Raw genomic sequence first — 115,394 nt, 5'->3', positions numbered from 1 at the left:
AGCTGCATGGGAGAAATTTATCAAATTATTTTAAGAACTAGGGGGAACTGCTAAGGACAACTGTGTGACAGTCTATTTATAGGTCTGTTCTGGAGCCTACTAAAATCAATGGTATAGGTCCATTATCACTCTCACACAGAGCATTTTCAAATGTATATATCAGGATTGTATATGTATTTTTTCTCATCTTGCAGATGTAGAGACCGAGGCCCAGAAAATTTATGTCACCTAGGTTTCCTTTTTCCCTTTCTCCTAAATTATAGCTGTCTTTAAGCCACATCAACAAGAAGAATTTTTTTGTTTCATTGGTACATTTTTCCTGAGAGGAATATTCCTGAGAAAGTTGGAGGTTGAGCTTTTTTCTGAAAGTATGAATTCCATTCAGTAATCTGCTTTTGTGCTTGCTCTATGTTTTTATCATTTGTTGTGTGAGAGGTTTCTGTTGGGCAAAGAAGTACACAGCTGAAGTGACTGACTTCAGCCATACTAACACTTCTCCTAGGTAGCTTCAAAGGTAAGCCAGCATTTTGTCACCTTGGTGTAATCACTACAGCATTACAGTTTCAATCAAACTCTACAGAGGGAATTAAGTTTGTATAATTGCCATAAAGATGAATGACTTGGTAGAGCACGACGAGCAATTTGTCATAGTAGAGTGAGCTGATACAACACTCAGTACCAGAAAATCCACTAGGGAAAGAGACTCCCTAAATCCACCGTTACTGATGCTCAGGTTGAACATTTGGGATACCTCAGAAACCAGACTTGTGTGGTTCTGGTGCTCACAGTACTGTCTCTGGACCTTCTTTTCTGAAAGCAGTACTGAAAAACTTTCAGTTAAATCATGTGGGGCTTTCGCTGCCTTTTAGAGACTTCAGTGAGAAGTTTGAGTACAGAAGGACTGTTACATCAATGCTTTAGTAAGTGCCTTACCTACTTTAATATGAAACAGTGTCTGTAGCAAAGATGCCATCTTTTATAAAGCAAATGGATATCAGAGGGAGAAACTTCTGGGCACTGTAGCTTCTCTTGAAGTCTGCCTCAGATGCAGCAAATGACAAGTCCAAGCTGGGAACAAGTTACTGTGACTTTAACCTGATTACGTTAATCAATGAATCTGAGAGAAAAAGATAGATTAGAAATAATCTAATTTAAAGAAACAGCATAGGTTTCTGATAAATCACACAGACTGTGTTGCTTGTGCAGGATTAACTTAATTTCTTCCTGTAAGGACAGGTTAGAGTGTCATAACAGTGAAGAACTCTGTCAAATGTTTTCTTTTGGCTAGAGAATTGTTTGGGTGTTGATATGTCAGGGATGGATGAAATTATTAGAAAACTTATAGTCTGTTCAGCTGTGCTGGGAGCAAAACCAGACTACCAGTTAATGAGAATTCAGCTGGAACAGAGCCTGGAGTCATACAGGTGAAGAGCAAAGGGGGATTTTCAGAACCGTGATAATGTTTCTCATGCAGCTGAAGCAACTTTTCTTTCCAAAGCAGTTTCAGCTTATGCAGACATCAACATTCTACTGTCCCTAACATGCACAGACCTGCTAAGGCTGTAAATCAAAGTTTCACATGGATAAAGATGAGACTTCCTTTGTAGTCTAAGACACTAACCCACTGGTATTTAACAGCTTCTCTTAGGAATGAAACTTCAGCAGGCTCTCAGGATATGTTTAACCATTGCAGGGCAATGTATCTGCATGTCTACCTACTTGTATTGTATAGCTCTTTGAGCAGTCTATTGTATGTTTAATTTATTTAGCCAGGACAAAGATTTTAAGTATTAAACTTCTCTTTCAGGGTAAATAAGTACATATCTAATAGCAGGATCTTACAGAAAACTATAGATTCTCAAAGGATAGGACTTTCTATGGATTCCTCTTTGGATTATAAAAAATCATCCTTAAGAAGTCCGAGACTATTGCACTTGTGCACTACTGATGCCAGGACACTCAGGCAGATGTGGAAGGCTTTATAGAAATGTTGCTCTAGCTTATCTCATCTGTTGCAGCTCTTCTATTAGATCAGAGAGCATTTTCTTTGTCTTTTAATATAAAGTAAAAATTGCAATAACTTTTGGTTTGAAAAGACCCAGAAGTAGGGGACAGGGTTGCATTGGAATGGGTACCTGCTGAAATGTGTAAGCTCCATGGGTTGATGGAAAGCAACAGGACAGTTCTGCAGGGAAAAGTGTTCTTTGAAGTCTTGCATTATATAAAAGAGGCAGTGAAAAAAGACACAGGTGTTTTCATATCAGTTAATTTCTATTGGAGTATATGCATTAATGATTTTTGCAAATTTGTTACATTTTTTGCCTAGCTTGTGCAAACAGAGATTGCTTAAGGTGTTGCGTGATGGCATGGTATCAATAGTTTCCATTTCAGCTTGCCTCCCACAGTCTTGAGAGTACCTTAAGAACAGTCCAATTTAATAAGCAGCATATTTTTGCCACCTTCTGTGTACTTTTGAGTTTTGCAACTTTATCAGTCCCATTTTAAAGATTTGCTTCTCCATATGAGGTGCTAGAAATTTGTTTTTAGTTAAAACTGGATTTCTTGCATAATCACATGAATCTAGGCGCTTGAGGCATAAATAATCTCAACATTTCAATACTTGGGATAAAATATAAGTACTGGTGGCACATTGTATAAATACAATGCATTATGCAGGGAGCTAAAGCAACTCTTGGATCAAGAGTGTGAGGAAGTTTGAATATGGTGAGCATTACTACTGAAACTACTTTCTGAGTTTTGCTTTATTAATATAGAGGTTGAGGTCTGATACCTGGGCTTCGACTTTTAATGTATTTTTTTTTTCATTAAAACTCGAAAATTTTTTTCAGGTTTTTTTTTTTTTTTCAAAAAATAAAAGTTGCTTCACTTGCATGAGAAACATTATCACGGTTCTGGAAAAAAATATTTATGCACCATTTTCCATTCTGGCTGCTGGTGATCCATATTCTGGTTTTTAGTTTAGCAACGTTAACCTTGGGGTGGGAAACTGTTCCATTTGCGAGAAACTTTTCCTGTTGATTTTGAAGGAAGTGGCGCTTCAGGCTGAAACTATGGTTTCATTTTGTTTCTAGATATTTCCCCATATTTCTAAAGCAAGATCTTGATGCAGTGAGATAAGCATGAATTGCTCAGCATTGACTAATACTTGAAGCGTTCAGTTAGAGCTCTGCTTGCTATTTATACTCTGCCGAATTGACGTTCCTCTTTCTCAGTTCACCAGATTTCTGGGAAATGCCATTGATGACAATGTCACCTTTTCTTATTTGAGTTACAGTTCTATACTCGGGGCTAGATCTGTGCACTGTGAAGAAGAGGATTGCCTTTGGCTGCACCTCCATCATACAACTGGATGTGCATACTGCACTACAGGACTAAGGGAGGGAGTGGGCTCCCTGTGAAATGCTCCTGGCTGTGGACTTTGTTACAGAGCCCCAGATCAGCCCCTACATTCTGTGCATTTCCAGGTATAGAGTCTGGGCCTTCCAGACAGAATCTGATGTATGTCAGGTGATCATTGTTCTTGCTTAGAACAAGTGTCGCTCTGTGTTCCCAACATTTCCTAGTGTCTTCCATAACTGTATGGTATTCAACAGTGGTGAAGCAATTGTCCCTCAACAGAGGAGACAGTGATATTCCTTGCTAGGCTGCGCTGGGTACCTACAAGTGTGGTTGCTCTTCCTGTGTGCCTGAGAGGTGGCTTCTCTGTCTACAGGATTCGTTGTGGGTAAGTTTTCCCAAGGATCCTATATAGCCATCACCATGGCAAGATGTGCTTGGAATAGTTTAGGATCCAGATCCTTTTGTAACCCCAGTACTCAAAAAAACCCTAAACAAATAAACGCAGCTCTAAGCTGCTTAATAAAATGAAATATAATAAAGAATAAGTAATAACCTTTAGGAAAGGACGTGGTTCAGAGCCATAATATGGGTGGAGTAAGTTGAAGCTGGTTGATTTTGTGACTGATACGGTATTTCATGTTATTTTTATCCTTCCAGTTAAAACTAGATGCTGCTGTCCTTAAAGAGCAGTGAACCTATTTAATGATACCTTTAATGATCTCCTCTTTCCTTTTGAAAGCAGCGTTTGGGAAACAGAATGTCTCTGCCACTGATGGCTGTCTGCCAACTGGCTTTCATCTTTTCTGGTTCTTTCATCTTTTCCTGGTTCAATCCTTTTTGGTTCTGCAGTCATTTACCCATGTGAAACATTTGCTCTTAGAACATGCAGTTTTTAGCTCCTGGCAGTCAAGATGAGTGAAATCAATGTAAATTGCTGGGGTGAGTGACCAGGAGGTGATGGTTGAAAGCCTTGAATATATTGGGTGCTTCAGTCTGACAAGTGAGAAGAAGTATGCATGAATGGGAAACTGCATAGAGCTCATGAGGGAGGATCAGTTATGGCAACTCAGAAAATAATGTATAAAACAGAAAATAAAGAAGATCCCCTGAAGTAGACAGGAATTACTTCTTGAGACTCAGATAAAAAGCTTGTGTGAACACTGGACGGGGCTCTGGGTCTGCAGAAGCCAGTGGAAGAACCTGGGTTGACCTCAATACTGGGAGATCATTGTCTTCAAAACTATTTCCTTGTGGACCTTTTCAGATAATGACTAAGGAGGCTAAGTATTCACTGACAGAAATGCTTTAAGTAAAATCATCTGCTGTTGAGCAGCTTTAGGAAATAGAGCCTTGAAGTGGCCTCTGGAATTTGTTTGCTTACACTGATCTACACCACTGTGATTTGGGACTAGGGTCCCTGATATCTAAAGGAGAGACACTTTATTTTGACTGTGATTTGGTACTACCAGATCTGAGTGCTCCAAGTCAGAGGAGCATTTATGAGGTCTTTTTAAGAAGGTGTTGATTCTAGAGCTTTTCTGAAGTATGCACAACATTCCTGAGAGAAATGTTTTACATCACACATCTTGGAATAAAATCATGGATGTTGGCATTACTGCTGGTCAAGTGATGCATGGAAAGACTATGAGCAGATTCTCTGCATCCTGAGACATCTTTCTACTGGAATGTAGATTCAGTTACTACAAGACTTCCAGTGAAATACTGGGTGTATATGTGTATTTGACCTAGAAATGAACATCTGTCATAGATAATTGCTTCATGTAAATTTGAATATTGTCTTTGAGCTTGGACTCTGTATCCCTTTGAGTTTGTGAGATGGATGCTGTTGATTTGACTCTATCTCACCTCAGCTGCTCCTCTAGAAAATTCAGCATTGCATTTCAGAACTTCTGGTGATTTGCCTTGCAAAGCTTTACACAGGTTTATTCTCCACTCTCTGTTCTTTTTTTGACCTAACTATCTGTGTGAGAGACCACAAATTTGAATGACGATGTTTACAGAAGTGGTCTGGACATTTGTATTCAGTCAAATACACTTTTAAATAGTTTGGATTTATACGTTCTTTAATTTCTTTAATTTCTTTTTGAAAGCTGACACTTTCTTGTTCCCTGAAAATGGAAGAGGGGTGTGTTACCTTGCAGTACAAGATAAATCACATTTTTAAGCTGCTTTTCTAACTATGGTCATGTAACACCGTTTTGAATGCATCATATTTCCTATTATCCATTATTCGCTTGAATTTTTTGAATTTTTTGTGCTTGTTTCAAGTACCCAAATCTGCAAGCAAAATTGACACAATAAAATTTCACAGTCATATGAGGCTGGTACTTGCATAACGTTAGAATGGAATGAAGAGTTTCTGCTTTGGATGCAGAGCCAAGCATTCAAGAGCCTAAATTAAGTATATAAGGAATATCACAGAAGGCAGTAAGCATGTGTTCAAATGCTTTGTTGGATTGCCACTAGTCACGTAGCTTTTTCAGAACCTCAGTTTCCCCTTTCTGTAATGAAATCTTTTGTACTTCTCAGGAGCGTAGTGAGGAGAAACATTAAACACTGGAAGATTGCCCTGACATTCAGGTGTTTGTATATCTTAAACACCTTCAAAAGAGCTCTTCTAGATTTCTGTTTTTCTAAATAGACAATTTCCATCTACCCCTAAATCTTATTTACGTAAATTCTTCTGTAGGTGAGGAAAGAGGAAGTCATACAGTATGCTCTGAGGGGTCACAAGTAAGGTGAGTCAATAAATGATCCAGAAATCAGTGCTGTTTATGACCTTGCTAATTTTCTTACATAAAAGGATGCTTGATGCATGATACCTTTGCTTTGTTTTAGTTTTGGAAATAATTGTAAAAGGAATAGTAAAAAGTTCACAGATACAGAAAACAAGACTTCTCTGTAGGTATAGAGAATTTTTTTTTGATTGTCTGACTTCAAAAGTGTATTTGAATTTTGTTCCCTGTCTGGCCATGAAACTGTGGTATGTCTTTCTAAGGCCTCTACAGAAAGGAATAGAGTACCTTTTTGATATGCACACTACATCTTAATCTTCAGACTCCTAGTTGTGTTAATTTTTTGACTGTGGAAAGAGGGCTATGTGTTTTTTACAGGTGGAGTGAGGAAGAAGACTTCCTTCTTGGTTTTGTTCTTAATTCTGCCACTGACTTGCTCTGTAGCCATAAGTTAATCACTTATATCATCCTGTGGATAAGTCACTTCTCTCTCAGCCTCTGCTTTGCTAAAGCTAGCGAGGTTTATGTGACCGTCCTGTGTACATTGAGGCAAACTGGGGTTCTGCTACTGGGTGGTTGCATTCTGCTGCCTTCACCTGAGCACCAGACACTGCTGTAGCTTCATATGTATTTGAAGAACGAGGACAACATTTATTGTGCTTGGGTAGGAGAGGCTTTGCTTAGTGCTGTTGTGCATGAGAGACAGAGGTAAGAGAAACAGGATGATTTAAGAGGCAAGTAGAGACCCACAGATGGGGAAGTCTGATGATGTGATTCAGTCTCAGTACTTAGAGAAATTTTGGGGCTGGAATTGTCTAGAAGAATGTTAGGACTGAGATCAAGGTTATTGTTAGCTCCTGTTTGATGGATGCAGTGTCCAGGATAACTTGCTTTGTGCAATTCTTTGGACACAAAAAGGCGTAACCAGAACAGCCTATGGGTTTCTGAGTGTTGGTCAGCTGCAGAGGTTAACAAATCAACACCATCAATGTCAGAAGAGCTATTGCTGGTATTAGCAGTATTAGCAATATTAGTCTTCTCCAGACCTACCAGCTGTTCTGTGCAGCTGACGGCAGGATGGTGTGTAATGTCAACAATGTTATTGAAGCAATGCTTAAAGAACAGCCTGGGGAAGATCCCTTAGCCCTCTTCCTGTAGGCGTCCTCATCTCCTAATCTATTAACTAAATTGAATGTAAGTGCATTTGCACTGAGGCTCTGATGGATCATTGATAGATGTTTCTTATAATATAGCCTACCTGACAGGACAGAGTACTCATCAAAGCATTACTAGAGAACAGCAGTAGCTTTGCTGTTGGGGACTGCTGGGTCCATCCCCACCTGAACTTTACCAAGTTTTTCGTGCATCGCATTGCATAAGACTTGGTACAGGCACAGAGTTAGGGATCTAAGAAAGAGAAATCCTAGATGTACAGTGGGAGAGGGGCGCTTAAAAGGGGGTGCCAAAACAGTTGAAAGACTGCTGGTAGGGTTCCCTCAATACTGTGACCTAAGGATGTGGCTGAGATCCTGGCTTAGAGACCAGTCTAGGTTTAGAATCAAGGTTAGGGCTGTGAGAATGAGAAATTCAAGCCATATAGTGAGAGTGGAGTTCAAAGGGGATACCAAAGTAAAGTGAGGGCTTCTACTAGGGCTCTCTCCTGAGTGGTCCTTTGCCTGGGGGACTGGAGTGCTCCCTAAGTGCCAGTATAGCGGTAGGTAAGGGATAGGCCCTGGTGGCTCTTAGGCTGGGACAGTGAAGTCATAGAATCATAGAATCATTTAGGTTGGAAAAGATCTTTAGGATCATTGAGTCCAACCTAGCACTACCTTCTCAACCAGAGCTTTAAACCCCTCTGGCTCCTTCTGAGTTGTATTTTCTGTGCTAAATGTGGATGATGCACATACCAGCACCAAGCTGGGCACCCCAGTACACTGAAAGTGTAACCAGAGCCAGAGGTATACTGTGCCTGCACAGTAGCCCTCAGTGCCCTGGCAGGGGATCCACCTAGGGCTGTTGCTGCTTGAGAGGAAAAGAACATGCCATGACTGTTTTCCATAGCACAAGCATGCTGGGTTAACACAATACAATCTCAACACCCACTCATATTTCTTGGGACAGAGCTACTCTTTATGTAAACAGAGATCAAGTTCATTGCATCCTTATAAAGGACCCTGCTATCAAATTGTGTTTAGAATTGCACAGAGGTCCAGGAAGAGGGCAGGGTTCCTAGTTTCACTAATGAACTTTGTTTTCAAGCATGTATCTTTTTTTTTAAACTCTTCTCTATTTCCCAGAAATGTATTCTGTTTTTTCAAACTTTAGCATTCATATCTCATATATCTAGCATGCTGATAGAGTCCAGCTCCATACTTCTTCTTCCTGTCCTTGGTAGTTTAACCTCTAGGCATTCACATTGCTTCACCACCACCCTTGAGCTATAGTTTTGTGATTCTTTGCCTATTGCTAGCCCTTTCATATTGTTCTCTGCTGTTGTCAGAATATTTGGATTTGACATTCCTGTTAGTAAAAAGAAGTGACTAAACACGAAGAAACACAGAAGAGGTGACTCTTTGACTTCAGATTGTATGAATGTTGCTGTATATTGGTAGAGAGTGCAGAGCTGCTGGAGTGCTAGTTCTTCAGCTTGTGTAAAGCTGTGGTCATATGTATTTCTCCTTGTTAGGGAGTTCCTGCAGTGTCTGGAAAAGCTAGCCCCTTGACAAGAATCCCTTTGCTTTGTCTATGTTCTGGCTGAAGCAGAGTGCAGTCAGCCCTGAAGAAAATCACAGGTTCACCAGTTCTCTTTTCAATACTTCCATTTCTTTTATATCATTTTACTATTACTGACACTTTATGGCTGATCAGAGATGCCAAATTACAGCTCCAAGAAAAATAAAACTTCTGTTCCCTTACGAGAACAGTATTTGCAGGATGAGAATTCATGCTGCACTGTTGCAAATGAATAGGCATCAGCTTGGAGCAAGGAGGTGACTGAGAGCTCATTCCAAATTTTGGCCTTGTTATTGAGGATACTAGTATGACAGTAGTTTTAAAAAATGGACAACTGTCCTCTGCAGTGAGCAGTCACCATTAATCCTCACTTTGCTGAATCACTGAAGAACCACCAATGGCACTGCTTAGACTCAAAAACAAGTTTAATCTTTAATTCCATGTGGAAGCTGGCTATTAGGATAGCAGCTCCTAACCATAGTCTGACCTAAATATTATTCTCTGTCATGTTCTCTGTTGGAAATGATTTCCAGTCCATCATGTGTTTTCAGTGAGACGGATTTATTGTCACTGCTTCTGTGGTGACTGTCAGTTTAGCAGTTAACACCTCTAATCTCAGTTGACTTAAAGTACCAACATAAATATAACTGGGATAGGAACTTGCCTTTCTGTTTCTAATGGGTCATGGGAAAGTAAGTTTCTAATTTGTGAACTGTGATTTGAGATGGTGCTGTGTTTGTGTTGAACTCTTCTGTCATGGCATATTTGCATTTATCAGGAGACCCCATTTGACTGGCCAACACATCCGTGAGGCATGAGGTAAACATTGGTTGTAGGTACAGGGTTATGGCTGAACAGATAAAGCCTGTGTTTTTAGATAAGAGTGGTTCCTCAAATCTCCCTTTTTCTTTCTTGTTATAAATCCCTTTTTAGTTCATATTCCAGGACTCCTGCCAGGCTATAACTGTACTTCAACTTGTTTTTCAGAAAAGCCCCTAGAAGTTGGCTCAGTTGCTTAAAGCGTCCTTCACAGGACAGGCTGCTCTCAGTCATAGCGAATTTCTTTCTCTCTGATTGTTCATTTAGAGTAACATTCCCAAAGCCTTAATTCCAGGTCCTTGCATGGGCTTCTCCCTGGTACTTCAGGGATCAAATTGTTGCAGACAGGAGGGTGTTAGAGGGGAGACAATCAGCACTGGGTTTCAGTAAAAGTATTAGTACTGCCTGCTTTGAGGGTGGCTCTTTCCCTGTAACCTTATTGCCCTAGACTCACAGCAGGTACAGTAGGTGACAGGCCTGACAGGACACAGTCCTATCAAATGGTGAAGAGGCAGTGTTTCTCTCAGGTCAAATACAGCTACGTTGACAAATCCTGTTTTTCCGAAGTGGAGGCTCACCACTGTTGTTCCACTGCTGGAATAACAGCAGTCTAGCGGCCCTAGGGTGAAGAGCCTGAAAGGTTGAAGGACGGTGAGGATTTGGACTGCTTCTCTATAAATTCCAGAATAACCAGGCATGTTCACAGGCACTGGAACGTGATCCTTCGTTACTGGCAAACTTGCCAGCACATTCCATAGTGAGTTTGACATGTTCCAACCAGCAATTCCCTCAAACAGCTCCTGGGTGTGGGTTGGCAGTTAGGGAAGTCAAAGAACTATTCTCAAAAGGCAGATTGCTGCAGCCATCCAGTTTTAGGACTAACCAATTTACTAGCCTGGACGTGGCTGCTCTGCACCAGCTGACCTCCACGTGCTCAAGTTCATGTTCTAGTATAGATGTTGTTAAAGAGCCCAGAACAAACCAAGTCTCAGCACATGTTCAAGCAGGGTTTGATGCTGATGGTGTGATAGTCATTGGATCTTTTAAGTGGGTCGCTCCCACTCTTTCCTCATCTCCAGATCCAGAAGCTTGTCTTCTAACAGGACCTAGAGGAATCACAAGGTTGTCTTTGAGGCTTGCAAAAGGAGGCATTGTCCAGCACAGATCTGCCCTTGACTCTGGAGCAAGTGTCAGACCTTGAGGAGGAAGCAGAAGAGCTGCTGAAAGAAATGTCCCTGTGGCAGAGGCATGGCCAGGCTCTGCCATGTTGGGAGGGAGTTGCCAGGGAGAGAGTGGCCCCAGGCACCAACTGACCAAGAAAGAAGAGAGATGAAATTTTAACAATAAGGCACTGCCCGTGCTTTTGGGCAACTCAGAGGCTCTCTGTAATTGGTTATGGATTCCATGTGGTTTGGGGACTGAATGCTTTATGGCTATGCAGCACTCAAGATGCTGTACCAGGGGTTGCCAGCTGGGAAGGATGTGCGTACATGATGTGGATCTCAGGAAAGAAAGCAGCATGGAGGAGGATAGGTGCTGTCTATGTGATGGGAACACCTGCAGTCACCTGCTGGGAAAGCTGTGGATATCAGCCCTCTGTAATCTATCCTGGGGCCTGAAGTGACGGAAAGGTTGGTCACTCATGCTGTACAGGATCCAAAACACTGCCTGAACTAAATACTAGAAGTGGAAGTATTGTGAAAGCTGCTGGTGCAGATAGGGAAAAAGAGAGCCAGAAAGGAAGCCAAGATACAATTAGCCCTGTGGCTGTGGCACCTGGAGTCAGATTTTGGTTTCTTGATTTCCAGAGAGGAGGATGTGTGAGGCTGAAGAACCAAGTCCATTTCCTTTTTGTTTCAGCAGCATTCTGACTGCTAGCATGAAGCTCTGGTGCTGCACACTGAGATCCTCTTTCTGTGCTCCAAAAACTTTCAAATTAATTTAATTTTCATTAAAATAGGACACCCTGACCAGTCACTGCTGGAAGGTCTTTAATCTATAGCAGACAAAATCCAGATGTTTCTGTGTTCATTATTTACTTTACGTCCTTTCGCTGACCCTGGTGCACCATGTAGAAACTGGTCTGTTTCTCTTTGTTAAATGACGCTGCTTCCATCTGCCCTTAGATATGGAGCCAGTAGCTCTGTTTTTGATGAAAGAAAACCAAACCAAACAACATCTCAAGGTTTGCTTGAGTCTACTTTTTTCCTCATGTCACTACCTTTCTTTTGACAACTTCTGTGGAAGTCTGTGCATTACTAGCTTAGGGTTTGAATCCAGAGAAGGCTTGCAGTGAATAAAGTAGTAAATCAAAGCAGAGAGATGAAATGTACTGTGCTGGTACAGCTCCTGCCATGTGATTTGGAAAGGGACTATGTCATTGTTGGAAACTGTGACTTCTTTACCCAGCAGGAGCCTTGCTCAGGACTGTGTTTTTTAATGTTTGCTGTTGCACTATACCACTTTCCAAGAGCTCTCTCACAGGATTTACAGGAGGTGGCAATCACTGAGCTGTATTATTTTACTGCTCTAAATATTTCTGTTTTCCGTATCTCTGCTTTTCCATTTTTACTACCTGTAGTTAACAGGTGTATAGGTTCTTGCTGTCTCTGAAAGAATACTAAATATGTAGTTGTCAGCTCAGATATTTTTGGGCATGTTGCAACATTGTCTAGGCAATCCTGTAGTACTATGCATAGCATCCCATACAGCATTCACCCCCTTAAGTGGTGGTCTCAGTAGTCAATCCAGATTTTGGATATGAAAAAAGAGAGCGAAATAAAAGACTAATTTATGAAAATTTTAACTATCTAGAATTTATTCCTGACAATAACTTACTTGCATTTTCCAATTTGATAAGCTGAAAATCTTAAATCCAATATGGCAAGAAACCTAACCACCTGTTGTGCAAAGAAAGGTCTTAAAATTAAATATACAATTTTTTGTACAAAAGAAGGGAAGGATATGCATGAAATTCTGAAAACTGCTTATTCTTTATTGAAATAAAAATATGAAGCACTCATCCAGCTCACCTCAGATATTCTTACTCTACATATTTAACATTGTTAGAGATTAATATTCCAATTCTGAATGCAGGGAAGCAGTGTCTTTTTCCATTCCCATTGCTCATTCTCATGAATGAGCAACAGTTGAATTTTTGCAATTTCTACCCCACGTTCCAGCTGAGTAAATTTTGGGACTATAATATCAGTGTGTCCCTAGAGGAAAGAGTGTAAAATTTTGAAGGAAGAAAGGAGTCCTTTACAGTGATCACTGTGTGGGAAAGTGGTTAAGGATAAATAATACAACAGCTCCAAAGGGAATTGTGCAAGAGCCTGGAAACACATTTCTTGAAAGGATTTGAACACTGGGGAATTTCCAAAGTAAAACAACAGTGAAAGATGAGCAGGGAAAAAGAAAAGGACAGAAAACAAACTCCAGAAGACTGAATTTCTCCATTCCTGCATGCTGTTCCTCTACTTCCTTGTGAACAAAGCAAACACTTTCTTGTATTCTTGCACAAGAGAAGTGTTTCACACCACCCATTCAGAAAGAAGGGAAGTCATTATGAAGCAATGCTGTTATCCCTGGGACCCAGACAGACCTAGGAGCCTACATCTGTAGTTGCACAATCAGCAATAAGCCTCTTTTTTTTGCACCAGGATGTGGCAAGGGCTGTATGTGAACTGCTTTTTCTCCTTGTCAGCCTCTCCATTGCTTTGCTTGTGGTGTACATGAGGATCATGAGGGCAGTTAAGAACCTGCACTTCCCCACTTCTCTTGAAGAGAAACTCAGCTTGCACTGTTTGCTTATGTGCTGGTTCCTGTGAGATCTTTATTGACTTGCAGCACTTACACATCTGGCTTGTATTTCCAGGAATTATCCTTCCCGGAAAGCTGGAAGTGCAGCAGGGAGAGAGGGCAGCAGCACTGAGTGCTTAGGCTGTGTTTAAGCTGGGGCACGAGAGGGGAGTCTAAGGCAAGTGTGAGTGAGTCTCTCCAGCAGCTTGTGGCTTCCCAGAGCACTCCTGGTCCCTTCCTACTCTTTCTGCACCAGCTGCACATGTTCTCCCTCCTCCGCTCCCTCCCTCCCTCTTTCAGCACCAGCTCTGTTGCTGGTGGATGTCACTGGATTCCAATAAGGTGGTAGGAAACGGCAAAACTCCAGGGGGGATGCAGTGTGTATGCTCCCTTTTCTCAGAAGGAGCTGCAGGGGTAGGCAGAGAAGGGGCCTGCTGTCTCCAGAGGAAAGTGGGATCTGTTTGGCTCCATTTGTTCTCTGAGCACTCCTGCTCATTTTGGAGAGGAGATGAAATCCAGATGCTTGTCCTGGTCTTGATTCCTGACTCAAAGATTTCAGTGTAATTAAGCACTTTGGAAAGGCTCACTGTGCACAGCAGTACAGCTCTGTCATTTACCTGGGAATCCCAAAAAATCCTGGTCTCATTTTCTTTTCAGTTCTCATTTAGATCTCACTGAGATCTTACAAAGCATATGATGGTAGCTGTGTAGGCTGTTACATATAAGTACATGTGCATTTAATTATAAATATGCTATATTTAGTACTTTGATGTGAGTTGAAACCCTCTACAGATATCCTTTGGGGTCACTACCATAATACTTGGGCCTAATTTAGTCAATACAGAGTTCAGACAGAGTTTACTGTTGGTGTCTTTGGATGCACACAAAGCTCCCTTTTGTTTTCTAGCTGCTAGAGTAATTATACTAATGAGTTTTAGTCTTTAAGAAAACTGCTAGATTTGCTCCAGAAGAGCACTCAAGAGTTAAAGACCGAATCAGAAGGTTTCAGATTAAACTGTTAATCTGATACTGAGCATACCTCTGCTGTTACAGAAAGAATAAAATGCTGATGCTGTGTGGTTAACTGTGCCTGGGTATACTCATCAAATAAAGTTAATGGAGGGAAGTTTCATGTGTCCCGCTAAGTAGAACCATGCAAATAATGGACTTCCAATATGCTGATTGAACTGTAGAGTAGAGGATGTTTAGATTTGCATTGACAGAGCATTTCTTTCAGGCATTACTTTATAACCAGCAGAAAAGGAAGGAGGAGGCAGCAGCTCTGCCTTTAACCTAGAAAAATCCAACAAAGGTATAGGAGTCCCTGAGGTTCTGCTGTGTCCTTTTTTTTTTGTTTCGGTGATGTGAGAAATGGTGTGTGTCCTGTGACTGTCCTGTTCAAGTGCCTTCCTTTTGTTCATTCTTGCAGCCCACAAAGAGATCCCTCACAGTAGGAAACTGAAAGTTAGTGTGACTGAGGAAAATAATGCTGGAGTAGTGTTGTTGTCCTCTTCAAGATGTAGCTTTGCCCCTCTCAGTCATCTATCACTGCCCTGCTGCTGCACTCCTAACACATGGGCTGCTTGTCATCACCCTCCAACCTTTTCAAGGCTTGTAGTAGGAATCTGTTTAACCATTACAGCTGCAGCCAGAAGTGTGTTTTCAAGACTTAAGATGAAGTACCACCAAGTTTCTCAGCTAGAACCAGGAGACGTGTTCCCTGGCATACTTTGCAATTAACAGGACAACTAAAAAGCTGTGATTCAGGAGTTACTGAAATATTAATCTCAGTGGAATATAAGTCCATGAGTAATTTTAGATCATGTTTCCCTTTTCTGATTTCAGTAACAAAAGGAGCAGAGTTTGGTTTCCTTGAATCAGAGGAGTTGATGGGCTTAACTTTCATCATGACTTCTGAGAAATGACAGGGGAAAGAGAGACATGAACATTAAGTTCTTCAGTACCAGGATTTTTGGTTTCTGAGTATCTATTTTTCCTTATATCTGAAAACTACACACATTTTATTTTTGTGGGAGCAAACCCATGGCCCTCAATGAAGAAAACTTATTTGTGTGCAAAGGAAAACAGTGTGCAAAGGTTAGTGTTTCTCAGTTTCTGAAAAATTGTACTGAGACAAATGGGTGATGAGCACCAACATCTGTGGAACTCACAGCCATATCTCTTAGAAGGTTTGAACAATAAATTCCCAGCATGTTGCCTATATTTTAGTCATTTAATTATTGTATAGAGACAACTGGTATTCCTGGGTTATAAATAAATGTGACTGGAGGAAGAGATGAACAGTGTATGAAACACATCCAGTTTGGCTTTTGGTTGCATGCTCTTGGAAACTTTCCTAGACTCTTGTGCATTGATTGAAACTTAATTTAGAGTTGGGAAACACAAAATGCACTTCATATTTATTACAACAAGAGCTTGGTGACTGTAGGCAATGATTGCAAGCAAACACCAGCAGAAAGAGGCATCCTCTTGAGTGTGTTGCACTGTAATTTGGACAGAGTAGAGACAGAGGCAAAAGAAGATGTTTAGGACACTAGCATGAGAATGCCTCATGAGTTTGGTATGTGTTTAGGGTTCTTGTAGTTTGTATTTTTAAAAGATCAGATGGAGAGTGGTAATTTGAGGGTCCATATCTCAGTCACTTTTCTCTGCTGAGAAGAAATGTCTGGCTTTCTGTGAACGATGGTCTATTTTTCCCCTCAATCAAGGGAAAGCAGCACTGAAGAAAAGGAGGCATGGAGAAAACACAGTGCTTGAAATGTTATTTATGCCACAGACATACTCTTTTGCTGCAGACAAGGCAGCAACCTGTTTTTATTTAGTCTGGCCCTGGACTGTCATGAATTCCACTTCAGCACAGAGGTCTCCATCTTTTCAGAAGATGGCTCCTTGATTTGCACCTCCAGCTTTATTCTGCTGAATGAAAAGCATGCATACAGCATGTGTAGATGCTGGTGCTCTTTAGGATTGTCTCCTCACCTCCAGGATCTTGAGGCTGGTTATGAGGGCTGGCTTTCAACCAGCAACCAGCTTTCTTTTCCTCAAACATAACTGATACAAGTCATCATTTGAAACCAGCTTCACTGTCAAAGAAGCAGGCTCCACAGGTGGCAGCTCAGTGTATCAAGAACATGTTGGAGCTTCAGGTAAAATTACATTGGCTTAGTGCAATATACTGCTGCCAAAACAACCCAAGGTGCATGCTGCCCCCAGCAAGGCTGAAGTAGAAGCTCCTGGTGCCACCAAAGCCTGCCCTGGTCCTTGTGGTCACTAGATGATGGGATTAGACTGACTAACTGCCCTGTGTACTCCTCCCACTGGCGAGACCCAGTGGGCGAGACCCTACAACATCTCTGCAATAACCTACAGGCAAGAGGAGTTTCTTCCTAACTCCTTCACTTAGTATTTATGCTCTGCTCTTAAAATCTGAGGATTTCTAATCCTTCTTACCCTCCATAAGGTAGCTGTGGTGTTCACGTCAGCCTTATCAATGCCTGTACTTCAGATGTTAAATAATTTTCAAATTTGGTGTTTTGATTGAAGATTTTGACAAAGGTTGAACAGGACCCCAACAATATAAAGGACAATTTAAAGATACTGAGCCTGTTTGTTAGTTAATAAATGGTGATTTGGTTAATAATTGCAGTTCTAATTAAAATCTCCTTGAGTATATCTTAGCCTGTAAGGATCTTTAAATACCTGAGTTCCTTTTCAGGCAATGTACAAAGCCCTTCAGGCTTGCAGTGGAGGAGCAGAGAGTGCAGTGCTGTGTGTGGAGATTTTTGCCAAGGCAAACTATGCTCCCAGACAATGATGGTAAATGTGAAAGTTTTGAGAAACAGCCATCAGACAAATAGAGGTCACGGTCCTGAGTCCCAGCATGTAAACAGCTAAGCAGCCTCTCACTTGGGAGGGTCACTGCAGACTTTGTAGCATAGTATGGTCAAAGTTGAGTGTTGCACTAACAAGGCTGGAAAGGTTACACATTGAAAAAGACAAGGAGGCTCAGTCTTCATTTACGTATCTAAAGGACAAATGGGTTTGCCAGCGGGAGGCATCTGTTAGTTGGACTAGGTCATAACCACATCTTGGCCTTCCCAGACATGGTCTGGGAGGTAACACTCTCTTTTACCTTTCTTGCGTCTTCCAGGTCTCCTCCTTGGCAGCACAAGGGTAATTTTCTACATATGGATGTTTGATGTGCTGAGCTGAAAACCAAATTGAATGGAAATTTGGAGACTGCAGTTGAATTCTCTGTGGCATTTGATGAAAGTAAGTGGGCAAAATCCACTTGAGCCTTGAGTCTGTTGGTACTGAATGGTCCAGGTTTCCTGCCTTGCTATGAAATTAAAGGGAAGAGCTTTCCCAAGAAACACCAGAATGATGATTCTTTAAGTATTATAGAGTAATATATCAAAAATGAATCATGAAAGTCATGTAAGGATTGAGAAATTTTACAAGATCAGCAATGTTTTGCAGTGGGGTGAAATAAAGAGTCACATTAGAGCTGTGGAGGTTTGTTGCATATGTCAAGTATATTTGCCAAGTCAGAGATGTGGAGACCAAGAAATTATTCACCAGGGACCATGGGTTTATCTTGGACAAACACATGTATTTTTTCTGGACTGTTCTCAGTTCCCCAAGATAACCTTATGGGAAGATACAGCTACAGAAATGACTGTTTAGTCTATCAACTCCAGTTCTTGAGATATGATACATGAAATAGTATTACTTAGCTATGAGATAAAGTTTTAGTGGGTACAAGTTTAAAGTCTATACTGAAATAGAGGTGTAAATCTGCACAGGTGAATTCCCCTTCTCCCAAATCTAGCTGGAAAAGGATCACAGGGAACATCTTTTAGAAAAATTGCAGGCAGATGTGGAGCTGTATCTTTAACTTCTTAAGTGCAAGGAGAACTGTATAATTAAGAGGCTCTTAAAGAGCTAGCTGGGGCCAGTTGCATTATGTAGCAATTCATGCTGCTTATCGCTGCTGTTAAGGATCAGATCTGGTCTTACCTAGCAGCCGTTCGCTTCCTGCATGCCGTGGCTGCTGACTGATACAGGCTGGACGTCAGAGCTTTTAGCTCTAATATTTTGCCGACATGCAGAGGCGTGCTGCTTTATTCAAGGTATTCTGTTATGCTTATATACAGAAGATGTATGGTTTGGACACTGGCAAGATTTAATAATAAAAAAGGAAAAAAGCAAGATTATACTAAAACATAAGGTAAAGTAAGAGGGGATTTTTTGGTGCTTTTTTAAAAATTTTGTATTTAGCTTTTGCTTCTTAGAGTAGTCTTATGGAAAGAAAATACCTCAAGTTTGCAATGTCGGATTGATGTAGTAATTTTCCCCGTGATTCACCATGTAGGGGCTGCCTTTGTTTGGTAATTTGCTCTACGTAGCAAGAATGTGAAGACAGGGAGGCTGTTTGAAGCCAATAAGCAGTGTAGAGATTTCACTTTCAAGTGCTTTAGCAGTGAAAGAGTTAAATGCTTTAATCAGAGACTTAAAAAAAAAAAAATGCATAAGGGATATGCCAGAAGAAGTTTACTTTATAAAAGAGCGGGAAAAGCCTCTCACACAGAGAGCAGGAAAGAGTACACTGTTTTCGGTTTTAGCAGCTTTTAACTTTAAAAAGAATGTAATTCTTAGTCACAGGGGCCAGAGCCCGCCTCAGCGAGACGTCCCTCCCCAAAGTGCCGGGACCCTCTGCTGCCACCCCGAGCAAAGCAGGCACCTTCGCAAAAGGAGTCAAAGCCTCCCAGCTGTCTCCGACGGCACAGGACGAGACATGTCTACGGGGAAGATCTGTTGTTTGGTGATGCTAACCCTGGGGGTGCTGGCAGCAGTGGTTGTGCTTGTGGTCATCCTGACTCAACCCAAGTGCGGTCCTCAGCGCTACCTGCACGGTGCCGTGGCTGCCGACACTGAGACCTGCTCTGTCATTGGCCGGTATGTGCATGGACCTCTTGGTTTTTCATGTTACATATTGTGTATGTTGTGGACCCAGACTGACAGGACACATAACAACTACGGGAGTGAGCTGGGTGTCTGTCTTGTCCCTGCTTCTGGGGATGAGCAGTAGTACTGCTCCCTGGGTGCTCTCTTACCAGCAGTGGAGCAGCTCTGAGAGCGGATGGAGCCCTGACTCCACAGCTGATGCTTATCATCATTATCCAGTGTCAAAAAACTTGCAGCTGTGCATACCCATGGCTTTTTTTGGAAGGTACAAATAGTTGTAGTATACAAATACAAGGTTGTTTTTAAGTGGGGAAGGGGGAAATTAACTGTTCACTTTGTGGTGGTAAGTCTGCCAAATAAGTAGCTTAGAAATAAATTAAGGAAGAAACGGAAGGAGCTAGCAGAGAGCTGCAGCTGGGCTTCAGTAGAGGCAAGGAAGGGAGGCAGGCTGAGAGGGTAAGGGGGACTGGGCATCCCAGCCTTTAAGGGGTGTGTTTCTGCACTGAAGCAAAGACACTCTGTTGGAAAGCGAAGAATGGATTTAACAGAAATTCATCCAAGACAATGTAAGTACAAAAGACATACTTGCATCGCTTGGGAGGAAAGATGTAGGTTTAAAAATTTCTCTAGCTGCCCAGGTTCTAATTTGTGTAGCAACTTCTCTCAAACTTTTTGACTCTTATGTTATTATTACTGTTACTTCAATTCTTAAATGCTTGTATACATGAAAGTAGAAGGATGGAACTTCACAGCTATGGGCAGTGCTGGATGCTGCAGGAATGGATGCTGGAGCTGTGTACTCTGCCTTGTAGGGAGAGAAGTGAGATGTGGGTGCCATTATACCATGCCTGTCACGTTGTACCTGTGGTTCTTGCAATGATGTGCTGACACATATGGAAGAAATGCACTGTAGCTACACGTATGTCAAGGAATGACATGGGGTTTTTTACACTAAGCCACAGGTTAGTTCCTTGGAGGGCAGAAGAAGTATCTTTTAAATCAGTATTAATGGAAATAGAGGGAAAAACATTATTGGATTACCCAAAGAATGTGCTGGCAAAACCAGCTATTTGCAGCTTTTGTAATTTTTAACTTGCAGTAGTGTAGACTCAGCTCGAAGATGCTGAAGTGAGAGCCACAGAAATCTGTGATCAGGTGGGCAACTGAGAGGCTTTGATTAGCTGGCTGCTGCTTCTGGGCCGTCACCTGTTTCCATCCCTTCTCTTTGCAAGAAGCTGCACCTGTTTCCACACCCTCAACCATTTGCTGTAGCTGTGCTTCCAGTACACTTGCTGACAAGGTATATGGTGTCCCTCTGGTCTGACAAACCATGTTAGATTTCCTACAAATAGTTTGCCAATGATCCCGACAAAATTCTGCCCTCCTCCAACTTCCCATCATCCATTTTTCCCCCTTTTCCCCAGCCTGGGGCATCCGCACATCACATCCTGCGGCTCCAAGCTCTCTTCCCCAGCCCTCCAGATCTCCCCAGCCAAGATTATTCTCCTCCTTCATTTTGGCTCTACACCACTCACCCTTTGCTTGGTGGTTAGCTCTACTCCTCTACTGCTGCATGCTGTCTGCTGCTTTTCCCAGTATCTTTTGCCTCCAGCCATACTTGGAAACTTTTGTGCTCATTTTGTGCGGTCCTTATACTTGGAATGAAGCAAACTCCTGTGGTGTTCTCACACCTTGAGCTATCAGACCATGTTCTTGCAATAGATCATAATAGAGGTGAAACTGTTTATAAAAACATTCCTCTGCAACAGAGCTTGTGATCAGAAGTATAATGTTTGCCCTTCTCTTAGACATTGTTGTCTTCATCTTTTTGTCCCCGCTGGCCCACAGTGGTGGCTTGTAAAGGAAGGAACATTTTATCTTTGGAGGAAGCTTACTGCATGCTCTCTACTGCATGTGATCTTGTTCATTTTCTCCCAGCCGTTTCTGTGCTGTTGTAAGTGTATGTCACATCTTAGCTATTAGCACGTGATAGTTACCACTAAATTAATTTTCATAGCAGTCTGCAGTATATTTATACCTCACCAGTATAAGTAAGGAAGTCTAACATGGCAGTTACACTGCGTGGATGCCACATCAGAGTCGCTATGACCAGGGTCTCTGCCTTTCAGAGCAATCTGCTCTGCTCAGGGTACATCTCGCGCTGACCCCCTGTGTGACTTGGCAGGGGGAGGGCTTCCTTGAGCCTGGCCCAGAGGTCTTGATCAGGAGCTGAGCAGCATACAGCAGCCTCCTGCAAAATTTTAACATCACGTAGGAGTTTTGTCATAGCAGTAGCAATAAAATCCAATTTCTTAGAATACTCATAGCCATTAGGTCCTGCTGTCTCCACCTGTGAGCTGCCCCTTCATTTGCCACTTCAGCAACAAAGCGAGAGTTGGAAAAGGCAAGCATCCTTGAGGCACAACCCTAACACCTTCCCAGGCACTGCCAAGTCAGTCAACTGAGTGTTTTTGAGATTACAAAAATCCTGTTGACTACTGCTGTTCAAAAATAATTAAACTCCCAAATTCATGAGACTTAGGAGAGAGGAAACAAGAAGAAATAATTAATCTTGGGGTTCTAAGTACTGTATTTAGATCTTCACTCTTTTTTTCTGCAGTTATGCAAACATTTACAAATTTTTACACTAGCTGTTTGGACTTGAAATATTGTAAAGAGTTGAGGAGTTGGGTGAACAATCACGAATGGTGAGATTCCCAAAGGCACAAGAGCTGGGACCTGTACTGCAGCTCCTGAGCCCCTGCTGGGCCCTTTGCTACCCGTGCTGCTGCTCTCTTCTGCCCGGTTGCTGCCTCACCCACAGCTCTGTGGCTGCTCCTTCTCACAGGTACCCATCTCCCTGTGCTGGTGTTTGAGCCTTTGCAGTCACTATTTCTGGTCTTCTCATCATACCAAACTCAACACCACCCCTACCCCCCGGCTCCCAGATTTCTCAGCCTTATGGGCTTTCTTCTGCCCTGATCCTGCCTCCCACAGCTCAGCCACCTCACTCCTCTCCCATCTCCTCTGTGTTTGAGGCAGGACACAGCGACTCTCCTTGCTCGTGGTCCAGCCTGGGGAGCACTAAGTACTAAGGATAGTAATTTGCTTGTTTTTTCTGTGCCCCAAAGCCATGGCTGTTACCAGATGCAGTTTTTTTGAGGAAGCTGTATTTAGCCTCTGCAGCTCAGTGTTGGAACCAGCTCATTTCTGCTATCATTATTTAGAAAGCACAGGAGAATTAATTTACCCAAACTGGTTAATTCATTGATGACCACACACATATACATTTCTGTATATATAAAAAAAAGTGAAAAAATATGAGCAAAATTTTTAATGATCTGTTTTGGTTTTTTTTTTTTCCTCCCAAAGCAGACAACTCGGCCAAATTAAAGTCAATTGTTTGAACTGGAGGCAGACTACCTCTGGCTTTGTACTTGTATGCTGCAGAGCCTCCCATCAAATTTTCTAGAGTTTAAACCAAGTAAAACAATGCATTTCCTCAGTCTAATTTTTTGGCAATTGCTGAATGCTTTTAGTGGTGACATACAACAAGGAAAAAAGTGACCTCCAGCGAAAAAAAAAAAAAAAATAGGCTATGGTAAAGCTACAATCAAATGAAAACCACGTTGTAGTTGAACCTGTCAGTCTGCCCGCCCGCCACAGTGGTGAGCGCAGGAGTCATTGTAACCAGTCCCTAAAGGCACATCAGGGCCGTTCAACAGTGCCGGCTGGTCCCTGTGCTCCCCGACTGGCCCCGCAGACCCTGTCTCTGCTGGGTCCCTGGCTGCACCACGACCACCACCCCCCCCCGCTGTAGCCACCCCTTTCATCCTCAAATCCCCTCCACCAGGCTCCCTGCAACCCTTGGGGGGGATGCTCCGAGAACCTCCAGTGCAGGATGGGCATGAAACCAATCACGCTGGTCTGGCTGGCGCCTGAAGTCTTAGAAGCTCAAAGCAGCACCTAATCTCTGACCTACTTATAAATTTTATTCTTTAATTAAAAAAACTTGCCTTCTTTAAAAAAAAAAAAAAGAGAGAAACTCAAACCACATGCTCTGTGAATTGTCATTAGCAGTAATGAAATTCCTGAGGCATTACACGATACTGTGTTGGTTTAAGATGCTGCTGTTTAAGACAGAGCCTTTGTGTGCTCCCAATAGAATTTTCAGTTGAATTTGTTGTGAATAACTGAACTAAACCTCTTGCCTGAAGAGCAATCTTGTCTTTTAACAAGTGGGATGGTAGGTTGGGGAAAACATCTTGGGGCCCTTGTGTTTCCCTCACCGATAGTGCAGCTGTGAAGGAAGGGTCAGTGAAAGAAACGTGTGTCTTTGTAATTTGCCAGTACAAGCAGGAGATGGGTCACAGACTCACAGATCCTGTTTGCTACTCTTGCTGTCATCCTCAGGCTTGGGTTTTCCAGCCCTAGAGATGGTGTTTGTATATTCTGCAACTGTGTAAGGTTGGACTTTCTGAAACCTTTATGCAACTCTTGGGCTCCCCGCAGAAAGCGACCAATCTCTGCAAGCCTCCAGTGTGTCAGCATCCTTGTTGGCAGGTCCTGTGCTAGACTTGCTCTCAGCCATCAGTGCCCAGTTCTCAGGGCTGAACAAGGCTGGGTCTTTTGCTGCAATGGTTTTACTGCTGGAGGTTGGGGACTGAAAGCAATATTGTGCAGCTGTCTGCTCCAGACAGGGGCCCTGTGCTGGAAGAAAATTCATCCCTGAATGAAGCAGGGGTGGGAGGCTAAAAGGAGAGTCAGAGCAGTTTTTAACCCAAGGATGTGGATTTGGTACTGAAGTCCACCTCAGTGATTTGTCCTCGGGTTGAGAATCCATGAGGAGACACGAGGTGATTGCCCTGGCAGTGAGCAGTGCCCAAACCCACCTTCATCTCCAACTCTGAACCACTTGGTCCCTCCTGGCGATGGAAGAAGCTTTTTCCATCACCACTGTGCCATTTGAGCTCTGCCATCCACTGCTCTGCATCCGTTTGTTTCCCAAATGGTACCATAAAGCCAGGGAGAGATTTAGGCAAAGTGCTTGTTCCCAGCAATGGGATTTCCTGCAGCAAGGCTAGCTGACCTGACCTGGCCCAGCAGCTATCTCTGATCCCACATCTTCAGTGTAGCCTAGCATAAACCCTGGGAACTGGCTGCTTCTGAAACGAATGCCCTCCTGGGGGACAGGGTGAGAATGGTGACAATTTAACAGTCAGAAAATGCCCGCGGTCCTGGGAAGCTCAGTTCTAGGCAGAGAATCTGCTGTAAAAAATACTTTTCAGTGATGGCCCAGCAGCATTTCTGAAGAATTTTTATATCCCAAAGGATTTGCTTTCCCTTCCTTTATTTTAACAGTTTTAAATTTGGCATCTGGCCCTTTTTTACAGAAATAGCTGTTGCTTTTGCTCTTCGTAAATCTTACAGGCAGCTGCTATATAATGGGTGGTCTCCTCCCAGCCCCTGGCTATCTTTAGCAGGAAAAAGAAGTCAATATAATTGAATACCTTAGCATTTCCACTGTATTTAAAATTATTTCAGGGCTCATTCTAGCCCAGAGCACAACAGCAGACTTGGTCTGCAGCCCACCATAGATAGCCTTTGCTGTGAGGATTGTGTGAGCAAAGTGCCATCATTCACCCTTCCTGGGAGGGTGAATCCCTGTTTTGCTGTTGCAGGAGCGGGACTTGGTTGTTAACACCCTTCTCTTCTCCTGGCTTTAAGGAAACTCCCTTAATGGCCAAACCCTAAAGATGAAACTAAATGGCAGGAAGGATATAGGACAAAACACGTTATCACATCTTGTCAGCTGCAGCAGTAAGATATCTCTAGAGAGACCTGATAAGGTAGCACGTTTTGATTTGAGGGGTGGTGTGACTAAGCTAGTCATAGCAGTTGATCCATATAAAAGGAGCAACCTAATGGGACAGGGTGTACTCTGCCAGTCTAGCTAGATGAAAAAGACACCATGGCTCCAAGTTCCCTAGGCACCACTTCCAAGGAAGTGGCAGCGCTCTGGCTGAAAGCAGATGAGCCAGGCACGGGGAGCCAAGTGTGATATACCGAGAGCCAGCTCAGAGAGTAGTGTTTTTTGTTGTGTTTCAGTCTCCAAAGAGGCTGGAGGGAAAGCTGTCGAGACTGGGGGCCAGTCTGCAGATAGCATGGAATGGCTGTGGGCCCTGGACCCTGCGCTGATGGTCTGGGACACATATCAGGCTTCTGGGTAAAAAAGCAAAGCAGCTCAAAAGAGATCTTGTTAATAACCCTGATCAGGATTTGGTTTTACCTTTGCTGGGTTCACTTGTTTCTGAGCTTGAGCTAAAAGCCCAGTCTTAAGTCTTGCTTTTCCTTGGCTATCACTGTGCCTGTCCTGTGCCACAGGACACTCCCTGTGCTGGGGTGCAAGTGAAAACACAGGCACCCCCATAGAGCCAGGGAAACAACGTCAGTGTGGTGTGCAAACCCTCCAAGATGTTTGTGGGACTTGGACCTGGGAGTGCTTTCTGCCAGGCTGCGAAAAGCCAAGATGATTACTAGTTTTGGGGCAAAGTCTCAGCTCCCCTTTCCCCTAAACCCTGTCCCCAAAGAAGCAGCAGATGAAGGACCATGCTCAGTATCACACAGCTTATGCCACACTGAGGTGGTCTCAGGTGCCGCATGCTGTGCTGGTGGCTGGGAAACCTTAACTGTCCCTCCTGTGGTGCTCACTGCAAGGCAGTAGGCAACTGGAAAGCCCTCCTTCCCTTGAGCAACAAACAGGTTTGACTGTGTGGTGTTGGATGTGGTATTTGCAACCAGATGTGAACTGTTGCCACCAATAGAGGCACAGGAGTGGTATGGAAAGCACTTATGAATTATCTGGAAATTCTGTTCTTCTTGACATCTTGTTTCTATTGCAAAATGTGATTAACAAGAGCTAGTCACTAGGGACTTGGTTTGCCTCTGCTGTGACAGGCAGGATGTGTCCGTCCTGGCAGCACTGCTGAAGTCCTCTCCACTGTCCGGTGAACATCCTCCTCCAACTTCTACCTTAATGCTCTCAGGAAATCTGTGTCACTTTGCCCACAGCAGTAACAGTCCAGGTCTCAGGTCCCTGGAGAAGTTTGCTGCTCTGTTTAGCAGTTAGATACACCTTTTCTGCTGAGACCTTGACCTCATTTATCCTCCCTGATCCCAGTGGGAGCCAAGGGTACAGCTACAAACTGGAGTTAACAAGGCTTGTGTTATCCTGGCTGTATGTCTGACTGGGAGTGTTGGAGCGTTGCTAAGAAACTCAGGTTTACATGCTTTGTGCATATGGCACTATATTTGCAGTAGTTAAAGGGTATTTAGCCCACAATGTTGCTTTTATAAACGAGTACTTGGGAACACCAACAAATCTCAGCATCATCCAGAAACAGGCCATCTAGGTGTACAATATTAAATCCATGATTTGATTAACTGTGGTCACCCTTCAGAGCACGCTAAGTTAATGCAGTTGCAGTGGTGCAGACTGGGGGTGTGGGTGGGGGGTGTGGGGGTGTGGGAACAGCTCATCTTCCGGAGCAGGTAGATGGCCATCACCAGATGACACAAGAAAGCATGATGGTCTTCGTCAGAGCAGGCACAAGTGTTTCTGGGGACATGGTGAGGGGTGTGTGGCACTGGCTTCAGAAGGAGAGTGGCAGGAGGGTCCTGGGACAAGAAGTAGTGCAAGATGTGCAACCACTTACACAGCTGTGAATGTCGCCAGGAACTTGGGTTAGAATCTGGTGCTTTTCAGGCTTTGGGAAAACAAGTCTGATGTTCCACGTTAAGATCTTATTTCTTAATGCACTGCACTGAAATGAATACCATACAATCTCAAAGTTTCTTTTTAAGGTTGTTTTTCATTGCAGATTATCTCAGAGCCATAGTTTTCCCTGGCACCAGTCTTCATACATGTGCTGCCTCGTTAGCCCATCATCCAGGGGCTCTGGGGAGCACTGTCCTGGGCCAATGTGGTGGTCCTTCTCCCCTCCTTCCCCAACTTTCTAACATGCTGTCCGGGCCTTCTGCAGGGGAAACTCAGTTTCTCGTGAAGCCCTTGTCCTTCCCTTCTATTGTTACCAATTCAAAAGCTTCTATTTCAGAAAATCACAAGCCAGGGACATTTGTGTGGTGAGAGTCTTACCCCTGCTGCAAGGAGATGAATGGGTGAGCCGGAGCCTCAGGCTCCATTTTTGGACCTACGGCCAGGGAGCAGCTAGAAGGCTAAAAGCCGTGCAGACCAAAACCAGAAAGCTCGGTGGTTCCCTACCATTTCTTTTCTCCCCACTTGTTCACATGCCGTTTCCTTACAGGCAGTGACTCCAAAGGCGCTTACAGAAACAAAGGAAAGCCGCAATCAGTGTGCTTGCTGGCAGCATCCTGTTCCCAAGCCCCAGCAGCTTCCAGCTGCATCAATGGATGTAAAATAAACAGCAGTCCCTGCATGTGCTCTGTGTTCCTGTCGCAGCCCCTGGGGGCAGTTGCACTCCAATTAATGAACTATCCCACTTTTCCTTCTGGCTTATCTAAGCAATATCCCACTCCAAACAGTCAGAAATGTTCCTTGCAAATACTAGTGCTGGCTACTGGCAGGCTCTGCAAGGAAACCCCACCCCACCACACTTCTGCTGCAAGGAAAAGTTACCTGTTTTTTACAGCTGTGCTTGAGGGAAGCATTTGTTTGGATACATTTCTCTAGCAGAAACTTATTGCTGCAGCGTGAGGCTTAATGCCTCTGTGTTCTTCGGAGTGGCTGTGCCTAGTTAAACAGTTGAGCAGTTTTTTTCTGTTTGTTCTTGTTTTTGTTTTGCCTTTGGGGATACGGGGAGGGAGTGGGATTTTTGTGCTAGTATCGCATAAGCCCAGGAAGGCACATTGTAGGAGCAAGGAAGTAAGGCCTGAATTTTGTGCTAATTGACATGTGAAGTATCAGGAGTCTGCTTTTCATGGACCCATTGTTCCTGCTTCAGTGCCCCTGTCCTGTTGACCAGCATATGCCTTTTTATTGGGAATGGTAGGTGGGGAGTTAAGTCAGTTATTTGCTTCCCAGCATGTGGAAAGCTCTCTTCTCTGCCAAGAACATCCTTCTCTATGTTTGGGAGCTTCCTGCAGTCCCTTTTTGTCTGCAGCTGCAGTTCTCCGTCTCACTCTGCCTAGAGGAAGACGACATCCTTGCACAGGTCTGGCCCTGAGCTGTTCTGCCATCCTGCAGATTCTTCCTTCTTTCCCACTAATTTTTCTTTCTCACTCCCACAAAGGCAGGCACCGTCCCGCACTCTCCCCCACCCGTACTGCTGCCAATAGCTTTCTCCAACTGCAAACTGCTCTCATCAAGCTGGGGCTGCCTTACAAGTGCCCCAGGGAGACATTTGCATGTGGCTCCTCCACTCTGACGTTCCTGGATTTAAACATTGTCTTTTTAACTCCCTTTCCACCACAGGGACATCCTGAAAAGTGGAGGCACAGCTGTGGATGCTGCCATCGCTGGCTTGATCTGCACCTCAGTGATGAACCCTCAGAGTTCGGGCCTGGGTGGTGGAGTCGTATTTACCATCTATAATGCCAGCACAGGTATGGGCCAGCCCTGGCTGCTCCATGGTGCCCTGTTTCCCTGCAGACACCCAGCTGCTGTAGGGAAGTCAAAATCCTTCATGTTGTCTCAGAACAATTTTTTGAAGATAGAAGATGCATCCTCTGATCACAAACCACATTCTTTTTCTTAACCCAAAGCATCCATTACAGGGAGTGCATCTTTTCATAGCAATGTGTGTGTGGGGAAGGAGCTTTGAGTTTAAAATGAACTGACTTTGCCTTTCCTTCCCCCTCCAAAGCAATCCCAAATTATATTTCAAATGTCACATCAATGTGACAGTGCAGCAAGGCATAAGCAGTGCTGACCGAGCTGCTGCTGGGCTGCCATGGAGGTAGACAGGCGTGGAGTGAGGTGTGTGTGCTGGCAACCTCCCCAGCAACATGGGGCAGTCCCTGGCTCAGCTGAGCCCTTGGGCTCATCCTGCACCAGCAGCTCAGGCAGAGCCAGCCAACACGGGGGCTGCTTCTCATGCTGGCGTGGGCAGGACTCCCCAAAGCGGTGGTGAGACCTCCTGTCCCAGGAGATGCATCTTCACTGCAGAAATCTAGCACTGGGGGCCTGCTGGGAAGTGTTCCTGTGCTTGGCTTAAGCCCTAGTGTTGTGTTCTTGATTTTATGTTTTTAATGTTGGGGTTTTTTAATTGTCTTGGCTCCCCAAAGCCCCCAGAGCTTATAGATCTAAACAGTGAAATCAACAATGAACACAGTAACAATATTGTAGTTTTAAACCCCCTGCCAAGTAGTCTCATAGAGTCACGAGTCTGGAAGTGCTCGGGTGTATCTTATGCAATAACATAATTTGGCGAAACACCTATATTTTTATTTTTTCCCTTTTGGCAGAGTCATGTAACTTTGTCTCCTGTCAACAGCCCTCTTCTGCTACCTGAACTATCCTGCCACACAGAGCCGCAATGGCCATGCACGGCTCAGGCGCTTGGTGTGCTAGGTAGCACTGTGGATACAAGGCAGAGAAGGAGGCAAAATAATAAGCTGGACCTGAAATACAAGTATATATAAGTGGGGGTTTTGGTGGGGGTTTGTTTGATTGTTTCTCCTTTCAAGCTTCCTGATACTGAAAGACCCTCTGTGTATCACTATTCTGCTTATAAACACGATGGACGTGCCTCATCATCGCTTGGAAAATGGCCCACCAAGGAGCACGGGGCTTATGTCTCTGACATGTCCCACCTGCAAATCAGATGTGAAGCAGCACATCCCAGCCCGTGTCCCAGGCCCAGGTGCCCTGGGGGGACACCTTAATTGACTGGAGACAGGCCCTGGCCTCGTCCCTGTACCTTTGTTGTCTCTAGGCAGGCACTGCTCAAGTGTGCTCTAAATAAAAGCATGGGAGCAAACAGTGCGTGCCAGCCACAGCCTGACCCTGCGAGTGTGCCTGACACATTTGGCGAAAGGCTTCAGGGCAGTTCAGCACAGCGTCACAGGCGCGGGCTGGCAGCCTGTGCAGTGCTTGCAGCGGGCTGAAGTGTGATGCTCACCTGCTTCAGGATGACAACGTTATGTGTTTTCTCCTTCTTTCTAGGAACAGTTGAAGTGATCAATGCCCGTGAGACAGTGCCACGAGTGTTCCCACAAGATTTATTGTCTGACTGTGCTCACATTCCCATCGGTAAGGACACAGACTGGGCCATGAGGGCTGTGTGTGCTCCTGGTGTGCAGTGCACAAAAAACAGGGTGGGAGAACCAAGGACATAGCTGACTTTATCTGAAGTTCTGTTTAATTGATCGTGCTTGTCCTGAATTGAGATTTGCAAAAGTAAGAAGAAATACTAGGTCCATAAAAATGCCTGCTTCATAGTCACATTGGCAACCTGACCAGCGAGGGGGTGGGGAGCTGAGCATTGAGGAGAAATCACAGCGTAATTTCTCTTCATAGGAAGTCTGCATTTCAGGACCAGATTTCCCAAAGCACTCACTTCCCAGCAGTTCTTCCAGAGAAAAATAAGGTTAATTGCTGCTCAGACTTTCTGCAGATGAGATCAGTCTAGTGCACTTGGCCAGGGGGACACTGGGGAAGCAGTCTGGCAGTGTTGGGGTTGCGTTGCTGGGCTCCAGCTTAGCTCAGCTACAGCTTTGCCACCTCGCTCCCACCTGAGGAGGCTCCGTGACCGTTTGCCGTTACCGGTTTGGCAGCAAGCACTCTCGCTTTAGCAGCACATCTTGGCTGTCTCCACATTTCTTGCTGCATTCATTCTCCTTCCCTAGCACATTTTCTTTTGAGGCATGTCCTAGTTTCTGGAGGAGATGTTCTTATCCTTGGAAGAAGAGCCTGAAAAGGAATCAGGAACAACTCTGGTTGGAAGGGACAGTTGGAGGTCTCTGCTCCATCTTCTGCTCAAAGCAGGGTGATGTCTGAGCTAGCTCAGGCTGCTTGACCTGTCACATTTTTGAGCTTCTCCAAGGATGGAGATTTTCACAGCTTCACTTGTTCTAGTGTTTGACCAGGCTCCATGTGAGCGCTTTTTCTCTTATGTCCAGCTGCCTTCTCCCTTGCTGCAACATGTGCCTGTTGCCTCTTGTGCTTTCACCGTGCACTCCGAGTCTGGCTTTAGCTGTTAGTGGAAGAAACACATGAACAGAAAAATGTACTAAAAAACCAAGCCTGCTTTTAGAAGCCTTAGTTGCCTCTACAGCTCCACACTTCCATTGGAGTGCTTTCAGGGAGGCAATGATTTACTGGCTGTGACACTGCTGTTCCTCTTCAGGTTCCCGCTGGATTGCTGTACCAGGAGAACTTCGTGGGTATGAAGAAGCCCATAAGCGACATGGCCGCTTACCATGGAAAGCCCTGTTTGAACCAACCATCAAGCTCCTTTCTGACCCGCTTGTCATTTCCCCAGTTATGGACAAAATAATCCATCACCCAGACTTTGCCAGTCTAGGAAGCCGCCTGTGGTAAGACCCATGAATTAAACTGCAGTGTGAGGACCACTGTTCTCTGAGCTTCAGACCCTTTCTCTGACATGCTGACATGGAGTACAGGCTGCTGCTATGGCCTGTGCTCAGTGAATGCTTGCTATGGACAGGGAGGGAATAACAGGAATAACAGAAGTGCTTTTTAAATATATTTCTTTCCCGTCAGCAACTTTAAATTACAAAAAAAAAAAAAAAAAAAAAAAGTGGCTTAGCACAGCAGCACTGTCTGCTAAGCACATCTGCTCATGAGGAGCAGCTGGCTGTATCTGGCCTGCCTCAGTCTGTGTGGAAATTGTCCCCTTACAGCAGAGCCCTACAGCAGCCCCACTGACCTAAGCCAGGGTAAAAGGATGAATCCTTTCAGTGGAGGAAACTTTGTCTGGGGAAAGCGTGCGTGGTGCTACGGGTAGCAATCAGCTGAGAACTTTTCTCCATGCAGCTGGCTTGGAACGTATGCAATGTGCATAAATCAAATCAGCTTTGGGTAGGAAAAAGACATTGGCCCTGGGGACAAGAATAAGCCCATGCTGTAAACTGATGGATGTTCTTCTTTGACAGCCCACTGATATGTGATGGTGAAAGGTTTTTGAAGCGTGGAGAGACCTTCAGGTGGCCAGCACTGCAGCAAACACTGCAAGCTATAGCAGAAAAAGGAGCTACAGCATTTTATGAAGGACAGCTAGGAAGGGCCCTGGTGGAGGACATTAGGAAGGCTGGTAGGTAACAGCTACACTTAATACTAATAGACCTTTTCCCAGCAATTGGCTAACGGTGAGTCAGTACCAGGGGAAAGCCAACACTTGCCATCTGCTTGCCACTTGGGGTGGTAGCTGACATGGGAAGGGGTCACCTTTCCCCAGTTTCTTATAACTCAGGCCCAGAAGCAGGGCTCTGAGCCACCTACTGCTGTGCTATTCACCTACAGTGCTCATGCACTGGCCTCTCTAAGTCCCTTAGGCTTTGTGTTGTCGGGGTTTGGTGGTAGATAAGGACACACAAAGGCATTGAGGTGTTTGGTGGAAGAAATTTGCAGTATACAGGGATGACTCTTTACAAGCTTCACCAAGGCTGTGATGTAGCCAGCCGATGGCACCTAGTAGAAGTTAAAGTGCTAATGCCAGCTGCCCATCTGGTTTTCTGTTGAAGGATCCACTATCTCACTGGAGGACCTTCAGGAATACAAAGCAGAGGTGTCCCCGGCTCTGAACATCACCCTGAACAATCACACCACGCTGTTTTCTCCTGGACCACCCATGGGAGGTGCTGTGCTCATGTTCATCCTCAAGATACTGGAAGGTAAAATTCCTAAGGGAAAAGGGGCAGCAAGAGATTCACCAAGAGCGTTATGTTAGAGCAGTAGAAAAGGAATGGGCCCCAAAGCGGCAGTGTCACCATGTTGTGCAGCAGGATGATGAACTGGCTCATTCTTAAAGTGGATCAGCATCACCATAGGTGCTGCAAAGGCCAAAGGATATATGGTTTTCCCAAAGCTTCAGGAGGAATTGGGAGGCACAGTGGACATTAGTACATTAGTTGTTTCTGTGTCCATATCCTGCTAAAGCATAGGGGGAACCTGATAAGAATGGGGATGGGAAAAAGAGGTTCCTTTCAACCTTTTTTTTTTTACACTTCTTTCAAGAAAACATTGCCTTGGGTCAATTAACAAAATTATTTTGTTCTGCTCCATAGAGTATAAATTCCATGAAGCATCACTGGCAACACCTGAGGAGAAGGTAGAAACCTACCATCGCATTGCAGAAGCCCTGAAGTTTGGCAATATGCTAAAACCCAATATGAGTGACCCAGCCTTCTCTGAAGCTCAGGTGAGTTGGCACGGTGCATAGGGGCAGCCACAGCCACCCACAGCACTGACAGCTTCCTCTGCACTGCTGCTTCACAGAAAAGGAGCAGGGAAGTCCACTTCCTGCCCCCCCCTTTTTTTTTTTTTTTTTTTTAACCTGCACTGTCACCAGCTCATTTTTAGTCTGTGCACTGAGCCCCCAAGCCAGGCTACCTATTGCCCAGCCCATCCTGCCTGCCAGCAAAATGCTACAGTACCAAGTGATGCTCTGACACCCTCCTGCTTTGCAGCCATGGAAGGAAAGAAAATACTTAGAAGTGTTAATCATGAGCAATGCAGCTCCGTTGGCCAAGGCTGAGTCGGGATTAGGTCATTTACTTTGTCTGCTGTCTTTGTTAGCTGTAGGCTGGTGCTTGCTTGCCTGATAAACGATGTGCACATGCTCATGCCAATGCTGCGGTGTGTCAGTACTGAGCTTGTTTCATGTTCTGTGATGAGTGGCCTGGGGATTCAGGCTGGGGCTGAATGCTGCCAGTGCAAGTCCCCAAGCTCTGACTACTGAGGCTTCCATGTGCCCAAAGACAGACATGCCTGTGCTCTGGTGACACAAGCTTGCTGTGATTGCAGGAGACTGTGGGGACCATACTGTCTGACAAGATTGCTGAGCTTGTCAGACACCGAATAGACAGACGTGGTGACCACCCGCTCAACCATTACAACTTGTTGGAGTCCATCTACAACCACAGATACGAAAGCAAGGGCACAAGCCACATCTCTGTGCTTGCTGCAGATGGCAGTGCCGTGTCCGCCACCAGCACCATCAACTACCCGTGAGTAGCCAAAAGGTGGCAACTGAGTCACATAGGCCATGTAGTGGGCTTAGAGGGTACTGCAAGGGCTCGTTACCAGAAACGCAAATCCCTTTGGGCTTCGCTGGTTTAGGCAGCCTTTTACTCACGAATGCCTTTTTCATGGGAAAGCAAAGGTTTCTTGAGCATCAGCTCAAAGGAACAGCACAATTCACAAAGAATTAACAACTTGCTGAGCTCTGCCAAGTTTCTGTGGGCCGAGCAAATCCCCACATGCACTACTAACAGGTAGAGCTTATCTCTGGTACCAGTGCAGCAGCACAAATACCTTTTGGACGCCCTAGCTGGGTGCAGGCTGGGAGGAGACAGTGGTAACACACAGGGTGCTGTGTATCAGTTAATGTCACCCACAGCAGGAGAGCACTGGGCACTGAAAGGATTCATCTTTCCTCCCTACAGGTTTGGCTCCTTTGTGTATTCTAACCGAACTGGGATTATTTTAAATAATGAACTCGCTGATTTCTGCATGGCAAAGAAAAGCATTAAATCAGGTGAGGATTCCCATCCCCAGAATAAAACACAGGGCCAGGTGCTGGATATGCAAGCCGTGTACAAGGGGGTAGCTCCTCAGCTGGACTGACTGAGCTGCAGCAAGTCCTGAACACTTGTAGGATGTCCTGTCTGGTACCGAGATGCTTCCTCTTTAGCCTGTGCCATAAAGGGCCAGTTTCTTGTGAGATGGGGTCCCAGCACAAGGAAGCTAGTTGTTTGGGAAGATTGGAGCGTCTTGAGGAATGAACAGCAGCTTGGTTTTCCATGGGAAGTGCAAGAAGGGTCAGGTAGATAAACTTGTCTGTCCCTTCAGAGCCACATGGGAGGAATAATACCCTCTGCCTCTGTTCCAGGAGAGAAGCCTCCCTCAGCAATGGTGCCTTCCATTCTCATCTCCAAGACGGGAGACATGCTGGTGATTGGAGGAGCAGGTGGGGCCCGGATTATCAGTGCTACGAGTATGGTGAGTGAACAGGTACTGCACAGTAGTGCCTTCATGGAGCAAGGGGAGCACACACTGCCCTGAACAAAAATTTGACTTCCTTTGCTGCTGCTAGTTCTGCTGCGTGGAATGCAGCAGTGAAGAAGGCCTGCTGCAGCCTCAGCCTATCCTCACCTTCTTGCCTCTAGCGCTTCTGTGGCAAGGGCAGGGGCTACCTTCAGCTCTGCTGTTGGAACTGCACTTCCACCAGGAGGGAATAGGCATGGAGGAGGTGAGAGAACCCACAGCAGTTGCCAGTTCTTTCAGCCTTCCCAGATTTCCAGCCATGGTCAGTGCCACCTGCTCTTGCTCCTCAGGTCTTGACTCCTTGGTGCTTTGTTTACAACTCAGAAGTCACTAAAGGCAGCAGGCTGTTTTTTGAAAGGGAAGAAGTTAGAATTAAATAGCAAGAAAGGTATAAAAAATAAACCGCTAAGTTATGTGATGGAAAGAACAAGAAAACCAGAAAACCACCACTATACACAGGGCAACAAATCTTAATGAAAAAGAGCTTGCCAAAGCATGAAGTGTAACAAACATCTTGTTCAGCCATCAGGAAATAAAAACAGATAAGGCTGCAAGAGTAAAACAAGACTTTTTTTCTCTTAATCTTTCTTCAACTGGAGAGAAGCACGGGAAGGAGTCCATGCTAGGACCTGATCTGAGAACAGAAAGAGCAACCATCAAGAGGAAAAGAGAAGATCCATCAGTAGCTATTGAAGTCAAGGAGACCACCTTGGCTCAGGGAAAGCATTCTGGGAAGTACCAGTATGTGCTCACCCTGTTCTTACACTTGCCCTGAGCATCTGGTACTGGTCACCGTGAATTCAGGAGACTAGGCTAGGAGAACTTCTGATCTGAAGCAGTGCAGCCTCTCTTACAGTCCAGGTTTGCAGCATCCTGCAGGCACGATTTGCAGTAGAGCTAGTCTGGCTTAACACCAGTGCAGAGATGACAGCACATGACCCAGGTTCTTACTCGATATCTCCAGTCAGTCAGTGGGATTTGTTTCATTGCAGGCAATTATAAACAAGCTGTGGTTTGGCTATGACTTGGAACGTGCCATTTCAGCTCCCATCATGCATACAGACGGTGACAATATCCTGTTTGAGGAACATTTCAGTGAGGTGAGCGGTCTTCCTTGGATCTTCTTGTCTTTTCCTTTTGGTGGGAAGGAGATCGCTTCTGTAACTCTCCTGAATAATCTGCATCTTGCTTCTAGCTAACCTCCTCCTTGCTGAAATCTCACTTTCTCAACCTGACCCCAAATACACACCCTTCGTTTTCACACCTGGCAACGCTAAGACCTAAGACCCCTGCTCCATTCATTCCATTTCCTCTCCTCTCCCCGCTACAGGAGGTTAGGAGCGGCCTGCTGAGAAGAGGACATAAAGAAAAGGAATTTAAATTTGCAATGAATGTTGTGCAGGGAATTTCCAAGGAAGGAAAATGCATCTCTGCTTATTCTGATAAAAGGAAGCTGGGGAAATCGGCTGGATATTAGTATGAAATACCACCACAACCCACAAAACCACAGGAGACAACTCGAGTCAGAATGTGCTTTGGCTTGGACATGCCAATATTGCCTGTTCCCATCAGGATGCCTCCCAGCGTATGGGCAAAACTCATGATTACACCCCGTCCCAGCAGACTGTAAGTCACCTTCAGGCAATACTAGGACAGGTCAAGTCAGCCGCGTTTAGAGCTACACCTTCCATTCTTTATGTGATACATAGAAACACTTATTTCTTGAGCACATCAGCTACTCAGAATAAGAGAATACAAAGTGGGAAAGGAAAATTGATCCAAAACCCACTGGGAACACTGTGAAATGACCCAGCTGTATCTTCCATTCCTGCTGGAGAGTCTCAGTTAAGAGTAGAATTGGTTTCATTCAGGCTGTTGCCACAATAAGCTTATTATTACTGGGGCTCAGTGATATGAAACAATGAACTATTTTGGTTATGAGGATTAGAAGAAGTGTCTGTAGGGTCAGGATTTTAAAATCTTAAGTATTCAGGCTTAGAGTGTGGGTTTGGAAAGGGAAGAGAACAAAACTACGCTTTCCCTCTTGGTTTTCCCACCCAAAGCCCAACTTTTCCCAAAGGTGGCAGATGAAATCAGTGCACCATAGCACTAGTCTGCTGCCCTACTGCTCCCTGCCTTGGGGATGCAAAGGACCCCACAAGCTCAGAGTAACTGTGCCGGAACTTTCTTCAACCCTGCATACAGGTGACTTTAAGAATAAGCCTCCCACAGGGCAACGTGAACGCCCTGCTCCTGGGATGGACAGGCTTCAGCTCATTTCCCCAGGGACACTTCTCCCTGTGGTGAGCGGAGTGCCAGCCTGTGCCAGTCCTGCCGCCTCAATGTCAGCAGAAGAGAAGTCATTTGGGAAGGTAGGTGAGGACTGCAGGGGAAGAGCTATTGTTTTTGAAAGCTTTACAGCTTTCTTCAGCATGTAAAGGATACATGATCGAAGACTTCATTTATAGCCATGGGCTATAATGAACCTCACCATTTATAGCCTAAGGGCATGGTCCAGCTCCCTGTTTACCACAAGTCTCTAGAGTTCCCTTAAGATCACAAGGAGGAAACTGTGGGACTGCTTAACAACTATCACAGAGAGAGGAAAACCTCTGGAGCAGAGACCTGAACTCATGCACCTGGTCACAAAACATCTTTCGCAGTTACTCCATAGCCTTGCCCTGCTCAAAATGGCCAAGAGAATCAAACATTTAAGGGAAGGAATAAAAAAGGAAAAAAAGACGGGGGCAAAACCCAAAAGCCAAACCTCCCCAAAGCTCTTCTCAAATACCTAGAGGCAAGTTCGCACAACCCCCAACAACTCCATTTTCTGAAAGTTTGGGCTGTGCTTCCCTATGGGCACAGACAGTATGGCGTGTGTTTCTGAAAGCAAAGCCAAACCAGAACAAGGCGCTAGCGGAGCCCTCCCTGTTGCATATTAGTTCTTTCCCCACACACACACAAGCAAGTAAAATTCCTCTGTAAACACCATAACAAATATTTGAGCACAAGCCATTAAAAAAACAAACCCAAACAAGGCCATCCACACGCCCCCTTGCAAACAAGGTCAGATAGGTTTTAAGTCTATGTTCTTACCCACAAAGCCTGTCCAATAAAGCCACTGACTTGTTGGAGTCTCAGCCTTCACTTGCATTTTAATGATGGTCTGAGTGAAGCTTAGAGCCAGACATGTGTTTTCCTTCAGAAACTGTACACTAAGGACTGTAGGATGACCGCAGCTGTACTTGCGCTTAATGAAAAGGTATTTCCAAGTTACCAGATCATAACCACAAGCACATAATCATGCATCTGGAAGTCAAGTTACTTATGTATACAGCCAGTTCCACACACTGCTTCCCCCCCCCTCCAGCAGAGCTGTTTACTCAAGCCACGGAAGGCACAGCACCCTGTTAGGCTACATTACAGCCAAATGTGAATAAAGAAAGGGAAGAGGCCTTAAAGCGCAAGGGGGAGCAGCATTTATGTTCATTTGGAAGGCATGACATTGGGGTTTTATTCAATCTACATAATTTGCTGAAGTTTTCTACTTTAACTCACCTCAGCTACCAGTTCCTGGGTGCATTGGTTCTAGTGTCAGAAATAACTCCCCAGCTGCAAAGTTCTCACCAGGGAGGCACTTAGGGCACCAGGCACCATCTGTGGCTCACATTTCAGGACCCAACAAACTAGACCGGCTGCTGGCTTTAGCAAGATCTGCAGTTATTTCTAGCTAACCCCACTGAGTTTAGCGTTTACAAAAAGCAACTGAGAATGGCATTGGGTGCAGACAGGGAGAGCGGTTCTGGCTTTGGGGAGCTTTCAGTGGTGTCCTGGGCGATACTCCATCATGTTTGGCTAGCAGAAAAAACAAGTCACCAATTAACTAAGCCTCCAATTACCTTCGCTTCTGACATACCGTAGGGTAAAGCACACCTCGGTGATCCAGCCTATCACCTTTCCAGTGCAGCAGTATCACAGCTATTTCCCAAAACAAAGACATGCAAATTATCTGTAGTCCAACGCTCACTGCAATTCAACTACATTGCTACTAACATTGAAACTGAGCCAACCAAGCAGTCTTGAAACCCATCACAGCTTTAATTTGCAAGACAGAAAGGAATGAGAGTGCAGATCTCTCACTGTGGCAGACACTTCCAGCCCTGTAGTCCTCACCAGCAAAACATCCAGTGAAGCCGAGGGGTTGAAGCTCCCTCATCTCCTCTGCTCTTGCCCTGCCACCTACTCACCACTGCTGAAATTTGCTTGGGTCAAGAGCCTCCCAGTCTGGTCTCACCCCATTTATGTTCGTGCCAACAGGAGAGCATTATTTTTGCACTCAGTCAACTTAGATGGACTTCTAAAGCATCACTGTACAGAGGCTGCTCTATTTTCTAATGAAGTCTCTAAATTATATTTTTAATAAAGTGGTTTTAAACCTGTCTGGGAATTTCTCCTCGAAAACTGTTTCCTAGCCTAACGCATAAGGAGTTGTTTGAGAGAGGACTTTCATGCAGGTGTTCCCAGCAGTAACAGCTGCTCACTCTGGAGACACTGAGGAACTGTGCAGATGACTGCGTATGCCACTTGTCTCTCACAGCTTGGTTTTGGCACTTCCCTGTAGCCCTTCCTGAGGCTGAACAGTTGCCAAAAGGGGAAACTGTGGTAACGTTAAACTCAAGAAGAGGGGAAAAGAGGTGACCCCCCTGCGTTCATGATTTGAATTGCCTTTTAAGAGTACAGCTCCCTTTCACGTCAGCTGGAATCGGTCATGGCAACACGTCCTGTTCTCCAGACCCTGCACTGTAACACGCGGCTGACACCAAGCCATTCTGTCTCTGCTCAGAAGCAGAGGGAGCAGGTGGCTGCATTCAGAGGGGTGGGATATGAGCAGGAAAAAGCCTTTTCTTGTAGCTGAGACATTCAGACAAGCCGAAGGGCCTGCACCATACAAGCAGGAGGTCATACAGTATGAACTGTGACATCTGCCGATTGACATGCAGCCAGCCTGAATGCAGGGTGAGTAGCAGGATGTGCTATCAAAGCAGGTGGCAGCAGTGCATGCACTAGGTACTGCTCTGTCCAAGGGAGAGAGACATGGATAACTACAGCATGCAGAAGTAGCCATAGCTGTTTGGGTTTTTAAACATAGGATGTAAGAGCAAGCCTTAGCCCAGCTGAGTTTAAACAAAATCAGTCCTCTGTAGTGATACTGCTAAAACAAACAAACAAATCCATTCCTGCAGAGTCAAGAATTCAAATGCATTTATAAGAACAGTTTTCAACAGAAGTGTTTTTAGCCATGGCAAAATCTGAGCTTTCCATAAGGGAAGTTTTGTAACATAGCTTATAAATAATAGGGGATTTTTCTGACTATTCAGGAACGTAAGTAACACTGCTGTACCACAAACGGTTAGAAGCAACCCAGCAACAGTTATTCAAACTTGTTTCAGAATCCACATTTATCCAACAGTCGCTTCCCAGAAAACAGTTACCTTCCAGTTTCACCACATTTATCCAACAGTCATTTCCCAGAAAACAGTTACCTTCTAGTTTCAGAGCACAAGCTTCTTCTGTTGTAGTTCAGACTTACTACAGTGACTAAGGTTTCAATAAGCTTATTTTCCTGTGGAATTATTTTGTTTATTTCTGAGATCATGCTTGGCCAAGAAAGAGCTCAGCTAATCCTAAGCCCAAAGGGCCAGGTATTTCCAATAAATGGCAGCTGATGCTGTTCCATACACAAACTTGTATCAAAGCTTCCCAAAATGGCTTGCAAACTGAATTGAAACACCAGCCTGCCACTGAGTGGTATCTGCTGGATTACAAGTAGAAAAGTCAAAGTCTCAGTTCAGCTATAAAGGGTACAAGTCGGGCCCCAAAACAATCTCATTCTTAAAGGAACACAATGACTAGGTTATTTACAATCACTGCCTTATTTGCACCTAACACCACATCATCAGTAACAGCTCAGGAAAAAGAAGCACAGAGCACCTCCCAGACAGCTTCTGCTAAAAGCCACTCGGTGGCAGTGATACAAGCAAATGTATACATCAAAGTTGTGACACAGATTTAAGCATGGTCACTTTATCACTTTATTCCTTGAAACTAGACTCTCCTCAATTACAAAAACTACCAGAAAAGAGGGTGCCTGATGCCTAACAATTCAGTATTTCATCTTCTCTTCAATGCATTCCATATTTTAATGTTCTTAGAAACTGTCAGGAAGTTTCTACAAGCCAAAACACCTTCATGCATAGGTACAGGCACTCTTAGCTGTTCCGTATCAAATACGGATTTCTGAGAGGTCATTGATTGTCTGATTAATGGTAGCTTACCCTCAAACAAGCGTAGCTGCAGCGTGCCCTTTTTTTAGAAGTTTCATTTCCTCAGACTCTGGTATTTCAGGACAGCAGTATGACGTGGTAAAAGGTAAACTGGAGAAAAACAAGTTTGGTTTGGATATTTAACTGTATTTTTTACTCATAGCTTTGTCAGAAGGAGTGAAGAAAAATGACCTCAGGAAAGCTTTCATGTAGACTCTCACCATCCCTTTTCACAGTAGCAACCGTGCAGGCAAGAAAAATTTATGACTCCATATTTATTTATTTTAGTTGTGCTCAGAGTTTTACAGGTAGCATCTTCCCTTTAGACCTTCTCAACAGAAATATAAAAAAGTTTGAAGCCATTTCCCCACTCATCTCCAACAATCAACTGAAATGAAAAGCAGAAACATCTTTTGTTAAAAGAAAGAGTGGTGAGTTTGTGAAGGCTTATCCCAGTCTAGAGCTGGGCTTCCTGCTATGGCACAGATCTATTAGTTTGTAACTTAGAAAACCCAGTCCCCAGAGTCCTGTAACTCCCATCTACTCCACAGGAAACAAATCTCTTCTCTAGCAGCGACAGGGACATTCCTGGTAGCTGACACTGTGCAGGGGAAACACTTCCTGCAGCTTAAGTGAGCTGGACCTTCTTCGGAAACTCTGGGAACCCAACCTGTCTTCATGGGATGGAGAGGAGGCAGGGAACAAACTCTTCAAGGCAGAACAGACTCTTCAAGTAAGTACTGCACGTCCTGGTAGACATGCCTGTCTTAGCAGACTGCTGTGGCATGAGGCACTTCGGTCATGGCTGTAGAGAACTGTCCCAGCTCTGTCAACAGAACCACAGGTAAATTTGCTCTTTTTCCTGTGAGAAGTCCCTGAGTTGCAGACCTAAAAGATCTTCCCCCCAAACACACCTCAGTGTCACTAGACCACTGAAAAAAGGAGCCGAGCCATGTCAGTAGCCTGCAGGGAAGCCACCTTTCCGGGAATCGGAGGCTGCAGCCCATCCTTCATCTGTCCTGAGAATGGCCTGCACAACCGCACCGCCGCTCACCCGTGTGGTATCGTGTTTTCTCTTCTGTAGTTGTTCTTCTATAGCCTGGAATGCAGAAGTGAATGAGGACAAGAGGAGAAAGAAACTACACACTTGCCGTAGTCTGCGACCTGCATCCTCCATGACCACCCAAGCGTCCAGTGCCTGTACTAGATAGGTTTAAAATGACATTATGTGCCTCCTCTCCCCTTTGCTTTCTGGGATACCCTGCTTTTGAAGAGGTGGAATTGAGAAGATGCGACATTTGTGCTGCTCAGTGTGGGCTACCAATACTACTCCTGATCTCAGAGCATTCTGCCTCAGATACTCATATAACAGCAGCCAGAACTGATGGATCCTGTTTGGGAACGGGAGAAAACACAGGACTTGTAGAGAGCAGGGCATCCTCCCCAGTGCAGGCAGGTATCTCAGCTGTTACCTTAGTAAGAAGCTTATTAAAGGAGGATCTTCTGCATAGTTTGAGGAAAACAGCCTTACACAGGAGTGTTTTTCCTAATATAGAGGCATGGGATATGTACAAAGACAGCATGTGCCTCAGGCCTCTGGGAGTGTAATTCCTCAGGGTGAATGAAGCTGCCAGCTCAGGCAGTGGTATGCAGAGTGAGGAAGATCTTGCCATCAGCTGTCAGGCTGACAGTGCTGCACAGAGACTTTTAACTGTGAAAATATTTCCAAGTTTGTTCTTGGGTCCCTCTGCATGTCCTCCCTCGCTAGCTCTGTGCCAGTGCTTTGGGACTCATTAGGAGGTTGCACAACAGGACAAGAGTTTCCTGAGGGTCACTGGATCCAGACTGCTGAATGGTTCAGAACCTAACGTGGTTTTCTAATTTTGCAAGTCCTTCAAGCCAAGCAACACTGCAAGAAGATACATTACGCTCAGTTTCAGGTATAGGTCACACTTGAAAGTGCTAGGCTGCAAACCCACGTGACTGAGACTAAAGGTACACTTTGAACAGCTTATTGTGACCCAGTACTTGACCTGTGCCAGCTTTAACACTGCTCACCTAGAAACATTTGGCAAAGCTTCATGATTTTCCACAAGTGCGTGCCTTCCCAGTGTTAGGAACCCAGCCCATACAAGAAATTCACACCCCCCCCAGACAAACCTCCTCTACTTGCTGCTCAAGCTCTGTGATATTGGGAAACAGCTGATCGTGAATTCTGGGCTCTTCCACTGCTTTCTTCACATCATAGCCAAACCAGATGGAATTGATGATCGTCTGTGAGAAGCAAAAAGCCTTAATGTTAGTCACTTGTCTTCAAAGAGGCCCGACCCTTGTAGCAACATAGGCAGAGACGTCTGAAGGATGTTCACCAGTGCAGATAAAAGGTGGCTCCTGCTGCTTTCAGCAGTTCCTCTCTTGGCTGAGCAAAACACAGGTACATTGCACCAAGTCAGCTTTTATACGCCTAGAAGGGTTCCCACAGAAAGAGACCGTGAGTTACTAAAGTTAACACAGTAAAAGGATCAGATCCTCAAGCCATTGTAGCTGGATTCACACGCTATGATTAAGCCTGTGCTGGCTTAGACACGCAGCAGTCACCCCAGCAAACACACAGCTATGGCTACCTGCTACTGCACAGCTGGCTTCCTTAAACCTGGCTCATCTCTGCGTGGTTGAATTGCAGGTTGGGTCTGCTGGCAAATGAAAATAGCCTCAGGATCAAGGGCTCAGAAAGCTGCTTGTAGGGGTTTTTACCAAGACTTCTCCTCTGCCTCAGTAAGAAAGCAAGATCTAGCCTGGGGCTCTGGACTGCTGCGCGCTGGCACAGGGGACAGCTTGCTCCTGCAATCACTTTTGGGCTCGCTGGGCATTTGAGTGGCTGTCACAGCAGCTCACAGAGAGCCTGCCTGTCAGATGGGCCTCACACCGTGCCTGGCCTAAGTCCCTATTTAGCTTCTCTGTGACTCTCATCCAAAGTTCAGGATGTTGGATGGGAGCGGCTCTAAACTCGATAGAGACTAGTTCCATCAAGATCCAAAGAACAGAAGTCAAAGCTAAACTGAAGTCACAACACTTCTAAAAGTGGTAAGAACAACTTGCCAAAGAAAAGACCTGGAATCACTGAAGGAAGTCATTTAATAGCAGAGCCTTTGTAGGTCTGGCAGGAGTTGGCACTGGAGGTCCGGCCCTCAGCAGGTCAGGCAGGAACCTCCCTTTTGGGCCCCTGGCCCACAGCAGGGAGCCACAGCCACGGTCATGTCACAGGTGGAGACTGCAGCCCCTCCCCCACCTTGTCTGGCCCCAGCCTTCTCCCCACTTTGCCCATATCATCACATACCAGTGCTGTTGCTGTAGTTATTTTTGTTCCTCCAGAAGCACCAACCACCATCCTGACCTTTTTCATTTTATCCACCAAGATGGAAGGGCACATAGAGGACATTGGCTGTTTACCTGTTGGGGACACAGATGCAAGAGAGACTCAGCTTTCCACCTCCAGCTTACAAACTGCCAGCTACTGCCCCACGTCTAAACACAGAGTCTCAGTATCCGCCTTCTTGACTCAGCTCACATGTCTCGTTCAGCCCTTGGGGATCCCACTATCCCCTGCACTCATCTTCTTCTTGCTCTTGCAATGCAAAGCTTAACCCTGGTCCTTCATGCAGAGGCTGAAGGTGCCTTCTTCCACAGTCCTGTCTCAGCTGGGGTGATGCAGATGCCTGCAGTACACCATGGGACTTCCCTTCCTGTCCTTCCTCTTCACTGTCCCTCTCCAAATCACAGGGTACAGGAGGGCAGCAGAATCCCAGCCCGCTTTAGCAGCAATGAGACAGGTCTGCAGGAAACAGTAGTGGGGCAGGCAGGTTGCCTGGGTTAGGTACACGAACTGGATCTATCCAAAACTGCCCTACAGCTCCCAAGGCAGCACAGGGAGAAGGCTGGACAGTGCCATCTAACACTCTGCAGTCAGCTCCTGCTGCTGCCTCCCTGTTCAAAGAAATCTTTTGCAGCCCTAAGTAATTTCATCTGATGTGTACTGAGCTCCCTGGGAAAGGATTTCTGGTTGTCGAAAGGAGGTACACACAAGAGCTTTTCTGTAGACAGCCTCTCCTCCTTCAGCATGCACCAGGGCAGCTGGTTGTGTGCTTTTGGCAGGGATGCCAGGTGACTTTCATCCCTGGCCTCTGCAGAAACCCCCAGAGCTGTGCCTGATCACAGGCATGCCGCAGCCCACCTTGCAGACACTACAGCATTAGTATGCAAGATACAGCCAAACGACTGAGTCGGGAAGGTAGTTTACAGCTACCTGGTGCTATGAAATTTGCTGGAGAAGGAGGGATCCCAAATCCATTAATTATGTAAGGTGAGCTGAAGTCATCCATCTCGTCATTAAATATGATTCCACTCATGTTGGATCGCACATCAGAGCCAAAGCTAGAGAAAACAAGTTGGTGCAGACATGTCAAAACCAGAGCAAATCCAGGAGCAGCTTCAGGTGAATTACTGCAATGTGAAACCTGGGATTTGATTGGAGTAACTCTCTACTCCCTCCTGTTGTAAGGGACATTCTGGCACCCCTTGGGGGAAGGAAACAGTTTATGAGTACACAGCTACACAAAGAGGAAAGGCAGCCCAGAGCCCTGCTGTATGGCTCCCCTGCATGGACCCTAAGGGGAAAAACAGCACAGCAGCTAAATACAACTAATTCCCCTTCCAGCCGGGCAGTAATGCACTCCATTCAGGGGCAGAATAGCTCAAAGGCTGGCACATCTGGGAATGAGTCTTGCTCAGACGTGTCAAGCTGGAGACATTTTCTATAGACAAAAAGAACCGTCACCCCCCAGCCTCAGGCCATATGTGCACAACACAGCTCTTCCTGACAGCCCTCAAAGCCAAACACCACACTTCCAGGCCAGCTGTATTAGCTCAAATTCCTTCCAGAAGCCTAGAGAATCACAGCCAGCAGCGATACCACTGCTTATGAGAAGATCCGGATGCAGTGAATATTTTCTCGGTGGGAAAACTCAACATGAGAGAGGACACATCTTGCCCTCTGACCCAACCACACAGGCCTTAGCATTAAGAACTGACCTGCAAGCTCAGCAGAAGAAGTGCCTATCAACAGCGCTACTCATCACTACCCCACCAGAGAGACGACAGTTCAGTGATGTTTTATACCAACCACAGAACCACCACTAGGAAGATGGCAAAGGCCTACACGGAAGTAATGTCTGAGCTCATACTATTGGTTGATGGTGCTGGTGGCGGACACAGCACTGCCATCATCAGCCACAATGGAGAGGTGGGATGTACCGGCATTATCTCCAGTGTAATATACTGGCTCATAGTAGTCAACTGGATGGGAGGTGTTGTCTGTGATTTTCCTCCGGAGACCATCCGCAAAGAACTCTGACGTCATGTTTCTGATCGCCTGTCAGAGAAATCCAATGCAGTTACTCAGCAGATTAAGTTTAAGAGACACGTGGTTATGAGGCTAATATCCAATACTTCAGATCACAGAGGAGTGGCAAATCCCAGCAGTGAGGCTACAGTTTTCCAGCAGGGGCTTTCCTCCTCCTTGAAAGATGGACATTGTACCAAAGAGCATTCTAAGCAGTCACAGAAGCAGCTGTTACAATGCACCCCTTTAGAAGGAAGTTTATCAGCAGCCATTACTGTAGATCTATGGAAAGCTGTCCCCAACACTGCTGTAAGGCGTAGGCAAGCAGTGCTACTCTTGCTTCAGAGATGAGAGGAAAGGGATCAGGCTGAGAGGACTAGGCCAAGACAAGCTCTGTACGTTGCAAATTTGTGTCCATCAAGCTGGGCTGGGCTCAGATCCTGCTGCTTTTGCAGATTCACAGAAGTAAAAGCACAAAATGCAAAGTTGGGGAAAGCGGGGTTCCTGCCTCACCCCTTCCCATCCGCTGGTCCATTTACTATAGGCAGGACTGTGGTTACAGAGCCACAAGGATGCTGGGAATGTCATCTAATGAATAAGGCTTCAAACACTATGAAAACAGGGAGGGCTAGCCCTAAATATACTCAAAATGCTCCTGGTGAATTGAGGACTTTGCTTTTGCTTACAGCAGGAAGGTTTCCTCCATTTATATCCCTCACAGCTCAGCCATGAGTCACATAGGACTTCACGTTTTGATTCAGAGTGCCTGTCAACAGCAGGTGGCACAGAGCACCCCTGACAAAGTTTAGTCACCCAAGAACTTTTAAGTCATGATCCAGTCAACCTTGGTTGCAGAAAGAAAAGGCTTTTGCCAGGTACCTCTGTAATGTTGACAAATTTTGGATCTCCCAGTAAAGTCCTCTTGGCATAGGCAAAGCGAAAGGCCTCCACAATGCGGTGGTAAGTCAGGCCTTTCTCCTCCATGGTTCTGATGCTGTCAGCAGAGAAATTATATCCTGGCAACAGAAGACAAATGATTGTGAACGCAAAGGGAAGTACACAGTCAATGGACCACTAATAAACCTGTGTCAAATGATATAACCTTGAGGCCCAGTCTCCACAGAGAGGCAGTCACTGGACCATCCTAATCTCTGCATGGAAAACACAGGAGCTACAGGAAGAGTAGTTTCGAGCACTGTGGGAATCACCAGCAGGATGTGTACTTGCAGAGATGTTTTCCAAAGGAGCCTGAAGTACAAGTTACTTTCCACCCATGCAGGGATCAGGTAAGTGCCCCAGTCAGAAGCATATTTTTCCTCTCGCTCCTGTATTTCAAGCGGGAAGGTGACATCCCTGAATTTACAGCAGAAGAGGAATGTTCCCGCATCTCTGATCCCTCCTGGGGTCTTACGACTTCTCACCTGCTGCTGGAAGGCTATCGAGGGAGGCCCAGCTCCCAAAACAAAAAAGGCATTGTCTTTGGAGCTCTCCTAGCTCCAGCTGCCTGCAAGGTGCTGCTCAGTGGCATCTCACCTTTCAGTATGTTGAAAATGAGGGCTAGCACTGGGCCGCTTAGGGGGGCACTAGGTGTGTAGAGAGTAAACTCCCCAAGTGTGATCTGTATGGGGTCTTCAATCACTGTTGCATTGTAGTCCTGCAGGTCATCCAATGTCACAATGCCCCCTAGAAAAGAGAAAGAAACTATAGATGTGGGTTTAAGTGATCGCCAGTGGGAAGGGGAGGTAATAGTCCATCACCATGCATCACAGCAAGGACAGGAGGGAACACAGACAAATCTAAAAAGTTGCAAGGTAAAGAAAGCAAAGATGGGTGCAAAGGAGATTAATTTATTCCTTGATAGATCCAGCTGAGGCTCAGATAGCCTAAGCTTGAAGTTGGGCTGATTTATGGCAGCCAAAAATCTGGTGATCCATCTTTTTGTTACAAAGGACACCAACAATGTCAGGTAACAAAACGTCCTTAAGAGTCCTGTTTACAGGAGGAGGATGCAGCTTTTGGGTGCAGTTGCTTTCCGCTACCCCACAAGCAAAATAATTTGTGTATTCCATTGCCTTTCTCATCAGAAGGGGGAAGACAGTAATTCACCACCACAAATAGAGCCAGTAATTGACTTACTCATGTGAGGTTCGCTGAAGCAAGCCAATGCTAGCTAGTAAGGCTAGAGTACTACCGCCATCTAGTGGCACAGAGCGATTACACAAGCTCAGAGTTTACAGGACCATATATGTAATGTTTCAGGTAGAAACGTGCTGGATTCAGGCTCTGTAAACAGCTATATCCACTAAGCTCTATCCAGAAACGCACAGACTTGCTAGACTATATGGCACAGAAATGCACAGTTTATACTATCCATTTCTGACTGAGTTTCAACTGCATCCGTTAAAGCACCAGTGGCTTCTCTTGGGTGTCCTGTTGCCACAGATCTCAGAGGCAGCATTTCAGGCAGCAGGCTTGACCTGCTTCCAAGGCTTCTGCAGGTCACCGGCTCCTCCCTGGATGCTGGGCTGCAGCAGTCAGGTCACTCATGCTGTTTTGGAAAGACGTCCTGTTTCTCACCTACACTGTGGATGTCATCGATGATCTGTTTTGCCAGGCTTCCTGTGTAAAAGGCATCTGCTCCTTCACTGGCTATAGTCTCGTATGTGTTGGCTAGTTTAGGCATCTTGATGATATCACCCTCATGCAGAATTTTCCCTCCTCTGCAGAACACTTCGCTAACAGAGAAAGGAGATTGAGAAGATCAGATCTGAGAGACACGTTCAAAACTATGTGTACCTGTACCAGCTGACATTGTACTTGAGTGTTCACGCTAGAGGCTTCTTGGAGAGAAGAGAACCTGCCTGAGCCATGCCCCAGGGGTCCTGATACCTCACGCTGGGACACAGAAGTGAACAGCGGTTTCTGACCTGGGATTCCACACTGCTCAGGATTTGCTCAGCGAAGCCTGCAGGAGGGAGCGTCGATCTTTCTCACCAAGGCAGGCCACCCTCCCTACCTGCCCAAGGGGCCAACAACTGCCTCAAGATGCCCAGGAGGGGCCTCAGTCCTTGAACTCAAGCAGTTCAGTTCAGAGCACAGACTATGAAGCTATGAGGCTCAAAGCTTCCAGTGAGTCCAGGAGAATGCGTTTCAATCCCTGTTTTTCAGAGCACTTTGAGGTAGACAGTTTCCTCTCTAGCTCCCTCATCATAGGTCATGAATGTGCTGCTGTGGACCTGCCAGATGCAAGTACAGGAGATAGGCCCAGGCTGTACATCCCAATTGGATTGGAAACCAACCTGCAGCTGGCAGAGATTTTAAGGACAAGAGAGGATTAAGCATGATCTCCAGTAGACACTAAGGGTTTGGCTGTAAGAAGAAGAAGCATTTTAAACCCTTCATGTTCACAGTTATTGCCAGAAGTGGATGGTCAGAGGCACTGCTTGAGAAAGGCTGACTGCAGAGTAAGAGATGACCCAAATTCCCGCTGCCTGACAGCAGAAGAGATGTTCAAGGAGACTCTGCAATTGCCCCAAACGCAGGTAAGATTAGCTTGGCGCATTTGCGGCATGAGGAAAAGCTGGGGATTCAGAAAATATGCTGCCATCTGACAGATTTATCCCAGCATGTACTCTAATTCCACCTTTGCTCAGACAAATGAATCTTAAAAGCAGAATTTATCTCCCTTTAAAGGTCAGGACTGAACATTCCTAAAATTGGCCACATGATTTAGCACTTTCATGCAGCTGGAATAATATCAGCAGGTACAATGAGTACAGTCACTGGAGGGGAGGCACACTCCTCACAGACGCTACATTACACAAACACAGAGACTTTTCAGCCAGGATGCAGTTACCCCAAATTTCTCTGTACAGAACAGCAACTGCTCTACCTACCACAGCGAGGGATTCCTTTCAATTGACTCCTCCTTTGATTTGATGGCTGCTGCAAGGCCTTTCCCAATAGGGAATCCTTCTCTTGCCAACTTGATGCTGGGCAGAAACAGGTCTTTCCATGCCAGTTTGCCATGACGTTTGTGAGCCAGTTCATACCCACGGATTTCTCCTGGAACAGCAATGGACAGTCCTCCTAGAGCAAACGAGGAATGTATTAGTCTTCTACAGCAAGAAAAGAAAGCAATTAATGGAGTAGGAGGTAGAGCAGGCTTCTCTGTCAGCCCTGTTTTCAGGCAGGGATTATGTCCGTGTCTACTATGACCAGCTCAGCTCATGCATATGATGCTAAGAGAATTATTCTGTCTGACATTTATGCCTTCATATTCTGGACTGTTGAAACACCTCTATCCTCTTGCTGGTAACTCAGGTTTTTGGGTCATTTCCCCTCAGTAGGCTCTGTACCACAGAAAAGCTGCTCAGAATACAGAAGCTATCATAGCTGCCCGCAGTTTCCAGTCCTTCGGAGGACACGCTACAGTAAGAGGACGCAGACTGTGTACACACTTAAGCCAAACACTTCATTGTAGCATTGTAACTACAATTGCAATGGGCTGATTACTACATTACACAGTGGTGCAGCAGTTCGCGTCAATCTGTTTTTACTGGCATCTTCCAGAAGTTCAACACACTTCTCCAACCCCCTCCAATGTGCTGTCCCTCCTTGGTTACAGGAGTTGCCATGAAGAGAACTAGTTAGTATTTCTTTCTGGTTTTCCCTGAAAGGAAATTACTACTACTTCTTCTTTGGAGCCCCTGAACCCTTAGTTAAAGCTACCACAAAAGATATTTAGGGAGGACATTTGAACTGAGAAGAATTAAGTTGATCCACAAATATTTATTCAAAGAGGTTGGAAAGGAATACGGAACAGGTCATACTCAATGCTTTGGATTCACCTGCAATTTCATGAAGTGAAAAGCAGGAAGTGCTGAGGTGACCAACTAGTTTGAAGGACCTTATTTTTAGCTTCCTTCTCAGGATGGAGTTTGCAGATTGTGTACAGTAGAGGACATTTCTAGGTGAGCAACCCTGTAGATATGTAAGAACCTAACCATAAGAAATGCTCTTAATTTAGACATGTCAGTAGCAGCTAATGTCGGAACTATGTGCCCCCCCACCTCCAAGGCAGCGAAACAGCCTTTTCCATACCTTTCAGAGACAGTTGTGTGTTGTTCCCAAACATGTCCTCTGTTGCTCTTTTTGGAGCCACCTCTCTCGCATTAATGATTTCCACTTTTCCTTTAATGACAGAGCAAAGAAGATGGTGTTTAGCTCTGGACTCAACACACAGGCATGGTCTCTGCTGAAGAAGTCTGACAATGTGAGCCAGTTTCTTGGAAATTATTTTGAGGACAGTGTGTTCCCCCAGCAGCTGTGAGTCAGTCTTTTACCTTCTCTCAGGTAGCATAAATCACCTGCTTTACAATAACAGCTCTCAAACGGTTCCAGATGTGTGTGGCCCTGGTCCCTTACCTGTGCTGCTGTAGATGGTAAAGAAGAGGCCCCCTCCAATGCCCATGCTGTGAGCATTCATGAGTCCTACGCAAAGCAGAGCTGCAATCGCAGCATCCACTGCTGATCCACCTTGCTGAAGGATGTCCCTGTGCAGCAGAAGAGAAGGCATTGGATGGTGACATGTTACAGTGTCTCAGCTACCTGTGAGCAATGGATTCATCTCATCAGAGCAGCTGTGACAGATTCTCTAATGCACATTTGTCCAGACCCAGACTATAGGTTCCTCAGAAGTAGGAAGTTTTGAGCTTTTGTCACCTTAGAGAACAGATCCTAATGGTCTAGGTGCAGACCAGATCAGCCCTCATTAGAGGCACATCCAAACTAGCCTGAAAACACTGTGATGTATCAAAGCATGCATGGGGACAGGCATCCCTGACACATTCATTACACATGAGAAATGACAACTCTCTGAGGAGCCTGAAATCTGCAGCACTTGCATCCAGAACTGGAGGACAGCTTGATAAATGGTTTTTAACAGGAGCTTGAAAAGCATCTCTTGTTCCCATTGTTCATGCAACTAGGTTCTTTGCCCGCTATGTTGTCTTTGAGCAACTGCAGTAACACTGGTCAGGCAGGGTAAAAGCCCAGGTTTTATTATGGCCCCCTCTTTCTACGGGGAGATTAGAGATTATCTGTGCTGGGCAACGGCCAGGCTTGCACCTGGACATCGGGGAAACAGTCTTGTGCAAGAACCGTCAGAGCTTACAAGTCACAGCACAATTAGCGGGTACCTTCCAATTATCGAGCACTGCCCTGCATCCGTAGCCACAGCTGCCCTCTTGTAAGTGTGTGTGTCCCCCGAGTCAGAGCGCAGCCCGAAGAAAAGTCCCAGGAACAAGGTGAGTCCCAGCAAAGCTGCAGCCAGGACTCCGGCCACCACATAGCGCTGCTTCATCTTCCTGTGGGAAGAGACAGGATTGTCAACCTTGCTGCCTCTGGGGCACATGGGAACTAGGGAGCAGATGATCAGGCACAAGAGCAGTATTTTCATCTCCCTTCTTTCATATCCACTGCTTCCCTCCTCCGAGCCTTGGCAGCCGCCAGCTCTGCACACGGCAGGGCAGTTTGGGAAGGAGTGGCCAGGGGAGGTGCAAGCCCAATTCTGGCCTTGACGGTTACATCGGGGTGATGTCCTGTTTTGATGTGGAGTATCAAGAGGGGAGGGGATGTTCAAGATGTCCTGCTACTGTTACCTTTCAGTGGCAATATGACAACTGATTGCTCTTTGTGACTTTATGCTCTGAGGATTTTAGATGCTCAGCAAGCATTTAACTTACTGCTGTGTTTGACAGGACAGGGGCCCAATGTCAGACTGGATTTCATCTAGCTGCCAAATGAAGGCAGCAATACCAATCAGAGACTTTTTAGCAGATTCCCTCCCCCAGCACATGCTGTCAGGCCCTTTGCCTATATTTTGTAATGTGATGGAGTCAAGGACGGCATCCCACCCACGCCCTGGAGGCAGGCTGGCTTTGCCAGGTAAGCAGCCATCTCTGTTGACCTCTTCCTCCCTACTTCATAGCCACACAGTGAGTCTGTATATAGGACTTCTTCCCATCTTTCCAGTCCTTGCTTTTTAGCAGGTTTCCACGAGTTCCGAGATGCAGGCAGTGAACAGCTGCCTCCTCCCCTGAAGCTCTCACAGAGGGTCTTTCACATATTTCCTCACTCAGATTCATATCAAGACCTTTTCTATGGGCATTGCCAGTACCATTTCTTTATGCCCCTGCCATCTCTGCACAGAACAAATGATCCAGTAACTCCAAAGCTTTTACCAGCTTCCCCTTTACCCATTACTGCCATCCTATTTGCAGAGATTTCTGCTGCAGTGAGCACCCGGGGGACTCCTGGGAGCCCTTTGCTAACAGTTCTGAAGTGCTACAGGACCAGTAATGAAAAGGCCCCAAACCAGCAACTATCACTTGGGTGAGAACCTGTCTTACAGCAGGTGGTAACCTGATACACCAAAAAAGCAGATTTGTAAGTGAGAAGGGAAATCCAAGGAGCAGAACATAATTGTTGTTAGTCGTGGCTCACATCATCTTCAGAGGAAAATTTTTTAAAAATATTAATATAATCTGCTTTTAAATACCATATCTGTGAAGGAGTCTCTGACCAGAAAGTTATCAACGACCAGTGCAAAATACATCTTAGTCATCAGCAAGCAACCTTGGCCAAAGCTATTTGGCACACCCCAGTGGAGCACCCCCTCCTGTTCAGGGTCCTTGGCCAGAGCACCCTTCCGATCAACTTGCCACTTCTAGAGGGCGACGGCCAGTGCTCATGTCTCCACATTTCCCAGTCCTGCAAACAGCTGCTCTTGGAATGCACAGGGTTACAGTTCATCTGTGACTGAGCATAGGACAGCAAGGAGCTCTTGGGCAAGCATATTCCAGATACATACCAGGATGAGTCAAGATCTACTGAGGGGATGGAGCGTCACTGCCACCTTGTTGGGACTGACAGTTCATGAAATACAGCTTGAACAGCTACTCTTTGACCCATTTCCTTTCCCATTTACGGGATTGTTCCAGGAAAAAAGACATGAATCCATCACATTGCCTTCAGGTACCAACTTTTCCCTGTGTAGTGCAGCTTTGGGTTTTCACCGTGACTGCTGTACTTGCACAACAGCCAAGATGCCTTTTACCTCACTGAAGCATCCTCAAAGACGAGCCAATCCATGGCACTGTGGGTGAAGAGTGGATCCACCAACCCCCCACCCTCTGTGGATATTCAACAGCCCAAAGCACAGCAGCCAGAGCAGCACTCAGTGCCTTGCAGCAGCACACGCAGGATTAGGGAGCAGTGAGTGTGCCAGCACTGAGCTAACCAGAGGAAACAGGCCAGGCCAGGCAAACCAAAACTTTTCTCAGAGGGAGGAGATTTGCAAGCACTGCCCCCTCAACCTCACCCCCCCATTCCTGTTATTTAAGTTAGGAGATACACATTTGCTATCTAAGCCCTGTATCTGTGAGTCGCAGTCTGAGCACTAAAGATGTCCATCTCCAAGTAAAGCAGCTCAGACCAGGGTGTAAATCTACTGTATGTGCTGTTCTGTAAACAAATGTCAACTGAGGGCAGTAAAAGGTAAATGGATGAAACCTCCTTCCAGGTTCTAGAACTTGATTTACACTCAACTACTTTTAAAAGAGACCAGTGGCATGTTTGCAGAGCAATGACTGCGCAGGGAAACAGAGAAGCCATTATGTCCCCAACAATAGCTCACACACAGCCTCAGAGTTTAAAGACAGTTTTGTTTGTTGGCAGAGAGAGTTCAGCTTCAGCACTGGCAGTCTCCTCCAGGCTTCACAAGAAATGCCATGGGATCTTTTATCTGTGCCCCAGCTAGGCAGAAGGTACTTTGTTTCCTCTGAAGGCTGCTCTATGCCGGCTGTGCTGCAAGCCTGGGGTGTGTTAACCCATAGGCTCCTGGCTGGGGCCATGCAGTTCTGCACAGCCGCTTGCCTCCCTGCTGGGCTCCTGTAAGCATCTGCTGCCCTGTCAGGCAAGTTATTCTGAGAGCAGGAGAGGAGAAGGGGGAAACCCCAGATGGTATTTACTGCTCCCATCTTTCACCTCCTCTCTGGATTTGGGATGACACTCGTGAGCATCTCATAGACCCGTAAGAGCCCCACACGGAGTGCCCAGCTGCCCAGTGAGTTCGCAGGGGTGAGGGTAAGACACACACCACTGGGGGCAGGAGGAAGCACCCAGACTGCTGTGAAGAAGAGACAGATTGCTGGGCTCTGCTCCTGTACTGCACTGTGGTACCACGCTACCCTCTGGGCTGGGCCTCTGGGACCCAAGCGGGGCCAAAAAAAGTGAATGCTCTCCATAACACTGCATCTGCACAAGCTGTCAGATTGATCCTGCTAAGGAAGCAGCAGATGTACAAGTTGAAGATCTGCAGTTTTCTTTTCCTCAACAGCACAGACAGCAAACTCAGCTGAGGATAATCCTCTCCACCTTAACTGCCAGCTCAACTCCCGTAAGCTCCTTAACCTTTTTCAGGCCTGACCCAAGAGGGAAGCATCGCTTGCACAGTCCTTACTGCCTTCCTAACTGTGGCACTGCAGGAGCCAAATGAATTTTGTTTGCCATAAAGCATTCAGGAGATTGATCAGGAGCCTGCAGATATTCATCCTTTAACCCACCTACCCACACCCGCTCTGTGCCCTGGGTAAACACACTGCAGGAACAGCTGAGTTTTTGCACCAATGGTCTTTCTGAGCCTCACTGCGTCCCCGCTATGATTTAGTGTTGGGAGCGAAGGAGCAGCTGCGGGCCACCGCCTGTGCTGGTTCCCAAACTATTGTCTGCTGAGGCTGGCTTGAACCTCCAGATCCCTGCCAAATGCAGGTGTTTGGAAGCTTGGCTAGCACTTCAGTCACACAGGGCTGCTTGGCAGCAGCAGCAGGTCTCCAGGAGAGAGGGGCTATAAAACCATTAAAAGCAATATGATTATTTCTCACTGTTATAAAGGTCCAACAGCCAGTCCTAGCCATGGAATTTAAAATGTAGCTCAACAGTCTGTTTTAATTTACATTAACAGAGGGGGAGGACCAGCAAGCAGCAGAGTTACGCCTGCACGAGCAACCCCACTGAGCTGTATTCAGATGTGTCACAGCCTTATTTAAACACACGATATTCACAGCCTTATTTAAACATGACACTGTTTTTTAAATAAAAGGGCCCCAGTGCAACAGGCTAGGTAGTATCAGGCAGGGGATACAGGGTCTGACATCTCTGCCAAGAGGGTTTGGGGTACACTGTAGAGATGAGGTACCTGCCTCAGTCAGGGAAAGCACCAGGAGAACTGAAAGAGGAGAAAGAGGAGAGGTACCAGCCAGAAAGCAGGGGAGCAAGAACAGCAGGATACCAGAGGATGACAAAAGGGTCCAGGTATGGTCAGGCACTGCCTTGTTCTTGAATGAAGTAGTGAAGGAAGCATCCACTGACAACACCTAAAACGTTAACCACAATCTTCAACCCAACAGGCTTCTGCTTTAAATCCCTCTTGCAACAGCTGCATACCTCGGCACCCACTCCTAGGATTTCCGTGTACTCCCATCCCCAGCCCAGGCCATTAGCTTTGAGACATCTGTCCTTCCTTTCCCCAGGCAGCACACAGTACGCAAGGACAGACTGGACATCTGAATCTTGTCACAGGACACAGGATATGCTCTTCTGATAAAACTCAAAGTCTAATCCATATTAATTATTTAAATATGGCATTGTTATCGATAACAGTTGAAATAATGTTTGCACACTCTACTGTTGTGTAGAGTGAACTGTCAGTGACTTTTGAGTGAGAATGCACGTAAAGCAAACAGCTGCAAGACTGCCACAGGGCCCCCAGGGGTCTAAGCCAACAGAGGCCTCAGAAAAGCAGAACCAGGTTGCCAGCAGAGGCCCAAGGGCTGCTCACACAAATGTCCCGTTACTGATCCAGCGTTATGTGGCAACCTAACAAAGGTGCCTACAACCAATCACACAGGTGGAGCCACCTCTAAAGTATATATAAAACTCTAAGACAGCTACTTACACTAACAGCATACTCCAGAACTGGGTACACCACGTTGATCACTGACATCCTGTCTTGCTACAGCTGTAGGTGCTGTCTGACCCAAGGGCTGTTCCCAGCACCCTGCTGGGGGGCCAGGCCATACGGGAGCTCACCGGGAGCTAGTGTAACGAAGAAAGCAAATTATTGCTTCACCTGTGGGAAGCCCTTGCACTAGGAGTCTGTGCGCACACCCAGTTAGCCAGAAGACAGTTTGAATTTTCAGGTATAACTGTGCTAACCATGCATTCCGCAACTGTCAGTAAGGACGACAGCCAGCAACTTCTGCTTTCATCTGCAAGAATATCAAGGGTCATCAGCCTCTGAGCAGCTAATTAGCTGAGGTTATCTGCTCCAAGAGAACTTGCACTGAGAAAAATTAAGACAAGACCAACACAGAAAGTACACTGGGACTGTCCATGGCTACTTCTGGTGATTTCAGCAGTTCCTTCCACTTCAAAAGGCAGAAATGTTTGCAAGATTTGTTTGCTGGTCTGAGTTAATCATGTTGTACTTTGCTTATGTACCTGTTTTCTAGCAGTTCTGTAAGATTTAGTATGACTCTGGCTAAGTAGGGTCTTTGCCTATGCATTCTAGAGCACATTATACCTTCTCACATGCCAAATCCAAAGCTTAGGTTGCCCATTCCTCATCAGCAATTCCTTCATTACACAATCTACAGTTCTTAGGTTCTGGAAGGCTAATATATGCCATAATTACCCAAAGGTCAGGGGATAAACACCTTACACAACAAGGACTGTGTAAAGACTACGTAGCTGGAACATCAGACCTGCCTCCTGCCTACCAGGTCAGAGGTCTCCAATTACTATGGGGTCTTTGTATCTCACCGTAAATAATCCCAAAGTAGTGGTAGGGGGTGACCTGGTGCAGGCTGTACATAGCTTTACTCTTGGAGTGAACTGGGACAGCTCAGATGCAGTATTTCTACCCACTAACAGGTCTGTGTTAGCCCAAATGGCAGAAAACTTTGTAACTTTGTGAGTGATACCTTCATGCCTGCTCTTCTATGGCTTTGTTAGGAGAGACACAAACTTCCCGAGCACTCTCCTTTCGAGAGCAGCCCCACAAGGAAAGGGTTGGTTTCCCCGTGCCATATGTCCTGTACTCGCACACAAAGGTCTGGTTCCATATAAACCTCCCTGCATGCAGCCTTGCCCTGCGGTTATTGCAAGACATGAACTTATTAAGCCATTTAAGATTCTGATCTACAAGTTTATGTGCTAAATACTTTTCCCCTCAGGTCTTTTACTAGGATTTACAGTAGCAGTCACCAGGACGCCTCTGATCAGGACTCTGGTTCTGCAACCAACCACACAGGCAGACAGAATCTCCTATCAGGTACTGGTCTTCATGGTGACTAGCAGGCATTTTTTCCATAACTATTTCTACCTTTTCCACACAATGCCTTTAAACAAGTTATTAACAACACCTCTTGTATCTAAGGAAATCATTCCCAACGCAAGTCTTACCCAGATTTCTGTAGAAAACTGACTCAAATATTTAAGTATCAGCACAAGCAGATATTTTAAGCCTAGTAAATTCCAGGCCACACAATGAGACAAGAGATGTGTTCTGGTATTAAGCTGGAACTTAAAACTAAGAAGTTCTTGTCCTTATCCATCACAATATATTTAAGTTGAAGTCTTACACAGTTTTCATCTGCACCAGCAAGAAGGGAACTAAAGCAGAGTTCAGCAAAGCCACGAAGAAGCCCAAACAGGCTTCCAAATTTGGATCCAGGCACTGCTCCTGCATGGAGCAGGGGGACGAAGCAATCCCTGAAGAAATGCAGTTACTCCATTCAGCTCAGCTACAAGCCTTCCTCACAGCTAGCGCCTGTCCAGCTGGCCTGCACCCTGTGTGACTTGCTGCCTCCCTCCCCTCGGATGCAGGTTACAAGCCTTTAGCACCCTCTCTGGTAAGGCTGGCATGGAGGGCTCATGTGCATATGGATCAATTTTAAGGAGAAAGGCCTCAGTGAAGATCAGTGGTCCCTACTTACTGCTGTGATGGCCAGCCAGACGCTGAAGAGAACTGAGGGAAAAGTCCCTGAATAAAGCAGGCTGTTCCAGCTGGCTTTCAGGTATGCAGTTTACAAAAAGAGCTATTGTAATCGAAATCTGCAACTCCTCCACAGACACTGGGTTTTCTGAAGCCTAATGGCATGTCGTATGCTGTTCAATGTAGAGTAAACTCAGAGTTCCCCGAGAGAGACAATAATTTCCTCTTGAAATTGTTTTTTCCAAAAATACCTTTCATGTTTTCCTGCAGGAATTTTAGTGTCAAATCCAACATTTTTTATTTTAAGACACTTCAGCATAAACTTTGAAGTGAAAAAAGGCAGAAAGGGGGAATAAATGCAGAACAGCCCATTTCACATGGTTTTCACAGTATTTTCTAGTTGGGGACCTCCCAGAAAACCAGAACTGACAAACTCAATGTCAAAAATGCAAGTTATTAAAGTTTTATGAACTCATGCAGGACATCACTGTTACATTCCCTCCCAATTTAAAATCAAAATGCTTCATTAAAATAGTTCTATTCTCCCAACTGTTGCAAAAGATGTTTTCAGATGTTCTTCTGCCGTTAGACTAGAAGTTACTAGACCTGAGCTTATTCAGACTGGTTAGTCAGGTTCTATCATTTTCTTTTGGCAAGCTTTCATCTGATACATTAAAAAAAGTCCCAGTGTCCCATATTCTGCTAAATATGAAATCCCATACAGCACTTCCAGGCTGAGGGGACTGGCTTAATGAAGGTAATTTCTAATTCCTCCTTACCTCTCCAGAGTATTTGCAAAGTCCGTCCTGTCTTTTTGCACAGATCTTTATGTACTGATACCCTTTGAATATCCTTTCTCAAGCAGTGAACCCCTTTCTAGGGACAATACATCCTTGTAGCAGTAACTACGTTACTTAAAAGCTCTCTGAAGCGTATCCTACAACCTGATATTTGTACCGCTCTGCTCATGGAGATTAACTCATCGAAACTCATTATGTTTGAATTCACAGTACCAAAGGAATGCATAAGTAATCATTGACTAGGTGAAGAGTCAAGAACCCACATTTTAAAATGCATATTTTAGCATCCACAAATGCTGTATATCACCAGCAGATTCAGTCTGTGTTCTTGGATTGGGTTACCACGTAATGCAAATGTTAGTTTTGCCGCACCTCATCACTAGCTCTTAAATTCTCATTAAGCAACAGTGCAGATATGTGGTCATCTTAAGCAGAAGCGCTCCCATCTCCACATGGTCATGTACCCTCACACCACTCTTGCCTAACCAGCTGGCACCCTTGTGATTCAAGAAGTCTGGGTTTTAAGTGTGTCTGTACCTTGCAGCTTAAACCCAGACACCCTGACAGATTCAGCTGTGTTTACATTTCGTGGGAACAACCTCCTCTCGACCAAGTGTGAGCAAGTGCCTGCAACGTGAGGGCACCCGATCAGCTCATGTACCTTTCCTCAGCAATCATCACAGCTGCACACTACCTTAACGCTGTCATTGGGTTTATTTCCAATTAAAACTCCAGCTGCAATGACAAGATGCAGTGCCTGTTCTGCCACCCCTGCTCCCATAGCAGCACCCTCTGCCTGGAAGGATGGCAAAGCAAGAAGGTAGGGATGAAGAAACCTGCCTTCCATCACTAAACCTCACTGAGGCTTTTAAGCAACAACCCTACACGTCTGCTTGTGCCAATTCTAGAAGCATAGTTGCACCTCAAAGGTAGCAGCTTACCTGCCATTGAACAGTACAGCATAAACCCCAGGAGCAACCCAGACTTGAGGTAACGAGCTGCATTAACTGTCTTTGGACTCTAAGGACTCAGCTACTAAAGCTTTGGCCACTGCTGCTGTCTGTGACTTGCTAGCAACCTTAGACCCACCTTTGAACACCAGAGCTGAATGCCCATCTAGATAGAACACAGCACAGGCAAATCACAGCTTGCCTGAAGCATGGGCACAGCAAGGATACAAGCCTACATGTCCCAAGCCTGATTTTTAGCCAGGAGGCTGTCCTGCAAAAGCAGGATGATGCAAAGTCTGCCTGGATGCCAGTCAGCATGGCTAGGTGCTATCTCTTCACCTACCAGGATCAATCAGGTGGTTAATGTCTCAATTCCAAACCTGCCCAGTCCTTCTGCCCCACTCCAACCTTTGACACACCGGATCTTTACTTACTTGAGAAGGATGGTAGCTATACTACGACTCATTAACAAAATTTGGCCTAGCTCCAAGGGTAAAAGGTTTTGAGAACATGAGCTGTATTTTCTCTGCTTTAAAATACATCTTCTTTTCTGTAATAGCAACAAAATGGAGTTCTGTTTAACATCTACGCTTGGTAAAATCACGCGCCCATCTTTCAAAGAGGACTTTCAGATACTCCTTTCATAGCAGTGCATCAAGAGGGCAGGTCCCTCCAGTCATATTGCTGTAGTCCAAGAGATCTTGAGCAAAAATGGAAGCTTTCTGGAAAGCAGGTACTGGCACAGAAAATATTCTGCAAGCTCGGAAGGATTTGATGTATCTGCTGTTTCTACTGGCCAGTCTGAAGTGCACATTCAGAGTCCAGGCCATATGCAGTAACACATACCGCTCTCGCTGCATCTCATTTATTGATGTGAGACCCATGATGCTCCACAGAGAAGACTGTGACAGGAGCTGTTCCAAAACAACTATCCTCTGAAAAAGCAGACAGTGTGGAACGGTATTCTGCTCTCTGCCTCAAACGGAACTGCACTTTATCTGTCACACCTTTAATATTAAATGATATTTTATAGGGGAATCTAAGATGCAGTCTACTGAACTGAACCTTTTTCTTAATTTACTAACTCTATAGGTGTGATGGTGCCTGGTTTTATGCTTAATAGCAACTTCAGAACTATAAAACTATGTTCCTGAAGTAGGTCTAGATCAGAAGAGTGTCTCCCTGGCACCACATTTGTCTTGGAGGGTGCAAGGTCACACAGAAAGGCTGCTAGCTCTAAGAAATCCCCATTCTAAATCATAATTATCCAACTGTAACTCTTCACCCCCATTGCTGAAAGGCAAGTTTTAGACCAGTGAGCCACCAGAATTAAGCAAGTTCCTACGTCTTTCTTCAAGGGCAATGTAGTTTCACCTGTGGCACGTCCTTACCAGCACAGAGCTGGAACAAGCTGGATGCCCCTCAGCAGATCAGTCTTTCACTTATGTACAAGTAGAGTTGAGGATGGTGTCATTCTCATGATGAGAAAGTTACGAAACCTGAAGTTAGTGCTTCTGATAGGTGAACAGCTTGCCATGTGCAGGCTGTGCTATGCACAACTACCTAATTTCAGTTGTACATAGTCTTTGGGAACTGTCAAGTATCTCTGTCTAGGCAATAGAGAGTCCTGTTACAACTCACCCTTGCGTGTTTCAAGCAGCAAAGCCGCACCTTAAACAGCAATGCCATGTTTAATGCAGGTGCATTGCTGCCTTGTTAATCTCCACATCTCAAGCCATTACAAAGCAAGTGCTCTTGCAGGGCTTGCCACCTCTTTCTGTCTGTGATATTCACGGCATGGTCATCTTTAACATTCTCCAAAATTAGCATGCGCTATTACACTGAAACATGAGCAACAGACTGAAAACTCCATTTGTTCCTCCTCCTAGAGGAGTGCATCCATCAGCACCTGAAGCAATGCCTTCACAGCTTTTGTAACAGAACTTGCAGATACTATAAAGTATCAGGCAACCTGAAGGCGCTTCTGGGCCATTTTTATTTTTGCTTTTCCCTCCCCATCCCCTATTGATTTTTTCCATAGGACTTTCATGAAGCAACAACGACTCACACAACCCAGATCACGCAATCACATCTACTGTTCAGACTCCTCCTTTTCATGGAAGAACAGGCAATCCAAGGTCTCCATTTCCTGATGTTTTAATTAATGCATTGTTGGAATAGAAGCTGTTACAAGATGTCCTCATTTTGCAGGTTAGCTATTTTTTCCATGGGGAAGTCTTTCCTCTCTAACAGAGCCATGTTGCAATCCAATGCTACTTGACCATAAGCATCAAAACAGTATCTTGATTGCCCAGTAACAAACACAGAGATCTTAATAAGCATGTGAGGCTTCTTCCACTATATGTTTCCTTGCCGACACCTTGCTCCACTCTTCCGTGCATGGGGCAACCAGTGGAAGTTAAGTACAAGCTGCATGAGCAGCACGCAGTCCTCATTGAAGCTAAACACCACATAAGAAATACCAATACAAAAAAAGAGACCACTGCTAAAAAAGTCCTGGCAAACAAGTCAATGGGGAAGACTCTTAAGAGAAAAGGTACTTTAGGAACTGGAAAAGTTGCCTAGCATGCAATAGGTCAAATTGACTAAGAGCAGGGATACAACAGCTGACCTGCAGAGCTGAAGCTAAATAAGCAGATGTTTGCCCACAGCCAAAGCACCTCCTTCCCCTCCAGTGAGAGCTGCTTCCACTGCAACGCACCTGCTCAAAGAGGACGAACCACTAAACCCACATGCTCTCATTTTATGAAGTCTGGTTTCCCATAATCATCCACAGGTGCACATTACTCCCTGGGGCAAAGGTAAGCAAAATGAAAGATAACTGGTAAATGGGGAGTTTATTAACCCTTTCTTGCCAGCCACATGGCCCAGTTCTGGTTATATTCATATACCCACATAGGGCTGAAGTAGTTTTACTGGGACAGTGCTGCGGTACGACAGCTGACAAAGCTCCTTGGTGGCCAGAGGCGTTGTTGATTGCTGTGCAGAAGGAACAGTGATGTACCTTTGACAAAGGCCACTGGGATGCATTTAACGGGGAAAAGTTTGGATAAAACCTTCTGATGTTGTACTATTCTGACATCAAGAATTCATGCCATTGCATATTAATAAAATTGTTATGATCCCAATGGGTTCTGATTCTTGTAAAGTGATTATAATCCTAATGATATTCCAGATGTAGAAGACAGATAAATCTAAAGGAGATGATGATTAAAGAGTGGTATAAAATACTCAAATGGATTATGACAGGTATACTGGTATGTAGATTATATAGCTTAGGTTATAAGAAAGCTCAGTGCAAAAAGCTATTTCCTGAGCTTTCCTTGAAAGGATATTCTACACCTTGTGTCATCTTGTTCTGCCAGATAAAGAGGACACATGCATGAAAGAAGTAACGGTTTACTAGCAGCATCCTGTTTTCCAAGAGGACTTTCTAGATTTTGATAACAAAGGATGTTAACCCTTATTTTCTATTTTCTGGTCAAATGACTTTCTGTAACAACTCTCTGTCAAAGTAAGCATGACAGTAACAAGGACTAATTCATTAAACATTATTTCATTTCAAATCCTATCTGACAATATAAATGCAAACCTTCTGCTCCTCCCTTCCAAAAAAGGTGACTGCCCCCTGTTCAAGGACTGTCATCTTTCATCACTTTTCCTCAATTAATTATCTTTCTGCTACCTAGACTCAGTCTTTACTCATAAATTTTATGTCAGGCTCCACAGTTTCTAAAACCTGCAGCAGTCTGTACCATTATTTATCAGCTTTATGGAGCCCTTTCATCTTTGCAAAGCCTTTCTGCCAGGCCACCAAAGGGACTGTGTTCTTGCAGCTAACAGACCTGCCTTTCCCTGCAGCAGCCAGCAATCAGCTTAGCAATGCAGTCCCACACAGCTTCCCCTCAAACTCACCATCCTGGAATAAAAGAGGGGAGAGAGCTACTGAAGGAAGAGAAGGGGAAAGAAAAGGGAACAACATGGGGGAAAGAAGAAAACCTAAACTGGTGGAAGGGAAAAACAGAGCAAGAGGGAACAAAGGAGGCAGACAGGAAGGAAAAAAAAAGACTAAAGAGCAGGAAAGCAGGCAGCTAAAGGGGGACAAATAAATGATACCCACTCGGAAGGCTGGAGGCTTTCTTCAGTTTAGCCTGACTGCTGCAGTTGGACCTATCCTTCACATGCACATTGAAGCTCTTAGATCACAAAAGAAGTCTGAACTTTACTGGTGCTCTGCAGAAGTGTTTATTTAATGTTACTGCCATAGCAGTTAACTGTTTTATGGACTGTAGAGCACTGGGGGGACGATGACACACACAACACGACAACAACCCACAAAACCAAACAAAACCCCTAGATTCCAAAATAATAAATAAACTCACGACTGCATTCACTGAAGAGGTTTCCACAGATTTCAGCAGATCTTGGAAAAGTGCTCAGTTTCCAGCTGAAAAAAAAAAAAAGTGTAGCTACCTGCTTTAATTCACCTGCTTTTGCTAGACCAAGAGACTACAGATAGATGAGTGTCTTAATTGCCATGGAGCTGCTTTGAGTAGCTTTATCTCTCCTGGAGTAGCCATGATCTGACTCCTGCTTCTTGTGGACAGCTGGATCAGGAAATGCAGGCCAGGACTGGGACCTTTAGCTGGATGCGAGAGAAGAGCCCTGGTCCCTCAGAGACCATCTTTAAAGTGTTGGGGGAGGCTTCAGCACAAACGAAACAGCCATAAGGGGACTGAGTGGGTTTTCAGTGGGGGATGTTATACCTCTTCCACTAGATAGGTAACCAGAGCTATTAGATTCAGCTTTAGTAATCAGCATGAGATGGAGATACCACAGTGTAAGAAACAGCCAAGAGCAGGAACAGATCTTTGTTTCCCAAGCACACGTAGGAGAGGACCATTATTTCTGTTCTGGTAACATGCACTCGGCCTCCTGGGTGATGTTCTGGTCCTTCACGTGTCTAAATATTCATTTTCCTGGACAGAATCTGTTCCTTCTCCACAAATACAGTTGCCCTTGGTAGTTCCTTGCAACAGAAATGTCTTTACAAAAAATTAAATGTGGCCTGCTTGGTTTTTATTTCAGGACATTTCTTTCTGCCTCACAGGCCAGTTTCCCCACATGTGACTAATCCCCTGACATGCACTCTGCAGAGTGCTCTCCCTGCTCTGCATCAGGAGCTCTGTTCTCTCCCACAGCATTGCCCTTCCACTCTGCTTTCTGGAAGACACTCCCAGCATCATCCCATTGTCCCTGCAGCTTTTCTGGCTCTGCACCTGCCTCCTGGCCTTCCCCCTTGCTGCCAGGTAAGAAACGTGCCAGTGCTTGACCTCCCATCCCAACACAGTCTGCATTTTCCATTACCACTTAGAAGCACAGAAAGATGTGGAAAGAATAGGTATGCAAGATCTATGGATTTCAGCCCACTGCTTAGATCTAGCTTTCTCTGAAGAGGACTACTTACTTACCAGCAGGACAGTGGCTTAAGTAAGAATTTCTCATCTCTAGGACCCCAAGAAATCCGCCTTCCAGTGTCTGTATAGCCCTGAACTCTGACAGTTTTAAGTCTTTCTTCTGCCAGATTGCTAAAGCAGCACTTCTCTTATCAGCATGCCATGTCACTCATACTATATGCAAAACCAGGGTCAAATTGTGAGTCTTATGACCTTACGTACCAACATTTCCATAGAACTTCTCAACCCAATGAGGAGCAAAGACCAGTATCAAGCTGGGTGGTAGGCAGGGTACCTTCAAGGGTTGGATGGGCCATGCAGAGGTGAAATATCTTGCCCAGTGACCTGTCTGCGATCCCAGGTCACTAGACTCCCAGCTCGATCTCAGCCTCTGTCAGAAAACCCAGTTCCTCTTGACACCATCAGTTGACATTTGATGTACTACTGACCCTATCAAGCCACAGTGCTAAGTAGCTCCCCTAAGGGCTGAAAGCACAGCTGTTCAGATTGCCTGGACAGAGACCCTGCTGTCTGTGACGTGGCCTTCATTAACTGAGAGAAGCCAAATTCAACACGGTAGATCGAGCCCTGGCAATCCCTGTAAGGGAAACACTTGCTCTTCCAACCTGAGCCTGAAGGTTTGGGAAACAAAGGTACACTTCAACAGAGTATGATTAAAGAGCTGGAAAGGTACATCATAAAAGGAAAGAAATGACTCCTCTCTTTCACATCCCAATCCAACCAAAATATGCAGATAAGATAAAATCATGCTGTTTACTCACTACTCTAAAAGCTCTGTTCTCCCTGGGTGCAGTTCACCTTCAGCTAGTGACCCCAAAAGAAGGCGCTTCTGCTTTGCTCTCTTGTCCCTTATTCCTGAAGAGTTCCCAGAAGCAGGGATTTCAAAAGCACTATCAGTCACACTGAGGTGAATGGCAGCAAGACTTTATATATATGGGAGCGGTCAGAAAGGGAGGGTGATGTAATGAAGTCGTATCTTTGAGCAGTAAAGGCATGCCACCCTTCCCCCTCCCTGTCCCTGAAGAATTGCTGGCTCACAGGGCAAGCCGAGAAGAGAATGGTCAGGCACTTTCTCACGGTAAAGGGAACCACATGGAGGGTGGAGAGCAAGGAAAGATCAGACTTGAATGGAGACAATACTTTGATGTTAGATAGTCCCAGGAGTGAATCTGTACTGGCAAAGTTGTTTCTTTCCTTTCCTTCACAATACTCTGCCAGTCACTGGTTTTACCCATTGCACAAGCCCCGGCAGCAAGGACACCCTTTGCATTAGAGCGCTGTTGCCCCCATACCCACCCTGTTAGGGAAAATTCCATTCCTGCACTCTTCAAAGTTGGCAGATGCTGGAGCACTGCCCAGCTGCATGGCCATAGGAGCTCGGAGCTCTGTGGAGGAGAAGGAACGGGCATCCCATAAAAGGGGGTGTCCTGGACACTGACCTAGGAAGCTCTTGAGAGGCACATCCTGCCCTTCTCCATCAAAGGAAGTCTTGTAGCCTGTGAATGGAGAGGAAATCTCTCAAGGATGTACCATTGCTCTCCAAAGGGAAAATAATTCATCTTCAACTTCCTTTGTTACATTTTTGTTGGTCTTCCATTGAAGGGCTTGTTTGACCATGAAAAGCCATGTCATGCGTCAGCACAAGGTTTGGCTGATTCAGAGCTTATAAATTATTGGTTGAGTATATCTAGAATAGCTGTATAAAGGAGAGGCCAAGTTCCCCTTCCCAGGATATTTTTCAGCCAAAGATCTCTGTCCTCTTCACCCAACACTGTGCCAGCTGAAGTAAGGGAGCTATTTAAAATGCTGTAAGGAGTGTTCCTGTACGCCAAATCATGGTCTGAACATTATTTACTCTAAGGAATGGGCCTGCTTTGCTAGTGTCAAGAGACTCAAAAGCAGGTATGCATGTGTCTTAACTTCTAACTGCTAGGAAGGCTGCCTAAGAGATTTTTTTCAGACCTAGGACAAACTAGCGTTCTTTTATATAGGTAAGAGCTGCTCAGTGTATTTGCACTCCCCTGCAAATTACATAAACATGGTCCTAGTAAACTGCTCCTGTTCTGTTGCTTTGGAGGGGGCCTGGCTTTGGAGCTGTTGGGATCAAAACAGAAACAATTTACACTGAATTGTTCTGATATCCTTATCCAAAGAATAAACCTGTACCCCTGGCAGGCATCTTTCAGTATGACCACAACTGCAGGAGACCCTTTCAAGCCCAAGGAAAGCACCCCATTTGCTCAAGGCGCAGCATGTCTTTTACAGGATAGTTTGGAGACAGCCTAAACACGCTAGGTGAGTGGCAGAGCAAGCTCTAACCAAATTGTAAGCACAAAGAGGAAGAACAGAGTCCTATTTCTCCACTGATATTCATAGTAAAAGAGGGAGAGACACAGGGGAGACTGTGTAAAGCTGCCTACCAAATAACAGCCTACAGTACTTGCTGCACCTACAGAAGATGCCCAAACTCTATAACCTGTCCAGATGGCCAAATTCTTATCATCGTCACAAAAACTTTCACTACTTAACAGCATTTTTAAGCTACTATCAGGGCCAGGGACCCCTACAGGTCCCTGAATTATGTGAGAAAATTTACATGAGAAAAGGGTTCATACCCCCACTTTAGAGACAGGGCAACAGAGACAATCTTGCCCAGGGCTTCAGAGCAGGTCAGTGCCTGGGCTGGAATAAGGAATCTTTCACCCAGATTCCTCTAAGCATGTTGCTAGACATCAGCTCTCTTCCCTGTCATGTCCTCGACATATACACTAAATCCACATGCAGTTGGAAGTGGCAAGTGCAGAGGCTGACGATGATCTAACGGCACAGAGCCTGGAGCTCTGTGGGCTGTTGTTTTCACTGTTTCCCATGGTTTTGGTTTCTTCCCCACTATGAAGAGGAAATGAATAAAACATGAAGGTAGCTCCCTCTCCTTGTGAAAAATGACAGCAGATTAGTTTGCAGCAGAGGAGCTGGGGAGAAGTTCAAAGTGTTTGCCACTTAATGGAAAACTTGTGGATTATTATAGAAAGTTGTTGAGTGACTAACTGCTGTTAAAAGTCCAACCAAAGCAAGAGGGGTCTAAAACCAGAGGAACAAGGACTTTTCCCAGGAAGAGCCAAGGTCCACTATACAAACCTCCGTAAATCTTTTTTCCATTCTGCCTAAAATCAGTGGCACTCAGAGAAGTGAGGCTCAGAAGTTATTCCTGGACACAAACAAGCACTGACCCAAGGCTCAGCTCCATGGAGATCTGTGTTTGCAGCCCACCCAAACTTCACCTCAGGAGAGCCACACTTCTCAGGAAGCCTAGGAAGCCTTACAACTTCTTGTCCCTTTCTCAGCAGTTTCTGCTGCAGGATCAGCTCTACTGTTCTCAGAGCAACAAATGAAACCTCTCAGCATAAAAGTCACCACATCCTGGTAAGCCAGATTCAGTCCTGGCTTACCTTAGTATTGCAAGTTTTCCACTGAACTACTTAGCAGCTCCGGCCCTGTAGCCAGATCAGGGTTGCAACCTCTCAGAGAGGGATGGGACAAGGCAGCACAGACAAGCAGCAGTGCAGCCATCCCCAGATCTGTTATCTCCACTTGTCAACTCGCATCCCTGGGCCTGCTGGTGCCTGCCTCCACCACTGTACATGGCAGGGCCACTCGGCTGACATGGAAGTGGGAATCAACTCATCTCTGAGGGTGCTGCAGGAGGAAAGAGCCACTGATGGTTGCTCAGGTGCTGCGTAGGAAGAATTTTCACTGAGTCCCTAAGAAGGCTTTAGATAAAGTGCTAATTTATACTGAGTGAGCTACATACTTTCTGGCTACACCTCCACCAGACTCCAGAGGGGAAACCTGTTTCTGGGATGAACACCCAGAAACAAGAGTTTCACGGGCTGGGGAGCTCCGATTTACACCAGGACCCTTCTACCTGCTGTGGACGGGTGAGGAAGGTGCTCAGCAGCAGGCAGATAATTCACATAGCACTACATAGGAAGGTTGCATGCTGTACCAGACAGCTCATACCGTAAGTGAGAATCTGGACTTATATCTGTTTTATTGCAACAGCTCTCAGCACCCCACACCCTCTGTTTGCTCCCCAGAATGACAGCCTTGGGAAATAAATGGATTTTCCTTTCTAAAGATGTCACTCCCTGCAGCTCCAAGTACTCCCTAGGCCTTCAGACTCACAGTTACTCCAGTTAAGACTTGGGTAATACAGTTCATCTCTATGTGGCCATTTGCAACCCAACAGTTTTGATCTTAAGAAGGAAATGCATGGTACGGATTTAACCTTGGTGAAAACGTCCTTGAGCCATAGCCGTATGTGGGATGGACACTATCGTGCAATTGGGCAGGCTCCTCCCAAAGCCCACGCTTCAGCAAAGCAGTCAAGTGTGTCCATCTTCCAGCAACCCCCGGGTATACACCGAAATCACTGGATGATGGATGATTCTGTGCTTTCCCAGGATGGTGGTCACAAAGTTCATCCAAAGAAGACCACAGAGACAGGAGCCTGTCCTGAACGGCCTCTACATCTGAGTGCAGAAACCTGGCAGGTTTGATGCTTACAGCATCTCCTCCTCTGGGTGGAGCATAGCTTAGGACTGTGGAAGGGATGAGGGCTCAAGCACCAGCTGGTCTCCTCTCCCGAAAGAGGCAACCCACTATCAGGAGGACAAGACTCGCATCTCAAGTACAGGTTCCAAAGCCCTAGATGGGAGAAGAAGGTCCCTATATGACTTATCTGGTCCCCCGCCCAGCCTTCTCTAGGCTTCTTTATTTTGGTGCTGCAAAGGGCACCAAAGATGGCCGTTGCTTTTGAGAGCAGAATCACAAGCATCTGCCTCAAAGCACTTGCAGCCCATCTTGGAAATCATGAATGGGCCAGCTGGACTGGAAGCAGAGGCAGCAGCAATACCAGCAGGGCTCCTGGGAAGACCATTTGCCGTAGTTTTGGGAGGAGCATGCATGCCGCAGAGGATGGACAAGCAGCACGACACTGCAACCAAGCGTGCACGTGAGCTTGGCCCCATCAGCTCTCCCCCCTCCATCCTGCATGGATGGGCTGCCCTGTGTTTGCTCCACAGCTTCTCTGTGTGGGGATGGGGCAGGTCCTGGGTGTTTGCCTATCTGCTGAGCCCACACCTGCTACCATTTCCACTGCCAGTGAAAATCACAGATCCTTCAACCTGATCTCTGGGGAAGGCTTTGTTTGTTTTCCCAATGGGCCAGGGCTGCAATTGGCTGGCAGAGCAGGCAGCAGGCCAGTCACACCTGCATGGCACAGCACAGAGGGATACGAGTGAGCAAGCTGCTTTTAACCCACTCCCCCCTTAGCAATCTGCAACTCCAACCACTGCTCCCAGGCAAGGAGAAGTAACAACAGAAAGGAAATTACAGGCATTTCTCTGGCTCTGCACTTTCAAAGACCAGGGTGTCCCCCACAGGTCAACAGGAGGGGTACTACAGGAGGCACCTGCTAAATTACGAGAGCCATAGCAGCCAGTGCCATCAGGCACAAACGGGCATTTGCAAGGGGGCAAGTGGCCTCCCCAGGGACAGCACCTCACCTTCCCCTGCAGACAGAGGCAAAGGGGCTTCCCACAGGCTGGGGGGATATTCCCACTCTCCTCCCTCCTCCAGGTGTCAGGCACACATCCCTGAACTCCATCCCTCAGATGCCTGGGGAGACAGTATAACTATTTTCTGATAGCCTTGGTGCCTCTGTTTCCCGCCTTGTCCCCTGCACGGTTGCCTCACAGCACTGGGGAAGGGGGACAATTTGCTGGCAAGACCAGCCTGCTGTGTAATGGTGTTTGGGGGGAAACGGACCTTGGGGACTTTAAGAGACTGCTCCCCCATGAGAGCTCCCATAGCCAGGCAACTCTGAACTCCAGGGGGGGCAGGCAGTGTGCAGAGACAGAAGACCAGATAAAAGAGAGGGGTTTTTTGGGGTTTTTTTGGGTTTTTTGTTTTCCCAGAGAGCAGGAAGGAGCAGGGAAGAGAGGCAGAGTCCAGGGCTCAGTCTGGCTGTTCAGATCTGAGCCTACCAGAAATGCTGGCTGCTCTTGAAAGGGCTTCCTGCCTCCCTGGCTGCCTTGCTGGCCTCCACCACAGAGATCCCACCAGCCTTGAGCTAATTTGGGCTCATGGGGGAAAGCACAGAAACCTAACGGTGGCAGAAATGAAAAGCCATGGGGAGGATGACACCCAGGAGACTCATATTTATCAAGAACAACATTATATCAAAGGGGAGCTGTGAAGACAGGGAAGAGCCTTTTGTAAAACCTGCAGCTGAGCCAAATCCTGCAGTTTTCACATGTTGGTCCCCCAGGAGCCCCATCATGAAGACTGTCCCAAAGGGGTACCCCTCTGCCAAGTCAGGCTGCATGCCAGACATGCTGCACTTACAGCAGTAACGCATCCACTGCACAGTCACCGTTTGCCCTATGTGTATGCTTTTTAATTACAGTTTTTGTTTGCAAAGCGTCTCTTATAGAAAAGACAAGTTGCATTACTCTCAGCTTATTAAAATCACACTCAGAGTTTCTCAACTGCTAATTACACCCAGGCAGCAGTGTCACTGTAATTAAAGCTGGGACGCGTGTTTAGGGAGCTGGAAGCCCAGCTGTCACACAACCCCTTCCCCAGACAACCAGACAGGCCAGACAGAGCCAGGCTCAGCTGCTATGATGAGCTCAGCCCTGCCCAGGCCTTGCCCCTGCATGATACTGAGCAGTGATACAGCAGTGGCTGTGCCACGATAGAAGATGATGTGTGTAAGGCCAAGCACCTCCCCAGCACAGGGGAGGGAGACCCCTGCACCAAACCTCCCCAGGTTACAGCTGGACACCTACACTGACTGTGCTGCATGTGCAGAGGCTGGGTGAAGCGAAACATGCGGCCTTACGGTTATAACACTGAGGCGTGGGGTGTGAGAAGGGGTTTACTCCTGTTTCTGCTGCTAAATGACTGCAACAAATCACCTTGCCTGTCTGAGCCTCCATTTCTTTGCACAGACATTTGTATTGTAAATGTAAAATTTGTAATGTAAAAAAAATGTAAAACTGTAAAACAGAGATTTGGGCCTTCCCTGTTAAATAAGTGGATCTGGAAGCAAACTGCAGAAAGAACTCTTGCTGGTACCTGTCTCACACAAACACTTTAAAGCCTGTGTAGACTATGGCATACCAACAGACTGGGGAGTGAATTACACAGGATAAAGTGCAAAGCCCTAAAGACTATGAATCCCAAGGAACCAAGAAACACCAATAAAGAAACTTACGGACCTGTGAGAAGCTGGGAGATCACTGGAGAACCAACCTTGCCTCTGCAGCACTCTGTCTCAGGAGAAGAAAAACCACAGGTGTGCAAACAGCCATGCAGGCAGCACAGCAAAGCACCTGGCTGAGCTCAGGCACCCCAGATATAGAGCTCTCCAGAGCACAGCTGGGACCAATTCAGCTTTGGGCAAGTGGGGGCTTGACACCAGCACTGGCATCCTGTGGCTGAGGGGACGCTTTGGAGAATACTACCTCCAGTAAGATGGAGTGTAATTAGGCAAAAGCAGATAAACACTGCATCTGTTTCAAGATGAGTTTCCTTCCCATTAAAATCCTCACAGTTTCAGTGCTTCAACGGGATGCAAACATATCCTTAAATGACTTCCTGGAGCCTTGGTTTCAAAGATCAGTCCCTTCAAAAGCAGTAACATGCCAAGATCAACAGCAGTCCCGGGAGAGCTCTGAGCATGCCAGCTCCAAAACCACTGAGCTATCACTACAGCCAGTTACCTATCGGATGCTAAGGGGCAATTCTACCTTTTCACATCTGAAAATTCCTAAGCGGTCAGACTTACTTAAGCCTTACATCTCAGAAACAGAATGACATGCCTGTGCAATATATCCTTGAGAGGCAAACCTGCAGAGCTTCACAGGGAGCAAACCAGCCAATACAGTTCACAAGCAAAGAGGAACAGAGCTCACAGACTCCCACCTGTGATCCTGAGAAGAAGAATGTGCTCACCTGCTCTTTGAACAATTTTACTACTAACTCCCTGAAGTCACTAATAATTTCTGGGAAGCAGATGTCAGATAATAATTCTTAATCTAATATAAGTTACAAGCGAAGAACGAATGATCAAAACATCATGTGTTAAAAAGCCCCACATGCTGAGTGGGGTGCCCTGTGCATGCTGCAGGCAGCATGTTCAATATATTTACTTGTGGCCCAGTAATGAAATGGCAGGAGATAACATATGAGGCTAGCAAAGAACGTCAGGACCATTTCAAAGAGCTTGTGGAAAACTTGAAAACATCTGTGAAACAGGGAAAATCAGATGAAATTCAATATAGAGAAATATGTAATGCCTGGCTATGATAAACCAATATGAAGGATAGATATATACCAATGGGTTTGAGTTAGCAGCTCTTTTCACCACCATTAAATCCCTTATAGAGATTTGTGAAAACAATGCAGCAAGAAGGAAGCAACAATTTGTTAGCTCCTGATTCATTCCCTCTTATTTAGAGCTTATAAATGAAACTGGGTCTGTAAAGAGGAAAAGTATTTCTTTGAAAAGGATAAAGAGGACAGAGGCAGAGTTAAGACTCAAAGCTGGCAAATCAACCTACAGCTACTGAAGCTTTTTGAGAAAATAATAACATACTACAAGGAACTTACCTAAGAAATGGCGTAATAAAGATTATGCTCAACAACCTATACTTATATGGGGGGAAAAAAAGTGGTTTACGGTCTAGGGCATTCACTTAAGTAAAGCTAACTGTAGCTCCCCTTGGACAGATGTCAATGTTATTCCAAACAGGAGAATTCCAGTTAGAGGTCAGTATTTTTGTCCCTTAAAACATGTGTGCAGCATCAGAGCATGCCACAGGAATGCAACGCCTGAAAAGCAAAGGCAGGATTCCCGAGAGCTTCAAGCCTTCCTCTCCCTACCTGAAACCTCTGGCAGCATAATATCACCCAGCCTCACCTCACCTCCAGCCTCCGAACAGAGTCCCTCTCCCCACTCCATCCGCCCCACAGACACACCTGCGCGCTGCGATCCTACCTGGAGCTAAGTGGGATTTTCCATGCAGGCGGTGCGGCATCTCAGGGGTCCTCCCAGCACATCCCTGCCTGGCCCACGGCTTGGCGCCTGGCCCAGGGAGAGGAGAGCCTCTTCTCCAGAGCAGCCGGGCTGTTCCCCTGTGGGTGAGAGGCTGGGTCAGTCCCAGTTCTTGTACTGGGCACTAGATGGCACAGATGGGAGAAAATTCAAAGGTAGCCAGCCTGCAATCTGTGGTGGTTTCAGACAAGGGGGTCTGCCAATTGTTCAAAGAGGCAGCTGCCATGGGGGATGCGCTGCCAGCAGCAGCAGCCCCATGGGGGCATCCCCTCCATGGGGTACCCCCACGCCACTGCCCTGCTGCATCCCCTCAGCATCCCGTCCTGTCCTGCCCATCCAAAGGGTCACCTGTGCTGCACTGAAGCTGGATGGCCCTGCAAAGGCCGTGGCCTGCAACCATGCCCCTGCCTCCTGGACATGACCTGCTATTCCTTACCAAGCACAGGCTCGCTGCCTCGGGCACATGCCTTGTTCATGGAGCAGTCCTATATGAAAAAGAGGGGGGAAATCCTCCCTGGGATGGACTGTCCTGTTTCCCTGTGAGGCTGCGCCTTGGGCATCGGCCCGCAGGATAATAAATACCACCTGACACCAGGGAGTGCGGGGAGAGACACCAAGGGCTGGGTACCCCATCAGTGGTCCCTCTGGGTTTAGGGTAGATCTGGGGAATGGCACCCCAGTGCCTTTCCTTTGCCCTGTGGGATAATGGTGCAAAGGAAGGAGGCACTTGCTCACTACTCTTAAAAACATTTTTCACAAGGTAACTCTTCTAAAGCAGCTCACTTTTCCCTCTGGTTTTTCTTCCTTTTCAGCACTGTTGCCTGCAATCACAGAGGCAGGACCTGTGCTCTGGAGCCTTCCCAACCTCATTTTCCTCAATCTCTTTAAGGCGTGGATGAAATTCCTTACAAGTGAACCGTGTGGACTGACGCGATGAGGCAAACGTGGGCTAAGCCACGTAAAACTGCTGTGGTAAGCACAGAAAGGGCCAAAGCATTTTTTATGGTGAGAAAAAACAGTAGGGGAAGGTGGAAGGTTGTATGTTGGCCTCTGCTGTTCTGACATTAGAAATTCACTTTACTTCAAAGGTTAACACAGTTAACAAAGGTTAACATCTGGTGAAGACCATAGGCTCTGACAGCCTGTCTGGAAGGGCTCCATCCATAGCACTGCACGAGGGACAGCGTGTGCAGGATGCCACTTCCACGAGCAGCAAGCTTCGTGCACAACGCAGAAGTGACACACACGAGTGCTATCCAAACCAAACCTGAACCTGGCAAAGCCCAAAAGAGCTTTTGTGCTGAGCAGTTCAGTGGTGCCAGGTATTAATGACACAGAGAAGACTCCTAGGAAAAGCTTGTTTGCATTTCCACCCACACTGGACAGGCTACACTGCAGCCTTCTGGAAAGATTAAGGCGGGCAGCACTACCCTTTCCTGCCTGTCTGCTCCTGGCACTGCCCTGCAGACTGAAGTGGGTCTAGGGAATCACCCCACACAGTGAATCCCTCGGGGTGTCTTAGGTGAGAAACAAAACATAAATCAGATGCCAGCAGTGAAAGATCCAATTCATCAATGGCATAGACAGGCCAGTAGGTCAATTTGGCTCTTATCTTTCAAAGGCTGGAGTGGGTGACACTGATGATGAGGGCACAAGCTGGAGGGGGACTCATGCTAACTTCAGGGGGCAGCTCCAGTCCAGTGTCCAGTGACTGGCTGAGTAGTACAGAACACCCAGAGAAGCCCCTTCAACACTGGACATTCACCAACAGACTTAAAGACCTGCTTCTGATCGCCCATCAAGTCTAAATGCTGGGTCACTGGTGTGTAACAGCCTGGTTCTGAAAGGTTCCTGGGCAGAAAAGGCAATGCTTCAGAGAAGGCTTTTATACTCCAATTTCCACTTTGAGCCCTGCTTCTTCTACTCGTCTACTACCCTTTAAGTACTTGGGGTTTTTTTTAGCTGAGATATGTCTTTTTAACATTGGATATAGATGGAGAAAAGTTAGTCAAGCTGGAAAGAAATAAAAACAAGCTGGTCACTTTTCCAGGCCTGCCATGAACTGTAAACAAGTTGGTTTTTTTTAAAGGTGCTGAGGTCTTTGGAGAACATGAAAATCTTAAGTCAGTGATGTCATCCTCCTCAGCGCGAGGACCTATTATGTGTCATTCTGATGGCTGGACTCGCTTCACTCGCCAGAGCCAGTGATGGTGAGAGAACTGAGTTTCCCATGCATGCACCACGCAAACCAGCCACCAGCATTTTCACACACTGTACCTGCTCAGATCCTCAGATCTGACCTCCACAGTCCAGCTGTCTGGCCTCCAGCAGCTGGTCCACATGCTTCCCCGGAGGCTTGTGGTTGCTTTCAGTGGTTTAGCACCACTGCTAAGATGCTTACAACCAATATAACCTGCACACTCAGCGGTTTCAAACTCCAAAAGAAGCTTAGCAGCACCTGGTGCTGCCTTCAGCCTCTCCTGTATGGGCTTAAGATGGTTTGATTCTTTCATGAAACTGTAACTCCCACCCGTAGCCTTAACCTGTGGAGGTCCCTCCTAAGCTAGGTTTTCTAAAAGCTCTTTAGAAATATTTTTGAGCACACACAAAAAAGGGATCCCAAAGGGACATATAAGAACAGATGTTTCTGCCTCTTACAGGCTGGAAATATGACAGCCCTGTGGCAAGGTGCATTTTAAGTCCTTGCAGAAATTCCTCCACTCTTTCTCCTGTCTTAGATCAGCTTCTTAAATGGTCTAACATATAGTAATGCCTGGAGAGGTCTCAGGGCCTTCCCCTACACTTCCCATCAGCTTTGTGAAAGCATCAGCAGGCAAGCAGCCACTGCTGTGCCCCAAAGGCAGGTGGCTGAACAGCAAAGCAGCCCCTAGGATCACAGACTTCCCCTGGAGGTGCCACTTCCCCACTTTTGCTTTGTTAACGGCATTTGCTCTTCTTTTTTCTTTTACTTTACTGCCCCCCTTTACAGGCTGATGAAAAGCAGAAGGCGTTACAAAGGGCACCTTGTGCTGTCATCTTGAAAGGTCTCCTGCTGGTCCCAGTGACTCTCCCTTCCCTTTCTGTAGGGCTTCCTGAAGGTCTGTCAGGGGAAAGCAGAAAGCTGGGGAGGACAGCAAAGGTGTCTGGAAAGCACACACAGGACCAGGCAGCAATGGAGAAGTGGACAAGGTGGAGGGAAAGCACAGGGAAAGCACAGGGAAATGCAAGCCTGGGGCAGAACGTGAGAAGTCAGGGCTTCTCACCACCTCCCTCTGAAAGCCCACACAGGGCCCGAAGAGATACCCCATGCCGGAGGTGTGTGATACTCTACCTGAATGGGACAGGACAAGACAGGACAGGAAGGGTAAGGCCTTTGTGCAGAGCGTGGCTAGCCCCAGTGCTTCCAGAGCTATGATGGGTGTCTTTGGTGGTGCTTCAGCACTGCTTGCTCTGCCTTTCTGCCAGGCACTACAGCCGCTGCAGCAGTTCAGTGCGAGACTGTTCTAGCCCCACAGTATGCAGCTTCACAGTCTGGCTTAATTTAATCAAGATAAAATTTATTCAATTAAATGGGTGTAGCATGCTCCCAGAATGGAGGGGACAGAAATCCTCCACGTGCCTCAGATACCTAATTAATTCATCACAAAAGTAGTGGAAGCTCAGAATTCTCCTGTGCTAGGAAGTCAAGTTAATGCCATGCATCACTGGAGTGGACTGGTGACCTTCCCTGCACTTGCAGCAATGTTGCCCAATTTAACTGTGATCACAAGATCACAAGTTGTTAAGATTCTCTATGCAGGCGATACACTGGCTAACAAATCTGCTTTTATGGGCCCTGCTAGAACTTGATTCATTTCCCCAATAATGAGCAGACCAGTGCCCATAATTACTAAGCAGCAGTCTGTCATTTTTAAGACCCATCACTGCCCAGATGCATGCCTCAGACCCAGAACACCACCAAGGGGCCTCACAGGCTGCAAAGAGTGCCTCAGCTGCAAGAAGCAAAAAGCTTAAGACCTAATTAATATTACATGGGCTATTGCTACCGTTTCTCCATGAAGTGCAGAGTCTCAGCAGTGCCTGTCTGCATGCAGTTGCTACTGTCAGCACTGGTGCTGCGGGCACTCCCTAAGACCACAGCCCAACTGGTGCTGCTTTTGTCTTTTACCTCCCCATACTCTGCACAACCATTAAGGGGATTTCTTCCCTGAAGCTGCAACATCATGGCCAGGTGGACGTTCTCCAGGTCTGTGCTGCTTTGCTCAGTCAAGAATTTACAGGTGTTTGGGCTATCAAGCTCCCCACCTACATTTCCCCTTGAACATGGCCAAACAGCGAAGGCATTTGCACCCCAGATACAACGGAACTAAACACGGAGCCTGGACTAGCTTTTTACGCATATCTCTCCAGGGCTACAGCTCTCTTCCCTGCAGGAGGCCTGGCTTTGAGGGATCTGCCAACAAGCTCAGAGCCACGAGAAATAACAACTTGGGAGCTCAGACAAGCTGGTTTGCAGGCAAACAAAAGCTGAAGCTGTGAAAGTGTGAGGCAGTCAATGCAGTGTCTGGCAGCACAGCCTCACCACCGCCTTAATCCTCTTTCCATTCTTAAGTGCTAAATTAATCAATTACATTTCCAGCCCAGCAACAACAGTCAAAAATGCAACCTTCATCATATACAAGGCAAACATAATTAGGATTGTCATTCGAATCCAGCTTGACCAGCATACAAATCAGAACTGCCTTAGTGAGCGTGTGGGTGTGTGAGTGCATGTGTGCGCGTGCGTGTGCCTGGTTCCTCTCAGGCAGGGGCAATTGGAATTGCAGTCACACCGTGAGCACCACAGGGTATTTCAAGGAAAAGGGCAGTGGCACCAGCCCTGGCTGCAGTGATCCAGCTCTGCAGTCTCTGCAGGGAGTGCTACAGTGCTGAGCACTACCCAGACGGGGCAGAGGCACGTCATACAGTGCAAACTCAAGGCAACCCTCCCGTTGCGTCAGGGAGGAAGGCACAACATTCCCAGCCATCGCACATGAGCCCTATCTGTGCATATACCACAGACCCTACAGAGATGAAATGATACAAAAATGAGAGGCCTTGGCAACCTTGTGAATTTGTAAGGGGTGAGCAACTACAGTCCCCTCCCCAGTCTACTGGCGGGCAAACCAAATCACGGGGGGCTATGCATGCCATGCAATGGTAAGAGCAAGCCAGGAGCGCTCAATGAAAGCATCAGCCCAAGGCTCAAAAGCAATTAAAACACCAAAGTGAGTGCCAGGAGACAAAGGGCAAAACCGCAAATCTCACTGCGCTACCTGGTAGCTTCAGGGTGCATTTGAATCCCCATGGTTGTGAAGGTTCACTAGAGGCTACAGCCGGACTAGAGGAGGGACAGGGGGCTAGTTAAGATGATCTATGGTCTGAAATGGCTTCTGTACGAGAGCAAGACTCTTCAGCCTGGGAAACAGAAACCCGAGAGGGGACATAGCAGAGGTTTATCATTTGAGAGTGGCTTAGAGAAAATGAATAGGGAATGACTGCCTGCTGCCTCTTCCAATATTTAAGCTACAAAGCATCAAATGAAAACAGTAACTGACAGATTCAGAACAAAGTAAATATTTCTTCCCACAACACACAGCTGAACAGTAGAACTCTGCCAGAAGATGCTGTGGATGCCCAAAATTTGCTCAGGCTCAAAAAAAGGTTTAGGAAAAACTCATGAAGGACTATTAAATGCAGAGATCCCCACCTCAGGAAATCCCTGAACTACAGATGGCTGATGGTGAGGAGGGTATTCAGGAACACATCAGCCTGCATCCCTCCCTTATGCTCCTCGCTAGGCATCCTCTATTAACCACTGCTACTTCAGGATCACAGGGGAAACAGACTCGTGGTCTGATCCAGTACGGTCACTCTTCTGTTCTTGGCACTGACCTGAACTCTCCTTACTTGCCTGAAAGGCCAGGAGCTGGGAATGTTCCCATTACTGGACACAGGGATGGCAACAAGGAGATGTGCTTACAGCACATAATCTGAGTGAATAGCAAGAGGATGTCTGCTTTCCATTTTTTCCCATTTCTCATCTCAGGAGATTTTTGGTAAAAATCTGACTCAGCCATGCTGCACCCAGCTGGTTTCAGTTGGCAGCACCATGTACACCTTGTTAAGGTTACAAGCAAGTTAATATCCTTCTGAGAGGTGTTAATATATCCACTGGGATGGGGCAAAGAAATCCTCTTTCCAAGCCTCAAAACCACAGCTTCTGGTCACTGTGAGAGAGTGACCTGAGAGAGGGAGGGAGAGGCCCTACAGTCCCCACTCTGTCCTACCCAACAAGTTCATGAGCTGATCTGTCTCCCTGCAGAGTTTTCAGGTGCCCTTGTCACAGCAGCAAAGAGGAAAGGGAAAGCAGGGACACTCCTGTAGGTTGGTATCTCCCAGGTCTTGCATCCTTACCTACTGGCTCAGTCTCTCCTAGGGCTGCAGAGGACCAAAGGATGCAGTTTCTGACAGAATCTACTCTTCCGAAGCAAACTCCTGCCTCCTCCCCCTATATGCAGCAAACCTTGTTGACCATCTTAGCTACAGAAATGCACTCACTGTCATGTGCCCTTTGAAAGTGCACACACAAAGAGGGCAGGATTACCTCTTAGTTTACAAAGGGCTGCCAGCCAGCCATTCTCCTTCCGTAAAACCAAGCGGAGAATCGGTGTGTTTCTCATTAGCTCCTATTATTCACGCTATTGTAGTGTTTCCAGTTTTAAAGCACACAGACAAGAGACAGCTGCACTGCTCCCGCAACTGTTCGTTTGTTAAGAGGATTTGATCTGTGGCGGGATTTTTTCAAGTCACACACAGAGGAGAAGGTATCCTGGTAACAGTGCCATCCTCTGAGCAGCTTGCTTGCCCTGGTTCTCCCACCGCCTCAGAACAATGCACATGGTCTCATCCCCGCCTAAGTGTAAACTGCTGATTATGTTTCCTTCTCCTGATTCTCGGAGATAAGCTGTGAGACAATCCAGCTATACAAAGCTATTCTGCTATTAAACTGATCCTTCTGTTACAAACCCTGCTATTGCTGCTTCTCCTTCCAGCAAAACTCACAGAACAGGGCAGGCAAAAGCACAGATCTAAGGCAGCCTGCCCAATTGCCAGACGGCAGGGAAAGGCCACCGCACCACCCACCATTGACACCTTTACCCATCGCTCCAGCCACGCAGTTTTTGTCCTTCCCTTTGCTCTTGGTGACAGTCCTGGAGCCATAATGCTGAACCCCATACAAATTATTTTCTCCTGACCCAGCCTCTCTCAAAGCTCTCCAACCAGATCCTGAAGTCCTTAGAATCACAGAATCATTTAGGTTGCAAAAGACCTTTGAGATCATCAGGTCCAACCGTTAACCGAGGACTGCCAAGTCCACCGCTAAACCATGTCCCAAAGCACCATATCTACACATTTTTTAAACACCTTCAGGGATGGCGATTCCACCACCTCCCTGGGCAGCCTGTTCCAGTGCTTGACCACCCTTTCAGTGAAGAAATCTTTCCTAATTAAACCTTCCCTAGCATAACTTGAGGCCATTTCCTCTTGTCCAGTCAGTTCTTATCTTGACAAAGAGACCCACCCCCACCTGTCTACAACCTCTTTTCAGGCAGTTGTAGAGAGTGGTAAGATCCCCTCCCAAATCTCCTTTTCTCCAGGCTGAACAACCCCAGTTCCCTCAGCTTCCCCTCATAAGACCTGTGCTCCAGACCCTTCACCAGTTCCATTGCCTGTCTCTGGACACACTCCAGCACCTCCACGTCCCTCTTGCAGCGAGGGGCCCAAAAGCAAACACACGATTCAAGGTATGGCCGCGCCAGTGCCAAGTACAGGGGGGCAGTCACTTCCCTAGTCCCGCTGGCCACACTGTTTCTGAACAAGCCAGGATGCTTTTGGCCTTCTTGGCCACCTGGGCACACTTCTAACTCATGTTTAGCAGGCCAGCACCCCCAGATCCTTTTCCACCAGGCAGTTTTCCAGCCACACTTCCCCAAGCCCATAGCGTTGTGTGGGGTTGTTGTGACCCAAGTGCAGGACCCAGCACTGAGCCTTGTTGAATTTTACAATTGGCCTCAGTGTATCAATCCAGCCTGTCCACATCCCTCTGCAGAGCCTTCCTACCATCAAGCAGATCAGCGCTCCTGCCCAACTTAGTGTAGTCTGCAAACTTACTGAGGGTGCACTTGACACCCCCCTCCCCTTCAGATCATTGATAAAGATATTAAACAGGACTAACATCAATACTGAGCCCTGGGGAACACCACTTGTGACTGGTTGCCAGCTGGATGTAACTCCATTTACTACCATGCTTTGGGCTCGGCCATCCATCCAGCTTTTAACCCAGCACAGAGGACACATGTCCAAGCCATGAGCAATCAGCTTCTCGGCATCTACTCCCTCCAAATGGGATTAGCCTGAGTCAGGCTCAGCAATATCTCACAAACTATCAATGCTAACTTCTCTCTTGCAGCTGCTTAGATAGAGCAGAAGAGGGAATAACTGGGAATTGAACAGTCAGGGCTTTTGTCTGATCACACATTGAGTAAAATTCTGAGAAGGGCCATCAAAATTCGGCCAATTGTGGTTAGAAACCCATGTAAACACTGTGACAAAATTGATGCATTGGCCAGGCTGCTTTAGAGTCCAGTGCCCATTTTGCCCCTGTCCTTTCAAGCCAGACTGAGATCACCCATGGAATATTTGAAAGAGAATGCAGTGATGCGGAGCACCCACATCTCCATCCCCATTCACAGCTCTGAGGAATGCTGAGAAGAAAAATGAACTTTGCTGGCTCTGTACAGGAAAGAGCCACAGCCATCCACCAAACTGAGGACCAAATGGCCACAAGAACAGATTCTTCTGCATTGGATGATACTTGTCTAATGGATGCAGAAGGCAGTAGGAACCCTATAGGTTGTTCCTATAGCCGTGTGTCCTCACATCACAGCTATCAGACACTCCTGCTCTGTGTGCGGGACTTGCGGTCTGTCATGGGCAACAGGGCTCAGTGTGGTGACAGTCTTGAACAGAAGTGAGACCATGGCTCCAGCTCCAGAAAGTGGAGGGTCAGGCTGAGCCACTGGTTGTACTGGGAGCATGACTCAGCTGCCTGCAAAATCTCAGTTGTTGGAGATGGGATCCAGGCTTTGATTTTTATCATCTTGTCAGATGGCAGCGATTTTGTCTGAGGAAAAGCATGTGCTAAACTTGCTGTGCACTGCTGGAGGAGGGAGGAATGCACACAAGGAAAACACTTCTACCCACAGCAGGTAAGGAACGGTGCCAGCATCGTACTATCAGTTGCAGACGACGGGTGGTGGGCAAAATTCCTGCCACTTTCTGGATTTGTAAAAACACCTCCTCTGGGTCCAACAGCAGACTGATAGAAAACAGCCCACAGAAACAGTCCCAGCCAGATGGCGTGTTTTGAACCACTATTAACGTTGACAACCTTTTGCAGTGTTCAAAGAGTTTGCCCAGGAAGAAGAGCTCCTCGAAATGCCTGGATACAAGGAGCGGTCCCGGCAGCATGCGCTTCTTCCTTTGTCTTCTCCACCCAGCATCTCCCAGCAGCAGGAACCCGGGGGGAGGAGGCGCCTCCGGGAGAAGAGGCAGCGGGAGCTGCCCAGCCGCTGGGGAGGTGGGTGCTGGGGCAGGGAGCCGGGCAAAAAAAAATACCGCTGGGGCTCTGCTCCTCCGGGAGCGCCGGGAACCACCAGCCGGGGAGCACGGGGAGCCGGGGCGGAGCCGACCGGGCGGGGCGGCACGGTCCCTCCGCCTCTCCCGGCGCCTCCCCCGGCCCAGAGCCCGGTGCCCGCCCGGTCCGGAGAGCGGCGCGGCGGCATCGCGGCCATGGGCTCCCGGCTGAGCCGGCAGAGCAGCCTGGAAGAGGAGAGCACCGAGGAGCCCTGCGCCGGCAGGTTGGAGGGCGGCCGGGGCGACTTCCACCTCTCCTCCCTGCTCCTCCACCCGCAGAAGCTGCCCGGGGTGCTGCGGAAAGCCTCGCCGGCGCCCTACGTGCGGCGGGTGGGGTGGCTGCGGGAGATCCAGGCCACCATCCGGGAGCACAAGCGGGAGCACGCCGTGCACATCCTCAGGCTGCTGAGGAAGGTAAAATGCTGCGGGCGGAGCGGGCCCCGGGGCCGCCACCTCCGGGGCAGCGCGGGCAGGACCGGAGGGGCGGGCAGGGACGGCAACAAAGGGCTGTGCGCGGCTGGCGCGGGCGGTGCCGGCCGGGGTCTGCAGGGCCCCCCGCCCCGGCGGGGTGCGGCAGGGAGCCGGGCTTCGCAAGCCCCCCTCCCCTGTGGTACGGGTATGCAGCCCCCCTTGGCGCGGCGGGCCGGGCTCTTTGTGCAGCTCCCGCCGCTCCGTGCCCCGGAGGTGCGGGACCGCCGCGGCAGGCGGGAGCGGCTGCGGGAGCAGCCTGCCACCTCCCCGACTGCGGGAGCAGCCTGCCACCTCCCCGACTGCCTGCCTGGCAGGGGCACCTGGCCGACGGCCTGGAGGCAGGGAAAGAGGGGCTGGGAGGAGGGCTGTGCTGCACGCTGGAAGAGGGATGTCCAAGCCATCCACACCCCTCCATGCCAGCCCCTGGCTGTGCTGAGGATCGATACCCCCTCAGAGAAAAGCCACTGCATCCCACTGCTACCACATCCCATTATGCCCACCCAGCCGGACTGGCCAAGATCTGTCTTTGGGAGAACCCAAAATGGTTTTGGAAAGGACCTCTGGGACAGTCTAGGCTGAGAGGAGAGGTAAAGGGGTCAGTGCATAAGTGGGAGCTTGTTTCTGTCTGCCACCATTCAGGAACAGAAAAGCCAGTGTGCAGACAGCATGGTGCCAAACTGATGCTGAGGGCAGAGCCCTGCTGCTGGAACAGAGCCATCTCCTCCATCACTCAGTGCTACCATCACTTTCCAGGCAAACTCGGCTCCCCCAGACTGCAGGCAACTCTGCCATCAGTAGCATGGGGGACAAATCCTCCCTCTGATTCAGACACAAAACTTATCTTGTTGCTTCATTAGGTAATGACCTACCTCATCTTGGGAACATACTGGATTTCTCGCCATAGTGGTAACTAACCTTTGGGTGTGAGTGTGTTGGAGCAGGGACTGGCTCGCTGGGATGCCTGTACAGCCATAGTACCAGCGGCAGGGAGGTGTACCAACAGCCCTGGCTCTGCTCTGAATGTCCTGGGTTTACAGCACTTGCAACAGTGGTGGTCAGTACCCCGGGCTACCAGCAAATTGCATACTCATGAGTAAGAATTTACAGGACCAAAAATTACATATCTGCTTTTTCTGTCCGCTGCCTTGGTGTTCATGTGAGGATTGTTACCAGCACCACAAATGCTCTTTTTGCCATGCATGTAGACAGATTAACCCTCATCAGAAAGCCTGTATACATGCACTGGTATGGCAGACAAGGCTTGAGTAAGATTTCAAAGGCAGTATTGGAAAGGCACTATTATAAGAAGCTTGTGAAGAAAAAGAAGCAACCACTCACTTCAGGAATGTGGCAGTATAACACGAACAGACTTTTGTAGGGTATGCCAGAGGCCAGAAATACAGAATGCTGTTTTCTATAGTGCTCAGCACCTCTCTCCTTGAGACTGAAGCACTGAAATCCTCCACAGACTTTGGAGGTCTCCAGAAGGTCCATCTGTGAATAGCCAGGGTTTGGATGCTAAGTCACGGAGCCATCTGGAATGGAGGGCCGCTTCTAAGCCCTCCTTTCAATGCAGTATGCCAGCTCCTTTCAGGATCAAACACCCAGCTTCCCCACATCTGCGCTGAGAACTACCATGTCCTGAACACTCACGTTTTGTCCACTGCCTGTGCAGTTCCCCATCTCTGCCTGTCCATGTTGAAACAGTTCATGTGCTCAAAACAGCACTGGGGCGTGCATCCTGTCGTCACAACAGCCTTCCTTCGCCAAGTAAGCCAGGAACCCATCCAACACCACCCTAAACCCTCCAGTTCATTGTGTGCTCCAAGATTTCAGAGACAGAGGTCTACACCACTAATGCGTACCACACCCTTCAACAACTAAACACAACTGTTGGCCAGTCCTGGGGTCATGCATGTAATCAAAACTGGTCCTCCTCACATGTCCAATGCCCGCTTCAAAGAGTACTATGATCAGCCTTTTTTCTTATTTACAAATTTCCCTCACTCCTCAGCTAAATCCAGCTCTTAGCTTGGTCCTCAGCACATCCTTCCTTACACAGACTGGCTTACCTTTGCAGTAACACGCTCTCAGGAGTCACGGATTAATGTGTCCCAGGTGAGGGTCAGTTTGTTACCTGTAAAAAGAGAGATACCTTGCTCACTCTAGTGCACAGTGAGGATATTTAACACCATACCTCATCACTGTGCCTTGGCCAGGGTGCAAATACCGCAGGGAAGGCAGAGCAGTGGTGGGACTGGAATTGCAGCTGCCTCAAGTGAGCAGACACACTCAGCCAGACCAGAGGACACGGGCTGCAGGTGCATGCCTTGTGCTGCAAGGCAGCCTGCTGCTCCCAGCAGACACAGACCTTGTCCAGCCCTGCAGATGTACCCTGCAGGATGTAATTGTATCTGCCAGTATTTTTTGACCTGCCATCTGCAGACTCCGAAGAGCTGTGGACTGCTCCTTGGATGCTTAGAGGGTGTAATAAAGGAAAGCAAACAAGCCAGGCAGAAGCAGATCCACCAACAGAGATTTAAGATCCCAGCATACTAGAAGATTGCACAGAGAAAAACCAAACCACGGGTGTACACTCACGTACGCTTGCTTTGTACAGAAACACTTGGACAGCTCATTGCTCATCATCTTACCAGTCCCACCTGCAAGAGACAGATCAGCTTTCCTGCTGGTCTAAGTGGGCATCGCACAGCTGAAGCCAGGGGAGATACTAGACTTGCACCAGCAGAAAGTCTGGTACAATCTGATTTCCCTGTGCCGAGACAATGGCCAAGTGTAATTTTTCAAATAACAGCACTAAGCCAACTGAACTGGCAAGACTTAGCATATTCTGCTGTCTGCAGCCACCCTTTAGGTGGTACACAATTTTCCAAGAAATGAGAGAGAGAGAGAAAGAGGGAGGGAAATAAGTAAGATTAACCAGAAAATGCCCCTGGGCTAAGAATTTATGGGCTATCAACATGAAGTGAGTATTTACAGCTATATTATTTATAAAACCCTTGCAGGCAGGATTATAATGGGAATGCAGATTCATCTTAATGGTATAGCTCCAATTGGGGGAGTTTAATTACTGCTTTGACATCCACTGCTGCATGCCCAGCCATGCCATCCTCTCGGTAGCTCACTTCATCTGTGCATATTACACTTGGCGTAGGAGGCTCCGTTTCCCTGAAGCCTTATGGTTAAGGGAGACATTGGCGTGATGCCTTGGTACGCTTCTGGCCCACATCCAGCTGTGTCTGTCTGTCCTTCAGGACTGATCCACTGCTTGGGTTCCTTGATTGCTTATGGGTATCATCTGTGTACACACAGCGATGGGGCTGTAAAGCATTTGATTTGTTCTCCCTTTCTCCACCAGATCTGTAGCCAGGGTCTCTTTGTTACTGTGCTCTCTGCTCAATCCAAGGATATCCAGAGCAGGAGAGAGTGGATACAGCGCTGGCTTTGACTGCTGCTCAGGGTTAAGACCCCACACCTCTGTCAGCATGGCTGCATACACCCAGCTTCCCCCCACCCCCCTTTATTTTTGAGCTCTCTTTCACTGGGTGGTGCCTGAAGCACACATTCACTGGAGCAGCGCGAACATATGGGGCACCCATTTGCTTATTCATTTCTCCTGGCAGCAGCATACAGAATGGGCATAGGACTTGTTTCCTCCCTCAACTGAGCCCTCCTTGTCAACTGAATCAAACCCAGCACTATCCCCATTAGGGAGCTTTTTTGTTCTACATTTCTACTCCTGGGGTATTTTTTTCTGCCCTCAGGGTATTTTCATGTATGTGATCTCTTTTTCCCAGATGCTTATTTTTTTTCACAGCTCCGTGGTATCTTCTGATTGCAATGACAACTTTGTCATATATTAGATCTTAGCTTTCCTCTTAGCAAGAAACAGCTTAGATCTTTGCAGCATCACCCATCTGACTCCTGGGGAGACTTTTTGTTCCCAAGGACGATGAGATTTCTTCCAGCATGTCCAAAAGTGCTCCATACCCTGGTCCACGCAGGTAAGTTGCATGGACCACATATGTTCTCTGAGTCACACTATGGAAGACGGGAAGAAGACTTCCCATGACTGTTGTGTAGAGCTACCTATAAATTTACCATTACACGCAAAAGACAGTACTGCCAGTGCTTAACACTTACTGAGAAATTCAAAGCACAGCTAAAGTCATACTGGTGGGCCAGACATTTGCTCAGCCAGCCACCACCAGAGCATATGGCAGTACCTAAATACCTGAGAAAAGTTTGTTTCTTCCAGAAAAGCTGAGGCGGGAGAAGCAGGTTTAGAGCCAGCCTTCCTGCTTGACTTCTTCAGCAGATTCACACATAGAGGCTGACAAAACCATGAGTTTCTCTGGAGCTAATTTTCTCTGGGCTCCAGCGAGCCTGGAAATGATGCCGCTCTCACCTTCCTGTGGTAGGTGGAAACAAGGTCAGTCCCTAAGCTGAGTAAGCTCAACACTACATCTCATTCAGTGCTCTGGCTGCTGACATCCCCCATCACAATGATGCTGGGTCAGAACAGCTGCTTCACCATTGTTAGATGGTTTCCTGTATTGAGCAACCAGCTGGCACCTCATCAGATTTACTTTCTGGTTTCAAAACACCTCATGGGTATAGCTCCAAGGAAGCCCGTGTATCTGACTGACTGTTTTTCTTGTAGGACCTGGGACTGGAAGGAACATTCCTCAATGAAGTGCTATACAAAAACGCAACTTTTCTCAACTTGGTGGATCCCATCTCTCACGACTTGCTGATGAGCCTTGCTAGAGATCTGCAGTGTCCCAAAAAGGTGAACCCTTCCCTCAGCTCAATGAATACTTTGCCACAGCACTAATGCAAAGAGAGCCCTAATGGGGTGGGCTGGTGCTCTACAGCCCTTCAGAACCAGCCAGCGTATGCCCTTGGAGTGGTAGCACATAGATTGTTGTGCATATTTCTGTAGAAATCAGTTAAAACTACCTCAGAACATGAATGAAACTGAAAGAGGGGGCAATTATATGCACATAAATCAGGAATTTACTTTTTATGCCGACAGTAAACTTGATGATGGGGTACAGGCCAGATAAAAATATATGGGGTGGTTGGTGGTGCCACATTCCCTGGTATGCCCCAGAGGTTCAAAGCAGCTAGTTTATGGTGGCTTATGGGGCTGCAGAGGGGGACAGAGATCTCTGCACCTCTGCCCAGGCTCTTGCCTCTGTAGGAGAAGAAGAACCTCTCTCTTCCCCAGCCCTTTGCCACATCTAACTACCCTAACGCAACATTACATCCCCTGTATAACCTCCCAGATCTCCTGGTGCTGTAGGAATCTATAGCAACTCAGGGTTGAAGAAACAAATGTATTAACATGCACAGTATCACTGCACTGCTCCAGCGCTTTCCTTCAGAGAATGAAGGAAGCAGAGACAAAAAAAGGCAGGGCTGAGCGCACACAAACATCACAGATACCACAGCCCCACTGCAACACCAGCATCTCCTTCTGTTGCCCTTTGTTACCACAAACACTTGGATTTGCAATACATCCATTTGCTCATCGGGCTTGGCAAGTGTCATGTCTGCTTTATAAGGAGAGCAATAGAGTGAATTTCTTTATTCAGAGAGAGATATTAAGTACACACAGCTCAGAGCAAACAGCAGCACTCTAGGGAACACACTGAATGCCTGGTGTAGACTGGAGGCATTTCTAACCTTGTTCTGCCATCTCCTGAGGCTCTCTGATAACAATTAACCAGTCAGGTCTCAATAGACAAACTACATTTAGCCAAAGTTTAATCATTATCATTGGGCTGAAAGGCAGCCTGAAAAAATCTTTTCAAGCACAATTTTTGTGCAAATTTTATAAGTATCTAAAAAGGAAGAGGGTGGGTTGCAGCAGTAGTACCTCTTAACCATACTTCAGTTGACCTCTCCAGCTGTTCTACCAGACCATCTCCAGCCTCACGCTGTGCAGTGCCCTCCAGGGGAGGCAGCACGAGGGGACATTACACTACTCCAGTACCCTGGTGCCTAGCAGATAACACACTACAATTTTCATATACCTGCATATACCCCACCTCCTCTGTTTTCATGTCTTATAGATGCACATGCTTATCTGCACTGACATGTGAACGATTATATCGATAAGATTTTCCCCTTTCCCAAGAAAGATGTTGAGCACCTGAGCCGCCCCTCAAAGCCAACAGGAATGTAATGAAGGAGCTGGAGGCACTCAGTACCCTACAGCACCAGCACTCCTCCCAGCACAAACACCTGCAGACCACATTCCCTCTCTGACCCTGGCTGAGCATCTGGTGGGTGTAACTGCGTAAAGGCAAGCAGGCTGAGTGCAATTCCCAGTATGTCAGTGGAAATTAAATCAGTGAGGACACGGGAAAGAACAGGAGGGCAATTCTCAGTTGTGAGCCAACAAATGCTCACAGAGCATCGTGCCAGCTTCTGTGCTGAAGCCTGGTGTGCACGTGCACCCACTTGGAACCATTTGCTGTTGTAGGTGACTGCAGGGTGCCAGTTGCAGCCTTGCCACCGCAGCAGTAGTCTAGAACAAGGCACCTAACCCAGGGGCACAGGCCAGTCCCTGTAGGGTTCCTAGGTGAGCTGGGCCAGGGATCAGGGGGTGCTCGGCTGAGCACTGAGGCTGGGATCCCCCTCCATTTGGCACAGCAGAACAGCCGATGCTGGCAGCGCATCCCTGGGGAGTTCAGCTGACTCAGTGACTGCTTAGGAAAGTCACAGTGCAGCTGTTGGGCCACAGTACAGCACTTTAACTGCTTGCAATAAAGAATAAATTAGCATATTCCCTGACAGCTTTACTATGTGTTTACCTATCAAATCCCTAAATGCACATGTTGCACCACAGCTGGAGGGCTGAAGAATGGGAATGCAGGTGTCTCAGCATTTGGAAAATATAGAGGGGGCAGAAATCCCAGCCTTCAGCAGCTGCCATTCTGCTTCACCAGAGAAGAGGGGTGCTGTTCAAAGTCATGGTGATAAAGAACACATGCAAAAATAAACCCATGAAGGCAGCAACCATCCTGGTGCCATCTTTTCCTGGTGAGTTATTGCAGGGGCTGGAGGGAACTACTGGCATTGAGAAGCTCCCAAACTCAAACTTCCAGAAGCAGAATGGACTGCAAGGAAGTAAGATGGAGTATGGGAAACTCGCTGGTTCCCTGTCCCAGCATCTCCCAGCTGGAGCATGGGAGGGAGCAGCATCAGGGTTCTGCTGCAGGAGAAGCAGGAGGTGCTGCTGCAGGAGGGATGTGCTGGGGCACATCTCTCCAAGCAAGAAGCACCTTGGGGATGGGGCAAACGTGCTGACTGCTGAACTTTCCACATCAGGGTAACAGGTAGTCAGTCCAAAGAAAAGACAGTATGCAGTTAAGAGTTTGGGAAGCACGGCAACAAGGTAACTGACAGAAATTTAGCATAGTCCTGTAACACAATGAGTTGGCAGCTTGCCTGCACAGCTGGCGACAGGTGCTGCTAAGGATACAGCAGTGAGGAGCTGAGACACCCATGCTGTCCCTACACTGGGCTTTGTTGAAAGTGGAGATCTTTTGAATAAAAGGGCATAGGGGGTCCTTGCACAGAGCCCTTCTCACATTGCCAGCCACCTCTGCCTTCCTGGGTGTTGCCTGGCCTAGAGTCAGACTGCTCTAGAGCCCCTCCCACAGCTCTAGAAAATAACCCCCTCTTCTGAGCTCCACTTCCTCCTGGGTAGGGTGTGAGATTGTAGCCCCACTCTGGGCAGAAACATGCTGGCTGAGCTGGGGTCCTTTCTGGCAGTGCAGAACTCCTACTGTTCCTCCACCCTAAAAGGAGATGGCATGTGGCAGAGGCATCTCAGGCCTTCCCACCATTCCTCTTTCATCTTCTCTTCCTCTTCATCTCCTCCCTTATACACACGCCCCTGCTCCACTACCACCTCTGTTCCTTTCTGGTCTTCCTCTGTCCTCCACCTTGCTTCCTGTTCTGCTGTGATGCAGGCAGAGTCTAAGCTGTCCCTCTTCTTTCAGGAATACGACCCCTGGAAATCCTCCGACAGGATCTGCAGGCAGCTGATTTACCACTTAACCCCCCACTCCAAATGGCACCGGCACGGCATGCCCCGGAGGAAGTCCCAAGTGTGGTAAGCAGCCTGACAGGGATGGTGTGGATGGGCACAGAGGGGGATCTACTGGGAGAAACTGCGCTGCAGCCAAGCACCATTTCAGTCTGCCACTACTGCTCTTCTCAGAGAAGGGCAGGACTGAAAACCTGCATGGCAGCCGCTGCTCAGTCTCTTAGAAAACTGCAGCCAAATGGCACAGGGTCAGTACCAACACCCCTCTCCTTGGTCTGGTTTGCTATTGACTCCTTTGTATATAGTCTTACAGTTCCTCAGCCTCTCCCAGGTGCATTGAAATCAATCCCACTGATTGCACAGGGCAGACAACCCTCCCGACAGGGCTTGCAGGGTGTCTGGCCTTAGGAGCACGGCCAAAGCAGGCAGTCTTGCAGATATGCACACCCATCTGCTGAGCTGAGCGGGCCCTCAGCTCTGCATCCCACTTTGTCCTTGTTATCCCAGTAAAACTTCCATGCCAGCGAGGCACAACCACAAGCTAATCACCCCATTCAGCAGTAACCACTTTGAAGTGACTAGCAAAGAGGTGACCGTCCTTACTCCTACTTCTTTGCTAGGACCAGGAGAGGGACCTGAGATGGTGCAGAGCCTCACGCACAGGGAACCCAGCTCAAAGTATATTGGCCACTGACAGCTACTGGATGGCAGTTGCTTTCCACTACTACAAACATATTCAGACACCCACACTTGTTCTCTCCTTGACACTTGCTGTTTTTTCTAACCAGATAAAGAGCAATCCCTACTTCTTTTAAATCCACCCCTTCTTTCCTCATTTCTTCGAGCAAAGTCTGTTCCTGTGGCACAGATCACCACTGCTGAAGAAGACAGAGAAGTGACTAAGAAAAAAGCTCTTGTCAGCCCCATTAGCTTCACAGGAATAAATGCAGGACTGGCTAAAAAGAAATGCAAAATTGGCAGCACTCTGGGAATAGCCTCAGGCTTTTCTGAGACTTTCAGTCTTTGATGCGTGTGCCAGCAACTTAAAAATCCCCCATGGGAATTGACATTTCCATTGTACCTTTCATTCTGACTCAGAGGCAGATCCCCAGTGCATCTTAAGGAATAAAATCCCTAATGCCATAACTTCCAGGCCATCTGCCTCTCATACCTATAGCCCCACTTTATCACTGAATCCAAAAGCTCTGTGAGTTTCAACGCCATCATCTCCAGCACCCCACAGGGCAGGACTGTTTGTGCTGGTTTGCAGGTGGGAACCACAGCACAGAACAAGACCAAGGGACCACAGCTGAGCGAGTCCTTTTCCAGACCCACACAGCTGACATTTTCCCTATGGGATCCTGCAGAGTGCTGGAGATGCAGGAAACACAGCAGGTCTGACCTCATCCCCACCCCCTCCCAAGACAGAAAAGCTTAAAGATAAGAAGTGCTAGAGACAGGCAGAACTTGATAGAGGGTAGCTGTCTCCATTCCTTTCCAAGCTTCTTTTTGCTGAAACTTAGCCTCATTCTGGTTTTCCAAGTGAAAAATCCCTCCCTGCTGCTCCTAACTCAACCCGCTGCCTCCATACTCCTGTTTGCAGGCAGAGCAAACCTCTAGTTGGGACTCCAGGCTGGAGAGTCAAACTGGAGGTATTCCCTCTGATTTCACAGCCTGGGGAGAACAGAGGACTGCCTGCTGCAAACTCATCACTTACTAACAACGCAGAGAGGGGTCTGTGGCCAGACTAAGAGCTCTGGGCCCTGTGAGCCCAAATCCCACACAGAGGGGTCAGGCCCAAAGTGCTGGCCAGATACAGAGCATCTGTGAGCACAAGCAGGGACAAGGCAGCAAGGCAATGTGTGATGGAGGGAAATACAGGTCTAAAATGGGTGACCCTGCCTGGCAGCCAGGCGCAGCTGCAAGGTGTTACATAAGGCACAAAATAATTTTGATTAAATATTAAACAGCAGAGCTTCCTCTTTTAAGACTGGAGAGGAACTGGTTTATAGTTTGCGGCAAAAGATGCCTGCAGAGTTGGCATCTGAGGCTGCTGCAAGAAAGTGGATGTTGTCAGGAGCAGAAAGGCAAGAAATAGCTCCTTCTTTTGAAGATACCAGGGCCTAATTTTGTCCAGCCAGGCTGTTTTTATCAGATAGGAATTCTCCACTTCCCTCTCTCTGCTAGTGGGAGTATTTTACTGTAATCTCTGCCTCTGAACCTGTGCTCTTAGCTTGTATCCTTCTTGCTGTCAAGGTCCTCTAAAAGGTACAGGTGCAGCAGCAATACTTTGAAGGCACTTCTAAAATCTAGTGGGGATTTGGGACAGCAGGGAGGAATCGGTGCATGGAGACCACATTCAGGAACTGAATTCTCCTTTTGCTTTTGTGGTCTCCTGGGCTTTGGCTTTTGGCTTTCACAAAGCTGATGCAGGACCCCCTTGTTCTTTTCTCAAACGCAATTTCCGCTTTCTGGCAGCATGTTAGATGGGTCCAGGAGATAATTAACAAGCCCAGCCATACAGAGAGCTTAAAACATCTGCCAGGTTTTAATTACATTTGTGCTGTTATGGAGATGTGGTATGGGAGATGGAAAGGACCTGCAATACTGAAGCCGGATGTCACATCAAGTGTTTCTCCCCACCACCAAACAACAAACCAGCAGGTCAGAAATGAACTAACTGTAGTTACATCCCCATCTACTCTCAGTGGGACCTGAAACATCCAGCAAGTACAAGCCTGAGCCATCCATGATAAAGCAGAAAGGATAAGATACATTTCTTCAAGTGCTCCTCCTTTGACAAACAGGTCAGAAGTGGAGTTCATACAGAAACATCGAAGGAGAACACTTATTGCAGCTCAGTGGACTCAATGCAACAGCAGCTGAAACGAGTAGGAGAGATGCAGCCTGGGCTGTGTCTGGTTTCTCTGCTTGACTAAACTGTCAAAGGTGATGCTGGGAGGCAGTTTGCCCTCTATATCCATGCCTGCGGGTGCTTGACAGTGACTGTCTCCCTTGTACAATGGTTAGCAGTGTCCCAGCTGTGTAGTCCCCCAAATACACTATTTCTGCTGCCCATGTGATACTCGGACAGGTTGGCCACACTGAAAGCAAGGGGTTCCACTCTCCTTCCCTGCAAAATCCTATCTCACATCCGCAGTTTCCAGTCAACAGCCGGCACCCCACTTGCAGCTGACCCTGCCTGCATTGGCTGCCTTATCAAACAGGGAAGCTGAGCTCTTGGGGGATTTACTCTGGGGATTTTAAAATTAAAACCTCAAAAGCTGGAGGATAAGGTTTCCGGTGAAGGGGTGTCAACAGCATCCTGGCTTGTATCAGAAATAGTGTGGCCAGCAGGATAAGGGGAGTGATTGTCTCCCTGTACTCGGCACTGGTGAAACCACACCTCAAACACAGTGTTCAGTGTTGGGCCCCGCACTGCAAGAAAGCCATTGAGGTGCTGGAGCATGTCCAGAGATGGGCACCAAACCTGGTGAAGGATCTGGAGAACAAGTCTTATGAGGAGCAGCTGAGGGAACTGGGGTTGTTCAGCCTGGAGAAAAGGAGACTCAGGGGAGATGTTATTGCTCTCTACAGCTGCCTGAAAGGTGTTGGTCTCTTCTCCAAAGTAACAAGCGACACAACAAGAAGAAATGGCCCCAAGTTGTGCCAGGGGAGGCTTAGATTGAATATTACGAAAAATTTCTTCATGGCAAGGGTTCTTAAGGACTGGAACAGGCTGCCCAGGGAAGTGGTTGAGTGGTCATCCCTGGAGGTATTTAAAAAGACATGTAGATGTGGCGCTTAGGGACATGGTTTAGTGGTGGCCTTGTCAGTCCTGGGTTAATGGTTGGACTTGATGATCTCAAAGGTCTTTTCCAACTTAAATGATTCTGTGACTTTACTGCACAATTTTCAGTCTGTTATATCCTAATGGGAATTCAGTTTTAGCACCATTTTACAGCTGTATAGATCACTCACACATAATGAGCAGAATACATCCTAGAGTGTTGCATAACTCCAGCTTTGCTTTCTCATTAAATTGACATTTATAGTGTAAAGCGTAATGGATTAAGAAATGTTCGTCTACACAGACGTAGGCTTTTTAAGTTATCAACACCACTTCTGTGGAATTTTGACAGGTGCAGAATTTCTGGATATTATTAATTCTTGTCTTCAGAAGTTTTGAGGCCTCCTGCCATGCTTAATTAAGGAAAATTACATGTGCTAGTGTAAGTGCCTCCGTGTGCCTCCAGAACAGGGACAAACCCAGAGAGTGTATTACTTTTTGAGGGCAAGACACACTGGACTGCAATTCAGAGTGGAGAGGGAAAAGGGTATCAGGTAAAGACAGCCTTTGTCTGGAGAGCTGGATTGCAGCCTAGTACTGCAGTCAAGAAGCTGTGGATTACAACTGACCTGTCTTAGCAAAGTCATGTCAGGGAACCTTACATATCTTCCACTTGCATCATCCCCAGAGCTGGCTACTTCAGTGTAACTACTTCCTTCCTCAAGCACAAAGCATCAAACCTGAATCCACAAAACACCAAGGCAGTAAACTCAGGGTGATCTTTACAATCAGGGTGTTCCTGGCACAGAAGAAAACTCAGATTTCTCAGAGTGGCTGGTTCTGGAAGAGCAAAGGCAGGTGTGTGTGGAATTAATAACTCCCGAACTGCATGCATCTGGGCTTTCCTTTTCACAAGTCTCACCATAGTTTTACTTTGCTCATCTGAGTGAATTTCATCTTGGCTAATTCAAAACTGGGTGGAGGACAGAGTATAACTTCTGGGCTCACTGCTCCATTTCTCAGTTATTGATTGATATGCGTTGCTCGGATGTTGTGGTATTAGATGCGCTTTTAAAATGCAATGAAAGCACTTGTGTCTAGAAGATTGCAAGGAAAAAGCTCTGAAGGGCTTTGGATCTTTTTTTCTTTTTTTAAAAACATCACTCAGGGCTGCAGATGACAGCTCTGGCAGATTAGATCTTGCCTTCACATGGCATGAGGTGAATATTAACGACAGCTTCATGTCACCCTTATGCAACACGGTAAATAGGCACCATCATTCCTGCTTTAGAGACAGGAAGCCAAGTTAGAGAATACCAGTCAGTTAACTGAAGACACATGACAATAATCATATGGGTGTACAGAAACTGCGCCTCACAATGCTTTCAAGAAGCTGCTGCTCACAGAGATGTCAGCTGGACAGACATGAGATGGTCAATAAGTTGTAGAGAGAGGCAGGAACTGTCCCCTCGTCTTATAGTGCAGGGGAGTCCCAAACACTGCCAATGATCAGGGTTCCCAGCAGCATAAAGAGGAAGGTACATCTGCAAAGACTGTTGGAGGTGGTAGAAAGACTCATCCCGCAGCTTGACCCTGCCCTGTCACAGATAAGAAGTCCAAGACTGGCAGGCAGGAGAAGCAGGACACTTTGATAGACAGACAGTAAGTGAAATAATGGAGGTTGGGTGGCAGATGGTAGTTAAAAGGAATCAGCAGAGACATTTTTGCCTTCATGACTCTTACATAGTTGAAGGTCTGACAAGGACATAGGCTGATACATGACATTTACAGTGAGGAGGTAGCATTATTCCCTGCTTTGCTAGGACAGACCTAAATAATGAGGGGAAACAACCAGAGATCACGGATCAAGTGGCATCAGGAGGAAGGCCAACGGTTCACAGCTCACTTGAACACACCTTCAAGGACAGAGTAAAGATGACAGCAGAGCCAGGAGGAGAGGCACTCGGCTGCATCAGCGCCTACCGATATCCATGCCCCACCCCAGCTGCAGAGGGAAGGTGGTAGGAGAAAGGCTATCTTTGCACTCCCTTCTCTCCACAGTGAGAGATCTCCCCACAGTTGATCAAAAGAACTGGGGCTCAAGGATGGAGATGTGACTGAGGGACTCCTCATGGGAGTGGCCTGTTTGTGCACTGCCTCCGTCTTCAGAGGTGCTGGGCCCAGCCTCAGAACACCTTGGGCTGGGTTAGTCTCGTCAGTGCTTATGAGGCTTCTCTTTCCTTTTTCCTGTCTCACTAGAGGCAGCTAAAGCCAGCCCTCCGTGGCAGCACGCTGTGCCACAGGGAAGCAAAGCAAGCACATTACGCTAAGCAGGTGATTAAAAAGCCCAGAGTCAATCCCCTAAATCACTGCTTAAAGCAGAGAAGCCATCCAGACATGCCTGTCACTAGGTTCTGTGCAAGGAAGAGCAGCCAATAGATACCTGACTCTTAGCTAATTAGCCACTACTGGCAGTGCCTGTTAATGGAGGAGATGCACAGTGACAGGAGTCTCTGGCATCAGGAATATTTTACATTTGGAGGCAAATTAAATATAACAATAAAAGGAGGAGGGGTAGAAAGCATGTAATTCCCCAGAGAGACAGGCAAAAAGTAGTGGTCATCCCTCATTATTGAAACCCTACCCGACTCATACTGTCTCCTCCCAGCCTCGATAGCAAGGAGACAAGGAAATGAGACTCCAGGAACCCGAACATTCTTGGGCTGAACAAGCTCCTCCAAACCCCATAAAGCTAACATGAGGCCAAGCACCACTGTGGCTACTGCAAGTCCCACCACAGCAAAAGTCAGGAGCCATTACACCCTTTCTCTGCAGCCACCAAAGAATTTAGCTGGCGAGCAAGAAATTGAATGGATTCAGTGCTAATAAAATAAATGTGCTGAGTCCTCAGCTTCATGGACTCAAAAAGAAGGACTTGGAAGAGGACCTAAGGGTTAGGTCCCTTGGGACAGCTCCTGGAGACAAACTAGCAATTAATTTCAGGTCTCCTAACTGTTTCATCTCATGACAGCTCTGAATTTGCTTATGTTAGCTGAGTTCCCAGGAGGCAGGAACAGTGACTGAGCCTTACATGGGGAGAAGATTATTTTTATCCCAGAAAAAAAGCCAAGGGAGGCACAAGATGCGTTCATCCCTTTCTCAGTCCACATTTCTGACTGACAGCTTTCTTCTGACGTCTGCAGGTCCCTCAGACCCCTGTGATGCCTGAACTGATCCTGGGTGGATCACATGGCCAGGCTCATGGTGCAGCCTTGGGACCGTTGGCTAATGCCTGCTGAAGAGTAGAGTTGGCACCTAGGGAAGGGATAACTGGCAGTGAGTGTGGAAGGAAGGCTGCCTGCATGTCTGTGGGAGAAAGGCCAGACCCCAAGGAGGGAGTTGGGAACTATGCAAGGAAAAATTTGTTTCACATGAGAGAAACAAGGAGATGTACCTAGAAGAGGTCTCATCCCTCAGCAGATCTGAACAAGGGTTGCAAGCAGGGTGCTGATCCCTTATAAACAGGAGGGAGGGTGGGTACTGTTCCTCACTAGATGCTGCATCTAGCTCCAGGCCGGCAAGTAGGGGGCTGGTTGCTGATTGCCCTTGCTTCTTGCTCAAAGTTTCACAGAATTTCACTTGCAGCCATTTCTCCAGTATATGAAGGAGTGGGGGGGTTGTTTCCTCTCTAAGCTTGCTGCAGATAATACAAATACAGTCTGCTTCCCTGCATCCAGGGTTCAGATCCTCATTAGATGCAAATCCTCACAATTATAAATCTGCACACAGCACCAGTTGCAGTAGCATTAGATTAATCCAGCCTCCGGTGCTTTGCAGTCTTCTGCCCACAAGTCCCATGGGCATCAAGAGCCATGTCGCTAAGTAGCTATTTTGTCTCACACAAAGAAAACAAAAAAAGCTTCTGCATCTGAAGCAATCTTTAAGCCTATTTTACTTGCAGAAATTAGGGGATAATAGATGACCCATTTCCCTGGAAATAAACCTGGCATTTTCTCAGCTGCTGCACAAGTGTCTGAGAGCCTGCTGTCCTGTGCATTGTGCCCCCCCGCCCCCCCCTGCCAAGAGAAATAGAGCTTAGCAGAGCTCCAGAAAAATACCAAGTGTCAGATAATTCAAAGTAAAGCATCTACCCACATCTCTGTGTCCTTTTCCTGACAGCAGATATATTTACCTCTAAAGCAATAGAGGAGGAGTAGGCAGCTGTTCTGTGCCCTGCCCTAGAGATGGTATTTAGCTGCACCTCTTGGAGCTGCACAGAAGCACCAAGGAGGCAAGGAGAAGAGCTGCCAGGGTTCACAGCATGCGTGGGGCATCAGATCTCATGCTTCAGCACTTACCAGAGAGCTGGGGGGCTGGCTGCAGCATGAGGTGCTACGTCCGCCAGGGCGAGGCTTCTACAGACACATCCCTACAAAAGGCATTTTTATAGGCAAGAGAACAACTTAAACACAGGAGGAGCCCACAGTTCCAAGACAGGAAGCCTAGAGTCACCCTGGCAGGTATAGCAATGAGGGCAAAAGGAAGCAGCAAAAACACAGGAAAGGAAAGAAAAACAAGCCAGCAAAGGAGGGAGGGAGGGCTCTGGCACAGGACAGGAGGCAGGAGGTTTTAAGCACATTCAGCCAGGAGCAGTCCAGTCTGGAGAATCAATTATGGGAAGATAATTTGTCTGCCTGATTAAAGCCTCCTTGGGGTATTGGCTTGTTGCTGGGGAGAGCAGCAGAAGATACCTGCTCTGGTCAGAGCCGATCCATGACTTATTACTGCAGTCCCTGCATAACAGTCAACAGGAGGGGAGGCTTAACGGGCAGACAAGCACACTGCTTTCGTCCTTCTGACATTTCCCCTCACTTATCACTGTTTGCGCTCAGAGCCAAGTCACTCAAAAGGGGACCCGAAGAGCCACTCAGACTCGTCCCCTGTTAAGAAAGCTGCTATTGCACACCCAGCAGTAAAAACGGCACCTGAATGCTGAGGCCCGGCAGAGGGAGCGGTGCCGGCTCAGACGTGCCCTCCAGTGGTCCCCACTCCAGCCTGGTTCCCATTCCCATACCAAACTGGGAGCACCAAGGCTTGTTCCTTGTAGCTTTACAACAGGGAAGTCAGAGGAGGCTTTGCACAGACTCAAACAAGGCTTGGGGCAGGGGGTGTCCCTACATTTAGGTCTCCTTTCTGTGCTCCCCCTCCTCAGGATGCACCATGGGCTGACAACACTGGGAAAGAGAATTACCAGGAGCCACAGGCAGCATTTGCAAAGAACAGGCACTGAAGTGATTACAAGCTTGCTTCTATGCTTGTTTATCCTGTATCCCCCCACACCCCCAACAAAGTCTTGCTCTAAACTAACAACACACCAGAGAAGGCTTCTGCATCATCTCTTATGCCAGCCCCTATGGAATATAGGGGACTATTTCCCCTATGCAGTCAGGTTTACACTCAAGATTCATTTCTCCCTGCTTAATCTGACCAATATGAATGCACACCTCCACTGTGCGTTTGATGCTTGATTTTGCTAGAACAACGAGTACCCTGTACCAAACACCCAGATAAAACATCCAGCACAGCTAAAGTGATAACATTGTGCCAGGGGAGACATCAGACTCTTCCAGATTTGAGGCCAGTCCCTGATAGATTTTATACAAGTTGCATCCTCTTTTGTGGTAAATTTTCTACACCACTGCCAGTGGGTGACAAACTATAACAAAAAAGTGCACACATTGTTTTTCCAGGAGAGCTGAAGAAATACAGCTTCCACGCAGCCTGGGCTGATACCAAGCACCCCTTGTATTAGCAGGAAAAGGGAGAGTAACCCTCTGCCATCCAGACTGCAGCATGCACAGTTCACAACAACTACTGCTGTTGCAGCAGCTATGAGAACTGCACTGCTGCTACAAGCAATGTGGTTGATTAATTCTTCACAATCCTGTCTCTGGGGCCCTGATATTGGAGAGATATCAAGTACCATCTTGAAGTGAAGGCCCTTTGGAGAACTCACTTGTATGCTTTCAGACCAATTATAATCCACCAGTACATTAGTCTCTGCTGCTTGACAGCACAAACACTGCTTCCCTTGCCCCTCCTGTGATCCTGCGGAGTAGTCTGGGTCATGTAAAGTGTAAACATTTAGTAAGTAATACAGAAGGCTCTTCTAAACCTTTAGGTCTGAGAATAAGTTATTCTGTACTGTTATTACCTCTCTATCATAAGAGCTCATTAGCTCAAAGGTATGCTTGCAGATACAGCTTCAGCCTTCCACAGTGAATTCCCATTGGAAGCACAAGGACACACAGAAGCAGCCTGAACAAAGTGCTGCTAAACCCAGAGCAGGGATTTATGGGCTTGAGAATTGACAGGACAGGCCACAAGGTCTTTCCACTTCACATTCCTGCAAGGAATCACAGCTACAAGTTTGCCAGTGTTGAGTGTGTTCATGACGCACGTTTATTCACTTATGTTATCTCATAGGGGATTATTATTAACTGAAATTTCCAGGATGCCATGAACTGCGTATGTAAAGCAAAGCTATGGAAGCAGCGTCACATCCTCCCCACAGCTACAGAAGGGCCTGGCAACACTAAGGCTCGTAGGGACATTCTCACCTGCCATGGGAGCTCCTGCGGTGCTGCAGCCTCCTCCGAGGAAATTGCATGTCCCCATGTACCCATTGCTTTCAGGGACTGGCTGTGCCACAGGTGTGCAGGACACTACAGAGAGCCAGATAGGAAGAGTGGGGACCTTCAAATTGGTGGTTAATTCTTAACCCACCCTGCTCCTCCCAAGCTCAACAAGGCACTTATAGACCCACTGAGCACATGATTAATGACACTAGTGGGGGTCCTGCTAGGGCTCCCATATCCGTAAAGCTAGATGTGTCTGAAAGGACAGCAAGGCTGATAATTTACACTAAAAGATTAGGTTCTCCTGTGTTACACCAACACACATTTCTACTCAATCTTGCAACATATTCCCAACAGCTCCTTTAGCCCCACAGCTCCCACTGCTCACAGCACTCTCACAAACCCACAGTCCATCATAAAACTCCACACCCCGCTCCGTTTGCATACCCAACAACCCCATAGCACAGCTTTGCCTGCTGTACAGGTTGCCTACCTCATCCTCACTCCACTTGCCAGGCAGACAGCAAAGAAAAATGGCTGAAACCATCTCTCTAGATTTCTTTTAGCACCCTTAAGCCCTCCCTGCCTCCTCACAGCTGCAACAGATCCCAGATGATCTGCTGACCATAGAGACCACACAGGCGGTCACTGATGCTGCTTACTGACTAAGTGCTGCTTGGGAAGGCTTTTAAAGAGACATGCAGTAAATCCATTCATGGAGTGCAGTTTGCCTATAGATTGTTTTCCTGATAAAATACCCACTTCTCAGCCTTTTGACACTGCTCTCCTCTGCAGCACAGTCTGTTTGCAGCAGACCTTGTCATTCACCTGGAGAGGTGGCACACACACAGAGCACAAACCAGTGCACTTGGAAAATTTGCTTGCCTTGGTTATTTTTGCTTTCTATACATGAGCCTCTGTACATGCATGTACAGACAAACCCTTTGAAATGCGCTAGTGGAAGACACTTTAGCATCCTATGTTTAGCCAGTTCTGGCAAAGTTTATGTGTAAGTGCTGAGAATATACAGGAAAACCCCAGGACACAGTCTACTGTGGGGCATGGTGCAAACCTTGTGCTTGTTTCCCCAGTGAGCTCCATTAACCCTTTGCTTAACATTCTAGCCCATGTTCTTAATGATTTTCGCCCCTGTCCCAAGTGCTTTGTCACTTGGGTGAGACATGGATGACGTCCCCATAATGATATCTCTCTCTCCCCACCTTTACATCATTAGCCTGAAGACCAGTCTGCAGAAGAAGGTGAGCCAGGACTCCATGGATTTGTCAGGGATCCCCCTGACCATGCGGGATGTCCACCGCATGGCCTACTACCTGCAGAACAACGGGGACCACCTCACCTCTGTGGACCTGAGCTTCACCGAGCTGAATGATGACATGGTGCGCCTGCTGCTGCCCTTCCTCTGGGCACTACCCAAGCTCACTCACCTTTCCCTCAATGGCAACCGACTGACACGGGCAACCATGAAGGAGCTGACTGACACCATGAAGGACATGAACAAGTTTCCTTGCCTGGCCTGGGTTGACCTCGGCAACAATGTGGATGTCTCCTCCATGCCACAGCCACTGCTTGTGGGCCTGCGCAAGCGCCTCAGCCAGCAGACCACACTGCCTACCATCTATGAGGCACTTGACTGCGACTCAGAGATCTCCAGTGGGCACGAGGGCAGCCAGCCAGAGGATGAAGCAGCAGGAAGCACCCCACCACGTGCTTTTTCTCAGCAGGGCTGCAAGAGGTGACTGGACAACAGGCCAGCACTGGCACACTGAAGCCACCCCAAGGAGAAATCTTGAATACAAACATCAAGCAGAGGGCCAGCTTTACCGGCTTCCTTTGGCTCTTTTCTCTCACCTTCCCTGACATCTCCCCGCAACTTGCTGTGAGACAAAAGCCTGTCATCCCCCCACAACATGCTCCATTCCCTCCCCTCACTGCCAAACCCATCGCCCACGTTCCATAGAGGAACCAGTGACTTACAGTGAACCTGGTGCCCAGGCAGGGTCTCACTGGAAGACGGGAAAAGACCTGTCGGAGTCAAGAATATCCTCCAGCAGCCATTGGGTTGAGGGAAAGGGATGGGGGGGAACCTAAAACAGAAACAGGCTTGTAGTTTACTTCCTTTCTTCCTTTTCCTATGCACCTTGGAAACCTTGGGACCTGCAGCCTTGAGTGTGAAAGGAGGCACCCCAAGAGCCTAGCTGCTGTGGAGCTTAGCTGAAGGGCTCAGAGGCCAGAGCTGGAGCCCGGCAGTGTGTCTCCCTCTTGTGTCTGGCTCCTTTTGTTTTGTTTTTTTCCTATTGTGTGTTTTGTATTAACGTCTGAACAAAGGGACTTGGTCAGAGACCATTGGATCGCATAGGCTGGGGCGGACACATGGCTTGGAACTGCAGCATCAGGATATTTGCTGTGTGACCGGGGTGAGAGGGAGGGGAAGGAGGTATGTGTTGGTGGGAGCATGGGGGATGGGATGAGTTGGGATGGGATGGGAGAAGGGGGGAGGAGAGGGAGGGGGAACAGTCTTGTGGATTAGCAGGATTGGTTTCAAAAACTGTGCTTTTGTACTAAAATTACAAGTTCCAAGTGAAATCGAAGAAAAGCAGACAGCTAAGTGCATAACTGTGGCACTAGAGGAGCAAGCAGTGAACGTGTCAGAGGTGGGCACTTCCCAAATGAAAGCGCAAAGCTTTGGCTCCTCATGGCATATTGCACACCTCGTCATACAGACATGATGTGAGCAGCTGCATCACCATTTCCAACGCTGTCCAAAAACCAAACCACTGGTGCAATATTTCTAGTGTTTTCCACATTGCTCATGCTCTATGTAAACATAATAAACAGTTCTCTTGGACATGAGCATGAAGCACTACAGAGTCTGAGTACCTGGATTGTTCACAAGTCGAGCCAGCAGCCCAGACACTGCAAGAATATGGGCCAGGAGTCCTCATGCAGTGTCCGAGCAGTGTGGGAGAAGATCAGCAGGTACCATACACATTGGTGAGAGTGGTTCCTTTGTCTAAGGAAAGTGAGACATGGCTGTTCCTTTGTGGTAGGCTGCCACCCTTTGTGTTGCAAGGTGCTGATACAAATAAACTGATCAGACTTTAGCTGATAAGTACTCTCAATTATCTGTCCCCACAGGAATTTTGAGAGCAGAGATTTTTTGACAGAGTTAAACAAGTCAGACATATTAAAAAAAAACATATAAATCCTGGTCCCCCTAAATTGATAGTGGTAACTTTACCTTCCTCTGCTGATTCTCTCTGGGAGTCTCAACACATATAAGCAACTCACATATACTAAGCCACACAAATCCACATTAAATAGATTTTCGTGCTTCTTGCTGATTTTACAAGACATTGCAAGGAGCAAATGGATGATATTTTTAAAGTGATTTATCCCCTTCGGACCAAGAGTGTAAGGGCACTGGAAGGTATTGGTGTCCGTGATCAACTGCCAAAAGCTGCAAATAAATCCAGTCCCCTGAGGAAGTAAGCTGGGTCTAGAGATACTGTGCTGAGTATTACAGCCTGACACTGTAAATGCTGGACCCAGCCCTGTTTGCACGCTGGAGCAGGACCTCATAACTCATGTTGTTTAACTTGTAAATGTAGTGTTGTAAAGTCCTGTCCTGCTGACCAAAAGAGCAAAGGAACAAATATAGCTAGGGCCAGGTGCTAGCTGCCCTATCCCAGCGGAGGTGGAAAAGGCCCCAAGACAGCCAGAATATGATGTCTGACCAGGAGGATGGGGAACAGGGCATGCAAATGTAGCCAAGATGCCAACACAACCCAAGGTGGTAAGGGAGCATGTGCTCCCCTGCACAGTTGTGACCCAAACCCACTTTTTAGCCCTTTGTCATGGTTTAACCCCAGCCCACAACCAAGCACCATGCAGCTGCTTGCTCACTCCCTCCACAGTGGGATGGGGGAGAGAATCGGAAAAGTGAGAAAACTCATGGGTTGAGATAGTTTAATAGGTAAAGCAAAAGCTTTGCACACAGCTACTAAAAACATCAGTGTTATCAACATTGTTCTCACAATCCAAAACACAGCACTGCACCAGCTATTAAGAAGAAAATTATCCCAGCTGAAACCCGGATACATGCTGGTGAATCTGGAGAAGCGGAGTAATTTCTATAGCAAAGAATGTATTTGAGGAACATGAGGTTGTTTGCAAAAGGCAAACCAGAGCTGCTCAAGCAGCCATCCCTATTACTGAGGTAACGGCCATACTGCTTCAAGAGGTCACCGCCTACCTCTCTTCTCACTACCCATTTTCCCTTCTCAGTGTGGTATCTTGTAAGAATCATAGAATCATTTATGTTGGAAAACACCTTTGAGATCAAGTCCAACCATTAACCCAGCATTGCCAAGTCTACCACTACACCATGTCCCGAAGCACCATATCTAAACGTCTTTTTAAATACCTCCAGGGATGACGACTCAACTACTTCCCTGGGCAGCCTGTTCCAGTCCTTAAGAACCCTCGCCATGAAGAAATTTTTCGTAATATTCAATCTAAGCCTCCCCTGGCACAACTTGGGGCCATTTCTTCTTGTTGTGTCGCTTGTTACTTTGGAGAAGAGACCAACACCTTTCAGGCAGCTGTAGAGAGCAATAACATCTCCCCTGAGTCTCCTTTTCTCCAGGCTGAACAACCCCAGTTCCCTCAGCTGCTCCTCATAAGACTTGTTCTCCAGATCCTTCACCAGGTTTGGTGCCCATCTCTGGACACACTCCAGGACCTCTATGTGCCTCTTGCAGTGAGGGGCCCAAAACTGAACCCAGGACTCGAAGTCAGGCCTTGCCAGTGCCAAATACAGGGGAACAATCACTCCCCTTGTCCTGCTGGCCTCATTGTTTCCGATACAAGCCAGGATGCTGCTGCCTCATGTTTAGCAGGCTGTTGACCACCATCCCTGGGTCCTTTCTCACCCAGCAGCTTTCCAGCACCCTTCCCCAAGCCCATAGCATTGTGTGGGGTTGTTGTGACCCAAGTGCAGGGCCCGGCACTGAGCCTTGTTGAACCTCATACAACTGGCCTTGGCCCATCCGTCCAGATCCTTCTGCAGAGCCTTCCTGCCCTCCAGCAGATCAACACTCCTGCCCAGCTTGGTGTCATCTGCAAACTTACTGAGGGTGCACTTGACTCCCTCATTCAGATCATTGATGAAGATTTTAAAATGGACTGGCCCCAATACTGGGACCTGGGGAACATGACTTGTGACCGGCCACTAACTGGATTTAACAGCATCCACCAGCACTCTTTGGGCTCTGCCCTTGGTCTCCTCCCCTGCTGTGGAAGAGATGGTATTAATTTGTTCTTTTTCTTCTTTTCCTTCCAAAATACCTTTCAGCAAAAATGAGAAGCATTTCAGACATCAGCAAGATCTGCTTAAACTCTTACAGTCTGAGCAGAGCAGCACTCTGTGCCAAGAAAAAAACTGGGGCATGAAGCATTTAAATGAAGGCCTGGAGCCACCTGGTGAGTCAGTAACATATCTAGAAAGAGGGAGCAGAGGTGCTGAGCATTCATTCAGTCCGTAGCTCTGAGCACTGTCCCTGTAAAGCTCTGCATCAAGGCTTCTTCACAGCTTTTCCATAACAGTGGCATGCCTGTGAAATGAGGCAAGACCCCCAGCACGCAGCGCACCACTGATGCAGCTCTCCCCTGCAGAGGCCCATCCCCAGGGAAGATCTGTGCAGCCTGTTTCCAGCCCTGCTGAAAGTCCTGGTTTTGGTCTGAGCTGTACTGATCAGCAGAATGGAGATGAGACATTCAGCCCCTTGCAAGGGAATTCTGTGCCGATCGCTGGCCATGCGTGGCTCCCAGTTGGCAACTCCAGGAGCTGGAGATGAAGCATGGCTTGAAACAGACTGGTTCAGATGAGCAGCTGTGGGACCTGTGTTTATTCCTCCATATGCACTTGGTTGCTTTGCCACAAAAACCTCCCCATAGAGAACTGGATGTGAATAAATACATGCAAATGCAAGTTATGAGGTCCTGGCCTAGGAAAATGCCACTGCTTCTTGGATGAACTCCGATGGGCTGCAGCTTAGCTGTGGAGAAACTATCACAGCACACCCAAGCTGTTCCCTGCCAGCCCCTGACTGGACTGGCAGGTGAGGGCTTCTATGAGAGCACAGTGTTGTGCATCCAGCTCCAGACCCCAGTGCCCCCCCTACAGATGAGATGCATGCTCACGGAACAGGCCTGGTGGCCCCAAATCCAAAGGAAGCCATTTTCATAAAAGCTGAGTTCACAAACCAGAGACGATGACACAACCCAAACGAGCCTTTCCTTGCACTGAATGAGAAAGCTCAGAGCTCTCAAAGGGGATTAAATGGATGAGCTGCTAATTCAGGTCTCACAGATACCCAGAGGGACCAGCTTAGTTAAGCTTCTAAATGAGGGGATGCCTGCCCTGCAGTTAGCCTCTGTCTCCTGCTAGTGAACACAGCAGTAGAAACAGATCCCTGTCATACTGAATACTCTCCTCAGTTACCGTACCTGTTGGCACAGGCCTGTACCCTCAGCTACTTGAAGCAGCACACACCTCAGTATCAAGACTCATACACCAGGCTATCTCCATTATTTGCAGTTTCCCAGGCTCTCTCTCCGTGCTGCAGGGTGCAGATGGTCAGCCTGTGATGGGACCTATGTCGTGTGGCAGGGAGGAAGCTGTGGCTGCACAGGGTAGTATCACAGCCCCTTCCCCACCGCTGACCTCCCACCAGGTGATCAGTCTCACAATAGATCTTGAAGTGAGCTATTCAGGCACAACCTTCAAAATAGTCCTCTGGAAGGAGAGAGAGGTCATTGGGCGCAAAGCCATGCCACACCTCCCCACCATCTTATTTTTCCCAGGCTTTACAAAATACCCCTAGAAAACCCTCCTCCTCTTCCTGGGGTTGCTTGGTCCCTTTTGAGATCTACAAGCACACAGCGGCAGGGCATGAGACAGTGAACTCCCATCTCCACCAATCTGTGCTGACAGCAACCTCCTACTCAGCACCCCACATAGCAGGCAATTTCCTACCTGGCACAGCACACCTCTTGCATGCTCCCAGGGCCTCCTGTAGCATCTCACTTGAAAATGCTGGTGAGCACTGTCAGCTGGGGCTCTGTGTGGGGTCAGACTAGCAGCAGAACCCTAGCAGAGCCAGCCTGCAAAGCCCAGACACAGGGAGGTGCACATATGTGGCGATGCTGAGCAGCACTGCAGGTAATGAGGGAAGAAGGAACAGTCCTGATCTTTTCAGTTACTCAAACAGAAATGCACTTGTTCCCTCCCTACCTCAGTGGACAACACCTTCCTCATTCCTCCGTCCTGTATTTTACCCCAGCCTCTGACTACAAAACCCAGGGTAACCATCTTAGCATGCTCCAGGTAGCATATGCATAGCACCGAGGCTGCCACGAGCCTCCCTCATTTCTGTGACTGTCTAAATAACTGGTAATCATTTTGTTGAGGTAAGGATGCTAAAAGCAGCTGGAAGCAGAGGTTTGTCTGATCTATTTTTATCTCACAGGCTTCAAAACCTGTCAAGGTCCTTCACTTCTGCACTGCCAAGGCTCTTTTTTCAACTTATTCCTCATCACAAGCACATGAAAGGAGTTTGCACTGTTTGGGGCAGGCTGACAGGCTCATTAGTGGACAGCTGCCTACAAACATGCCAAAATATAAATTGTTTCATCTTAGGAAAGCAAACAAGAGGATTAAACATCTGCCTTTAGACATCACCCCGTCGACCACCACACCACATTTGTTTCACAGGTCAGAAGAGGCAACGGTGTGTCTCAATACAAACTCCTATCACTACTCTATCTCAACACTAACAGCCTTCGGGGGCAGCTGGCAGAAAGCCCGGCCACCCCAGCTCTGAGCAGTTGGGGATGGTTATCAACTGACAAGAGAATCTGTTTTGCAGTTTACTGGCATTAAACAAGTGCTCTTGAAATAGATGCAATAGCTGGTTTAAGGCTGCCAAGAGGCAGTTCACAAAACAAAATAGACCGGAACATTCTTAGCTGAGGCCAGCGCTCCAGGAAGCCATAACTGCATCTTGATCTACTTTGAGACACTAAGTACTCAATTATGAATCTCTTCTGTTCCTCTCTGACTTGATAGTATTCCGGTTCAGTGATGCTGATTCAAAACCAGAATAGCCACAAAACACAATAACCACACAGTAACTCTTCCCCCCAGGAGAAGAGTGAAGAGGAAAGTCAGCTTTTCTCCCACATGCACTGACTCCTCTTCCCAAAGCCCGCACTCCCCCTGCTGCATCCAAACTGGCCTCAAAAGCAAGTGAACCACAAAACATTGATGTTTCTCTCTACAGCATCAGGTTTATTCGGCCTGCATGCAGGGCATGCCATGAGGCTGGAGGCTGGATACTTTGCTGCTTACTGATCAGCCAGTTCCTCCACTTCCTGGATTGGAGGATTATGCCTCTCAGTCCATTCTTGAGGCAAGCTGCCCTAGGTTGGACACAATGATGAGAAGCATTTAGAAAGCTATGGAGTAACTACAGGGGCCTTATTCAACCTGCGTAATTGCCCTGAAACACATGGGGTCTCATCTGGAAAGCTATCGAATAACTACGCAGGCCTTATCCAACCTGTGTAATTCCCCTGAAACACAGGGGGTCTCATCAAGCACAAACATGGCACAGAAAACTGGAAAAACGTGCTTTCCCAGGCTAGCAGCAGCTGCTTTGGGTCTCCGTGTCAGACTTCTGCATGGAGCTTTGTTCAAACTGCTCATTTTACCAACAGGTTTTTGGGATTTTATTTTTTCAGGAAGCACAACTGAAAGAGCACAAAATGGAAGACACCAAAGGCACTGCTTTGACATGCAACCAGATATGCAGAGGCAACAGCCCGGAGGGTTTCCAACTGTAAGGTCCCCTCACCCCAGTCTCAGCCCTGGGCTGGCCCGTCCCTCATCTCCAGTATGAATATGAGTATTTTAGAGAGGGCTGCCCTGTGCCTGTGCAAATCCTGTCACTGGCAGCCCCTGAACCTCCTGCCTCCCCACCGCTAACAGCACGGGGACAACGGGAGCGATCGGCCATTTTGTCACCTTCTGAACTGAAAGGTCAGCAGTGAAAAACGCAGCTCGGTTTTTGCATTGCTAATCCCTGGGCTATTTATGTCCTTTAACAATATTATCAGCTCACAGAGTTGCCACCAAATCAGCAGAGCTCACCGCCTTTCCAGACTTTGGCGGTTTTCAGACGACGGTAATAGGGACTCCCCTGTGGTAACACGCAGAAAGACCCTGTTTCGAGTAGGAGGAAGGCTCCGGCCTGCCGCTCCTGCTGGCCCTCAACAAGCAGAAATTAAGCCGAGGCAGAAAAACACAATCCCTAACCACTAACCTCTGCTGCCCCACATGAGGGCAGCCATTTTGCCATCCTGGGCAGGAGCTTTGGAGCTGGGTGGTTACTCGTCTCCTCCGCGCAGGGACAGAAGGGCACAGCCCCCAGAGGGCCGCTGAGGTGCGCCCGGCCCGCGGGTTCTGTGAGGAGAGGTGGGGGCTGTCCCTGCTGCCCGCAGCCGGTGCCTGCCGGTCCCGCCGCCTGGCACCGCGCAGCCCCGCACCAAAGCTGGTGGGGCCCCTCTGGAAAAATGTATTTAAGAGAGGGAAGCGAGGAAAAAAATGCGAGAAACATCTCTGCAACCCCAAGGCCGGAGGAGGAGGATGCGCGGCGGGTACACAGTGTCCCGCATCCGTGAGGTGACCAGGGTGGGGCAGGGACGGGCCCTGCGGCACCCGTGGCCCAAGATGGCGCCGCCGGGAGCAGCCTGAGGGGGAAGGCGCGGCACAGCGC

At 47.1% G+C, this 115,394-nt stretch overlaps 3 protein-coding genes across 11 annotated transcripts; 2 read left to right on the top strand and 1 right to left on the bottom strand.

Moving 5' to 3' along the window:
• The first annotated feature begins 18,508 nt into the window (after positions 1 to 18,508).
• Positions 18,509 to 40,103, top strand: GGT5 (gamma-glutamyltransferase 5). 6 transcript variants are annotated; one of them, XM_037411860.1, is made up of 13 exons: positions 18,509 to 18,622; positions 19,149 to 19,448; positions 28,909 to 29,039; positions 30,601 to 30,687; positions 31,784 to 31,973; positions 32,553 to 32,710; positions 33,141 to 33,290; positions 33,684 to 33,817; positions 34,423 to 34,625; positions 35,064 to 35,155; positions 35,510 to 35,619; positions 36,657 to 36,764; positions 36,995 to 40,103. In XM_037411860.1, exons 2-13 carry the CDS (start codon positions 19,288 to 19,290, stop codon positions 37,139 to 37,141), a joined length of 1,671 nt encoding a protein of 556 aa, XP_037267757.1. In that variant the 5' UTR covers positions 18,509 to 18,622; positions 19,149 to 19,287; the 3' UTR covers positions 37,142 to 40,103. The 6 variants fall into 6 exon arrangements, with proteins under 6 accessions (XP_037267757.1, XP_037226611.1, XP_037267675.1 ...); XM_037411778.1 differs by lacking the exon at positions 18,509 to 18,622 and adding an exon at positions 18,633 to 18,720; XM_037370714.1 differs by lacking the exon at positions 19,149 to 19,448 and having other exon boundaries at positions 18,510 to 18,622.
• A 2,144-nt stretch (positions 40,104 to 42,247) lies between these two features.
• Positions 42,248 to 106,138, bottom strand: GGT1 (gamma-glutamyltransferase 1). Of its 4 annotated transcripts, XM_037371025.1 has the most exons (16): positions 106,031 to 106,138; positions 105,520 to 105,624; positions 89,096 to 89,160; positions 76,758 to 76,894; positions 53,586 to 53,753; positions 52,813 to 52,940; positions 52,489 to 52,578; positions 51,282 to 51,474; positions 49,963 to 50,120; positions 48,919 to 49,068; positions 48,265 to 48,401; positions 47,228 to 47,415; positions 46,291 to 46,418; positions 45,325 to 45,437; positions 44,148 to 44,261; positions 42,248 to 43,086 (listed from the first exon to the last, which is right to left on the bottom strand). In XM_037371025.1, the coding sequence occupies exons 5-16, from the start codon at positions 53,747 to 53,749 to the stop codon at positions 42,943 to 42,945; spliced, it is 1,707 nt and encodes a 568-aa protein (XP_037226922.1). In that variant the 5' UTR covers positions 53,750 to 53,753; positions 76,758 to 76,894; positions 89,096 to 89,160; positions 105,520 to 105,624; positions 106,031 to 106,138; the 3' UTR covers positions 42,248 to 42,942. The 4 variants fall into 4 exon arrangements, with proteins under 4 accessions (XP_037226922.1, XP_037227008.1, XP_037226833.1 ...); XM_037371111.1 differs by lacking the exon at positions 76,758 to 76,894; XM_037370936.1 differs by lacking the exons at positions 76,758 to 76,894; positions 89,096 to 89,160; positions 105,520 to 105,624; positions 106,031 to 106,138 and having other exon boundaries at positions 42,248 to 42,813; positions 42,902 to 43,086; positions 53,586 to 57,719.
• LRRC75B (leucine rich repeat containing 75B) lies at positions 86,310 to 108,659 on the top strand. Its single transcript, XM_037371225.1, has 4 exons — positions 86,310 to 86,966; positions 91,708 to 91,836; positions 95,063 to 95,175; positions 106,772 to 108,659. Exons 1-4 carry the CDS (start codon positions 86,355 to 86,357, stop codon positions 107,292 to 107,294), a joined length of 1,377 nt encoding a protein of 458 aa, XP_037227122.1. The 5' UTR covers positions 86,310 to 86,354; the 3' UTR covers positions 107,295 to 108,659.
• The last annotated feature ends 6,735 nt before the right edge of the window (positions 108,660 to 115,394 follow it).

This window comes from Falco rusticolus, chromosome 1, assembly GCF_015220075.1.
Source record: "Falco rusticolus isolate bFalRus1 chromosome 1, bFalRus1.pri, whole genome shotgun sequence".
Taxonomy (NCBI): Eukaryota; Metazoa; Chordata; class Aves; order Falconiformes; family Falconidae; genus Falco; species Falco rusticolus.
This window is presented reverse-complemented; position numbering and strand designations above follow the sequence as displayed.

What these genes read in the sequence shown, in the direction of transcription:
- GGT5 (XM_037411860.1), top strand. Translation starts at nt 19,288, where the DNA reads ATGTCTACGGGGAAGATCTGTTGTTTGGTGATGCTAACCCTGGGGGTG. An exon ending in ACCTGCTCTGTCATTGGCCG is followed by an intron (nt 19,449 to 28,908) that starts GTATGTGCATGG and finishes TTTCCACCACAG; the next exon opens with GGACATCCTGAAAAGTGGAG. An exon ending in CTGTGCTCACATTCCCATCG is followed by an intron (nt 30,688 to 31,783) that starts GTAAGGACACAG and finishes GTTCCTCTTCAG; the next exon opens with GTTCCCGCTGGATTGCTGTA.
- GGT1 (XM_037370839.1), bottom strand. Translation starts at nt 53,845, where the DNA reads ATGAAAATACTGCTCTTGTGCCTGATCATCTGCTCCCTAGTTCCCATG. An exon ending in GAAAGGAATCCCTCGCTGTG is followed by an intron (nt 50,121 to 51,281) that starts GTAGGTAGAGCA and finishes TTTCTCTGTTAG; the next exon opens with CGAAGTGTTCTGCAGAGGAG. An exon ending in AATTTGTCAACATTACAGAG is followed by an intron (nt 47,416 to 48,264) that starts GTACCTGGCAAA and finishes TTTCTCTGACAG; the next exon opens with GCGATCAGAAACATGACGTC.
- LRRC75B (XM_037371225.1), top strand. Translation starts at nt 86,355, where the DNA reads ATGCCTGGATACAAGGAGCGGTCCCGGCAGCATGCGCTTCTTCCTTTG. An exon ending in TCCTCAGGCTGCTGAGGAAG is followed by an intron (nt 86,967 to 91,707) that starts GTAAAATGCTGC and finishes TTTTTCTTGTAG; the next exon opens with GACCTGGGACTGGAAGGAAC. An exon ending in ATCTGCAGTGTCCCAAAAAG is followed by an intron (nt 91,837 to 95,062) that starts GTGAACCCTTCC and finishes CTCTTCTTTCAG; the next exon opens with GAATACGACCCCTGGAAATC.